Source organism: Corvus cornix, chromosome 3 (genome assembly GCF_000738735.6).
Source record: "Corvus cornix cornix isolate S_Up_H32 chromosome 3, ASM73873v5, whole genome shotgun sequence".
Taxonomy (NCBI): domain Eukaryota; kingdom Metazoa; phylum Chordata; class Aves; order Passeriformes; family Corvidae; genus Corvus; species Corvus cornix.
The window spans coordinates 1342399-1477735 of NC_047056.1; the positions used below are offsets into that span (position 1 = coordinate 1342399).

At 53.4% G+C, this 135337-nt stretch overlaps 10 protein-coding genes and 1 long non-coding RNA gene across 17 annotated transcripts in view; 5 read left to right on the forward strand and 6 right to left on the reverse strand.

The window, feature by feature from the left end:
• The first annotated feature begins 9937 nt into the window (after window positions 1-9937).
• LOC104691548 (GDNF-inducible zinc finger protein 1) lies at window positions 9938-19072 on the forward strand. 4 transcript variants are annotated; one of them, XM_019287962.3, is made up of 8 exons: window positions 9938-10178; window positions 10602-10782; window positions 13000-13911; window positions 14495-15358; window positions 16202-16296; window positions 16836-17003; window positions 17535-17692; window positions 18515-19072. In XM_019287962.3, the coding sequence occupies exons 3-8, from the start codon at window positions 13001-13003 to the stop codon at window positions 18752-18754; spliced, it is 2436 nt and encodes an 811-aa protein (XP_019143507.3). In that variant the 5' UTR covers window positions 9938-10178; window positions 10602-10782; window position 13000; the 3' UTR covers window positions 18755-19072. The 4 variants fall into 4 exon arrangements, with proteins under 4 accessions (XP_019143507.3, XP_019143506.3, XP_019143508.3 ...); XM_019287961.3 differs by lacking the exon at window positions 9938-10178 and adding an exon at window positions 10219-10320; XM_019287963.3 differs by lacking the exon at window positions 9938-10178 and adding an exon at window positions 10386-10510 and having other exon boundaries at window positions 14495-15322.
• Window positions 19073-19243: 171 nt separating this feature from the next.
• GZF1 (GDNF inducible zinc finger protein 1) lies at window positions 19244-27451 on the forward strand. Its single transcript, XM_039569459.1, is given in 7 exon segments — window positions 19244-19354; window positions 20553-21095; window positions 21098-21830; window positions 24116-24210; window positions 24680-24847; window positions 25418-25575; window positions 25948-27451. Coding segments are annotated over 6 exon segments (1995 nt in total). The 5' UTR covers window positions 19244-19354; window positions 20553-20566; the 3' UTR covers window positions 26260-27451.
• Window positions 27452-27922: 471 nt separating this feature from the next.
• On the reverse strand, window positions 27923-36013 carry NAPB (NSF attachment protein beta). 2 transcript variants are annotated; one of them, XM_039568287.1, is made up of 11 exons: window positions 35825-36013; window positions 33962-34041; window positions 33552-33668; window positions 32798-32844; window positions 32644-32721; window positions 31947-32002; window positions 31654-31738; window positions 31002-31106; window positions 30707-30775; window positions 30445-30495; window positions 27923-29567 (listed from the first exon to the last, which is right to left on the reverse strand). In XM_039568287.1, exons 1-11 carry the CDS (start codon window positions 35920-35922, stop codon window positions 29463-29465), a joined length of 891 nt encoding a protein of 296 aa, XP_039424221.1. In that variant the 5' UTR covers window positions 35923-36013; the 3' UTR covers window positions 27923-29462. The 2 variants fall into 2 exon arrangements, with proteins under 2 accessions (XP_039424221.1, XP_039424222.1); XM_039568288.1 differs by lacking the exons at window positions 32798-32844; window positions 33962-34041; window positions 35825-36013 and having other exon boundaries at window positions 33552-33611.
• Window positions 36014-36052: 39 nt separating this feature from the next.
• LOC120411613 lies at window positions 36053-39478 on the forward strand. Its single transcript, XM_039568286.1, has 4 exons — window positions 36053-36827; window positions 36978-37193; window positions 37330-37510; window positions 37654-39478. The coding sequence occupies exons 1-4, from the start codon at window positions 36613-36615 to the stop codon at window positions 39451-39453; spliced, it is 2412 nt and encodes an 803-aa protein (XP_039424220.1). The 5' UTR covers window positions 36053-36612; the 3' UTR covers window positions 39454-39478.
• LOC104691476 lies at window positions 39462-45549 on the forward strand. The gene is made up of 5 exons (XM_010402960.4): window positions 39462-40829; window positions 41365-41607; window positions 41869-42041; window positions 42302-42419; window positions 43430-45549. The coding sequence occupies exons 1-5, from the start codon at window positions 39477-39479 to the stop codon at window positions 43688-43690; spliced, it is 2148 nt and encodes a 715-aa protein (XP_010401262.2). The 5' UTR covers window positions 39462-39476; the 3' UTR covers window positions 43691-45549.
• Window positions 45426-58606, reverse strand: ZC3H6 (zinc finger CCCH-type containing 6). The gene is made up of 12 exons (XM_010402959.3): window positions 58422-58606; window positions 54470-54650; window positions 54059-54184; window positions 53256-53511; window positions 52918-53039; window positions 52709-52825; window positions 51641-51752; window positions 51006-51115; window positions 50267-50520; window positions 49305-49807; window positions 48672-48911; window positions 45426-47843 (listed from the first exon to the last, which is right to left on the reverse strand). Exons 1-12 carry the CDS (start codon window positions 58511-58513, stop codon window positions 46342-46344), a joined length of 3615 nt encoding a protein of 1204 aa, XP_010401261.1. The 5' UTR covers window positions 58514-58606; the 3' UTR covers window positions 45426-46341.
• Window positions 58607-61528: 2922 nt separating this feature from the next.
• FBLN7 (fibulin 7) lies at window positions 61529-66943 on the reverse strand. Of its 2 annotated transcripts, XM_039569927.1 has the most exons (8): window positions 66929-66943; window positions 65566-65725; window positions 65296-65466; window positions 64787-64912; window positions 64567-64704; window positions 64014-64151; window positions 62743-62881; window positions 61529-62649 (listed from the first exon to the last, which is right to left on the reverse strand). In XM_039569927.1, exons 2-8 carry the CDS (start codon window positions 65681-65683, stop codon window positions 62277-62279), a joined length of 1203 nt encoding a protein of 400 aa, XP_039425861.1. In that variant the 5' UTR covers window positions 65684-65725; window positions 66929-66943; the 3' UTR covers window positions 61529-62276. The 2 variants fall into 2 exon arrangements, with proteins under 2 accessions (XP_039425861.1, XP_039425860.1); XM_039569926.1 differs by lacking the exon at window positions 66929-66943 and having other exon boundaries at window positions 65566-65855.
• A 1186-nt stretch (window positions 66944-68129) lies between these two features.
• MERTK (MER proto-oncogene, tyrosine kinase) lies at window positions 68130-84821 on the reverse strand. The gene is given in 20 exon segments (XM_039569555.1): window positions 68130-68518; window positions 68521-68666; window positions 69759-69895; window positions 70184-70343; window positions 70511-70620; window positions 70829-70947; window positions 71035-71127; window positions 71262-71342; window positions 71529-71624; window positions 71717-71802; window positions 72886-73039; window positions 73315-73468; window positions 75636-75787; window positions 76008-76191; window positions 78409-78524; window positions 79097-79183; window positions 80334-80507; window positions 80622-80722; window positions 80835-81156; window positions 84563-84821. Coding segments are annotated over 20 exon segments (2868 nt in total). The 5' UTR covers window positions 84633-84821; the 3' UTR covers window positions 68130-68192.
• A 4824-nt stretch (window positions 84822-89645) lies between these two features.
• On the forward strand, window positions 89646-115156 carry ANAPC1 (anaphase promoting complex subunit 1). The gene is given in 48 exon segments (XM_010403097.4): window positions 89646-89928; window positions 89930-89977; window positions 90763-90924; window positions 91079-91130; window positions 91696-91805; window positions 91979-92061; window positions 92899-92972; window positions 93208-93353; window positions 93983-94203; window positions 94785-94994; window positions 95275-95370; window positions 95615-95705; window positions 95795-95860; window positions 96013-96150; window positions 96480-96620; window positions 96857-96917; window positions 97206-97393; window positions 97796-97870; window positions 98293-98558; window positions 98770-98861; window positions 99164-99312; window positions 100310-100388; window positions 100467-100503; window positions 100594-100664; window positions 100778-100956; window positions 102895-103121; window positions 104295-104413; window positions 104850-105121; window positions 105662-105896; window positions 106619-106710; window positions 106851-106985; window positions 107107-107189; window positions 107307-107385; window positions 107653-107727; window positions 108205-108281; window positions 108474-108564; window positions 108655-108708; window positions 108977-109170; window positions 109390-109476; window positions 109878-109995; window positions 110739-110816; window positions 111074-111141; window positions 112108-112246; window positions 112808-112894; window positions 113354-113449; window positions 113613-113811; window positions 114268-114402; window positions 114875-115156. Coding segments are annotated over 48 exon segments (5856 nt in total). The 5' UTR covers window positions 89646-89763; the 3' UTR covers window positions 114991-115156.
• A 3978-nt stretch (window positions 115157-119134) lies between these two features.
• LOC120411698 lies at window positions 119135-121513 on the reverse strand. Its single transcript, XR_005604202.1, has 3 exons — window positions 121260-121513; window positions 120949-121032; window positions 119135-119282 (listed from the first exon to the last, which is right to left on the reverse strand). It is a non-coding gene; the product is annotated as an uncharacterized LOC120411698 (long non-coding RNA).
• A 7482-nt stretch (window positions 121514-128995) lies between these two features.
• Window positions 128996-135337, reverse strand: part of BCL2L11 (BCL2 like 11) — an 11365-nt gene continuing 5023 nt past the window's right edge. For both annotated transcript variants that reach the window (XM_039569157.1, XM_039569156.1), the window contains 2 exons: window positions 135026-135138; window positions 128996-132088 (listed from right to left, as the gene is read on the reverse strand). In XM_039569157.1, the coding sequence (XP_039425091.1) occupies window positions 131999-132088; window positions 135026-135138 (203 nt within the window). In that variant the 3' untranslated portion in view covers window positions 128996-131998. The remainder of the gene's footprint in view (window positions 132089-135025; window positions 135139-135337) is intronic.

Here is a 135337-nt window from a genome sequence, read left to right on the forward strand (position 1 = left end):
GAATTTCTGGGATTCCATCACTTTTGGCATGTGCTTCCACAGGGAATCGGGTGCTTTGGATCAGGAGCAATTCCACAGGCAGGGAAGTGGCATTGGCTGGCGCATCCATCCTTTTTTGCAAGGAGCTGCTCCAGGTTTTTCCAAGGAATTCGGGATGTGTGGGGAGCCAGCTGGGAAGTGCTGCCGGAGCTTTATTCCCATCAAATCCAGCTGAATCCAGGATAAACAGGGAATTACCCTTAGGGAACATTACTCCATAGCAACCTCATCCCACATCCAAGTATAAACACAAAGCCAGGGATAAGAGGGAGCCCATTCCCACTTTTTGATGGATTTGTTTTCCAGGGCCCAGGGTTCAGGCGGAAGTCCCACTTGAGGTAGGAAAAAGTGGGCCAGGCCTCATTCCCAAAATCCCAGATGCGGGAAAGCTTCGTTGCCACTCCAAAATTTGCATCCCAAGTGCAGCGCATGGATTGGAAGAACAATTCCCTGGTTTTAGCTCACATCCCATGGGATTCAGGCTGTGGATGCTGCAGACCCCAGTGCCAGCAATTCCTGGGCATTCCCTGCCCACTTCCCAAATCCCGAAAAATCCCAGGATCCTCCTTTCCTTTCTCCCTGTGCGTTCAGCTTCAGTGGATTTAAGCGGGAATAAAATTCCTGTTCCCACCTGGGCCAAAAGAAGGAAATATTCCCCGGAATTGCTGATGCTTCGGGCTTTACCTTGAAGATCCCAACTTTCCGACCCCTTTGGCTGTGGAGAAATCCTTGGAAAAGTGCCCCACCCTGCCCTTGGAGCCCCAAAGGTAAAAAATGCTGCTGGCACATTCCAAAGTTGGAATTTCAGAGGAAAATCTGGGATGGGACTGATGTGGCTGCCGGGAGAGCAATCCCGGGCTGGCTCCTTCCCTTCCAGATCCTCGGGAGAATCCAGGAACAAGGAACTGAAGCGGTGTGAAGCCAAATCCTGTGAGGTGCTTCCCGAAATCCCGAGCCGGGATCCCTGTTCCGTACCCATATCCTTGGAGCCCTCCGGGATGCGTGAGCCTGGAATTCCCATGGGAGAGCCTCTGTGGCAGGATCAGCAGCATGCCACGTCCTTCTGGGGGCTGCTGGAATGACAGAATTCCCAAAGGGTTCCTGTTCCACCCTCTTCAAGCCCAGGCAGGTTTGACCTCGGCTCCCACGGTTTGTGTGGAACAGATGGATTAAAACTCCTTGGAAAACGGGAGGGAAGGAAAGCCCTGTGCTGTTCCCAGCTGTTGTTCCAACAGTTCCATGGTTTGGATTAGGAAAAACACCAAAAATCCCTTTTTTTCCATGGAGAAGGTTCCCAGTCCTGAGCCAAGCCTGGTGGGATTTCCAGAGCAATTCCAAGCTCTCCTTTTCCATGTTGCTCCAAGTGTTCTTCCCTTTGGATTGGTCCGGTTTAACTCTTTTCCCTCTTCCCGCTGCTATTTATCCAAGGAAATGGGGCTGCTCGGGAATTCAATGGGAGGAAGGCAGGAGCTGCCACCTCCACAGCCAGGGGCTGCAGAGGGGATCCGGAGCTGCTTCATGACTTTTTCATGGGATGGGGGAATAATCCCGGCTGAGCTGGGATTCTCCCACCACCTCCACTGGAAAACTGATGGAGGGCTTGGAAAAAGCTAGGGAATTGGGAAGTTTGAGAAAGAAAGGGGGAAAACAAAAGGAGCTCGAAAATTCCTGGGAAAAGTCAAGCAAGGTTTTGATTCCTTGCTGGGACTCTGGGAAGAAGCAAATCCTGCCCTTTTGGGGGCATTCCCAGGATTTCAGGTTTTCCTGGAATGGGATGGCCTTTGCTCCATGGTGGTGATTTATACAGGAATCAATCCCTGCTCCTGGGCCAGGATGCTTGGAGTTCCCGAGCTGGGAAGTTGGGAAGTGGCTGGGATTCAATCCCAAATGTGCTCCCGATCCCTTTGGAGCTGGGATGGGGCTCAGTGGGACAGGGAATTGTCCCTCAGTCTTCCCAGAATCCCAGAGCGGATTACAGCCAGGGAAGCGTCCCCAAATTGTCCCAGAACCCCAGAATCCCAGACTGGATTCCAACCAGGCAATTGTCCCTAAATCTTCCCAGAGCCCCAGAATTCCAGAATGGATTCTGGCCAGGGAAATTTCTCCAAGTCTTCCCAGAATCCCAGACTGGATTCCAGCCTGGGGCAGAACCTGCAGCTCCCTTTGGATTCGCTCCATAAGAACCGAGGCCAGATTAACAGAATTTATGGATCAAATCCCTGCCTCAAGCCTGGCTTTAAGGCCCATCCCAAGGTTTTCCTGGAGCTGCTTTGGGAAGCCAGGGCGTCGCTCCATGGCCAAGGCGACGGCAGAGCGGGACACGGATCCCAGCGGGATTTGTCCGGAAAGCTCAGCGCTCCCAGCACAATGCCCGACTTCCTGCTGGGAGGGACCCGGCAAGGCAGGAAACCATCAGCACTTTTCCAGAGGCTCCGAGTTCTGCTTCCCTGCTCGCGGCTGCCGGGGGATGAACACCGTGATTTGTGCTGGACTCGTGCTGTTGGTAAACCCCCCCTTGGATCCATCCGGCCCTTGGATGCGCCGGAGCTCCTCGCAACCTTCGGGACGAGAGCTCCGCAAATAAAACTTGGGATTGTTGGGAATGTGGGCAATAAAGATAAGAGGCAGGCAGGGTTTTCCGGATGGAGAACGTGTCCTGAGACTTTTCCCACCTTATCACGGCTCCACAGGAGCCGGGCGCTGCCGCCAAGGGATGTGCCGGAGCTGGAATTGCCTCCGCTGCAATTTCCCTGCCTCAGCAAGGGAAAAGGGGAATGCTAAGTGAGAATTCCCTGCGCTGCCGGGCTGGGAATCACAGCCGGGGGAAAATCTTCCCTTGATCCCATGCCCTGCTCCAAGGGGGTATTTTTCCTACCCAAAACCAGGGAAGAAATGCTTCCTTAGGGATTTAAAAGGGGTTTTCCCTCTTTTCCAGCGTTTCCATAGGATCCTCCTCCGTGCCATGGCTGTGGGCATCCAGCACTGGTTCTGCCTGTGGAAAGGGAATGCATGGCGCAAAGGGAATTCTGGGGCTTTGATGCAGCGCTGAGAAAGTGGGAACAGTCACCAAAACCATGGATTGGGACCTGTCCTCCATCCCAAGATGGGATTTCACTGGTTAGTTACAGCCAAACTCCCGTGTTGGAAAGGGATCAGGGATCACGCTCCACGTGCTCCCTCCCCTGCTGTAATTCCAAGGGATTCACCTTTCCCGGGAGCCAGCCCAGCTCTCCTGTGGCTGCTCCCGGAGCATCCCTATGGAATTTGGTGAAGGCCAGCATGGAAATGGGAAGAGCCCTGCGGAAAAGCACCTGGATCCTGCCATTGTTATCCCGAAAGGAGCGGCGGGAGAAGGGTGGGGAGGAACCAGGGATGCTCCAAGCGGGGCTGGTGCTTCCAAAGGGATACAATCCTTGGATTCTTGGACACCTGCACAGCCCACTCCCAGCTGGAGGCAGCTTTCTGCTGACCTCACTGGGTAAATATTCCCTCCTGCCTGGTTTTGCAGGGAACGAGGCACTGGATACGCAGGATCGAAGGAAAAAGCCGTGGCAAAAACCCAGGAGCCTGTTCCTAAAGGCTGAGCCCATTCCCCCAGATCCTCCTGGGATTTTCCCAACTGAAATCCAAGCTGGATGCCTTTGGCTCCGGCAGCTCTGGGGTTCCAATTCCTCTTTTTGCCAAGGAATGTGCCATGCCAAGGCTGAGCTTCCTGTGAATTCCTCCCTCTGGAGCTGCTTCATTTCCCTGGAAAACACCCCAGGTTTGGTGCAGTTTTCACAAAACTCTCTGGAAAAGCAGTTTCTTGGGAAAAGGGGTTAGAGGGAGCAGCCTCCTTCCATCACAGCAAACTCCGGCTCCTGCCAAGATTTCACAGGGAACAGCTGGAAAGGACTGGACAAAACCCAGGGAACAGGGATCCCCGGGAGGGATGTGCCTGCTCCGTCACGGCATGTGCAATCCACCGTCCTTCCCGCCTGGATGCCCCTTGGGGGTAGCTCAGGGCTGAGGTGATGAATCCATGAGTGTCCCTCATGGGAACCCCTGGGATGTGGCAGCACAGGAATATTCCCAAGCACTGATATCCAGCTGGGATGAGCTTTGGTTTCCTTCCTCTGCTCCATTCCCAACCGCAGGTCCTGCACCTCGTCCTCGGAATTCTGGAATTCTGACCTTCTGCTTCCTTCCCACACGCTCCCATTCTCCAGAGGCACAAAATTCCCAGCCTGCTCCTCACGGCTCAGCCCGCAGGGACCTTGTCCCAGCTCTGGGACCTGTGGGCATCCGAGCCTCATTCTGCAGTTTGAAGCTTTTCTTGGAATTCCAGGCAGATTTTCATCCCCCACGGCTCTGACTGATCATCATTAATATTTGGGAGCGTGATCAGTCCCGATGGAGCTGAGCTGGGATGTGGTTACAGCTGGAGGAAGGAGCAGCTCTGCCCATTCCCACTTCCCAGCGCCTCCCCACCATTCCCAACAATATTTCCCTTTGTTTCCTTCCCTTTTTATTATGGAATTAATGGATTCTTTCCCTTCCACAGGGCAAGGAGGGCTTGGGGCAAAAGCAAAACTCTGGGAAGAGTCCAAAAATCACCAATTTGGGAACTTCCAGCACGGAGCCTTCCTGCCTGCTCCTTCTCCGTGCCTAATGACCGTGCTGAGAAGGAATACGGATGGATAAAGGGGATTAATTGGGATTTTAATGAGCTTGGGATGAGTTCCCGACATTCTGCCGGCTTCCCAGGGATGGGGATGGATCTTGGCATGGACCTCCTCCAAGCAGGAGAGCTGAAAGGAGAAAAGATGGAATGGGATGAAGGCGGGTGGGAATTTCTTCATGGAACAGGTTGTCAGGCTTTGGAATTGCCTAGGGAGGTTTGGAATTCCCATCCCTGGAGCAGTCCTGGAACCCTGGAGGTGTCCTGGAATAAGAGATGAAGGAGGTGGGAATTTCTTCATGGAATGGGTTGTCAGCATCAGAACAGCCCAGGAAGGTTTGGAATTCCCATCCCTGGAGGTGCCCGAGGAATGCCTGGACGTGGCACTCCCGGCCTGGGTGACACGCTGGACTCGATGATCCCGGAGGCCTTTTCCAACCTCAGCAATTCCATAGGATTCTGCAGGACTAAAAGCAACCTCACAGGCTGCAGCTGGGGCCAAGCTTCCCCAACACGCCCTGGGATGACTCATCCCGAAATCCCCCAAAATATTTTGCCAGGTGTTTGTTTCTCCAGGCAGCTGCTTCTTCCACGTTTAGCCATTCCTGGGCCAAGATTCCACATCCAATCTGGGACTAAAAAGGGCATTTTCTTATCCCTGCAGGAGCACCTGGAGGCGGGAGTACTCTCCCTGAAAACACTCGGGTTCAGGCCGCAGATGGAAACCGAAATTCCCATTTTTTTCCCCAAATAATTTGGATTTGCAAACCACAGTGAGCGCTCAGCACTAAGGAAAAAATAATCACTGATGGAAAAATATTATTGCTGAGAAGACAGATATTTACATTAAAAAAAAAAATTGGGGTAATTCTGGTGGCTGAAAGTCAAGAGGCTTCCGTCGGAGGACGAGAAGTTTGGGATCTTGCGAGGGAATGCTGCTTTCTGGGGATCAACGGAAAAACACGGCCAGCTGTTGGAAAAATATCACTTAATCCGATGCATTTAGATTTATTTTCCTTGTAATTTTCCCCGGTGAACAGCTGGGATCAGCTGGAATTTGTCCGGAATCACCTCCGTGAAATCAGCAGCTCTTTTAGTCGGAGTCTTGGAACAGGAGGGGGGGTGGGTAAACCTGGCAAGAATTCCCTCTTTTCTTGCCATTAGGAATAACTTTGGGGGTTGTTTTCCTGGATTTCTGTTGGCTGGGAGCAAGGTGCTAATCCGGATCCATTCCCTGGGATCCTCTGCATTCCGTACAGCTCTAGCATGGGATATTGAGCTGGAAGGGACCCTGTGGAGAAGGGAGGGGGGAAAAAAAGGGGGATTTTTCCCCCCCCACTCCCCCTCCTTTTGCTGATGGAATATTTGTTTTATATTGAACTGTAACTAAACCGGAGGCAGCTCCCTTCCAAGCGGGAAAAGCATTCACATCCTGTCCTTTCGCCGGAGACTAAACATCATCCACCTGTTTTCCAGCTCCTGGATGGAGAAACGGGATCTTTAGGATATTCCATGATCCCCCCCCCAAGACTCAACTGTTTCAAACTCAACCATTTAAAAATCAATGAAAACCAATGGAATTTGGGCTTGACTGGAAGAGTTAAGGAGTTACAAAATACATGGATCAGACCTTCAGTATTCCCTGGAACACGGTAGGAAATCCTTTGCCTCCGTAGGCAACTCCAGGGTTTAGCAGGGGTTAAAATTTTAGGGAGAAGAAGAAGTTCGCGAAGTGCCAGCAGCTTAAGAATGTGCGATAAACAAGCGAATGAGCTGTGCCGAGGATCTGTTTCGTGCCAGAAGGAAAACATCACGGACACGCTCCTGGAATCTGGATTTCCATTGCCCTAACACGTCACCTGTCAGGAGCGCGGCGTCGGGATTGCAGGGAGTTAACCCCAAAGCAGCCCAGCTCCCTCTTCCCCTGGACTTGTGGGAACGCATCCTGTGCCAACGCCGCCACGCAGGAATGAGCTCCCCGGAAAAATGAGAGGGAGCGTCCGGAATTCACAGCCCGGAGCCAGAATCCTGGGCGCCTTCATGGCCGGGGCGGTGCTGAGCTGGCTCTGAGCTCCTTCCAGAGAGACCTTCCCAAAACGGGGTCTTGACCTCGGTGGGAGCCCTTCCAGTGACTCCTTGATGTGTCCAAACATCGGGAACACGGAGTTGGTATCCAAACGCTGGCTCCATAACCCAGGGGAACACGGAGGGGGGGAGAGGGCTTTTTATTGATTGATTTGTTTATTTAATTTTGGATTTCATTCTATTTTATGTCATTTACTTATCGCCTTGATCCATTAAAGTCATCGGTTTTCCAGAGCCCCAAGTGTTCAGCCTGGAGAAGAGAAGCTTTGGGATGACCCAGCTGCGGCATTCCAGGACCTGAAGGAGCTACAAAAACATGGAAGAAGACTCTTTTCCATGGGATGGAGTGATGGGACAACAGGGAATGGTTTCCCACTGACACAGGGCAGGGGCAGATGAGATATTGGGAAGGAATTCTTCCCTGTGAGGGTGAGGAGGCTCTGGGATAGAATTCCCAGAGAAGCTGCAGCTGGCCCTGGATCCCTGGAAGTGTCCAAGGCCCGGTTGGACACTGGGGCTTGGAGCAACCTGGGATAGTGGAAGGTGCTCCTGCCCATGGCAGGGGGTGGGACAGGATGGGCTTTGAGGCCTCTTCCAACCCAAACCATTCCATGACCTTGGAATTTGATAGTTGGACTCGATGATCTTAAAGGTCTTCTCCTATTCTCTCTTGGTTTGCTCCGGTGTCCAGGTTTTTCCCACCAGAACCTTGCTGGGAATTAAATTTTGCTGCTTTTCAGGATTCGAAAATCTCCTTTTCCCGACACAACACACACGGGCTTTCCTCAATTCCCGTGGTTTTCAAGTGACACCAGGATCCTGCAAGCATTCTGCCAGGGTACCCAGAACTCCTGCTCCTCGAGACTGAACACGAGGGGGGAATCCGTGGGATGTTTGATTTGTAGCGCAATCCTGTGCCAGAATTTCTTACGGAGAACAGGACGAGAGGTTGAGCAGTGCTCGCTGCTGACACGTGGAGCTGCTGTGCTTTCCGTCAGGATTTTCTCTGGAATTTGCATTCTTAGCCCCTGCTGAGAGCTCTGTCCCTGATTTGGGGGTGATCCGGAGGTTTGCTCGGCTCCCGGGGAAAGGCTTTTGGAAGCTCCCTCTGCAGAGCCGTCCGTGGTCGATATCCACGGCCGGATTCCTCTGGACTGAAGGGACGAGCAGGGCTGCAGTCCGGGCTGCTCTTTCCGAAGTCTGCAGCATCCTCTGGTGGAGCCCTAAGGAAGGAATGTCCAGCCAGCAGGGAAAACACACCAGGATGTTTCCTTGGGGAGCTCCAAAATGTCCCCCAGCTTTGCCGGGAAGAGCCAGAATCGCCCTGGTGCCGCTTCCCGCTGTGCTCCAGGGCGAAGGAGCCTGGGATTTGGGGACATTTCCATCCCTTGCTTTGCTGGAGATGTCCTGGCTGACCTCGAGCCACGAATGCCCGATGGGTCAGGAGCAGAACCTGAGTGGCAGAGCTGACTCCCAGTTTTTCCCCCTTTCCCGGCTTTAGTCACCACGATCAAAGCCCGAGTATTTCTCCACTCCCATCCAAAGGAAGCGCTCAGATAAAATCTGAGCTCCCAGACTCCGATTCTTTCCCGGATTTTGTTGTTTTGGCTTAACAGGTCATTTTATTTCACCATCCCGGCACCTGGAATGCTCCACCCACCACGGGACACCCGGGACTGGCATCTTCCACAGCTGCCTCCTGCATGTTTCATCCCTCCTGCTGAAATTCCAAAATTTAGGATTGGGAAAGAGCAGCTACGATGCTCTTCCTTCTCTCTCCCCACAGGAGAGCCATGGAGAGTTCCATGGGTTCTAGGGAGCCCCTGAAGTGCATCCAAGCATCTCCGGAGCATCCGGAGAACCTCCTGAGGAACAAGACCGTGTGAAATCTGGCCTTGGGAAAATCCCTCCAGGGATGGACACATGGATACAGCCCAGCAGTGTATCCAGAAATTCCCTCCATCCTTGTGGAATCCAGACTAAATTGGCCAGGAGACTCCCAACTCCTCTGGGTGAGAGCAGCCGAGCACGCCAGTTTTCCGATAAAGGAAAAGCAAACACCACTCCCTCGTGCGAAGATACAGGAATATTATCCTGACATTTTCAATATGGATCACTCATATTGCTCCTCGTTCTTCCCGCTCCGAGAGCTGTGTGTGGACAATAGAAACATTCCCTGGCTACAAACAAAATAATCAGGATTGAAACCGTGGATAACACAGATGTCTGCCTCTCCTGATTTATTTTTTTATGAAGGCATTTGTTATAAACACGTATTGCAATATTGGCTTCTCGCAAGTATTAAGGTAGATATTATATAATGTTGGAAATGCTTTAGCTGTGTGGATGTAGTTTTCTTCCTTTTTAGCAAGAATTTAGCAAGTGTGAGCGAGTAAGATAACTTCCAAAGGAACAGTGGATGAGTCCGAGAGCTGCTATCACCACTCTGCCCACGGGGCAAAGAAACCCAAAAACTGCTATCAACCCTGACTGTCTGGGGAATTAAGAGGCCCACTCTACTATCAACCCTCACCTAGCGAGCCCAGGCCCAAGAATTAAAATAAATAAAACTGCAAGGCAGAAGACTACTCATGCTCTAAAAAGGAGGGACCGAGGAGTGGCCATGCAGAACATCTCCGGGAAAAGTTTGAATATGAATAGAGAACAGACAGTAAAAATGGTATAAAAAGGACTCACCTCGGGCATCAGGCGTGCTCTTGGCAGAGCGTCAAGGCACCCGGCCGTTATCTCTTTGCTTTATTTTATGTGTCTCTTATTGTCTTTATATTAAACTCTTTAAATTCTCGCAAGAGAGTGAACCTCGTTTTCCACAGAATTTATTTTACATTTCCTCAGGGTATTACAGTCGTCCAACATTTTTACCAGCTGTTAAAACGTGAAGATTAAAACCTGCACTTAAGTGGGAAAAAAAAAATGCTTCAGAGGAGGAATTTATCTTGGAAAAAATATTGAAGTGCTTGGCAGCCCGCTTTAAAATGATTTGATGTGATAAATGACAGGAGTATGGGACTACCAGTGGGAAGAAACAGGGAGACCCTGTGCTTCTCCTCATCCCAGATGTACCCCACTGCAGTTCAGAGCTTTACACTGCTTTCTATAAACACCTCTTTTAACTCTGGCACAGATCTCCCAGTATCCACAGTGGGTATCCCAGTATCCACAGTGGGTATCCCACTATCCACAGTGGGTATCCACACTGGGAGAGGCTGAGGAGCTGCTGCAGCAACCTGGGTGGTATTTAAAGCACCCGAGGAAACGCATCGCTGAGGTCATTTAACCTCATAAAACCCGGCTTGCTGACAGCGGCAAAACAAATTGTTTCCAAAATGGGTGGTTTGGGGAGCGGTTTTTTGCGGATTCGGGTCGATTTCAGGTGGGGATTGGGGGTTTAAAACGTTTTTTTTCCAGTTTTGTGGGAACGCCCTGCCCACACTCAAAATGGCGGCGGCGCTGAGGCGCTGAGGCTGTGGCCGCCATGGCGCTTTCGGGCGGGAGCCGGCGGAGGCGGCGGCGGGGTAAGGGCGGGCCGGGGGCCGGGAGGGACCCTCGGGATGGAGCCCGGGAGCGCCGGGAATCACTGCCGGGATCGGCGGGAGTCACCCCGGGGGCGGCGGGAGTCAGCCCCGGGATCGGCGGGAGCGATCCCGGCTGCTGCTGCCCGGCGGGAGGCGATTGCCGGGCGCCGCCGCCTGAGGGAGGGCACAGGTGACCCCTCGCGTCCCCGCGCCCTGAGGGACGTGATCCCGCTTGTGCCGAGCGCTGGGATAAACATTCCCTGTCTCTGCTTTCCTTGCAGCGCTTCCCAGATTTCTGCGCACAGATCAAAATCTTGTGGCTGCACTTAAAACCCAGAAGATGCTGTGCCGGTGGCACAAGGAGCAACGCGGCGCGGCGACATTGCCATAGGATGGTGAGCGTCGGTGCTGCTCCAGCCTGGAATTCCTCGGGGGAGGAGCCTTGCCAGGGGTGTCCCGAAGGTAACGTCGTTAGGGAGAAATCCACGTGCTCTGTGTTTAAAAAACCCCCAAACTTCAAGACTTTCGGAGGAATTTGGCCAGCAGTTTGCTGGGGGGAGAATGGAAACTCTCTGGAGCATAAATTGAGATTTTCTTGGGGTATAAATTGAGATTTTTCTGGAGGATAAATGGAGATTGGGGAGGGTACATGGAGATTTATTCTGGACAATAAATAGGGGTGCTCTGGAGCGTTAATGGAGATTTTCAGGTGGATAAAATAGAAATGTTTCTGTCAGGTAAGGGAAGATGCTCCAGAGGATAAATTGAGATTTTTTTGTGGGGTTTTTTTCCCCCCGGAAAATAAATGGAGATCCTCTGAAGAATAAATGGAGTATCTCTGGAGAATAAACTGAAATTCTCTAGAGGATAAATTGAGGTGGGTTTTTTTTTTCCCCTGGAGCATTTCTCTCTAGAGGATAAATGGGGATGCTCTGGATGTTCCTCAGCTTATCCAGACATCTCCAAACAAGCTGGAAACTTGTTCCAATTCCTGACCTGCCTAATTTGATGGATCTTCATCATGCAGGAATTCCTGCGAGGAATTTTCCCAGGGATTAGCACAATTGAGGAACTCCAGCTGTTATTTACGTCCTGCTAATGCTCTTTCTTACCTGTTATCGTGTTGTCTCACTGCTAGAAAGATATTTTTATTATCACAATCTGCCTTTTTAAGACCCTTCTGGTTGTTTATGCCATCAGTATTCCAAGGATTCTCATTTTGATCCCTGCTGGAGCCCTTTGTTGTACGTGCACGTGCAGCTACCGAGAGTTTAAAGGAATCTTTCCTGGGGAAATAAATGAAGGAGGAACTTCCTCTTCCCTCCCCTGAAGAGAAACTTAAGATCTCATTGGAAAGACCTGAGGGAAAAGTCAAGTAGCCAAGGCTTGTGTATCCTTGGCAAAAAGCAGGGTGGGTTGCCATGGATAACAGGATTTTATTTTGGGAATATTTAGTCCTATCCTAAAGAAACCTCTTCCTTTTCTGTGCTAATTATTTCATGGAAAAAAAATGACATTAAAATATACAGATACAAATATTTTCTTGGAGATTCAGGCCACTGTTGGGCTTTATTTTTTAAAGGAGTTGTACCAATTCCAGTTGTACCAATTCCAGTTGTACCAATTCCAGTTGCACCAATTCCAATTCCTTATCAGGAACTCTGTAATTGAATTGAAATATGGTTTGAGTTTTGCATCAGTTCTGATGCAATTAAAGTGTCTTTGCAATTAATCTCTTGGATTAATTATGCTTTCTGCAAATCTTGCACACATGTGCACATTTTGAAAGTATTTATTCCCAAATTGCCAGGGAAAAAGCTGGAAAGAAGTTACAAACAAACCCGTAAAATGGACGAGGGGGAACGGGGTTTTCATTCAAATCCTTGGAGTGAGTGTTCTGGAGACCTAAGGATTCGGCAGCACTTTGGAAAACTAAAGATCGGCTTCCAAAGGGGAACAGAAAACACAAATCTCGGGGGTTTTCTGAAGGAAAAAACGGTGGGAGTTGATGGGTTTGTGGGAAGATGCTGCAGTGCTGGGGGGGCTTTAATCCAGAGGCAGCTGAACTCGGAGCTGATCTTGGAACTTATCTCTCCCATCGGGCTCAGTGTCAGATCCTGGTGTTAGCGGAGCTCCCGCGGGAGCGCGGATCGGGATCTTATCGCAGCTGGGGATCTCGCAGAGGAGCAGCAGGAAATTAGCACGAGCTGCTCTCATTGATTTCTCTGAGCACTGCACAGAAACCAGGCCGTCCTGCTGGAAAACAGGGAGGCAGCAGATGGGCTGGAAGCTCCTGCGGATCTTGGAGCCCAACCTCTGCATGTGCGCTGCGTCCAGTGTGCTGGTGATGAGCTGTGTCTCCGCATGGGAGTAGCTGGGAGCGTTGCAGAGATCCCCGCTGGCCGTGGGAATTACACAGTAGGAATCTGGATGCGAGCAATCCTTTCCCAGTAGAATTTAGGGCTCCTTTGCCCATAGTCCCTCAATTTCCTGGTGTAGTTGAGGTGGTGGTGATCCATCAAAGGCTGGAGGTCTTCTCCAACCTCAGTGGTTCTACAGTTCCACCTGTGCAGGGTGAACGAGGGAATTAGGGCACGGAATTCCGCTGGACTTTCCCTGCCGTGCCTGAATGGAAAGAGGGGAAAAAGCATTCCAACGTTTTTCTGTTTCTTCTGGCAGGATGGAGAAGAAGAAAATCCTGATGAAGTCCAAGGTTGCTGCTCCCAACCTGCTGAGGGCTCTGCATTCCCTGTACCGGCTCGGGCACCTCTGCGACGTGACGGTGCTCACCCAGCACCTGGGAATTCAGGAGGAATTCCCGGCTCACAAAGCCGTCCTGGCAGCTTCCAGCAACTACTTCAAGGGGCTTTTCCTGCACCAGGAGATGCTGGACACCAAGAAGTGCACGGTGACTCTGCAGGACATCTACACCGAGGAGTTCACCTCCTTTCTGGAGTTTGTGTACACGGCAGAGGTGGAGATCGAGGCGGGAAAGCTCCAGCGGATGAAGGAAATAGCAGAACGGCTGGAGTGCCAGGATTTGCTTGACATCTGTGAGGAGGTGAAGGCAGAGGGCAGGAAGGGCTTGGACTTGAGCCTCCACCCAAAAGGGCAGAGGGGTGGAAATGGGGGATCGCAGTGGCCCTGCATCCAGCAAGAGGAGAACCCCAGGAACTCTTCCCAGGTCCTGGCAATTCCCATGCAGAGGAAACTTTGGGATCGGCAGAAACATAAGGAATTGCTGGTGGGCTACGAGCTCATTGGAGGCCAAGCTGGAGGCCTGGAGCAGGAGGCCATGGCTTTTCCAGCCCCAAAATCCAGGCCAGCAAAGCTGCCCCGCTGCAACAAGGCGCCCTCCCCGAGCAGACTGGGTGTGGATATCACCAGCCTGGAGAACAAGGATGGCCGTTCCCTCCGCAGGGGGCAGGAGCGGAAGCGGGAATCCCAGGCGTGTCCCTACTGTGACAAGGCCGGCAGCTCCAAGTGCGGCCTGGCCGGGCACCTCCGGAGCCACACCGGGGACAGGCCCTTCCAGTGCCAGCGCTGCCCTGCCAACTTTGCCCACAGGGCTGCCTACACCTCCCACCTCAGGTACGGCGTTCCTGGGACTGTGCTTCCTCGGAGTTCCAGGGTAAAGCGTTCCTGGAGCCCTCCCTGCCTTAGTTCCAGAATTCCTTGGATCTGACTCGAAGCGTGTTGAAATCGGGATTTTTCTGTCAGCCTCGCAGTGAGGATGACTGGATTGAGGTCTCTCAGATGGGGAATTTAGGGAGTTTCCCATTGGACTAAGGGGGACTTGTGCAATCAGATTTCTTTGGAATCCTCAGATTCGGGGTTTTAAATAGGAATTTTGTGTTTATCTAGGCATTTGGTCTCTATTTCTCTAGTTTAAATCCATGATTTCGTGGCCTGGGAGGAGAAGTCCATCCTACATTCCTGCTCAGGGTACAATATACAGACCTTAATGAACTGAGGCGCTTTAATTGTCTTTAATTACCCGGTCCAACTCTTCCCCAAATCTCCCTATTTCCAGGCTTTCCAGACACGCTGGGAATTTCTTAAGTGGTTCAAGGAACAATTCAGAGGAAAGGACTCTTCCCCCGAGGCCCGAATTGAAACAATCAAACAATGAGTTTCAATTAAATTTACTGAAGTTGTGCTCCATTTTTAACAGGAAAATCCATGAGTCTGGGCAAGAGAGGAAGCTCCTGCCTGTCTATTGGATGGGGGTTCCACCCACACACGGCCCAAACCCCACAAGCCGTGACCAAGATCCTGACGGAGAGACTTGGGATGGGACACCAGAAACCTCGGGGTGTGAGGAAGATCCCGGGAATTCATCCATTGCCAAAGCAGGCAGGAGTGAGGAGCAGGAGGAATGGAGGCAGGAATCCCAGGAAGATGAAGGAGGGAATGGAGATGAAGGTGGAATGAGCGTGAAGGGCGAGGAGCAGGGAGACTACGACGCGGGATACTCAGAAGTTGAAGGAAGCAGGGACAACGAGGAATGTTCCGAGGAGAAGGAAAAGGAGGATGAAGCCTCAGCAGAGAAGGACCCTGAACCAGGGTTTAAACTAAAGAAAGCCAATAAAAGCGTGGCCAACAAGAAATCCGTCTGCGTGATCCGCTGCGACAAGTGCCAGGAGCAGTTCGCTTCCCGGAAAAAATACGTGGATCACTGCCGGGATGTGCACCAGAGCCTGCCCGGCAAGGCGTACCAGTGCGAGGTGTGCAGCAAGGCCTTCGCCAGCTACGCCAGCTGGAAGGAGCACCGCGCCTGCGTCCACAGCGAGGAGAGGAGCTTCTCCTGCAGCCTCTGCCAGGCCACCTTCAAGAGGAAGCGGGACGTGAGGACGCATTCCGTGCGGAAGCACGAGGGCAGGGCCAAGCGGCCGCTGTGCTCCGTGTGTGGGAAGATCCTGAGCTCCCGCACGCGCTGGTTGTTCCACATGCGGACGCACACCGGCGAGAAGCCCTACGAGTGCGGCGTGTGTCGCTCCAGGTTTGCTCAGCCTTCCCAGCTCAAGATCCATACCAGGTCAGATTCCGGCCCTTCCCGTTCCTCGCCCCCTCGGGCAGGAACGCTGGGATATCGTGTTCAGTGGGATCCGTGATTAATTCCCTTACGCAAAGGCTTTGGCTCCGTATTGCGTTTCCCGTGGTCGGGATTTCGACATGGTTACCCTGTCCAAACTTGCAAGGGATAGCCGTCATTTGGGACAGGCTCTGAAATCCCATGATGGCCCTCAGTGATGAAGTAAGTGAGTCAGGGATCCTGGAGAAGCGGATCCTGAGCCGTGCTCGCTCTTGGAGCAAGGAATTGCCCTGGGATTTTGTCTCCGTGTGTAATTCCAAATCCGCACCGCTCAGCTGGAGCTTGACGGGAGGAGTTGCTCCCTGGTGGTGTCTGTGTGGATGTGTCCTCTCCCAGGAGAGGGTGAATCATCCCATGGAATTTTCCATCTTTCTCGGGAGCAAGACTGATGATAGTCCTTTGTCCTGACAGCCCAAAATCAGGAATGATTTTGGACGTCATCCTGTTTGGGTTGGAATAAGTTAAGACCAAACATCAGGCTCAGATTTTTCTGATACTCTGTCATTTTCCGTCATTTTCCCTTCTTCCTCCTTTCCCATGCCCTGAGCTATGACTCCTGGACAAAGAAAGGTGGAGTTTGTAGGGCCTGAAAGTGAGGAAAAGGTAAATTTTGATTGGGAATTTTACTGCTGGAGCGTAGCGCCCGTACCTGGAAACACTCAGTTTCCCAAGGGAGCAGAACTTCCCTTTCCTGCTGCACTGAAATCCCAAAGGCAGTTTCCAAGGCAGTGTTTTAGGGATGGGAGCCTAATGAGTCACTTATCATTGGTGTTCTGTGCCCCTCAGGTCCCACACGGGGGAGAAGCCCTACGTTTGTGAGGACTGCGGCGCTTCCTTTGCCGACAAAGGAAAACTCACCGGCCACAAGAGGACACACACAGGTGGGAAATGAAGTACTCCAGGTGGCTTCTCCCAGCCCTCTCCTGTTTCACTGCTAGGAGTTGCTGGGATGTGGAGAAAAATGCTCTTGGATACTCACAGAGGAGTATCCAAGAACCAGGAAGGAGTTAGTAGGGATGGAAGGACTTTTAGCCTGGGGAAAAGGAGGCTCCAGAGGGACTTGGTTGCTCTCCATAATTTCCCGATGAGAGCCAGAGGGAATTTGGGCTCTGCTCCCAAGGAACAAGTGATAGGATGCGAGGAAACAGCCTCAAGTGGTGCCAGGGGAGGTTCAGGACATCGGGAAGAATTCCTTCATGGGAAGGGTTGTCAGGCATTGGAACGGGAGGGAGTCCCCATCCCCAGATGTGCTCAGGGAACACCTGGACGTGGCACTGATGGCCAGGGTGGGGATCGGGCCCAGGTTGCACTCGATGACCTCGGAGGTCTTTTCCAGCCTGGATTCTGTGATTTGCAGGCGGGCTCTGAAGGACAGAATTCCTCTGGGAGAATTGCCAACGTGCTGTTTCTGCTCCCTCAGGAGAGCGCCTGTTCCGGTGCGACGTGTGCGGGAAGCACTTTGCCACCAACGAGTACCTCAAGTGCCACAAGCGCTGTCACCTGGGAGCCAAACCCTACAAGTGCGAGGTCTGTGGGAAAACCTTCGGACTCAGAGCCTCCCTGGCCCAGCACAGCAACGTCCACGCAGGTAATTCCCAGGCTGGGAAAAGGAGTGGTGGCTATGTGCTTCTTCCCAGCGTGGGCGGGGATGTTTCATCCCACAGCTCGCTGAACTGGGGGGATCCCAGAATCACTGAGGTTGGAAAAGAGCTCCAAGGCCATCGAGTCCAAGCTGTGCCCGATCCCCACCTTGTCACCAGCCCAGAGCACCGAGTGCTGTGTCCAGGCCTTCCTTGGACACCTCCAGGGCTGGGAAATCCATTGGGAAGCAGGGCTTGTCCCGACCCTGGCTCGTGGGAACGTTGTGTGGTATCCTAGAAAACTGAGGCCTGACTCGTGCGGCTGAAGGAATTTGGAATAGAGGATGGCTGTAGCCTTGGCAAATTTGGGAAATACTTATCATGGAATGGTTGGGGTTGGAAGGGATCATCTCATTCCACTGTCCCAGGTTGCTCCAAACCCCGTCCAACCTTGGACACTTCCAGGGAAGGGGCCAAAGAGCCCGCTGCTATCTCCTAACTGCTCCTAACCCCGTGTTTTCCGGGATCGTTATTCCCAGAGACCCGCCCCTATTTCTGCGAGCAGTGTGGGAAGGCCTTCACCCAGCAGGGAGCGCTCCGGCGGCACCAGCGCATCCACACCGGGGAGAAACCCTACAAGTGCCGGGCCTGCGACAGGACCTTCACCGACATGTCCACCCTGCGCCGGCACGTGGCGGTAGGGCATCCCACGGGGTCTTCCCGGTCCTCAGTGCCACGCCCAGGGTGCCAGTGTCACGCCGGGAGTGGGAACTCCCAGCCCTCAGCAGGGGCTGCGCTAGGGATGAGTTTTAGGGCAGGGGTGTGAGCCGCCATCTTAAAATCGATTCCTGAGGTTTGCGGGATTTCCCTGCGGCAGCGCAGCAGCTCCCACTGCTGGCTGCCGATCCAGCCGTCTCCCAGTCCTAGGGAAAGGGTCACCATCCCTGGGAGTGACGGGATACGGCACTTCCTGATGGTCGTCGATGGCTGCACTCCGTCTCCGAGATCTTGTCCTAAACGATCCCATGAAAGCCTCTGGGGAAGGACCTGGGATTGGAGATGCTTTTTGTGGATTAGCCACAGAGTCTCTGATGCCTTAACCCTCGTTCCCGACCCAGAACACGAGGGTTTATCGGACCTCGTGCCGCACATTAGTAGGAATTCGCACGTTCCCAGCGTTCCGCTGGAAAATGCTGAGCTCGGCTCTTCCCAGAGACCTCCAGGTCCTGGAAGTGACAGCGAAGACAGAACAGGAGGTTCCCTTCCAGTTCCAAGTGCATATTTTGCCTGTGTGCTGAAATTCCAGCTGATTTTGGAAGCGTTCCATGGCAGCAGAGCCAGAAATTCAGAGCTGAGTTGGCAGAAGAGCCTTGCTTGTGTTTGAGTTGAGCCTTGGAGCGCAGGATCGTGGCGTTATCCCAAAATTGTTGGGTTTAGCTCTGGATTCAGTTAAATATTTCCTAGTTAAAAATCAGATCTAATTGTTTTCCTGCCTCACTGCCTTTTTTTTTATTCCCAGATCCACGATCGGAATGCTCACTGGAGAAGCTTCTTGATCGACCTCACACCAAAAAAAGACCACAACTGGTCCAAAATAGAGACTTTCACGGAAGTGCATCCGGGAGGAGATTCCATGCCGGAAGTTTGGTCGGTTGACCACGGGAAGCTTTATAAACCAGAAAGTGCTAAAGCAGCAGCACACGTGGCACCTGGGGCTGGGGACACCGGGGACGCTGATCCCTCCCTTCTCTATTTATAAGATCAGTTTTAGCCCCAGCAATGGGCGGTTTGAGGCAGAATGGTGGGAATTACCCTTTGGAATGCAGCGAATCGCTCCCAGTGGTCACTGCAGCTGCCTCGGGAGCTGGATTACAGGTGGCAAAGGGGTAATTCCTCATGAGGGTATTTATTCCAGTGAAATGTTTCGATCTGTCCGGAGTTTATTTTTCCCAAAGCTGTGGGAGAATCCCACTGGGAATGGGCAGGGTGGGGTGTGTGGGTGTTCATACAAACACAGCGCGGTGCCGCCGCTGTAAATCACCAATGCCTCCTTTAATAAAACCGTCAGTGCCGCCCAGCCCGCCCCTACTTCATTCGCCCGGATTTCCCTGGGGAAAACGCCGGGATTTGGGACAGCCGGGGGCGGGGGTAGGCCGCGTTGCCTAGCAACGCCCGGCGCGCTTTGTGGCGTCACTTCCGGCGCGCCGCCGCCTCAGCCGGGGCGGGCCGGGGTCGTGGCGCGTCAGCGCTTCCGGCCGCGCCCGGGGCTGAGCGGGAGCCGCGGCCGGGAACGGACCGGGCCGCGGCCGGGAACGGACCGGGAGCGAACTGGGAACAAACCGGGAACGGGTCGGGAACGGTGAGTGCGGGAGCCATGGCGGGCTGGCCCTGCCCGCCGCCTTTTTCTCCCGTCTTTCCCCCTTTATTGCTCCCCTCTTCTCTTTTTCCCCTCCTCTTTCCTCCCCCTTTTTTTTCTTCTCCCCGTCTTTCTCCCCCTTCCCCTCCTTGTTTCCCCCCTTTCCTCCCCTTCTTTCCCCCGCCTCTTCTTTTCCCCCAGCCCAGCATTCCCGTGTGATCCAGGGCCCTTTCCAAAAGGGATTGGAAGTGGGCACTGGGGGTGGTTCTCCATGATTCCAGCAGCAGCCACCTGGGAATCCTCTCCCCGTTCCCCTTTGGGCTGGAGCTTCTTGCCTCTTTCCGGCTAGTTTTGCCTCTGGAAGAGGAGGTATTCCTGGGAAATGAACAGTGCTCAGATGGGAGTTAGAGGGGCAGTTGTGAAATGACACGAGAAGTAGTTAAAAATCATTTTTATTGGGGTAAAATGGCGTTTTGGTAGCACTGATTGTTTATAAAGCACTGGGTGAGACATCACTTCATTCCCAGCAAATGGAAAGAAATTCCTTAAATTCCACTAGGAACAGGGTTCAGCCCCACAGATTCCTCAGAGCACCTTCAAATCCATTAGAAATGCAGCTTCTTCTGGGGTCAGACATTTGGGAAAGCACCCCAAAACTTCCGTTCTTTTACAAACTTTGGAGCAGCTTCAGACATTCCCGGGAAATAGGGCCCAGTGGAAGGTTGGAAATGGGCCTTCAAAATGTGCAGGCTGCGAGTCCATTGTGAGGCATTCCTGCCATTTTGGGGGTTTTCAGTGTGTGGATACGATTATCCATCGCGAAAGAGCTTGGGATTTTGTGTGGAGATCATTTTCAGGCAGAGTTTTTGGGATTGCAGTTAACTTTTGCTCAATCTTGCCTTCCTTTTATTGCCTGGTGAGGCCAGCAATCATTCCTTCATTCCAGGTGCCTTAACTTGGATCCAGCTCTGTTTGCTCCATCCCTGTCCCAGCCTCTGACAGTCCAAAGGGTTTCATGGAAACACCAGGGTTGGGATTTAAGCTCAGATTCGCTCCATGGTTTTGTTGAGGAGTCGGAGATCGGTCCAAGGTTGGATGACACGATCTCGGAGCTCTTTCCAACCTCGGCAATTCCATGAAACTCAAACCCCAGCCGCCGCGAACCTTCGGAATTCCGCTGGCTGACGCGGGCTCTCGTTAGCAGGGAGAAGAAAGATGGAAAGCAATCCTGTTCTGCTGGAATCCAAGTCCTCTCCCATCAACCTGCTGAACGAGATGCAGCAGCTGCGGCTGCTGGGCCACCTGTGCGACGTCACGGTGAGCGTGGAGTACCAGGGCGTCCGCGCGGAATTCCCGGCGCACAAGGCCGTGCTGGCCGCCACCAGCAAGTTCTTCAAGGAGGTTTTCCTCAACGAGAAATCCGTGGATGGCCCCCGGAGCAACGTGTTCCTCAACGAGGTGCAGGTGGCGGATTTCGCCTCCTTCCTGGAATTCGTGTACACGGCGCGCGTGGAGGTGGAGGAGGACAGGGTGCAGCGCATGCTGGAGATCGCCGAGAAGCTCAAGTGCCTGGATCTCTCCGAGACCTGCTTCCAGCTGAAGAAGCAGATGCTGGAATCCGTGCTGCTGGAGCTGCAGAACTTCTCGGAATCGCAGAATTCCGAGGAGGAAAGCGCGCCCACCCGAGCGCCGCGCCCGCAGCAGAGGCCGAGCGGGACCCTCCGGATTCTTCCATGGCCAGGCCAGGCCACGGAGCATCTCCCGAGGGGCCGGCTGCCAAATCCAAGGAGAAGATGGACAAGAAGAAGGAAGTGCTGAAGGCTCCTTACGCCAAGATCCGCAGGGCGAGCGGGCGGCTGGCCGGCAGGAAGGTGTTTGTGGAGATCCCGAAGAAAAAATACACCCGGAGGCTGTGGGAGCAGCAGCGGAACGCCGAGGAGGAAAAGCAGCCCGAGGGCGAGGAGGGAGAGCAGGAGCAGGAGGAGAACTCCGGCAAACCTGAGGGCTCCTCTGCGGAAAACCTCCCCAAAGGCGAGGAGGACAGGAAGAAGCGCGGCGGCGCCTTCAAGTGCGGCACGTGCGAGAAGGAATTCCTGTACGAGAAGAGCTTCCTGAAGCACATCCAGCAGAGCCACGGCATCGCCTCGGCGCTGGAGTTCCGCTGCGAGACGTGCGCGCAGACCTTCGCCAACCGCTGCAACCTGCGCAGCCACCAGCGGCACGTGCACAGCAGCGAGCGCCGCTTCCCCTGCGAGCTCTGCGCCAAGCGCTTCAAGAGGAAGAAGGACGTCAAGAGGCACATCCTGCAGGTGCACGAGGGCGGCGGGGAGCGCCACCAGTGCCACCAGTGCGGGAAAGGCCTCAGCTCCAGGACGGCGCTGCGGCTCCACGAGAGGACGCACACGGGCCACAAGCCCTACGGCTGCCCCGAGTGCGAGGCCAAGTTCTCGCAGCCTTCGGCGCTGAAAACGCACATGAGGTAGGAGCAGCTTTGCCCGGACTTGGGGCGCGGCCCTGAGCCTCCCAAATCCCTGTTGGCATGTGGGGTGCAGCCCTCAGGGCTTCCCAAATCCCTGTTTCCTCCTCATGTGGGATTCAGCCCTCAGCGCCTCCCAAATCCCTGTTGGCATGTGGGGTGCAGCCCTCAGAGCCTCCCAAATCCCTGTTTTCTCCTGATGTGGGGTGCAGCCCTCAGTGCCTCACAAATCCCTGTTTCTCCTCATGTGGGGTGCAGCCCTCAGTGCCTCCCAAATCCCTGTTTTCTCCTCATGTGGGGTGCAGCCCTCAGTGCCTCCCAAATCCCTGTTTTCTCCCGATGTGGGGTGCAGCCCTCAGTGCCTCCCAAATCCCTGTTTTCTCCCGATGTGGGGTGCAGCCCTCAGTGCCTCCCAAATCCCTGTTTTCTCCCGATGTGGGGTGCAGCCCTCAGCGCCTCCAAATCCCTGTTTTCTCCTCATGTGGGGTGCAGGCCCTCAGCGCCTCCCAAATCCCTGTTTTCTCCTCATGTGGGGTGCAGCCCTCAGTGCCTCCCAAATCCCTGTTTTCTCCCGATGTGGGGTGCAGCCCTCAGTGCCTCCCAAATCCCTGTTTTCTCCCGATGTGGGGTGCAGCCCTCAGTGCCTCCCAAATCCCTGTTATCTCCGATGTGGGGTGCAGCCCTCAGCGCCTCCCAAATCCCTGTTTTCTCCCGATGTGGGGTGCAGCCCTCAGCGCCTCCCAAATCCCTGTTTTCTCCCGATGTGGGGTGCAGCCCTCAGCGCCTCCCAAATCCCTGTTTTCTCCTCATATCCCGTGTGGGCCAGGACTGTGCTGCAGAGAAATGTGGGTGGGATTCCTCCAGCACATCCTTAGACTCAATACAAAGACAAGTGTGGAAATATTTGGGAAGGATGTGGCGGGGTTTTCAATGGGAAAATGCCGGATTTGGGGGCGAAGCAGGGAAAACAATGGATCTGGGAATAGGAGGAGGTGGCGCGTTACTGATGTCACCCACACGGAGCTGATGCGGCACCCGCTGGGTTTTATCTGTCCCAGGGTGGTTTTATCAGGGCAAAAATCATCTCTGAGGGGTTTTCACCCGATTTTATCCCTTATTTTACCTGTCTTAGGGCAAGAATCATCTCTGAGGGGTTTTAATCTGATTTATCGGATTTAATCTGATTTATCTGATTTAATCTGATTTATCAGTTATTTTATCTCCCTCGGGGCATTTTTATGAGGGCAAAAATCATCTCCGAGGGGTTGAACTTGATTTTATCAACTTTATCTTTCCGAGGGCATTTTTATCACAGCAGAATCATCCCTGAGGGGTTTTAGCCTGATTTTATCCCTTATTTTACCTGCCTCAGGGCAGAGCCCTTTTTCATGAGGGCAAACATGATCTCTGAGGGGGTTAACCTGATTTTATCAGTTATTTTATCTGTTCCAGGGCGTTTTTATCAGGGTAAAAATAATTTCTGAGGGACTTTACCCTGATTTTATCAGTTATTTTCTGTGTCTTAGGGCAGGCATTTTGATCAGGGCAAAAAAAATCATCCTTGAGGGGTTGAAGCTGATTTTATCACTTCTTATATCTGTCTCAGGGCATCTTATCAAAGCTAAATCATCTCTGCGTGGTTTGACATGATTTTATCCACTTTATCCTTGTGAGGGCATTTTTATCAGGGCAAGAATCATCTCTGAGGGGGTTTAACCTGATTTTATCGGTTATTTTATCTGTCTTGGGCCAGAGACATTTTTGTGAGGGCAATAATCATTTCTGAAGGGCTTGAGCCTGATTTTTTTTCATGGAAAAGACATTTTTATCAGGGCAAAAATCACCTAGGAAGGGCTTGAGGCTGGTTTTATCCCTTTTTTTCTCTTTCTTGGGGCATTTTTCCCAGGGAAAAGTCCTCTCTGAGGGGTTAAACCGGATTTTTTTTTTATGTTCCCAGAGCCCTTTCAGGAATTTTGGACACTGGCATCTCAGTGCTGCCTTAATTTGGGTGTGCTGGGAATTTCTCCTCCTTTGGGATCTATTTTGCCCCGTGGATGTGCCTCTCCAGGAAAAGCAGCCATCCCAACCCCCTGAGGAGCTTTCCCTCACATCCCAAAGGGTCGGGCGCCACAGCCTGGAGAGAATTTTCTAAATCTGGCTGCTTTCCCCCTTGAAAAACTCGGTTTCACCGTAACATTCTTGGATGTGGGCGTTGATCCAGCAGTAAGGATCAGTGGGAATGAGGGAAGGGTTCATCCTGGAGTTGGAACATTCCTTTTTCCTTGCAGGATCCACACGGGGGAGAAGCCCTTTGTGTGTGACGAGTGTGGGGCCCGCTTCACCCAGAACCACATGCTCATCTACCACAGGCGCTGCCACACAGGTGAGGCTGCAAAACTGGGAGAAACCAATCCCAGCCATTCCAGGGAGATGGAAAATGCTGCTTTTTGGCCGTGTTTTTATGGATAAAATGACATCTCGTCGTCTCTTAGGTGGGATTTGCCTGAGAAAGGTTCCCAAGGATGTCCCGTGATTTTAAGCTGAGCGAGGGTTGATTTAAATTGGATTTTGGGAAGAAATTCCTCCCTGTGAGAGCAGTGAGGCCCTGGAACAGTTTCCCCAGAGAAACTGTTGCTGCCCCATCCCTGGAATTGTTCCAGGCCAGGTTGGGAACAAGTTCCAGGCTTGGAGCAACCTGGGATAGAGGAAGGTTTCCCTGCCCATAGAATGGTTTGGAGCTGGGTGACATTTAAATGTCCCCACAGTGAGGCCACGCTCCGGAATTTCTGTGGGATATTTAAGAGCATTCCCAAAGCTCTGCTGGTTTAATCCTCCTTTTCCCCCTTTTTTAGGGGAAAGGCCTTTCATGTGTGAAACCTGTGGGAAGAGCTTTGCCTCCAAGGAATACTTGAAGCACCACAACCGGATCCACACGGGATCCAAGCCCTTCAAGTGTGAGGTTTGCTTCCGGACCTTTGCCCAGCGGAATTCCCTGTACCAGCACATCAAAGTCCACACAGGTAGGATGGATTTGTTCCTTTTCTTGGATCCACCCCTCACCACGGCAATATTCCAGCCAGGAATTCTCAGCCAGGTTTTTTCCCCGCGTGCACGCCTTGATGTGTCATGTCCTCCCCTCCTCCCACTAGTCCTGCGTGACAGCAGTTCCCTGGCACGCTTCCGTTGGCCGTGGAGATGCCGGGATCGTTGGGGATGGAGAGCTCTGGTTTAGCTGGGGAAGGAGGAAAACTCCAGACAGGGAGTTTGTGGGGTGTTTGGAGCGATCCCAGGGCTGGGAGCGACGTGGGGGTTCTTGCTCAGGGACGGGTGAATAAAGAGGAGGAATACCTGGATTCTGGGCAGGACTTGAGCCTGTCACGGAAAATCCATGGGAAATCTGTGGAAAAGCGGAGCGACAGCACGGCTTCATGGGGCTGGGAGGAAGCTGCTGCCTCCAGCTGGGTCGCAATGTGACAACACTGGTACCACCGGGATGTTTTCCCTGGCCGTTCCCTGCCATCCGGGGCTCGCTGGGCGTTCCCGAGCCGCAGCAGCCCGTGCCCAGCCCGCACCCCGTGCCGTGTTCCCAGGGGAGCGGCCGTACTGCTGTGACCAGTGCGGGAAGCAGTTCACGCAGCTGAACGCGCTGCAGCGGCACCACCGCATCCACACCGGCGAGAAGCCCTTCATGTGCAACGCCTGCGGCAGGACCTTCACCGACAAATCCACGCTGCGCCGCCACACCTCGGTACGATCCCGCCCTCCCGGAGCGCCTTCCGGGCCTGCCACAGCCCGTGGGCTGACGGGTCAAGCGTGGGTGGGGCTTCCAGTTCGGGGGGAAGCGGGGATGTTGGGAAGGAATTCTTCCCTGGCACAGTTTTCCCAGAAAACCTGTGGCTTCCACATGCCTGGAAGTGTTCAAAACCAGGTTGGATGGGGCTTGGAGCGATGTGGGATAGTGGGAGGTGTCCCCAGATCACCTTTAAGGTCCCTTCCCACCCAAACCATCCCATGACTCCAAAACAAAGACCTTTCCTACCAGCGTCAAATACAAGCTTGACCCAAACTTTGCCTTGTCATCCCGTATCCAACGTTCTCTCCCCTGGTTATCCCTTTGCAGATCCATGATAAAAACACCCCCTGGAAGTCCTTCCTGGTCATCGTGGAAGGAGCCGCCAAGAACGACGAGGGGCACAAAACGGAGCTTCCCGACGAGGAATACGAGGTGTCCCCCAAAATCCCGGAAAAGCTGCTGGCCTTCCCAGAGAACAGCCCCTACCAGGGCCTGGCAGCCGGCCCGGGAAGCGGGAATTCCGGCACGGACTGTAAGGCCCCGGGAGCACAGGAGTCTCTGCTGGGAGAGCTCAGCGTGCTCCACACGCAGACGGACTCCGGGCAGCCCCAGCTCCATGCCCTGGTGAACATGGAATAACTGGGGACTGCCTCCCGCTCCTTAGGCTGCACCCATTGTACAGTCCTTGGCCCGAGGGAAGCTGGGGAAGAGTGGATTTCCAGCTTTCCTCTGGAAATTCCTTCCCCAGCTCCATCTCCTGTGGTCGGGCAGGGTGGCACCACGCCGGGGAATTTGTGGGAGTTGATTCCCTGGGAATTCAGGGGGTGGCTCAGGGACCTTGGTGGTGCAGGTTTGTTTTCCAGGGAATTCAGTGCCACATGGACAATCAGGAGAACCGATGTTTCTCTGTGACATTCGCTGCGTTTTCCCCAGTGGAATTTCACCCAGGAAAAGTCTGGCTAAATTTGCTTTTCAGGAAATGCTGGTTTCTCTCTGCTTTTGCCAAAGATCCCAAAGAGTGGGAGCAGCTTTGGAGTTTCATTCCAGGAGTTCGGAGTCTCTGAGCAGCGAGAGGGGCAGGTGGGAGCCAAGTGCTGCTTCCTTGGTTTTACAATTCCATGGAAGCTGGAGCAGTCTGGCACTTGGATCCTGTCACTTCTCACCTTCCAGCTGCTCCAGCTCCCATGGAATTGGGCACTTAGGAGACCAAAACATCTCCTGGAAAAAAGTCTGGGAAAAGGCTCAGTTCAGAGGCTTTTGCCGCTCCATTTTCGTGGAATAGGATTTGGGGGATTTTCCCTGGGCAGGGAGGGAGCCTCGGAGTGTTGTCTCCTGTTCTTTGGGAACAGCAGCTCGCTGCTACGGTGCAATGCTCCAGACCTCGGGATCAGTTTCCCAGTGTCAAAACCCGCAGCTCTTCCCATTCCTTTCCCCGTTTCTTTGCCTGTTCCTGTAGTATTCCCACTGAGATTCCTCAGCTGAAGCTGGGAGCAGAACTTTGGGAAAGGTAAGCACAATCCAGCCTGGTGAGGTCCAGCAATAAAGACCACAGAGGTATTTTTTGGGATAAAGGGATGGCAGAGGCGTTCTCATGGAATTCAAAGCTAGGAAAAAGGGAACTTTTGTACCGGAGGGCATTTCCAAGAGGATATATTTGGATATTTATTCCTGCTGGAGCTCAGTTATTCCCAAGGGAATGAAAGGGGTTGTAGATATATTTAAAGGCTGAGCAGTTGGATCCGGAGCCAGGGAATGTTTTGTACTCTGGGAATACACGGAAGTGAGTTGTCTGAGCTGTTCCTATTAAAATGTGGAATATGGAGACCTCCCAGTGACTTGGTCATATCCAATGGGATACTTTGGGATGCTGACAGGCTCGGAAGGTCCACCTGGAGAAGATTCCCTGGAAACCTCAGAAGGGGCCTGCAGGGAAGTGGGATCCAGCAGGAAGTGAGTCTTCAGCAGGAATTGCTGGAAAAGAAGGAGGGAAGGGCTTCCCAGTGACAGAGGGGGAATTTTGGTGGGATATTGGGAAGGAACTCTTCCCTGTCAGGGTGGGCAGGCCCTGGGAGAGTTTTCCCAGAGCAGCTGTGGCTGCTCCATCCCTGGAGTGTCCAAGGGGCTTGGAGCAAGCTGGGATAGTGGAAGGTGTCCCTGGAACAGGGTGAGCTTTAAGCTCCTTTCCCACCCAACCATTCCGTGATTCCGAACAGGAGTTCAGGGAATCACGACTCCTCCCAGCCTCCATCATCCCACCACGCTCCAGCCTTGTGAGTTTCCCAGAAAAACCACTGCTCCCTCCTTCCATCCATGATTTTCACTTTATTCATGAACAGAGTCACACCAAACATGATATTCCTGCTAAGGCCATTTCCTTAAATAAGTTTTCCGAGTAGGGGGTGATGGAAGTGGGGCGGGAATACAGCGGGAGTGGCGGAATTGTCACCTGGGAACCGTCACAATTCACCATGGATACAGCGGAGGACATGCTGGAGCTACTCACACACAGCTACCAGGTGTAGGGATGGAGTAACAGCCCTCCTGCTCCTCCTGGCCTACAACACCCACACAGGGAACGGGAACGCAACCGAGAAACACCGGGAAAAGTGGAGCCTCCCACGCTGTGCTTCCCCTCATCCCGGCTCCCACAGTGCTGGACGCCGGACAAAGCCATTCCGAAGGGTGGGAATGGATGAACTCCTTGTGCTGCCAAGCCTGGAGCTGGGATATCCCTCCTGCCTCCCAAGCCCGGGCTTTTCCATCTCTTTGGGATGTTTGGGATGAACACAAGGACCTGTGGGAAGTACGAGATGGGGAAGGGCGGGAAAACACCAAACCAAGGAGAATTTGGCATGGATCAGGATTTTTGGTTCTCAGACTTCAGAGCCCAGCGAGCCAAGCTCTATCCAAAGCCCAACATTCCAACCTTTTTCCAGAGGAAAGAGGGGCGGGGGCTGCCTGGAGCCTCCAGAACAGCCCTTAAGTCATGACGTCACTCTTCCCAAAGAGTGACAAATTGCACGAGCTCCCAACGCCTCCGACACATCCATGGAAAACCAGGCAGCTCCATCCTCTCTCCCTAACCACGCATCCATAAATTCCTGCAGGAATTTTTCAACCCTTCCCAAGCAAACTGTGCCTTCCCCCGGCACCCGAATTCCCACAAGGCTCCCGTGGGATCAACACCCGTGTGCAGCCGAGGGGTCAGAATTTAGGGATCGTGCCCAGCGCACGCGGAGGGACAGGTACAAAAGCAGATCCTTCCTCGGGTGGAATTCTTTGGGAAGTGGAGGGATGGGATGCACCACGAACTAAAGTGGAAAATCAATCCAAGAAAGATGGAAACCAACCAGGACCTAGGGCCGACCCCGATCCCGGCGCTCCTGGAATGCCTCTGGCGTGGCGAGGGTGTGCGGGATATTGCCAATTCCCAAAGCCTCTGGCTAGCACCGCGTCCAGAGCCCCGAATCCAAGCAGATCCAACACTTGAGAACGGGAAAACAGGAACACAACAGGCTGGAAGCGCTTACTGGTACTGTGCCGGCCTGCATGGAATATTTACATGCTGGAATCAACGGAACAGCGGGAAAACTGGAAGCTGTCAGTGCAGGCACCGGGATGAGTGGGACCAAACCCGAGGAGGAGGAGGAGGAGGAATTCTGCTCCAAGAGCTTCTCCCGCCTCGGATCCGCCCGGAGCATCACCACAGAGCTAAAGAAACACAGGGAGCCGTGGGAGTGGGAAGCGACGAAAGAAAGCGCGGGATTGGGTCGGGAATGCCCGGGATTGGGTCGGGAATTCCCGAAAAGTCCTCGGCTGGAGGCGGGAAGAGCCCGCAGGCATCACTTGAGGTCTCCGTCGCCCTCGCCCTGGATGGTTTTCTTGATGCGCAGCAGCATCGTGGTGAGCCACTGATCCAGCCGCGAGATGGAGTCGAATTCCTTCACCTGGCACCGGCAAAAACGTGGATCAGGAAAGGGAATGAGGCTGGGATGGGAGCGGCACACGTCTGGGAATAAAGGGGAGGGAAAGGGCGGGGGGAATGCAAAGGACAATGAAGAGAAAGGGGGGAGAAACGAGGGGAAAGAAGGGGGGAAAATAATGGGAAAGGGAGAGGGAAAAACAAGGGGAAAGAGGGGAAAAGCAAGGGGAAAAGGGAAAAATAAGGGGAAAGGGAAAATTAAGGGAAAAGCAAGGGGAAAAGGGAAAAATAAGGGGAGAGGGAAAATTAAGGGAAAAGGGGGGAAAATAAGGGGAAAAGGGAGGGGGAAGAATAAGGGGAAAGAAGGGAGGAAAAATAATGGGAAAGTGGGGGGAAACAAGGGAAAATGAGAGAAAAGGGGAAACAAGGGGAAGGAGGAAAAACAGGAAGGGCAAAAAAAAGGGGAAAAGGGGAAGAGAGGAAAAAAGGGGAAGAAGAGAAAAGGAGGAAGAAGAGAAAGGGAACAAACCAAGGGGAAAGGGGGGAAAAACAAGGGAAAGGAAAAAAAAGGAGAAAAGAAAAACGGGCGAAAGGGAAAGAAAAGGGGGAAGGGGGGGAAACAAGGGAAAGCAGAGGGGAAAAGACACAGGGCCAAGATCCTGGGAAAAGTCTCTCCAAACCCACCCCGAGCACTTTAAGCTCCTGTCAAACACCAAAGGATCCAGGCGGGATCTCAACTCTCCATGAGAAACCAGGAATGCTGAAGGAGGAAGCTGGGACCTTGCCGGGGCAGCTCTGCTCCCAGCCCCTCTCCACGGGTTCCCAAATACTGAACAGGGCACAGCTATCCCAAAAAAGAGAGGGCAGAAGTAGCATTCCCAAGGGAATCCGTGAGTACTCACTGCCTCGGTGTAGGCCTCGCTGTTCTGCTCCTCATGGGCTTCCAGCAGTTTCTGGGAAAACACCGGGAAAAATTAGGGAATGCGCTGTTACTCCACGTGCCTGTTGCGGGATCTCATCCCAGGGAACAGAGATCCATGGAAAACACCCACCACAAACACGGCGCTGGGCCAAACCCAGGGAAAAGTGAGGCCAATGTCCCCTAAAAGATTGGGATAGAGGAGAAAAGCCCCGGAAAAGTGGGAAAGCCCCCTGGTTACTCACTTTCAATAGCTTGCATTCCCGGGAATCTGTGAACGCCGGGAACATTTCTTCATATTTCTCCAGCGCAAGCTGGAAGAGAGAAGAGATCCCTTCACGTACCATTCCCGGGTTTTCTCCCAGGATTTGCCTTCCCATCCTCAAACTCCGGGAAGTATCCACCACGTGCCAGTGGCACATCAAGAACTCCAGCCACTGCTGAGGAGGGATCAGGGACTCTGGGGATAACGGTTCCGAGCCCACCGAGCTGCTCCCAGCAGGCTGGTGGGGAGGGCTTGGGAATTCTGGGATAACTGACCTTGGCATTCAGCTCATCCACGATGAAGTGGCACAGGGCGGCTTTGAAGAAATATTCCTTGGCGCTGTACTTGAGCAGAGGGTTATCCATGGTGTTTGTTCCCACCTGGAGAAAAAAACCATGGAAAAAAGGGGCAGGAAAGGAAAGCCTGGATCAAACCAATTCCAATTCCACCCTGAGCCACGGGGCTGGGAATAAAAGGCATGGAAAAAATGCCAAAAGGCTGTTGGGAAGCAAGAAGGTTTCGAGCTCATCCCAAGGCAAGTCAGATGCCACTGGGCTGATCCCTGGTTGACAAGGAAATGGGAAAACAAATCCATTTGGGAAAAAGCTGCTCCGGCATGAACCCCCTGCAAGCACTGCCGGTATTCCCAGGTAAATATCCCACAAAAGGCAGAGCTGATAGATCCAGCAGGGAATTTTCTGCCAAAGGGAGCTGGAAATACATTCCTTTTCTTGGAAACACCGGAAATCACAGATGTGGCACTTGGGGACACTTGGCCGTGCCAGGGGAACAGCGGGACACGGACCTCAGAGAGCTTTTCCAACCTAAGCAGCTCCCTGATTCCAGCAGTTTTGCCAACCCCCCCGTGCCCTTTTCCTTGGGATTTGCCTATGCCCATGGCTGTTCCCATGGGATCTGGTTCCTGACCTGCTCGTAGATCTCGATGGCTTTCTGGTACTGCTCCAGCTGCGCCGCGTACGCCGCCACCTTCAGCAGACACTTGTTGGCTGAGCTGCAACCGCATCCCAAAAATCAGGCCCTGAATCCTGGGAATTCACCAGCCCGTGCCCCAGCACCACCCAGCACCCCTTCCCTGAGAGAAAAGCGGGAAGCCACAGCTGGGATTTAGAGGAATTCTCTCAGAATAGCCTGAATTAGAAGTGTGGTGGTTGTGGGATGCATCCCTGCTCCGGCCCTTCCCGCCGATCCCAAGGACTTGCCTGTTGGATTCCTCTCCCTTGTAATAATCCGCAGCCTGCTCGTAGTGCGCGATGGCCTGGGGACAGAAACGTGGGATCAGAAATCCCGGGATAGAGCACCCCAGGGAGCAGCACTGACATGCAGGGAGAGCGATGGGATCCAACGGAGCGGAGCCGAGGAAGGGAATCCTTGCCTGGAAAATCATCCCTAAACCCCACCCGCTTTTATCCTGCAAAACTCCAGCAGGAGATCCGCAGTGGGATTCCTGCCCAGGGAGCCTGGAAATGGGAATGAGGGAATCACTGCTGACATGGGAACTGAAGAGGGACAGAAAACGGCTCCATGACATTCCCAAAGCGCTCTTCCAATGGGGACACCGAGGTGGGCTCTCACCGGAGCGTTCGGCACAGGGACACACCAAAAGGCTGGGAATGCTCCATGCTGGGAAAAGCACTGACTCCAAGTCAGGCCTGGATTGCACCTACACTGGGAATTCCCGGAGATGGGGATTACTGAGAGCAAGGAAATCCCAGGATGGTTTGGGTTGGGAGGGAAGATCCAGTTCCATTGGGGGAACACCTTCCACTATCCCAGGCGGCTCCAGCTTGGAAACTTCCAGGGATGGGGCAGCCAAGGCTTTCTGGGAAAGCCATGCCGGGGCCTCCAATGACGTCACTGATGACGTCAGCAGCGATGACATCCCCGACGTCCCCTCACCTTCTCGATGTCCACCAGCTCGGCCTCGTAGATCTCGGCGATGGTGATGTGGTGCTTGGCGGCGATGGTGAAGCGGCCCTGGGGACGGGAGGGAGGCGGGGTGAGGCGCGGCGTTCCCGGGAGCCGCGCGGGTTCCCGGGAGCGGCGCCCTTACCATGTCCGTGTAGATATCGATGGCTGCGTTTAAGCAGTTGATGGCCTCTGCAGCGTGCGTGAGAGACAACAGCGTCAGCCTCAGCCCGCTCCCAACCCCGTTCCCTGCAGCTGCTCCAGGGACACCGACTCCGCAGGGTGGCTGCAGTGACCTCGGTCCCAGCGCCCCCAGCAATTCCCAAAGGGAGCAAACACCGGGATGACCCAACCCTGAGTTTGGCCTCTGCCTCCCCCAGCGCAGCAAAATTCAAGGGATCAACTCCACAATGCTGCTGTTTTCCAGGGAATTCTGGGTTTTATCCACCCTGAGTTTGTTCCCGTGTCTCCTGGGATAGTGCTGGTGGGAGGTGGGGGATTCGCTTCCAGACCTGTCTAGGGAAAATGGGATTGGAGGCTTTCCCAAAAATCCCAACCAGCTTGAAAGAATCCCAGATCCTCGACTGTCATCCCAGCAAAGGCCAGGACTGGGGAAAGCCTCGGGGACACGGCAGGGATCCCACCGGGATCCAGCCCAGGGACTGCCTAGAGCCACTCCTCAGGAAGCCCTTCCCTAAAGCCAAGCCAAACCAGGACGGAAGCTGCTGGAATTCCCAACGCCCCGCAGCATCCCCAATCCCAACAAACACCACGGATGGTGCTGACCCTCCTGCACCATCCCAAATCTCCTGGAAAAGCAGGAATGCACCTCCGCCACCACTGAGCGTTCAACCACTGGGAACAATCCCGGATTCCGCTGCCGGATTCCGCTGCCTTACCTTGCGGATCCGCTTTTTTGTAGGCATTCCCAGCATCCACGAAGCTGGTGGCGGAGTCATGCTTGCTCTGGAGCTGCATGTGCAGCTTGGCTGCCTGGCAAAAGGCATTTCCTGCCGCTGGAAAAGAAGGAACAGCGATCCCGTGAATCCTGGGAACGAGCGGGAATGTGCCACTTCCGGGACTCATGGAGATTCAGGGATGAGGGCTTCCCAGCAGGATCACCAGCTGTCATTTTAGAATTCATCCAAGATCCTTCAGCTTATTCCCTCTGCCCACTCTCCCAGCATTTAAGTAGGAATTGCACGGACACAGAGACCATTCCCTATGGAATAACTCACTGGAAGTTTGGGCACTCCGGGATCACCTGGGATCAGTGATGCCACCCCCAAATCCCAGGATTTGGACTCACCACTCCAGTTTTTGGCGATCTTGAACATGTTGGCAGCCCTGGTGTACATCTCACACGCCTCCTCCACCCGGGTGTTGCCCCTGGAATACAGCGGGAAAGCTCCTGAGGCCGGGCGGGAACACGGCTCCCGAGCCGAAATCGGGATTGGGAATCTTGGCCTCTCCAGGCTCCCTGAGGCTGATCCCGCCCCCCATGTGAGAGCACTGAAAGGGGAACGCTGGAGTTGGGGGCTCTCCCGGAATTCCGAGATGCCAAAGGTCAGCGTTTTTGGTAAGGGAATGCAGATTTTTCATGGAACTCCTGGAAAAAAGGAGGCTCCGGGGGGACCTCCTCGCTCTCCGTAAGTCCCTGACAGGAGCCAGGTGGGATCGAGTTCTGCTCCCGTGGAAAAAAAGGAACCCCAGAATCCCTAAGGCTGGAAACCCCTCAAGCCCACGAATCCAACATTCCCCCACAATCCACATCCCCAGGCGCCCCATCCACGCTGCTCTTCAATCCACCTCACAGCAGCGATTATTCCGTTTTCTTTCCCATCCCTTGGGAATTCTGGTGCTTTTCTCCCCTCCCTCTCTCCCTCTGGCAGCCGAGCCCGGTTGGTTTGGAAGCGCAGGCGGGATTTTTGGATCCCTCCTTGCCCTTGGAAGCCACCTCTGGCACAAGCTGAAGCCAATAGCGGCAGCACCGAGGAATGCTACACCCGGAGAGGCCTCTGGAATGGGCAGGTCCCAGCCTTTTCATCCCAAAAAACTAAAACTAAAGGAATAACAGCGCTTGTGCAAGGTGGTGGAGCAATTCCAGGAGGAGCCCAGGCAGGAAGCGGGCACTGGGAGGCCTGGACATCCCGTTTGCCGGGACGATGCCAAGAGCCGAGTCACCCCCCCCATCCTCTCCTTCCTCTTTTTTTCCCTCCAGCTATTTTTAGCCCTGAAAATTAAAAATTCCCCTCTCGAAATCTCTGCCCGTTCCCTCCAAGGATTTTCAGGAATTTGCCGCCCGGATTACGCCCCTGGAGCAGGCCCTGCCTGATTAATCTGCTGGAATCTGGCCGGGGAGGAATTTCTATTTAAAACTTGGGGGTTTTAGGGCGGCCGCAGCCGATTTTTCCTGGCTGATGGATACAAACCTCCAGGCCTTCGCGGAGCATCGCTCCGGGAATGCTCTTCCCTTAAAAAAACTAAGGAAAAGAGGGACTGAGGTGGCCAAACCATCCCGTTTCCAGACACACCCCCAGGAACAGCGAGGCTCGAGCAGCCAGGCCCAGGGAAAAGGAAGCTCTGCCATTTTCTGGGATAGCGCCGGCCGCAACCCCGGGGTGCCGGTGTTCCCTGGGATTTCGGGAGAGCCCATCCCCGCCAGGGCGAATCCCGGCGGTGCCGGGAGATGATTCCCCCGGGATAAAGCCGGGCCGCGGGCGGAGGACGGGAGCCGCAGAGGCCGAGCGCGCTCGGCACATCCCTGAGGCCATGGGCGGCCAGGAGGGGCTGCTCCGGGGAGAGCGGGCTTTGGATCGGGATGGGAGCGCTCCGTGCGCCCTGACAGGGATAAGGGAGACCCTCACCCACACCGCGGGGCAGGAGCTGGGAAAAAGGGGGAACAGATTGCGAAGGGGAGGATGGACGTGGGGAAGGGGGCTGGAAATAGGGAAGGGGCGGATGTAGGAGACGGGAGGGGGGCAGGGGCTCGGGGTGGGGGGGGGGATCCAGGAGCTGAAGGGGAGCGGGAGCTGGGAATGGGGGTGCGAAGGGGCTGGAAGGCGGCGGGCAGGAGCTGGAGAGGAGGATCCAGGAGCCGGGAAAGGGGGGAGATGCAGGAGGTTGGCCGGGGGATGCGGAATGCGGGAAGGGTGATGCGGGAGCCGCTCACCCGAAGAGCCCCCGCAGGAAGGAGTGCGAGCCCTTGACGCGCTTCTCGGCCTCGGCCATGAGCTGCACGGCCTCCCGCTCCTTCCCGGCGCTGTCCATGGCTCGCGCTTTCCCTGCTCGTCTCTCCTTCCTCTCCGCTCCTTCCTCCTCCTCCTCCGCCGCGGCACCGGGAGCGCGGCGGGCGCGTGCGCGGGGCGGGGCGCGCGCAGGATGCGGGATGCGGGATCCGGCGGGGATCGGGGATGAGCGGCTCCTCCCGGCGGGTGCGACCCGCGCAGCCGCGGCCCTTGGGTTATTCCCAAAGGGGGATTCCTTCAGGAGCTTCCCCAAGAGACGGCTGTGCTTGATTGCGAGGGAACGGGAGCGCGATCCCAGCTTAGTGCTGCCGCTGGGATCTGGGTCAGGTCAATCCTTATCCCGAAGGTTATTTATGTTACTCCCCGAGTTTCCTGGGAATGACCTCACCTGTAAGGCAGGAGAGCTGAAGCTCAGACTCCCGGGAGGTGGGCTACACTTTCCTGGGAATATTCCACACTAAGGACAGTCAGAAGAAGGGACACCTGTGTCCTGCCCCCGTTACCTGAGCGCACATTTGAGTTGTTCCGAAACGCCCCTGGAAGGAGGGAGCCCCTGTGCGGGTAAAACTGGGATACTCCTGCCTGATCCCTCCCCTGCGCACCCGGGCCGAGGGAACTCCGTAATCCTGAACAACCCGCCGGACTACAACTCCCGGCGTGCTCCGCGGCGGACGCGCGGCGCTGACGTCACTTCCCCGCGACCGCTGTCTCCATGGCGACGCTGGCGCATCCCGGCGTCGTTCCCGCGGGAAGGTCCCGCACGGCGTCCCGGCAACGGCGGGAACCGGGGAAGGGACACCCCGCGATCCCCCCGGCTCCGCCGTCCCGGATCCTTCCCTGGGAGGGAATGCCGGCTCCGCAGTGCCGGGAAGACCCTGCGATCCCCCGGGAAAGGAAATCCCGGCTGCGGTGTCGCAGGAATTCCAGGTGAGTGACCCGGTTTCAGGGCTGGGAGAAACTAAAGCCGGGAGCATTTCCCAAGCCGGGAGCTGCCATCCCCATCGAAGCTCGCTGGGAAAACCGGGAACTGTTCCACACTGGATCCCAATTAACCCCAGGGGTTTCCCCCTTTTCCAGGCAGGACAACATGGAGCCTTTTCCTCTCTCTGAGCTGGGGCTTCCGACAGAAAACAAGGCTATCCAGGGAATTCTCTGCCCCATGGCTGTGGAGCTCTGCCACCTCCTCCTCGCCCTGGAACGGGAAGATGGGATTTGTCCGGCCTTTCCCAATCTGGGGGAAAAGGCGGAAGAATTAGCCAAAGCCATGGAAGAACTCGCTGCTCTGGCAAGGAGGTGAGGTGGCTGGGAGTCTCCCGGGTGGATCTGGGGGCTGGGAAGAGATGGAGAATGTGGCAGGGAGCCTGCATCCTCCTGGAGAGGTGGCAGTGGGGAATAGAGAGGAGCGCTGAGCCCAGTCCTTCCATTCCAGGCTGTCCGAGGATTCCGGCCAGGAAGGGAGCACGGAGGTGTGTCCCGTGGGTGAATCCCTGGTCCAGGCTGGGAGGGACGTGGTGCTGGCAGCATTCCAGCTCCAGGAGCATCCCGACAGCCCTCGGCACCGGGAGCACCTGGCAGCGGCCACCAGGAGGGTCCTGGTGGAGACAGCAAAGGTGAGGGGGACACTGGGAAGGGACACGAGCCCGGGGGGGAAGCTCCAGCAGATCCATGGAGCAAACCACACCCCCTCCTCCCCCCTCCAGGGATGAAACGGGAATGGGAATTCCTGACCTTTTCTGCCTTGTTTCCCGGTTAGATCCTTCAGCTGGAAGAGGCTGCAGGGATGAGGAGGATAACTGGGGCTGCCAGCTGGCTCCTGGAATGCCTGAGAGTGCTGCGGGATGCCCGGGACGCTCCAGGGCTGCTGGCGGCATTCCAGGCCTTTTCCGAGGCCGTGCTCCTGCTCAGCCGCCTGGCAGCCGAGCGCCTCCAGGAACTCGGAGACTGTCCTGGCTGGAAGAGCCTGGCACAGACCCTGCAGCTGCTCCACAAATGTGTCCCCCTCATCCGCACAGCCAAGCACAGCGCCCTGACACATTCCAGGGATTGCCAAGCTGACCTCTCCCAAGATTCTGTTTTCCAGCTGACGGAGAGGACCATCGGGGAGCTCCTCTCCCTGCTCATGCAGCCACGGGACAGGAGCGGGATCTTCTCCCGGCACGTGAGCAGGCTCCAGGCTCTCCTCTCCCACCCCGACCCCCTGCGCCTCTCCGAGGGCGGGTTCAGCTCCCACCTGGAAGCGGTCATCCTCCATGGAATGCTGCTGGCAGAGTCAGCCAGGCTGGATCTGCAGCTGGAGCTGGTGGAATGCTGCTGGGTCCTGCTGCAGCTGAGGAGGAGCATCTGCAGCCACATGAGCCAGAGAGAGGAACAGCCAGGACCGATCCAGGGAGAACACGGACTGGAGCGGGAATGTCACAGCCTGAGGGCCGAGCTGGAAAACCTGGAGCGGGCAGTGCTCAGGGCCACGCTGTGCCAAATCCTGGATGGATTCTTCCAGGAGAAGGAGCCGCTGAGGCAGCTGGTTGAAGGTGCCCTTAGCCTTGCTGGTTCTGGATGTTTTCCAGCAGGACCAGGAGGGATTTTAAGGAAGCTCCAGCCCCTCATTGCTGCCTTCTTTGCCCAGGCCCAGCGGATGCTCCGAGCGGCCGATCTGGTCCTGGCCAGGTGCGCCAAGGCCCAAACTGCCAGGGAAATCTGGGAGGGCGTGGAGCACCTGCGGAGCCTCCTGGCCAGCCTCCCTTCCCTGCTCATGGAAACAAGCAGGAATGCCATGGAGCAGCTCCAGGCCCTGCGCTGTGCCTGGGCCAGAGCCACCGACCGCCTCCTGTGCTGCTTTGAGGAGACTGTCAGCATGGGGGAATTCCTTGAGTTATCCATCCTGGAGCTGGCCAAGCACAGGGAATGGTGCGCAGCGGCGCTGGAATGCCGGGATCCCGAGGGATTCTCCTGGCACGCTGCTCGCCTCACAGGCTGGGCCCGCTGGGTGCTTGGAGCCACCACCCGGCACGTGGACAGGGCCACGGATCCCATCTTCAGGAACGGTTTGCTGGTGTGGGTGGAGCGATTGGCCAAGTCCATCCTGGAGCTGGGAGCAGTCACGGCCCTCCTTCCAGGAAGGTTTTCCTGCCTGCAAAGCCGGGATGCCTTTTCCCAGGCAGCGAGCTCCCTGATGGACTCCGCTCTCCGTGTCCAAGCCGGGCTGGATGGGTCCAACCACCCAGAGATCCTCAGCCCGCTCCGGGAGCAAGTGAGGAGCTCCAAGGTGGAAAAGGGGCTGGAGCTCAGCCCATCCTACACTGGGATACGAACCAGTACGGATGAGGCAGCGTTCCAAGGAGGCATCCAAAGTCACCCATCACACCTGGATCCACACCCTGTCATCGCAGCTCTCCTGGGAGCATCCCGAGCCGGTGACATGGACACTGTCCGTGCTGCTTGCTCCGTCCTGCTGGAGCTCGCCGATGGCTGTGTGGAAGCAGCACGGGAGGCGCTGCCCGTGGCCGAGCCCCCCCAGCTCCGGGTGCTGGAGCAGCACCGGATATCACAGCACTGACCTCACAGATCGTCAGCCTGGCCATGGAAACGGCCCCCAGGCAGCCCCCGGCTCCAGGCAGCCTTCTCCAACTGGCACTCAGGCTCTCGGGAAGGATCCGCCAGACTCGGGAGTGCCTGGCAGCCGTGGCGGGCTCTTGGAATGGTCTGGCCCAGCAAGTGCTTGGGTTTATCCTGTCGGGTGACTTTCCAAGAGGGAAGCAGGCTTTGGATGAGACCATGCTGGGTTTAGCAGGTGCAGTGCAGCTGGCAGGAGACATTGCAAGCATGGCCTGCAGTAAGGAAAATCCCAGTCCCTCCGATGTCCGGGAGAGCTTTCTGCAGCTCCAAGACAAGTTCTCCTGTGCTCAGCTGAACACCAAAGTGTTCCTGGAGCAGGCAGCGTCCTTCAGGGAATCCTGTGGGATGGAAAAGGCCACCCTGGAGCTGCAGGGAGTCCGGTGGGCCGTTGGCATGTGTGTCCTGCTGGATGCCGTGGATCAGTTTGTGGGCAGGGATGTCCTGTTCCTGAGGGAGCTGAGCAGAGCCGTGAGGAACAAGGTTGGCCCACGGAGCCTTCTGGCTGCCATGGCTGAGAATTCCCTGAGGCTGCAGGAGGCCGCCCGGCTTTCCTACTTATCCTGCCCTGGAGACCGCGGTGCCAGAGAAATCCTGGCGCTCCGGGAGGAGATCCAGGTGCTCATGGAAGCACTGCTGGATGTGTCCAACACCCTCCTGCTCTCCGCGCTGCCTGCTGCCAGCTTGGCCATCCGCTTTGAGCTCCTGCGCAGGGATGTGGCCCTCAGGGCCAAGGCATTGTTGCTCCACATGGAAAGGGTCAACATGGAACAGCTGCAGCTCATCCAAGATGTGGTTGGAGCATCCCTGTCCACCCTCTCCCAAGAGGAAAGGGAGAGGAGCAAAGAGGCCTTTGAGGAAAAGGCCACTCGGCTCATGGCTGATGTCCAGTGGGTCAGGAACACCCTCCAGGATGCTCCAGAGGCCGGGGCTCAACTTCCACCGCAGCCCGACCTGCTGTCCGTGGCTGACCACCTCCTGCTCCTCACGGCTGACGTGGTGGGAAGCGCCCGGCGGCACTTCTGGAGCCACCAGGACACTGGGAATCCCTGCCAGGACACGGGGGATCCCCGGCTGGACACGGTGGTGTGGTACTGGTCAGCCAAGGCACACTACCTTGTCACGCAGCTCCGGCTTATCCAGGGAATGGACAGGGACATCCTGCGGCGCCTCACAGAATGCCTGCAGCGGGAGCGCTTCCCGGGATCACCCAACGGCACAGCCGGGCTCTCCCCAGCCCCAGAGCCCAGTGAGGCAGCGGGAATTCATCCACGCAGGAGCGGAGAAGCGAGCGGAGCCGTGCGGGAAGTGGGTGAGCTGGTACGGGAGCTCTTTTCCCTGGCAGGGTGCTGGTCAGGGCTGTCCGACATTCCTGCTGCTCCCAGCACGGAGCAGGAATGTGAGGGATGCTGGCAGGGCCTCTGGAGGTCAGCAGGCTGACCCTGGGCCACTCGGGCAGCTCAGGTTGCTGGCAGCCCTGGATTCCTGGATATCCGATCGACCAGGCTCTCCTGCATGCATCCCAATCTGCCATTTTGGAGGCGGGGGGGCTGTAGCACCCTCCCTCACCTCCATACATTCATTCCCTCTGGGAATACCAGCAACTCCATTCCCATGGGTGTCAGGAGCTGGGAAAGGCTTTGGCACAGACCCAGGTCCCTCAGCAAAGTGCTTTAGAGCTCTAATTGCGCTGGGAATTAATTGCAAACCGTCAGCTTGCAGGACACCCTATTCCCATTTGAAGGTGGCTCCAAGGGCTTTGGATTTAGGGAGAAGGGCTGGTGGGAAGGTGGAGTGGACCCAGCAGGGAGTGGGCAGCTCTCCCACCAACTTTACTCACCAGCATCTCCTTCAGAAACACCCAGGTGGAGGAGACCACTCGGCATCGCTGCGTCCACACGTTCCAGGCTTGGAATGTGCTCCGTTATTGTCCCGACAGCACCGGGATGGCCCTTCCAGCATCTCCCCTGCAAAGCAGGAGAGAGGGAACTGTGACACGCGGCAGGGTGGCCCCAGCAAGGTGTCCCAGGTCACCCAGGACATGGCCACGAGGATGCTCCACATGGCTCAGTTCCTGCGGAGGAAGGGCCCCATTGCGGTAGGCAGCGTTCCACCCCTTCTGTTTTCCCTTAGGATCATGGCAGCTCCATCCCAAATCCCTGTGTCACCCAGCTCCTGGGAGAGTGGCACCAATTCTGTTTATGCACAATACTCCAAACTCCTTCCTCCTGGTTGGATGTGAGCTTGGCATCCTGTCCTCTCCTCAGGATGTATCTGAGCCTCCTGGACCCTCCCTGTCCTGGAGGAAAAGCTTTTTTTCCTTCTCTCCCCAATCCCACTGACTTTTACCCTGTTCCAGAGCAAGGAGCAGTTTGTTGCCTGTGCCAGGCAGATGGCTGCCGACGGGCAGGTGGTTGTTAAGTTTGGGAACATCCTCGCCAAGCACTGCCTAGATCGGAGATGCTCCATGGAGCTGCTCCGCGCTGCCGAGCACACCCAATCTGTCAGCAGCCAGCTCGGCATCGTGGCCAGGTGAGCTGCCAGCAGCTGGGATCGCCTCTCCCAAGGTCATCCAAGAGGGATCCCTTCTCCAAGGAATGGGGGTGGTGGTCACCAGAGGTCCTAGGGGAGGGGGGGGTGCTGTCCAAGAGTTGAGGAACAATTTGGGGGCCTCCCTCCCCTCCCTGGATTTTGCTGTTCCAATGACACAGGGGACAAGCTGGGTTTGGAATAACAACGCTGTTGGGATGTCCAATGTCCTTCCAATAAAATCCTTTGGACTGTCTTTGAAGGGTGAAAGCAGTGACTGGGGAGAGCAAGGCCTCCTCTGAGCTGCTGCTGAGCAACGTGCAGAACCTCATCCGAGCGGTCCAGCACGTCCTGAGGGCGGCCGAGGCGGCGTGTGTCAAAGTGAGTCCATTGTGGAATCAGTCCCAGAATTATTTGGGTGGGAAGGGTTGCTCCAAGGCCCATCCAACCTGGCTTTGAACGCTTCCAGGGATCGGGCAGCCACAGCTTCTCTGTGCCAGAGCCTCCCCACCCTCACAGGGAAGGGTGAAGGCTGATGGCAGCAATTCCACGCTGTGGGAGCTCCTCACCCAGGTCCTTCCATGGGAACTGGGATCTGGCTGCTGTGGGACTCTAGCTGGAGCAAACATTCCTCCTGGAATGTTTTTATTTTGTGCCTTTCTGTCTCGTCTCCAAAGCCCACCCAGGCATTGACTCTATCCCTGAAGTCACCTTTACCTGGTCCATTTCCCACTTAATTTTTGGATCATAGAGCACCTGTATTTGGAATTAGTCCATGCCTATCCCCTTTATTCCCAAAAGCCAAATTCCCCAGTTTCCCATGCAGCTGCCATCAACAGCCACCTGATCCGACTGTAAAGTCTGTGGGAGCAGATTTTTCCTGAAAACAACTGGAAAACGAGTGCAACCACCACCAGCCTCTCCCTGAGGCAGCATTCCCACCTGAATCCCATCCTCCTCTATAATCCTACTGCTTTTCCTGGGATCAGCATCTCTTTTTGAAGGCTTTTTAGAATCCCACAATCAGCCCCAAGGGTGACAATGCTCTTCCTGTACTTAATTAAACTCAAAACTCCCTCTATTTGTCCATTTTTCACTTTGCTGATGCCAGCCTGGATTCATTAATTAATTAATTTTGACTCTCTAAATTCCCAAGTCCTTTATGACCTGGAAATTTCCCTTTGGAAAATTCCTTGCTTATCAACCAACTGCCCCCTCCTTTCCTTCCCTCTTCCTGCAAGAAGCTTTTGAAGCATTCTGAATCATTTGAAGCATTTTGAAGCGTTAAGAGGTAGCGATGCCGCGTGGATCACGCACACATCGGCACATCCAGACTTTTCCATAATTTAGGACGCACAGGGAGGTATTAAAGCAATTCCTTTGTCCAACAGGGTTTGGGACAAGCCTCAGTTGACCCTGAAGAAGAAGAAGTTGCTGCTTTCTGCCAGCAGTGGAGGAAAAACCTGACACAGCACAGAGCCAAGGAGGCTTTAAATTCCGACCGGGATGAATTAGGGCTCCGGAAAACTCGGGGGGCAAAGGCTGAGCCCACCCTGATGTCTCTGGTGCAAGAACAACCCTCTCAGAGCAGGAATATCCCAAAGCATCCCAGTCCTAGGAAAGGACACACAGTTATGGACAGACACCTGTAAATCCAGAGAGGGGTGCCTTGTCCCGATGGCGTTGGCAGCAGAGGAGGAGTATTTTGCAGTGTGAAGGATTCATGCTGGGAGTTCTTCATCGTGGCAGGAAAATCCTGGAACAGGCTCCATGGGGAGGCCAGGAATCTTCTGGTGAGTGTTTTACCCCCAGGTGGTGAGATGGGATGGATGGGGCTCAGAGCATCCTGATCCAGTGGGAGGTATCCCTGCCCACGGAATGGGATGAGTTTAACGTCCCTTCCCACCCAAACTATTCCAGGATTCTGTGATCCAGAGGTGCTCAGGCTTTCTGCAGCCTTCCAACCTTTCCTCCTTCACATATCCAGGGATACAGCAGTGCGGAGCATTTTGTCTCACCTGCTGCCCCCGATCCTTCCCAAAAGGATGATTTCTTCCCAAAATCCCACTCAGCCCTAGGATTCTCTCCTATCTAGAGTGAACATTCAATCCCCACGATCACCCACCTCACAGCTTCCAGAGTATCCCAGACTGGTGGCACTGCTGCTCCTGTATCCTGGCTCTCCACATCCATCCTTCCCAGCCTCAGGGTCACGAGTTGTCTGATGCTGCTCCATGCTGGAACTCTGCAGGAGAGGTGGAAAGGAGCCTCCCCTGTGGAATACACAATCCAACACCACATGGTGGATGGTGCAGCCATGGTGGCTGCAGCCCATTCCAGCCCACCTTGGTGTTCCCACCTGCATCCCCCTACCACCTTCCCCATCCAGGAATTCCATTACTTGCGTGCTAGCAAGGAATCTCCTCTGTGTTCCGAGGAAAAGCAGCAGCAGGCACAGCGGAGACTCTGGGAAGCAATCTGCAATGGATAAAGCAGGCAGCAGGGGTGGATGGAGGAGCCAAGCAGCTGGAAGGAAGGAAGGAAGGCAGGAAGGCAGGAAGGAATTACACATGGAGACAACAGGCTGTGAGGACTCGCAGGCCTTTGTATCCATGTCCTATATTTCCACACAGTTTTTCCCTGCTGGCTTGGTTTTTTGAGGAAAACCTTGACCAGCCACACCAGTGAGAAGACAATGAACTAATAATAAAGGACTAATGGATTAGCTCAAAATAACAACCCAGTTCCACGTCTACTCTCTACTTTTCCTGCTCAAAAAAAAAATCATAAAATTAAAAGAATTCATGCTCTGGGAAATCAGGAAGGCAAATTGAAACCGTGATTGCCTTCGGAGATGCCTCCTCTGCCGTGCAGGAATCACCAGCTTCCCTCACTCGGCTCATCCATGCAAGGCAAAACCCCAGAATGTGGGATAAACACTGCTGCCCCAGTGGAAGCACCACCTGGCCAACAAACAAGAGGAAAAGGTCCATGACCATACTTGGCCAAGAGACAGAAACCAAGAAGAAAAGGCCCACCAAGGAAAAGACTTAAAGCAGAGAAACATTCCAAAGGGGTGGGAAGCAGACGGTTGATTGAGCAGCCGGCACGTTTTCATGGAAAGCCAGCTCTCCACGTTTCCTCTGGAGAAAAAGCAGCCCCAAAGGCAGGACAAGAGGTTTGGAGGACACCTGTGCTTTCCCACACAAAACCTGGGGAATTCAAGACATGCAGGATGTTCTGTGATGGAAAATGGCGACTGTCTCCAAGAAACCTCAGGACTAGGTAGGGGATTACATTCAAATCCCACACGCCATCCCAAAGAAGCCCGGCTTTAGTCCCCCTCATCCCAGCTGCCACCGTACGCACACGGAGTCATCACCAGGATTAACTGTACCCTTTTTAATTGTTTTGTTAAAAATGTCGTCGAGACACCATGAATACAAGTACTGCAGTTACAGCCATACAAAAAAAGCAATACAAATTAAGCAGCTGAATACAAAAATACGTTGAAATACATGAACACCACAATGGAACTCGGAGCACTAAATCCCAATCGTGTAGGTGTGGAAAAAAATTAAATAAAAACCTTTTATTTTTCTCGTATTAGACAACGTAGTTTTCTCCACTTTGAACAGTTGCTTTTGCTAGTTATGTACTTCACAATTTCTTCTATGTACAGCATAGAATAAAATACTTTTAAAAGATATGACATTTTCCATCCTCAATATGTGATATAGTCTCTTTTACACTAATATTGACTGCAGGAATAAAAACTGTCCGTGTCTTACATCAACTCATTGGAAAAGGAGGAGCGACGCTTTCCTTTGAATTCATTTCCGTGGGGTTTTCCATCAGTTCAGGGGTTTGGCAGTCCTGGAATGGCATCTCTCCCGGGAATTCATGTACATAATATTGCTTGGATCTATACAAATGTGGCAATCGGATCTAAGTGGTGGTTGGGAAAGAGGCAGCTCACACATATACAGCTCTGGGAATTTTCCATGACTTATTTACAATGAAAGTGCTTTTCTCAGCTCTAACACGATCCGGGGGGATTGGTTTCCTTTCTACAGGTCAATTATTAGTCTCCCTGAAATTGGAAAGAAGGATTTTCTAGAAAATACCACAGCTTTGCAAACACTCGAGCGTACTGGAGAACTGCGTGTGGTTCGGAGATTAGCAGCTGAAAAGTGGTGGGAATTATAATTTAAAAATAAATAAAGCCAAAAGAGGTAACCCAGGTACAAAACAGCAGAGAACTGCAATATCCACAACGGTAAAAAGACTCCAAAGCCATCTGCTAACAAAACGGGGAAGCGGTTGGATCGAAAGTCTTGAAAACATCTTTTAAGGATTTATCATCTGACTCCCCGTTGGGATCGCTCTCCGGGGCCTGCGTTACCTGTCCGGGCTGCCTCACCTGCCTGGGGTCGCTGTACTGCGGCCGGATTAACCCCGACAGAGCCTGGATCGGGAGATTATGGACGGCAGGAGCAGCGCTGGAGTGCTTAGCCTGAGATTTACTGGTGCTGTTTGCTTTGTCTGAAGCAGCTTCTGCTGATCCTTCCGTGGGTTTTTCCGTGTTGGAGGCAGCCTTCTGCTGGGATGCATCTTCCGTGAGACTCGGCTCGTTTTTACTGGAATTTTTCAAAATACTTTTTTTCTGGTTCTCTCCATTCTCTCCCGAACTGGCCGGAGCCGTGTCCGAGGACGAGCTGTGATCCCTGGGATCGTACAAACTGATCCCGCTCAGGATGGAGCCGGGAGTTCCCAACCTAACGCCGCTGGACGATAATTTGGGCGCGTACGGAGGCAGAGCATCGGGGTCGGATTTCGGAGTCGCGGCTTCCGAGGGCTGGGATGAGCTGGCAGCAGCTCTGGCGAGGCGGGGGTCAAACTTGGCAGGGTGGGAATCCTTCCCGACTCCGTGGTGAGTGTCTGCACTCGACAGTCTGTGGAGTCTGGGATCGACGTTCTTTTGCAAGCGAGGATCCCCCAGTTTGCTGGAGCTACTGGCATGGGAATCTGTGGATGGATCCAAGTAGCCACCCCGGCCTGCAAGGCTGTTTTTGGCCTTGGCAGCGAGCCGGGGATCGGCTGGCATCGCGTTGGGATGCGGATCGTTCTTCAAATTCCGCAGTTTATTCAGTCTCTGGTCAGCAATGAGCGGAGGGAGAGGTAAATTGATGGAAGAGACGGGGTCAGGTTTGGGCAGAGGGATTGGGAGCAAGTCCTCAGGGGCCCACACGATGTGCTTGGCAAAGTTGGGTTTCATCAGGGTCACATCCATCTTAATGTGGCTGAACTGCCGCAGCTGGGAGCGCGGATCCCGTAACGTGACGCCCGGCAGAGGTTCCAAGGGAATGAGGAACGCTCGTTCCCTCAGCTCCCTCTCCGAGTCCTCCTCGTCGTCATCCAGCCCTTTCTGCTTGACCTTCACTCCGGCGTGGGCGTGGTGCAAATCCAGCTTGGCCCCGGCCAGGGAGGAGCCGGGATGGCCGCCCTCGCTGACCTTGTGCATCCGGGGATCGCGGGCCAGCCGGGGATCCAGGGACGCCGACTCCGAAGGCTTCCTGGGATTGGGCCTGGGAGAGGCCCGGAGTCTCGGGTCAGCAGCCTGAGGCCCCACGCCTTTGTCTTTGGCCAGCCTCGGATCCGTGGGCATGCCAAGCATGTGCTGCTCCGTGGAATGTTGTTGCCGATTCCTAAAGTTTTCGCTTTGTTTCTTTAAGGTTTTGAGGATTGATTTAACACTGCTCCCCTCTTCCTCCTCACTACTGGAATACCAGTTGACATTGTCATCTAAAAATCAAAGAAATGCCACAAAATTTAGATTATTCCAGCAAATAATCCTTAGAGAATCCAACACTCCGTAACAGGGAACTTCCCAGTAAAGTCAAACTGAAAAGATCTGCTATTAAATCATAAAAATCATAACCTCAAATGACAAAAATCCATTTAATCAAAGAACTGCCAGAACAAAAAAAAAACCTGGAGGTAGTGGAAATGGAATGCAGCAGAGCTTGGGAGTCTCTCCGTACTCATCAATATTAATTTGGGAAAATAACCTGCTTTCAAACAATCCTTATCAGTATTAGTAAAAAAACCGTATCTAAAATATGAGTCTTGATGGGAGAAGGAAAAGTAAAATGGCCCCTTGCAGTGGTCTTTAATCCAGGTAAACTATGAATTTGCTGCCTTATTTAATCCAAATCCCCAGCTTTGCAGGAAAGGTCAAGATTCAGGAAGGGAAGAAATCAAGAGTTTTATTTTAAAGGATATGAGAGAGGGAAAAATACTGCTCTAGAGGTGCAATCAAACAACAGGATCTAGGATGCACTTCCAGTCCTGGCTGTGAGAAACAACCCCTCTGGTCCAACAAGGGATTTTCCGAAGTCATTATCAACCAGAGAACCTTTTAAAAGTGCAACTCGATCCAAAAATTACTCACTGGAGCTAGGATGGACTGAGCCTACACTGAGAACAAGCTGGCAAGAAGAGGTGGCAGTACTGAGCTGCTGCTTGGACACTCCCAATACCGGTGAATGTGACACGACGCGCGTCAACGTCAGCGGATTTGCTGACCATGGCCATAAAGCACGATGAAAATTCCAACCAAATCCTGCTCACCTTCATCTTTGCTCATGGCCCTCTGGCCCTGGCTGCTGGCAGAGTCTCCATCGCGTTGGTGCTTCTGGCTGAGCCTCACGTACAGGGCCTTCTGCATGGCCGGCAGGAAATCGGGCACGTTGATGCCCTGGTTGTGGCCCATGTGGCCACCCATGCAGTCCGACTCGCTCCCGCCCGGATGCGACTCCGGAGCCATGAGGTGAGCCTGGTGATCCGTAAACTCTCCGTGCCATGCTCCATCTACGGGACAAAACTCCAGTGAGCAGTTATCCTAGAGAAACGCTGACAGCTATAAACATGGAATCATGGAATGGGTTGGGTTGGAAAGGAGCTTGAAGCCCATCCAAGTTCCTGCCATGGGCAGGGACACCTTCCACTATCCCAGGTTGTTCCAAGCCACATTCAACCTGGTCTTGGACACTTCCAGGGATGGGGCAGCCACAGCTTCTCTGGGAAAACTCTGCCAGGGCCTCCTCACCCTCACAGGGAAGGATTTCTTCCCAATATCCCACCTCAACCTCGAGCAAAACGTGACTTATACAACAAAACTGAGCAGCATCAGCTGAAAAAGCCGGAACGCTGAAGATATTCCAGGAAGTTTCTATCCAAAATTCATCCAGCAGACATCCTTACCTCCGGAATTATTGGCTGGCTGGAAGTTGTGGACAGCTTGGTGGGAATAATAGTTGTCGTAGAAGTCGGCCGGGTTCTGCATGGGCTCGTACTCCCCGGGCATCTGCTGGTACTGCGGCCCCGGGGGACAGTGATTGTCCCGTGGCATGTTCACCATGTGTCCCTGCACTCCGGGGGAATTGTAGGATCCTCCCATCCCAGGTGGGGTGAGGGGTGGCCCGCCCTGCTGCCCCTGCATGGGCATTCCAGTCTGGTTCTGCGGGCCCATGTATCCCGGGGGAACGCCCTGCATGGGGGGGCTCTGCGGCATTCCCGGCCCCGGAGGGCCTCCACAGGGATGGTGCCCAGGAGACCCGGGGTGCATCGGGGGCCCGTTGTGTCCTTGGGACATGCCGGGGCCTGGCCCTGGACTTGAGCCTGGATTGTACATGTGCTGGGAATGGGGGTCGTTGCCCTGGAACGGCGGCCGCGGGGGCGACGCGCTGTTATAGAAGGTCGGTGGCCTGGAGGCAGAAGAAAATCAAGGAATCAAATTTGGGACCTACGTACAAACACCAACAGTTGGGCCTCTCCTCCCCCTCCCACTCTTCTTTGACCTGACATTGGATAAAATTCCCAAAGGAGCATTATTTTCCAGCTACATCCATTCCACATTCCTTAACTTGGCCAGAAACACATTTTTTCCAGTATTTGCTCATCTCCATCAGTTTTGCCCAAGAAAAAGCCAACTACAAAAAGACTGGAGCAGGGAATGAACTGTTCCATCTGCAGATGGAGATGCCAAACCAAGAGCCAACTTCTGGAAGGTCAGGCCTAAGTTGCTTTCTATGGAAAACATGGAATAATTCTGGTATCAAGTATCTGGCAGATCCTTAACTTATCCCAGAATCCTGACAGGGACAATGATTAAAGATTAAATGATAAATATCCAGGAGAGTTCTCCCCAGCATTCCAACACTTACTTCTTCCCAATTTTGTGTGCCAAATCCACAGTGGGCTTCACGACGATTTCAAAAAGAGATGGGATTTTCTTATAATCTCCTGAAGGATCTTGGTAATTTTCCATGTCGGACTCGGAAAAGGGATATTGTTCCGGTGGGGTTGGCAGGAGTCCGACCCCCGGGGGGGGTTTGGGAAGAGGAACAATGCCCCGCTTCCGGAGTTCCTCCAGCTCCTTCTCATCTTCATTTTGGGGTTCCTCCTCGTTATTCAAAACCTGGAACAAAGCCATGTGGCAGACATTCCATCAATTTTCCAGTCTTCCAGATGGATTTCGTCTTGTGCCTTTTATTGAAATATCATTTCCCTATTTAAATAAACAACTTTCCCGATACCTGCTACAATACTGCTGGACATTGACATCCAGCTCAGAGGATTCTAAACCCATTTTTGGGGGTTGTTTTCCAGGACACCAAATCCCAGCCAGAAAAATCCTTCTCTGTTTCAGGAAGGAACAATTTCCCACCAGTCCGCTTCCTTCAGACAGGAGTGGAAGGAGTTATTCCAAGATTCCTCATGTTTTTAGTGTGGGATTCACACCCCTTTTCTGTTAAGGCATGGTGGGCAGTGGCTGGAGAGCAACACAAATACCTCACATAAACCAAAGCTCAGGATTTCCCAGAGCACATGGGAAATGCTCCTGCATCCCTTCCCCACTCCGAGTGCAGCAATCCCGATATTCCCGGTATCCGGATCACTCACCTTATCCAGCAGCTCCTTGGTTTCCGCAGTCAGGGGAGCGTGAGAGAATTTGCATTTATCTCCTTGATAACACTTTGCTCCTGTGTGGTAGAACTTGCAGGGGAATTCATGTGAGGAAGGCATTAAGGATTCCTAACAGTTTGGGAAGGTTATAAAATCCAGCTGGGATCTATCCCTCAATGCTTCACCAGGAATTCATCTTTATGGTAGGAATTTTGGGAACTAATAAGCAACTTACCTCTTACCTCCATTTAAAATTCTCCTAAAAATTGTATTTCTGAGCACTTTGGATTTAATTTTTCCAATTGTGATTAAAAAGGGGAAGGTCTCAGTTCCAGAGGAAAACACCAAAATAATGACAAAGAGGAACAGATCAGAGGTTTTAAAGTGTGCGCAAATGCATCTAAAATTCCTGGGATTTTATTTTTGAAAATGTTACAAATCAGTAATTTTATATTTATTTTTTCCTCTGAAGTGTTTGAGAAAAAGAATAATCTTGTAATTAATCTACACAGTCAGTGGTAGAGACTCATAGAAAACAATCACCTTTAAAAATAATTTCTATCAAAAGAAATAGAAATAAAACAATAGAAATTAAAATTTCAGTGGAATTTAGAAGTATTTTTCAAGGATATTGTGCAAATAAATGCAGTTCTCTCCTTTGGTGCAGTAACCCTGGATGTAAAACTTGCAGATTTCCTTTTTCTTTTCAATCTCTGCATCATGATCAAATTTACACTGTTCTCCCTATAAATAAATTGAAAAAAAAAACAAGGAAAAACCATTATCCATCTGAAATGCTAAGTAATTTCATTCTGTAGTAGAAGAACATCCTCCTCAGCTGAATTTAAATTTTTCATCTTTACCAACATTACATTCCATTATAAGCAATAAAAACTGTGAATAGAAGAGGTCTGGACATAGAGAAAATTCCTGCGTTGGAATTCAAAGGAATATGTGGAGTGGTGACAGAAAACAATCCCTGTTCTCTGCCTCCACCTGGGGATTTGCATGAAAAAGGCACTGAAATAATATTTCACTGAATTATTTTCATATATTCTGTTATTCTTTAGGATTATTTTACTGGATAGGGGTTTGGGGTATTTATTTAGGATTGATTTTCCTGGAAAAGACAGCAAGTGCTCTTTCAGTCCCTTCTACAACTGAAGGTGGCAGCAAATACTCGTCTGAGCCAAAGAGATTTAAAGGCAGCAAGAAACACAACATTTCCAATCATTTTCATTTTTATTTCCACCATTTGGGAAAGAAACAGAAAATTCCACCTCTAAATCCCAAGGAACCAAATGAAAGTGAGAAGCATTCAGTGGTTAAATTGTTTTCTAACAAGCCCACTGTTTAGAGTTTAGCACCGCAAAGCAATTCCTTCCAAGCTCCCAAACTCGCAGGAAATAATTTAATATATTCAGGAATTGTTGCCTATTTAGAGATTCCAGACTCATGGGATTTGATGTCTTTGATACATTATCATTCTCAGGGTAAGTTTAGGATGTTTTTATTGAATATATTAATAAAAATATAGATTTTTAATATAATTTAATGCAGATGTGTAACAGAAGGGAATGTTTTTCATAAATAATTCTATCTAGAAATCCTCAGCACATCAGAAATCAAAATATTGAGTTTCAACACCCAAGTTTGCTTTAAATCAGCTAAAAAGTAATTTTAAAAAGAATTAAATTTACCTTAATGCACCTCCCTTCGAGGAAATATTTACAGATCTGTTTGCCCTTGTGCTCCACTGTGTGCTGGTTGATGAACTCCTGGCTCATATTAACCCATTTCTTCACTGGTTTGCCATCCTGGGGAAAAAAAAAAAATCCACATTTTATCAGCTCCTGCTTGGAGCACCGCTGATCCAGATATTGGGAATAAGGACTGGAATTGCAGGTACCTCATGGAAGCCATCGGATCCTTTATTGCCACCTCTGCCCCTCCCGCGATCTTTGCGCTTCAGTTTCTTTTGCATTCCACGCCCTCTTCCAATGTTGTAGTTGTTCCCTCGTTGGGAAATGCCTGGAAAACAGGGATGACCTCTTTAAAGGATCACAGAAATTAAGGGAATATGATTCTCTCATGGCATCAAAGAGAGACAAATGGAATGAATTAAATCCCTCTCTTTTGCTGTTGGGAGTGTTATTTCTAACCAGCCCAAGTATTCCAGGAAAACCATCCCTGGCTGCTTCCCTCATCCAGGTCTTCATCCCAAAATGCCACCAAAACTTCCCTTACCTTTCTGGATCCCTTTCATCCCCTGCTTCTTCACTGGCTCCTTTGGGAATGGAGGTCCCAAATCCCCACTGGAAGTCTCTTTAGCTTGTCTGTACTGTTTGAGCTGGTCAGCAAAATCCTCATCCTTTTCCTCCTCGTTGTAATTCCCGAAGTTTTCATCACTGTAATGACTGTAGTCGTCATATTCCTTACTTTTCACATTTTTTTTATGCTGCATTTTCTGGGAACTCATGTAATTCCCTGACACATGTCCATGCTGTAAGGAAAGGCACTGCATTAGGAAGCAATTCCGGATTTCCAAACCCCACCCCTCCAAACTGATCCATTTTTGGGGCTGTTTTACTATTACCAGATTTGCCAAAAAAACCATCAATAATACAGGGAAAAAACAGTTATTCAGGAAAAATTAATAGTTTTAGTTCACAGGCTGGGAAAATCCAGGAAAACTGAGCTCCCAAAAAGCAGAATCAACTTTAGATATTGAAAAGTGGCTTTTCAAGAGTTCTTTCCTCCAAGTCCAGCCTAAATCCAGTGCAGGCAATAAGAAGATTCCTTAATAATAAAGATTCCTTAATTCCTGTTGCCTGATGGAAGAAAAATTGGTATCAGGGTTATCTTCTACCACAGATCCTGCTTTACATCTGGGAATCTCCTCAGGGAAATGAGAACTGGATGTGCTTCCAGAAATCCGGGAGAATGGGCACTGGGATCAAGCCAAACTTCCAAAACCACACTGCTTATATTTGTATTTTTGGAATGTCACCTCAATAAAGACCTCAGGAATGAGCTTCAAAAATTCCCACCTGACTGAAGGAGGAATCATAATCCCTGTAGGAAGAGCTGCTGCTTTTCTTGTGGGGCCTTTCCGTGCGCTCCATGTCGGAGTCGTGGCTGTAGTCGGAACTGTCATCGCTGGAAGGGGAGTTATGCTGGAAAACAGAACAAAAAAGCTGGGAATTTTGAGGGAATCATCTTCTTTCCATAAATACAGTGAACACAAAAGTGATACATTTACATTGTGCCTCCTATCCTAAAAACTCTCAAATCCCCCAGGTTCAGCTTCCATGACCTGGCCTTAACTTTGAACATTTAAGACGGGTTTAAGTCTTAATGGTAATAAAACCATTTTAGTTCCTTCTCCAGTCCCCTGGATTCTTGTCCTGGACACCCATGAATCAAATCAGCACTTCCAAAATGTTGGGGGTTTTCCTAACCTTATGCTTGTCCCGTCTTCTCCTTTTGGATTTTTTCTTTTCCTTCTCTTTTTTGCGTTTTTTCCGGGATTTCCGGTGGCCTTTCTCATTTTTCTGTTTATCCTCCCCTTTTGAGCCATGTTCCTTCACATCCTCATAGGCTGCATCATCTATTTCCCCATCTTCCAGCTCTCCATCTTCCCTGGAAGAGGAAAACCAGGAAACCAATAAAATTCCGTGTTATTATCCAGCTCACCTGTCACTGGGAAAAAAGCAGTTAAGAAGTCCGAAGCAACCCCAAGCTGTGATTTTTGGGATAGTTGGATATGCCAGGGAGAAGACACGACTGCTCTGGGACCTGGAATTTCTTGGAATTACATTCATGCAAAAAATCTGGACCATTAATATTCCTGAAACACCTGCAGCTATCCCAAAAAGCCAATTATGTTTTGACAACATCAGTTAAACTCATTCCCTCAAGGACCAATTAAAATATCCTCTTCCATAAAACACCTACTGAAAATGTTCCTTGGGAACAAAGCTGTTCCCATGTCCCAGTTCCTCTGGGAATTACACTCATGGATTCCCACTTCTGGGATGCATCCAGGACTGGAATAACTTTCCAGGTAAACCAATCTCAGTAATACAACCCCTTGGATTGCATGGCAGAGGGAAGATTACAGAAGTCCTCTAATCCCTAAATTCTTTCCACAGCATCCCGGCATTTTCCAAGCACTGAGCTTCAAGAATGTAAAAAAAGGGGGGAAAAGGAAAAAGAAGAAAAAACCCAACACCTGGACAAATATGGATCAAAAATATAATGGTCAAAAATGCACCATTTCTTGGAAAATAAGTTATTTTTCAAGGAGTTCCAAGGCAGGAATTCTCTTCTGGTTTAGCTGCTTTTAGTCCTATTTAAATCCCAAACTGGAGCTGTGCACCAGGAAGGGAGAGCAGAAGCTCCCCCTTTCCCGAGCTCCCTCCCTCTTCCACAACCTCCAGATACTTGGAGCCCGATAAGATATGTGAAAACAATCCCAGAAAACATTCCCACTGTCTGAGTGCATTCCTAGAGCGTCTCCCAAATGGATCGGAAAGGCACAGAAGCCAAATGGTCTTCCAGGGAAAAGCAACCTGATGAAATCACTGGGCAGTTCCACAGATATTTGGGAAGGGAAAATCAAAAACCCCAAATCCTGGTATTGTAATTTCATTTCTACCCTTCAAACCTGGATTTTAGCTCCCCTTCCTTGACCTTGTTTCAGGTCATCCTTAAAAACAGAATTCCTTATGCCCAAAGAAGATTTACTACGGAAGCTCCTTAAGTCCGAGATCCAAACCCAGGATGCATTTTTGGAAATATTCTGGGAATCTTTACCTTCAAACATTATTGAAGCCTTTAAATTTTCACTCCCCATCATTTCACTTAAAAATAATTTTACTTTAGTTTAAAATTCCCTGAGGGCTAAAATTCCCCCAAATTTTAACACTAAGGTGCTGCTATAGAAATTAGGAATTAATAAGGAAAATAACTCCAAATAATAGAGGAATTTCACTGGGAAAATCAAATAAAAGCAGAGGGGTGGCTGAGAGCAGTAAAAAGTGAAAGTAAATTAATTCCAAGCTATTTTCTGGGAAATCTGGCACTGATTTGTGTGTAAATAAATTTGCCTCCAACTTTTTCCTTACCCTGCCATGGATTTACCCACACAGAAGCAAGAAATCCTCACTAAATCCTTGCAGGAAAAATCTTTCCAGGACCCCTGTGTTGGAAGGCTCAGACCCTTCACCACCAAAATAATGTCAACAACAGGAATTAACTAAAACTAATTAAAGAATTAAAAACATTCCAGGCTTGAGAAAACTGGATTAAAACAACCTTCCAACTTGGAATATTCAAAGTGTGAACAGAGAGGGCTTTTTGCTGTTTTCTACTGCTCACAAACACCAATAAAATCAAAGACTTTGGATAAACCAGGAGTAAAACAACCTTCCAACTTAGAATATTCTAAGTGTGGCCAGACAGGGATTTTTTAATTATTTTCTAGTAAGGAGTTTATTTATAATTCAACAGATCAGCTCAAACCAAACTATTAGCAGAATTCCTGCTGCACAAATTGATTGGGAATCGAGAGGTTCCCAGTATGGGCATTCCCTGCAGTGAACTGGTTTTACTGGTCCTACATTTGCACAACCTGATGTAACACAAAAACTTGGGAGTTGGGCCTTTTTTGAAGGGAAATAATTTATTTTACGAAGCTGAAGTTTTATAAAAATTACAAATTATGATCTCCCAGGTTATGTTTATTGTTGCTCTTCACCTCATAAATTAAAACATTATAAAGCAACACCAAATTAAAACTAATTAGGTTGTTAGGTGGCACTTATTGGCTCTATGTCACAATTACCAGTGTCACAACTGGTTGTACTGGTGGGAACAGCTGGTGAGAGGATGAGAACTCCAAGCTGGAAAAACTCTGCTCCCAGCACAGCCCGGAGTCACTCAGGCTTGTCCTCAAGGATTTGAAAACTCCAGATATTTTCAATCCCTGGAACAGTGAAAAGCTACAGCCTGATTCCAGGAACTCCACAGCACAGCTCTGCCCCAGCTCCAGAGATCCCAGCGGATTCCTGGTGTGCACTCGGCTTGGAAAACAGAGCATGACACAACTTCCACCCTTTCCCAAGGACATGCAGGAAGGGGAAAACAAGAACCAGCAGCTCTGGGCTCTGCCTTGAACTTGCACTAAACCCCAGGCCCATTTTAGGGATCACTTCTCAAGGACAACCAGGAAGTGGAAAACAAGCCCCAGCAGCTCTGGGCTCTGCCCTGGCCCTTGCGCTAAATCCCAGGAGCATTTCCCAAGGATAAGCAGAAAGGGGAAAACAAGAACCAGCAGCTCTGGGCTCTGCCCTGACCCTTGCACTAAATCCCAGGAACATTTTGGGACCACTTCCCAATTTGTACCACAGACCTTGGGACTCTTTCTCCATCGAGGCAACAGTTTTGCATTCAAGCCTTTTTTTTTTTTTTTTTTTTTTTTTTTTTTTTTTTTTTTTTTTTTTTTGTCTGTTCATTTGGTTTTTTTCCCAGTGTTTTCCGGTCCTCTGAAGTACCACAAAGGGTTGTGGAGCTATGTGGGGGGAGGCCAAGCTCTGGGGATCCCAATACCCCGGCGTTTTTAACTCCTGCAGCTGTGTCAGGAATGCTCAGGATAGATGTGGGCTCAAGCACTGGTAACTGCCACCCTGGCACAGTATTTTTGGAACTAGTTAGGAAGGCCAGGGCTGCCTGGAGAAAGGATTTGAATTTCCAGCAGCTGCAGGAGAGAAAAGGAGGGAGGGAAGGAGGGAGGGAGGAACAGAGGTCCTTTCACCAGGAACAGGACTCTGGGTTTCTGCGCATGGGGATTGAGAGGTGGCAAAGATAACGTCAGTCAGCCCTTAATCTGCATAAAAAAGATCCAGTTAAATGTGTAAGGTGGAATCTGGCAAGAAAATGACGTTAAATATGGCTCTAGTGAGAGATTGTGGTATCAACAAAAACAGCCAAAAATAAAAAACCCGCCCAACTCGGAGCACCCTTTCCTGCCTGAGACAGAGAACAATGGTGACATTCAACAGACACCCCCTGGAAAGTACAATTTATGGAAAGAATGGCAAACAGCCCCCCTTCCCAGCCAGAATAAATCAATGAAGATGTAAAAACGCATGCATTCCAAAAGGAAAAATTAAAACCTTGCTAAAAAAATGCACTTTTAATGCAGTGACACCCCCCCTCCCCTCCTTGCATTCCCCACCACCACCACCCCTCTCCAGCCTGAAGGTGACCTGCCCCCCAAAAACATCGTTAACCCCCTCAGGCACATTAACAGAGCATCATCATCATCAGCATCATCATCATCATTACCAGCATCACCCCACTAAGTACCACCATTATGAGAAGCGGAGAGAGAGAAGAATGTTACTCGACCTTTCGTCCCCTGCATGTTGCCTGTCAGAGTCGGGCATGTTTGGGTCAAGAACTGGGTTTGGGGGTTTGGAGAACAGGCTTTCAAAGGCCATTGTGCCTGGCTGTGGTGTGGTGAGGAGGAGGAGGAGGAGGGAGGTGGAGGAAGGCAGGGCCCCGCCGCTGCCCGCGGTGCGGAGCGGCGGGAGGAGGCGGCGGCGGCGGCGGCGCGCACGGCCGCGCTGGGGGCGGCTCGGTGAGGAGGAGGAGGAGGGCCGGGCCCCTCAGTGAGGAGAGATGATGAAGGTTTGCACTCACGGTTACTTAGTGAGACACTAACGGGCACTCAGCGCCCGGGCCCGGCCGCCCCGCGCGGGCGCTGCGGGGAGGCGGTGGCGGCGGCGGCGGCTCGAGCGGCAGCCCCGGGGCACAGGAGAGCGGGAGGACACACACACGGGGGGAGGGAGGTGCTGCTGGCCGGAGATGGCGGCCCTAATTCTTCCTTACAAACATGGCGCCCGCGCGAGGCACTCGCACAAAATGGCGGCGGCGGCTGAGGGAGGAGGAGGAGAACGGCGGCAGCGGCGGCAGCAGCGGCGGCAGCGGCCCCCGGCGCTTTGCCCGCACACGCTCGCTCAGCGCCCGCGGCCCGCACACGCCGCCGCCGCCGCCACAGTGTCTTCCGCGCCCGCCGGGGCCGCGATGGCGCCGCGTCCCCTCACGCCGCCGCCGCCCGCCGCGCTCCTCCTCCTCCTCCTCCTCCTCCGCCGCGGCCCTGGGCCCGCCCGCCGCCCGCCGCGCGCCGCCATTGGCCGCGGCCGCGGCGTCTCGCCCGCTCATTGGCTCCTCGCCACGCCCGCCAAGCTCGCCGTGACGTCACGCGACGGCCCCGCCCTCCTCCGCTCCTCTCGGCCGCCGCCGCCGCCGTGCGCGCGCGAAGGGGGCGGGGCCTCGCGGCGCGCGGCGTCACGTGCCCCGCGCCCGTCACGTGACGGCGGCGTCCCCCCGGGAATGGTGGGGGAAAAGGGGGGAAAAAGGAGGGAAAGGGAGGGGAAGGGGGAAAAGGGCGGCGGCTTCCGCCTGGCGGGAACCGGGACGGACACCGGGAGCGGGAACGGGCCCCCCCTCCCGCCACTGCGTCATGGCCGCCCCCCCACCCCTCACGCACTGGGGGCAGCGCCCCCTGGCGGCGGGTGTGTGTGAGGGGAACCGGCCCTTGCGCCATTAATTAGTGACGCTCGTAATTAAAGCGAGAGTTTGTGTCCCCGGGGCGGGACAAAAGCGGTTCCTGGAGTCGCTGTCGGGGTCAGGGCGTGACAAAAACCGGGATAAAGTGGTTCAAAGACAGTCATGTAATAAAAATGTGGTGGGCGAAGGGAGGACGCGTCTGTCGGGAGTCGCCTCAATGACGTTTAATTAAACGTTCCCGGGAAAAGTTACATTTTCTCCTTTTCCAGGCTGCCTCCCTGCCTCACAGGGCTTTTCAGGACACGGGGCTCAGCTTTTTCCAGTGCTAGCAATCCAAGGAAAGAATAAAATTCATAAAAACAAGGCCGAACACTCGCATGCCTTCCCATGGGATGCCCAGTGGGAGGAGCCTCAGATCCTTAAAGGAAGAACCACCTCCCTTGGGCCTCACACACCTGAGCAGGGCAAGCAGGACCAAAGGTCCGGACCCTCAGGGAAATGAGGTAAATCCAAAGAAAAGGCTGGAAAACAGCATTCCTACAGCTCCGGGACTGAATAAGCTCCAGGGACGGGGTGGTGGTGAATGGGGAGCATCACTGCGGCTAATTAGGACTAATTAGCCCCATCAGCACAGATGGAGCCCTGGAGTTGATGCCCACAGGACTCAGCATCATCTCCCCAGGCCATAGGCAAGGAAAAAAAGAATTCCAAGTCTGGAATAAAAGGACGAATGCTAAATTTTTGGTTAAATGTTCAGGGGTGAGAAATGGGGATTTTGGTACAGCACATCTGGGGCCAGCTGTGCCCACCAAACAGAAGCAGAAGCATTCCAGCTATTTTTTAAGCACCCAAATATTATTATCCCAAATAAAAATTGTGTTTCAAGACCAGAGGAGCCTCTGTCTGCAAATTCCAGCCTCGGGAAGTCTGAAAGATGCCGGAGCGGCCGCTCTGGGAAGGGAAAAAGTCTCCTTTAGTCAACTGGAATGGCAGCCAGAGGTTGAGAAAGGCAAAGAGCCGAACTTAAACTTTTCCAGGGCTGGAAGGGAGAAACCAGCTCACCCTGGCCTCGGGAATTAGGAAAGTGTTGTCAGTTTGGGATCGTGCCGCAAGGAAAAGCCTCCGGAGCGCGGTCCAGGCGCCCGTCTCCAGCTGTGTTATCCGGAGAAAGCAGCAGATGGAAACTATTCTGCCCTGTCAGGAGCTTGTCCTCTCCCAGATTCCTGCTTTTCGGCTCCCAGATTTTGTTATCATCCCAAAACTGGGTCATGGCCTGTTGGAGGAGCCAGGCTGGGAAGTGCCAAGGAACGGGAGAAGGGAGAGGGAGGAGAGGGAGAGAAGAAGGAGAGGAGCAGCCATGCTTCCAGAAAAACATTTTCTTCTCATTTTTAGGGGTATTTTTGAAGCACTCTGGAGTTTTCCCTTCCCTCCCCCAGCACAGCCCTGGGATACATTTCCCTGCCCGGCTCCGTGTCCAGCCGGAGCTGCCGCCAATCCAAACATCCTCCATCCGCCGACAGCAGCCCTGAATGTCCCTCCTTGTTCTGCCAGAGAGATCCAACCCCTTCCCAAGTTCCCATACCCCCCAAAAATCCAGGGGCTCGATCCCCCAGAGGAGACAGATCCATCTTGGGAAGTCTCTTTCCCTTGGGCAAGGAGTGGGAATGGCTTTAGTGGGTGCAGCTCAGCAGGATGCCAGGGGGTGAGGATTCCCAGGGGAAAGGATGCTCAGGGATGAGGATTCCTGGGGGAAAGGATGCTCCAGGCTGAGAATGCTCAGGGATGAGGATGCTCCAGTGGGAATGAGCCCCCTCCCAAACAACATAAAGCAGAAAATAGAACCATGGATAACAGGTTCTGCCCCTCCCAGATCCCAATTCCCCTTGCACTGCTCCAGATGAGCATTCCCCACATCCCCACATAGGTGCTTCACTCCGGTGACATCCTTTACGTCATCCTTTAATTGTACTAAATCCAGCAGAACATGCACAAGCAGGAGGGTGCATCCCCCTGGGAAAAGCTGAATCCCAGCTCTTCCCAGCATTCCTACGCTGGGATGGAGGCTCTGACTGATGGAGCAGGGAATATTCCCACCTCCACATGCAGCTGAAGCTCCGTTGCGAGGAGGATCCATGGAGGATCCCCCTTTGGGAGGTTTAAGGAGCAGGGATAGCCCTGGGATTCCTCCTTTGCCCTGCTTGCCAAGGAGGGCACCCAGGGGGATGTTCATGGAGTTTTCCAGCCCTGATCAATCCCAAGGAATTAAAGCACCAGACCTCAATCCCCACAGGCTGCTGGGGGATTCTCAGCATCCAAAGGGAAGTGGAAGTGTGTTTTTAGGGAGCAGGACTCCGGGCAAGCAAGGGAGGAGCGCAGGGAAGGCCATGAGCCTCCCTCCTCCTGCACGCTCGGCTTCACTGCTTCCAAAAGGGAAAAACGGGAATTCAAGGGGAATCGGGGCTGTGGTTTCCATCCGCTGTGGTAGGACATCGTCCCTCTGGAGCTAGGGGTGAGCACGGGGCTTCCCGCTGCCGTTCCACCTCACTGGGTGGTGTAAATCTACCTCGGCAGGTGTAAATCCACACGGGAAGAAGAACCTGGGGACAGGGGAGGCGGGCTGGCTGCGGAGCAGCTCCGGCCTGGGATTGCCCCAGGAGCCGCGGGATGCTGAGCAGGGAGCAGGAGGCACCCCTAGAACGCGTAGGGCGAGACGAAGATGGTGATTTTGGACAGGTGCTTGGCCTGGAACACGCGGTCCAGGTACTCGGCCATATCCACGTCCACGTGGATGGTGCGGGGCCCCTGCAGGCTCTGCACCAGGATCAGCTCCCCGGTGTGCCGGTCCGAGCGCTGCACCACAAAGTGCCCGCGGTTGTTCCCGCCCGCGATGCCGAAGCGGAGGCTGTCGGGTCCCGGCCGGCCGGGAGCCGCTGCCGTGGCCATGCGGAACAGCGGCGCCGGAGTCTGGAGCTTGGAGGGAAGCGGGAGGTAGTGGAAGGAGATGGTTTTGGGAGCCTGGTGGCACGAGCGGCTCTCCATGGGGCACGGGTTGCGCTCGCACTGGCTGCGAAAGGAAGAGCAACGGGAGATTTTTGGGAATGCGGCATCCGTGCCCCTCACTGGCGTTGGATCCATGGATTTTGTGCCCCGCACTTACAAGGGGGAGGTTTTGACGTAGGAGACGTTGCCGGCGGCCGGGGGACACTGGGGCGTGACACACTGGAATCCCCCACCAGTGTTGATGCAGGTGCTCCCGCTCGTGCAGTTATCCTGGGATAAGGAACACTCATCAATATCTGGAAAACAGGGGAGGGAAGTGCAGTCAGGGCCTGGAAATCTCCAACTGAGCTCAGCTTGCCATCAGAAAATAGGCAAAACCACCTTAAAACGGGTCAAATGCAATCCAAAAAATATGGGAGCATCCCAGAATTCCAGCTCCTCTCCCCAAGCTCTGCCCTGGGCCAGCATGGGTTAACAGCAGCCCTTTCCCAGCAGGAAGGCAGCTGCTCTTCCAAACTTTCTGCTCGGTTGTTTGGAAACACCATCCCTTTTTATTTACTGAACCCCCGTGGGACACCTGGCAGAAGCTGGAATGCAGAGGATTTGCTGGGAGCATTAGCGAGATGCCATGGAACACAGGAAAATCAGGGAGCAAAGGGGAAAGTGGGATTTTTCTCACCCTGAACTGCAGCCATCAACACTTGGGGCACAAAAAATTCCCTGTTTTTCAGGAGGCTTCCAGCAGTTGTGGCCTCCCACCATCCCCACCTGCTGCCTTCCACTTGCACCCCAATTCCTTTGGGACTGGGGGAGATGCTGCCACCCTCTGAGCTGATCCTGGAATCCTGGGGGTTTAACATTACTTCTGGTTCTTCCCGGGAATTCTCTGCTCCAGGAACATCCCCACAGCCATAGCAGGGTCATCTTCAGGGATGTGCAGACCCAAAGTGTCGCTCCATCATCCAGAGAGGGAAAGGAGAGGGAAGAGGGAGACGGAAAGGGAGAGGAGAAGAAGAAGGGGAAGGGGAAGAGGAAGGGGAAGAAGGAGAAGGAGAAGAAGGAGAAGGAGAAGGAGAAGGAGAAGGAGAAGGAGAAGGAGAAGGAGAAGGAGAAGGAGAAGGAGAAGAGAGGGAAGGGAGAGGAGCAGCCATGCTTCCAGCATTTTCTTCTAATTTTTAGTGATGTTTTTGAAGCACTCTGGAGTTTTCCCTTCCCTTCCCCAGCACAATCCTGGGATTCATTTCCCCATCCAGCTCCGCATCCAGCCAGAGCTCCCGCCAATCCAAACATCCTCCATCCGCTGCCATCCCGCAAAGCATCGCTCCATCATCCCCCTCCCCTCCACAGCAAACTCTCCCTTGGAAATGGAGAAAAAAGGGGGGGAAAATGACAAAGCACTTGGGAACCAGTGGATTCCAGCCCCCTCACCTTCGCAGCTCTTGCCGTCGCCCAGCAGGACGTATCCGGCGGGGCAGGAGCAGCGGAAGGAGCCGGGAATGTTGACACAGGCATGGGCGCAGAGCCGGGGTCCCCCTTCCTGCTGGTACACCTCGCACTCGTTGAGGTCTGCGGAGACAGGGATTCACCAGCATCTCACTCCAGCCTCCAGGAAAACCCAGGAGCGAGCGCGGGCTGGAGGAGCGGGCCGTCAGGAGGGTTGGGAACGGGCCGATGGCAGATTCCAGGCAGGGCTGTCACCAGCGGCGTCCCGCAGAGGGCGACACTGGGCCCAGTTTGAGCTCATCCATCCATGGGGTGAAGGCTTTGGAGCCCCCTGAGGGAGTTCGGAGGAGCGGCCGATGGCCCTGAGGACTGAGTCTCCCTCGCTGGAGGTATTCCAGAGCCAGCTGGACACAATCCCGTGCCGCGTGCTCTGGGATGGTGGGGCTGAGCCCCTGTGGTCCCTTCCCATGTGACTCGGTGACTCCGTGTGGGGAACAGGCACCGAGCCAGCCCCGCATCCCTCCCTATCCCGGCTCACCCTGGCAGATCCCGTTGGAAGCCGTGCCGCTCATGTGGAAGCCGGGATCGCAGCTGCACTGCTGGGTCTGGGCGATCTGGGCACAGCGGGGCTGCCGGCTGAACGCCGGGTCGTCCGTCACGCTCCACGTGGGAGGAGCTGCGGGGAAACGGCGGGATGGGGAGCTGGGATGAGCTGGGGATGAAGTATTCCCATTTATCCCCCAGTAAGGGTCACGCACCGGTCTGAGCCTGGTACTGGCAGGTGGTCCCGGTCCACTGCGGGGGACAGAGGCATTTGAAGTGGCTGAGCCCCTCCAGGCACGTCCCGCCGTTCTGGCAGGGGCTGCTCGAGCAGTGGCTGATCTCTGCGGGAAAAGCAGCCACGTTCCATGTTACCTCCTTTCGGGAAGCAAGCCTCGGGAATGCTGCGCGCGCCGCGATGCTTTGGTACCCTACGGCACGTCATAGCCAGGACAGCGTTTCCCCTCATCTCTCCTGCTGAGCTGCTGCAGCTGCAACTCCCAGTTTTCCTTAAGACTGAGAAATCCCAACGCACGGGAGCTGCAGCATCCCTGGGATGTTGGCTGGCTGGCACTCGGGGTCATCCCAAAGCCGTGGGAGCTGCAGCATCCCTAGAACTGTGGGGGACAGCTGCGATCCCTCCCCGCTTGGAGCACCCCAATATCCCCCCGTGTTTCAATAAATCCACTTTTCCAAAGGACATTCCAGGGCAGGGAATGAGCAGTACCTGCACAGTGGGGCTCCTGGCCTGTCCAGCTGCCGTTGGCCTGGCACATCCGTGTGCTGGAGCCCAGGAGCTGGAAGCCTGGATCGCAGGCGAAGTGAACCTCGTGATCCACCAAATATTTGCTGCCAAACTTCCTCCCATCCGCAGGGGCTTGGAGGGCAGGACAGGAGGCTGCGAGACCGTGGGAGGGGGATGAGTTTGGAGCGGGCCCGATGCTTCCAAGCCACCCTTGACCTGTTATTTCCCTGGAATATTGTCCCAAGGACTCACCGGCGGGCGGCTCTGGCGCGGCCTTGGCCAGGGAGGCGTGGATGGTGCTGAGGCGGCTCCTCACGGCGCGCAGCCCCTCGGAGAAGCGCGTCTCCTGCCCCTTCAGCAGCTGCTGCATCTGCCGGATGGCAGCCAGGAGCTGCTGCCTGCTGAGGCAGCTCTGCGGGAACAGGGATGGGGGCGGCGATGGGGACAGCGCTGGGGACCTCCCTGTGCTGCCACTCCGCCCAGGAGCCAACCTGCTGCCCATGGCACGGGAGCTCCGCAGCATCCGCTGCCCCCTGAGCACCCTGACTTTGTGTTCCCCCCCCACTTCCCCCGATCCAGGAGTTTTTTCCACCTAGGCCTGCGCTGCAGGCAGGGCTGGGATGGCTTTGTGGGAGAGATGCTATAACTCATGTTTCATCCTGCTGGAGCTCCAGCCCTGTCCCGCTTCCACATGACAAAAGAAGAGGAAAACAGCTGTCTTGTGAGCTCTGCCGGGGCCAGGAACGCTGGTGGGACTCCTGCCTGCAAACCGATCGCTCCCACGGGACTGACTCATGCCGGAGACGGGCACCGTTATTATGAGATTCCTGTGGAATTGACTTGAAGCCGAGGAAAAAGAGCAAAGCCAGCTCCAGAGTTCCGAAATCCGGGGAGCGCAGTGAGGAGAGAGCACACAGGGACTGGGCTGGGGGCGATGGAATTCCGGGAAAGCGAGCGGAGCTGGTGGGCTCTGCCCCACCTGGTCCAAGGCGTTTCTTCCCCCTTTCCATAACCGCACTGAGGAATGATTCCCGTTTCCAAAGAGCTGCTGAGGGTTGAGGGAGGACAAACACAGCAGCCCGAGCGACGCGCTCGGTGTCCTCTGCTTCCCGGGAGCAGTTTCGGGGGTCCCGGGCTGCCGCGGGGGGATGAGCCGGGCTTTGCTGGCAGCTCTGGGATACCCCGAGCCCAGAGGAAGGCAGGCAAAAGCAAATAGATGCTGGCGCGTCGCTGGCTTTAATAAACAGCTCTTTGTTAGGGCTGGGTTTAACTCCGGGAGCCAGCGCAAGCTCCGGCGGGATGCTGAGCCACGGCAAAGCTGGAAAATCCACCCCAAAAGCCCCAAGCGGGGATTCTTTGCTTCCGGTGTGCTCGGGGGCAGCTTCAGGTGCGGGGTAAGAAGGGCAGAAAGAGCCCGAGAGAAGCCGCGCGCGCTTTAAGCGCGGCTCAAGCGCGGTTTAAGCGCGGCTTGGGGCTTTGCCCACCTGTTTGCCGGGGCAGGAGCGCGGGCAGCGCTGCGGGGCTGTCGAGGCGCACGGGCAGCGGGGAGCGAGCGGGAAGCGGCGAGGAGCCCCGTGCCCCCCCCAAGCCCTCCCGGGGTCCCGGTCCCGCTCACCTGGGCGGCCGGCGCGGCCGGGAGCGGCAGCAGCAGCGGCAGCAGCAGCAGCAGCAGCGGCGGGAGGCGGCCCCGCGCCCCCCGCGGCCCCGCCATGGTGCGGTGCGGCCCCGCCGCTCTCCGGGACCGGCTGCCCCGCGCTCTCCCCGCCCCGCCCGCGCCGCCCCCGCGCTGCCCCGTGCAGGGGACGCGGCGCTTCCCCGCCCCGGCGCCGGGCCGGCCCCGCGCATCCCCCGGGACAGCGGCGGGGCTCTGCGGCCATCCCTCCCCCGGGACAGCGGCGGGGCTCTGCGGGCATCCCCCCCCCGGGACACCGGCCGGGCTCTACGGGCATCCATCCCGCGGGCACCCATCCCACGGGCATCCATGCCCAGCGGTCGGGGTGCGGGTGCGTGGCTTTTACCCCCAGCAAAGCTGTTCCTGGTGCTGCCAGGACGAGCGGGCACCGTGCGGGAGCCCTCGACAGCCCCCCCGCTCCGGCGGGGCCGGGACCACCCGCGCCGGGCAGGGAAACCCTTTCCCCGCCCTGCACCCCTTCCCCAGCTCGGTACCCCCTTCTCCAGCTCCTGCACCCCCTCCCCAGCCCGGTCCCCCCATTCCCAGCCCAGCTCCCCCCAAGGAGAGGCGAGAGAGGTGCTGGGTCCGGCTCCAGTTGCTGCCCAGCGGCCCCAGCTCCGGAAGCAGCAGAATTCCCCCCAAACGGAGAAGGGGCAGCAGGGAAGGGCCAGGCCACGGCACGGGGGGGTGGTCCAGCCCTCCCAGGACCCCCTCAGGCTCCTATTTCCCCGGTGCTGCAGCAGGAGCAACGGCTCCTCGGCACAGGGATGGGATGGATGGAAACCCATCAGGGAGAAGGGAATGTGGGAGCACCCGCTGTTCCCATTGGGGCTCCCGCTGCTGTTTTCCACGGGGATTTCTTGCGGTGTGAAATGCCCCAGCAGGCTGTAGAGCTGGAGCCTTGATCATCCTGGGGCTGCCCATCCCAAAAACCTCCACACATGATGGAGAAGCGGGAAAACACCAGGCCCTGCAAGGCCGGCTGCCCCTCAACGCCATCCGCCCCACCCTGCTCTGCTCCTTCTGGAAAAGATGAATAATTACAGCAAAATAATTCCACTGTTAATTCCAAACCCCTGGGACTTCAGCCCAGGAAAGGGCTCCCAGGCAGAGCCAGCCTCCACCAGGAACACCATGCAGGAGCTGATAAATAAAAGAGACGAGTGTTTATTAAAATATTCCCTCTGTGTCCTTGCCCTGGTGCCGCTCACACCGTTCCTGGCGGCACTTCCGAGTCCTCCCCGCGGCTCCCGGCCCGCGGCCGCTCCGACGCCGGCAAAGTGCCGGCCTGGCTCCATCGGCTCCCCGGCTGTGAGGCCTGGCAGGGAAGCAGTGGCACGTAGGGCTCCTCCACGGGGCCACCGAGCTGCTCCTCCCCGACGTACCTGGTGGCCCACGGCTCGCTGGGGTGCACATCCACGGCCACCAGCGCCGCCTCCGTGCCGGGGGAGCTGGGCTCCGACGCCTCCCCGGCATCCAAATCCGAGTCCGCTTGCGGGAAGCCCGAATCCTGCGTGGAGTCTGGGCTCTGCTCGGAAGGCCGGTGTTGATGTAGATGACGTCCCCGCAAGCCTTGGCGCTGGGCAGGTTTTCCAGCAGCTTCTCCAGCTGGACCTTGAGCTGGGAGAAGGTGGGGCGGGTGGCAGGGTCGGCTCTCCAGCACTCAGACATTATTTCATACCTGGGAATCGGGAGAGGAGCGCGGTTAACAGAGGATCCCAGAATGCCAGCATGGCTTGGGTCGGAAGGGACCTCAAAGCTCATCCAGTCCCACCCCCTGCCATGGGGCAGCACTTCCACTATCCCAGGCTGCTCCAAGCCGTTCTTGAACGCTTCCAGGGATAGGGCAGCCACAGCTTCTCCGGGCAGCCTGCACTTCTCTGGATTATGGAAGGTATGGGGACGTATTCCGGTTTCCCTCCAAGCTGGGCAAGCCTTGAAATTCCCATTAAATCAAAGCGAAACCAGCTCCCTCTGCTCAGGCTGTTTCCCAAGCACATGGATTTATCAGCCCAAACTGCTTTAGAAGTGTGACAAGTCTCTTCCAGTGCAGCCCTGGGATCTGTTCCCTGGGAACATGCCAGCTCCATGTCTGGGATGCCCAGTCCCTCCCTTGGCAGGTGCCTGCTCCCAGGCTGGATGTCAGGGAGCCCTGGAAGCTCCCAGCATGTCCCTGCCAGCCTCTCTGCCCTGGAGCAGGCTGGATTCTTAGAGGTCCCTGCACTGCTTCCTTCAGGAACAGGCAGTGGAGAGAGGAGCCTTGTAGGAAGCGTTGTACAGCTCTGTTTATCCGGTTTGGATTCAAGGCTCTCAGCCATGGGGGGTTGAACATCTTCAGCTCTAATGGCACTGGAGAAAAACTCGGGAAGGAAGCTTGGGAGAAAGGCCTTTGCTGAGCTGCTCAGAAATTCAGAGGTTTGTGTTTTCCACGTTTTCCCTTTCCAGATTTATGGATTTGAGGCGAGGAAGGGCCCTAGAGGGAGTTTTGGGGGATGAAGAGGAGCATCACCAGCCAGGACCTTTCGGCCGAAACAAATCCAAAAAATAAATAACATGCTAAAAGGTCCCATCACTGACTGTTCCTGGTGACCTTGCCAGCCCTACAAACCCATTGCTTCCCCTCAGGATATTTGCTGGGATTTCTGCCTGGAGTTCAGCAGATGCTGACACACGCTCTGCTCTAGGATCTGGCCTTCCTTAGGCATGTCGTGCAAACATTAAGGGGTTTGTTCCTGGGAAAACCCATTTTCCCAGCTGGGATCCCACCACTCACAGCTCATCCAGGCAATCCTCGGGCTTCTTCAGGCGCTGCCCATGGAAGAGGTACTCGTAGATCTCGTGGTTCTGCACCCCTGGGTACGGCGTCATCCCGCGCGTGGCGATCTCCCACATGGTGACACCGAATGCCCACTGCCGGCACAAAGGGAAAGGCCAGGGCTGAGGGGACACTTCCAGGAGGAATGAAAGAACCTTTTCATGGGGAAAGGTCACTGCCTGGCGTCCCAAGGACAATGGGCAGAGCTGTGGTGCTCCCAAAACCAGGAATGACCAGGGCGGAGGCGAGCGGCCCACTCAAGGAACCGACTGTGCCGGCAGCAAAAGGGCTCCAACAGGCTCCTGCACTTCCAGGGAATGACACCAACGGGAGCACGGCGTGGCTCAGCCCAGGGGACTGTCCCTCCAGGCACGGGGACCTACCACGTCACTCTTGGTGGTGTAGACACGGTCAGCCAGGGACTCGAGGGCGATCCACTTGACCGGCATCTTGGCGATGCGGCCCTGCCGATAGTAATCGCCGCTGTAGATCTTCTTGGAGAGCCCGAAGTCCGCCACGCACACTGTCATGTCATCCCGCAGCCTGGGAAGAACGGGCATCAGCGCGGCCCCAGGGCCACCTCCCGAGCCACGAGGCCCAGGCTGAGCTCTGTGTCTCGAAACCAAGGGAAGTTTTATTGAAGGGAGCAGAGCTGTGCCGTAAACCCACAAGGTGTTCATCCCATGGGATGGGCAGAGGAAAACACTCACATGCAGTTCCGAGCTGCCAGATCCCTGTGGAGGAAGTTGCGGCTGCTCAGGTATTCCATGCCCAGGGCGATGTCCACCATGAACTTCACCAGGGTCTGCAGGGGCACGAACTGGGGAGGGAAGCTGGGGGTTACGCAGCGTTGATCCGAAAGGCTTCCCTGCGCCGGGCTGCCATCCCAATGGATGAGCCCACGGCAGCACCGGAGCTCTCACCCCTCAGACCCTGCCATTCATTGAGCCACGAGCCTGCAGGAGCTGCAGGGGGATTCCTTTCCCACCCCGATCCCAGCCGGCTCCTCTGCTCCCGGTGCTCCCTACCTGTGGGGCCATCTCCAGCCGGGAGCGGAGCAGGAAGCTGTGCAGGTCTCCGTACTTCATGAACGGCAGGATCACCATGGGCTTGGGCACCTGCAGGGAGCTCAGCTCGATGCACACCCCTGGGAAACACGGACAACTCACACAGCGCCCTGGGCAAAGGGATCCGGGCCCACCCAAATGGCAGGGCGGGAAGGGACAGCCCCTACCGAGGAGCTTGATGACATTGGGATGGTCAAAGTCCTTCATGCACGCTGCTTCGCTGAGGAACTCTTCGATCTCCCTTTGGGAAAAGTTATCCACTGGGAAGCAGAGAGGAAGAAAGAGCTTTAAAACCCCCAAATGGTGCCAGGATGCTGTTCCTGAGAGATGTACTGGGAATGCTGCTATCCAGTGGGACAAACAGCAAGTTCTGTGGGGCAGGGAGACAACTTACACTTCATGGTCTTCACAGCCACCTTCTGTGGGGCCCCTTCAGGCTGGCTGAGCCGTCCCTCCATCACGGATCCGAACTCCCCTGCACCACGGGAAAGAAGGAGCCCCTTTATCCTTTCAGGACATCACCACATCCCTAAGATCTGGAACGCCCCAAGATGGAGCCACAAAGGCTTGTTCCTCCTCAGTGACAGGAGGAGGACAAGCTGGGCTCAGGGAAGGTTCCCTGCCCGTGGCAGGAGGCTGGAATGAGATGAGTTTTGCTCACCCTCTCCCAGGACCTTCCCCAGGCTCAGGGCGTTTCTGTCCACGACCACATCCTGCAGCTTCTGCTGGAGCTCCCTGCTGACCCCCAGGCTTCCCACTGCAGGAGAGGGGAACAGGAGCTCAGGCACATCCCATCTGCTGCCGTATCCCCCTCCAGCCCCTTCCAGAGGGATAAAAACGGATCCTTACGGGTCAGTTCCACGGCTCTCCGGCAGTAGGACTTCTTGGCCGTGTAGTTCACTGCCAGCTCCGAGTCGTTCCTGCTGAAAGCATTCCTGGGGGGACACAAACACATTTGCTAGGGCCCCTTCAGCTGGATGGAGGAATCAGCGTGGCAGGGGCAGGAGCCTGGGGGATCCGGAGGAAAAGGGGAAATGCACATTCCATTTCCTCTTTCCTGGATCAGCACCACCTCCTGCAAGGTCTGAGCGAAACAGCAGCTCCGCAAACAGCGCTGACCCATCAAGGAGTGAGTCACGGAGCTTTTGGGGAGGAAATAGGACACTCATTTCCTAGTCAAGGAGCAGGAATTCTGCTGGAGCCCTGCAGAGTCCAGCTTTGGGAAAAAAAAACGGGCCATGATGCTCCAGAGCTGGGAAAGCAGGGAAAGAGTGACAACGACCAGTTAGGAAAGGGATCCTTGCTCCAAACTGCGAGCAGTTAAATGCCACTTGGGAAGTCACAAGGAGGAGTGAGGAGTGCTGGGTTATTGCAGGAGAAAACAGCCCTTTGTCCGTGATTTTAAACAATGCCGGGCCATTGAACCCGGCGTGGGATGAGGCAGGAGGGTTTCTCTAGGCCATGGGATATTATGGACTCATAGAATCATGGAGTTGAAAGGAACCCACAGGGATCATCCAGCCCAGCTCCTGGCCCTGCACCTCAACAATCCCACCCTGGACATCCCTGGGAGCGGTGGCCAAGCACTCCTGGAGCTCTGGCAGCCTCAGGGCTGTGCCCATTCCCCGGGGAGCCTGGGCACTTCCCTTTGGGGGAAGAATCTCTTCCCAAAATCCAGCCTAACCCTCCCCTGCCACAGCTCCAGCCATTCCCTTGGGTCCAGGTCACCCTCTGGTGACCAGTGACATCTCTGCTCTCTCATTTCCGTGCTGAAACACCTCCCCCACAAAGTTGCACAAGTTCACTTCCCTTTAAAAATAGGAATAGTGAGCAAAAGGTGAACTGCTGAGCTAAGAGAGGGAGGGGAAACAAAAATCCACTTAGTCCCTCACCACGGGCATAACAAACATCACTTGTGGTAACAACGTCAGTCCTGGGGACAGAATCCTTGTCCCCAAATCCAGCAGGGGCTGCTGGCCACCCACCCCTGGGAGTTGCCCCGTTTTCCATCCCCTTACCCGTATTTTGTCTCCACGCATCGTTTCTGGATGACCACGGTCAAGCAGAGGATGAATCCGACGGCAATTGTCCCACAGATAAATCCCAGGGCTATGACAAAGGAGTCGGCATTCCCGGAGGCTGGAGTCGAAGAGGGGGCTGAGGTTATTAATCCTAAGAAAATATCCTGTTAATGGAGCCGGTGAAAGAGTCAGCCTGCAGCACCCGGGGCTTGGGGCAGGAATTCCCAGGGGTTTTCAGCGCAGCCCAAAGGGTTACACGGGAAAAGAGGGAATGAGGAGCGAGGCTTTCCTGCTCCCAAACCAGGACCAGCTCCCCGATCCCTGGCTGACAGGGAAAGCATCCCAAGGAGGATGGAGCGATGCCCAAGGGCCTCATGGAAATCACACCCTGCGCTTCTCCCAGCATCCCGCCCTGCTCCTCCTTACCGCTGGCAGGGATGAAGATCTCCACGGGAAGGCTGAAGGGTCCCACGCCCCCCTTGGTGACGGCGGCCACGCGGACGGAGCAGGAGGCGTTGGTGGCCACCACGGGCAGCACGGCCACGCTGCCGTTCCGCCAGGCCTCGGCAGAGACGTTCTGCTGGAGAGAGGAAGGGGAAGAAAATCCTGGGCTGGGGAAGGCAGGGAGAGCTGGGGACTTACTGAGAACCGTCCCCTTGGCAACCCCTGGAGCCGCTTTGCTCTCGCAGCCCGGAGGAAGTGCGGCACCCGGCTATTTAGGGAGAAGAATGGCCCTGTGTGCGAGGGCCGGATGGGATCGGGAACGGAGCTGAGCCGCGCTTCCCGTTCAGTCCCAGCCTTTCTGGCCCTCTCTGCTTTGCAGCAGCAGCAGCCAGGGCCAGAAAGAGGCAGGGAAGGATCTGGCAAGGAAGGGAAAGGCTCTGGTCACACGGGTTGTGACCCTCGGCCTCCGCTGCGGCCACTTCAGCCACGGGAGCCCTGTGAGCCCCAGCACCCAGGGATCCGTGTGCTCCTGGTGGGATCCTCCAAGCACTCCAGAAGTAGATCCTAGGGCAGGTATTTTCTGCCTGCGGCTTTTGTGCCCAGCTAATTATATCCCAGCTTTTTACGTGCTTCCCTGGCTGGTGCCATGGCAAGAGGCAGCGTGGCTTGGTAAAAACACCGCAGTCTTTCCCTGCAAATTCCATCCTTTCCTGGATGCTGCTGCTCCCTGCCGATTTCCAGCTGCAAAACAGCTGGCAGCTGCAGCCAGAACATCTGGCAGGCTGCTGTGCCCAGCAGAGCCTGGCTCCTTCCTGAACGTCCCACAGAAGAGCAGGAGCTGCAGGGGATCGGAGGGCGAGGAGAGGGAATGGAGCTGAGGGGGATCGGTGGACAAGGAAAGGGAATCAGCTTCTCAGAGGGAACCAGGTTCTGCTCCCTGTCCCAAAAAAGCTACGGAAAGGGATGTGAAACACCCTGGGAATGTGTCTGCACCTACGGGCAGTGACAGGAGCAGGGACCTCTTGTCACCTCTGCTCCCACATTCCTGCCTTCCTCCTCCTTGTATCCACATGGGATCCTTTCCCTACCACCAGCCTAAAACTGGGATCCTTCCCTATCCCAGAGGGCTCTGCTGTGTCATCTGAGGACAGGCCCAGGCCGTGAGCACAAAGCAGGGCAGACCTGCCAAATCCATGGGATTTTAGGAGTTTTGTGGTAGTTGAGGAATTTCTCCCTGTCCCAATGCCGGAAGCCGTGGCTCCAACAAGGACTGCTGGTTAAAGAGGAAAATAAACCAATTTTGGGGAATTTTCTGGTTGTGGAGAGGCCTGCAGGTGGCCCTGTGACACCGAAATCCAGCTTCTTCCTGACTTTATCCTGCAAAAACTGCTGGTTATTTTGGGGCACTCCAGATTTAGCCTGTGCAGGGCCACAACTCAGGGACCTTTACTTCACGGAATCATCCTCACAGAATCACTTAGGCTGGAAAAGACCTCTGAGATCCCTGAGTCCAACCTTAGAAGGAGCTTTTCGAGTAGTCAGAACTCCAGCCTCATGCCTCAGACTCATGGAAAAACTGAGAACTGGAAAAAATTTCACTCCATAAGCTGGAAAAATGGACAGAAAACAACAACAACGAAAACAGCAACAACAAATCTCCCAGGGCTTAAAGGGCAAGGCCTGGATTCAGCCTTTTGCTGCAGAGAGACAGCTCCTGTCAGCACTTTTTTTCCGAGTCACAAGACCATGATTTTGTTTCCCTGGCTTCATTCAGGCTGGATCTATACGGAGGAGCAAAAGGAGAACAGAAAGTGCAGCATCCTACAAAAAAAGCGGGATGAGTCACTGTTTCCAGCTGGGGTCACTCCGCCAGCCTGGCACGGCGGAACCCAAACCACAGCTGGATCCATCCCTGCTGTTATCCACGGGCTCTGGATGGGATCTTTAGCCCAGAGCCCGGGCCAACCTTGCCCTAGCTGCAAATTCCTGCAGCTGCTTCGCAAATCCTAGAAAAGGCAGGCAGGGTGTGCCAGGTGATTTCATGCAGTCACGGAGAGGCCTTTGGGCCAAGGAGTTCCTCGAGCTCTGAAATGCTGTGCATGGGATAAATCCCAGCTGAGTAAGGAACAGCTCAAAATCCAGGGAATGCAAGGCCAGGAGTGGTTTGAAGCGCACATGAAAGCCTGAGACAGCAAAGAAATGAGCTCCAAAAGAATCCATGGAAGCACCATAATCCATCTGGACATCCCTGCCGGGATTTTTTCCAGGATTTAGCCGTTCTTCCCCATTCCCTGGTGACTCACCATGCCCTCAGAGTTGTGCCACCTGTACCAGATGTGGTAGCCCTGGAGCTCCCCGTGGATCCTCTCCAGGGATGGCTTCACCCAGCGGATCTCCAGCGAGGAGCTGGACTCATTGAAGGACACCGTCACGTTCAGCGGCGGCGTGGTCGGAGCTGCGGGAATCATCGGGAAAGGAGGTGAGGGGATCCAGGAGAATGGGTGCAGAAATGTGGGAATCTGATGGAAAACGAGCTGGAGCTCAAGCAGAAAGCCCACGGAAAACGGGGAACTTTCCTTCCCCACCCTGGGAGCAACCAGGACTCCGGAGCAGCATCTCATCCCGAGGCATTGAGGCAGGGAAACCCTTCCCAGTCCTCACTCCCCGTTTCCTACCTCCCTCGGTGGTGCTGGCCGTTATCCAGGGGCTGAACGCCGACCAGCCCACCTCATTCCCGCAGGAAACGCGGATGTTGTACTCTTCCATGGGCTCCAGCTGCTGGATGTGAAACACGTGGGGAGGCACCGAGGTCTGGAAGGGCTGAAGGGAGACGTTGCCTCTTGGAACAACTTCCTTGACCTTGAATTGGAAAATCAGTTCACAAACAGGGATTAGTCAGCAACAACCTGCAGGGAGAGACGTTGGAAAACAGGATCCGGAGCCCTGCCTCCCATCCCAACTCCGCAGGCAACAGTTCCTGCAGGAAAAGCTCATGGCAGGATATTCACAGGGCACAGGGAGAGGGCTCCAGCACGTGTGGAGTTGGGAACATTCCAGGGATGTTGGGAAGGAGGTAGGGATGATCTGCTGTCTCTTGTGGCATGGAGCAAAAGGAGCGCCAAATAAAATAACCAGGCAGCACATCCCAGATAAACAAAATAAAGCCCTTTTTCTGTGCAATGCACCGTTGGAAAATAGGATTTATCTCAGTGGGAGGTCACGGGCCTAATCCCAATCCTTGTCACATTTAGTAGCATGGATGGATTCAACATCCCAAAACCAAGTCCTGCTTTTCACAGAAAGACAAATTGCTGAATGTGGAGCCCCCCTGGAGCTGCCCACAGAGCCACTGCAGCTTTCCAGGAAACATCTCATTTTGTGGGAAGCACTACCTGGACTGGGACAGAGGGGGAAAGAGGGAAGAGCAAGGACAAGGACCTCCCAACCCATGTGCACAAGGTCGTGCACTCCTCTGCAAAGCCTCCATCCATGATTTTGGGATGGCAGGAGACCTGTCCTTGTGCTCAATCAAAAGAACCCCCCATGGTATCCCAGGATGGTCTCAGCATCTGTTTCCCAGCCAAAATATAAGAGAACAGCCTTCAGCCTCAGGTTTTCATGGAGAGATTCCCAGAAATATTCCAAGTAGCTCTTTGGGAGACTCTGCAAGCCTGGGGTTGCTGCAGCCACACGCTTGTCCCAGTCACACGCTTCCCAACCAAGCAGCGATCCCGAAGTCGGGATTTGGAGGGGCAGGTTCCCCTCAGCTCCCCATTCCTTAGAAACAATGGGAAGGAGCTGAGGGGTTGCCTGTGTTCTGGAAAAGTCAGGGAATGCCACCTCCATCCCCAAGCTGTCCCCAGGTGCTCTGAGAGAGGCGAGCAGTGACCAGAGGAACACACACGACACCTCCGGGACCAGACATCCTGAGCATCTAGCCCAATCCTCAACTTGTCTTCTCAGAATAAAATCCATCGAATCCATGGATTTTGGCGGAAATCAGGATGTTTGCGAAGTGCACCAGTTGGAATTGGCAGGTGGGCCAGCTGCAGCCCTCGGGAATGAGTCACTGGCTCGGGGGTGGGGGAGGGGGCGCCGGGGATTATCCAAGGGGACAGAAGCAAAAGGGCTGAGTCACAGCTGTGTTTTTGCCAGAATCCCTCTCCTGTTTTCCAAAGGCCACTTCCTACAGACAGACCAGGAATGTTAAGTCATAGGAAATTCCTTGGCTCTCCACCCTGCCTCCCAAGCTCCAGCTGGAAGGCAGCAGCAGGACATGGTGCTAATATTAGCCCTGGTACCTTTCTTCCCTGGAATTCCTTTCACTTTTACCTGGCTTCAAAGGTTGCCTCTCTCCACGTGCTATCCCAGCTGGAGTGGAGATTTTCCAGGATAAAAACTGTATCCATCAGACAGCAAGATGGGCTTGGACTGGGAAAGCCGGCCACGTGCAGCAGGTGGAAAATGCCTGCGGGCTCCACCCACAGAGGTGGCATTCCCTGAGTTGTCCAGGAATGGGGAGCTGAGGGGAACCTGCCCCTCCAGATCCCGGCTTTGGGAATGCTGCTTGGTTGGGAAGGGTTTAACCAGGACAAGCGTGTGGCTGCAGCACCTCCAGACTTGCAGAGTCTCCCGAGGAGCCACTTGGAGCATTTCTGGGAATCTCTCCATGAAAAGGCAGCGTAACCTGAGTGCGTTGCCCAGTGGAAAGGGGCTCCAAGAGAGCTGGAGAGGGACTTGGGACAAGGGCATGGAGTGACAGGACAAGCAGGAATGGCTTCCCACTGCCAGAGGGCAAGGTTAGGTGGGATATTGGGAAGGAATTCTTCCCTGTGAGGCCGTGGCACAGGTTGCCCAGAGAAGCTGTGGCTGCCCCATCCCTGGTCTGGACATCCCTGTCCAAGGGATAGCGGAAGGTGTTGGAAGGGAGTTGGAACCGGATGATTTTAAGGGCCTTCCAACCCAAACCAGGATTCCATGAAATCTGTGCAGCTCATGCAAACACCAGCAACTTCCACCTGCCTCGGAGCATCCGTGTGGGGGAGTTGCAGGGATACAGGAATTCCGGATGCCTACCTGGACGCTGCAGCTGTTCAAGGCAGAGAAGGCATCGAAGCCCGGCACCCAGGATATCCCGATTCCGTGGGCTGTCCTGTTGAGGACCTGCACGCTGAGGGGAGCCGATGGAATTCCTGCAGGGAGAAGCCAAGGGCAGCCTAAACACAAACATGGCATGGTGGCTTTTCCCTGGAGCTCCCAGGGCTCAGTGTGTGACCCCACATCCGAATTCTGCGGATGCGCCGGACCACCGGATAGGGAAGCACAAAAATGTCACTTTCAGAACTATTTTGGCCATTTCTATATTTGTGACTGCTCTGGGCAGCTTAGAGGCCACGACTTATTTTGGGGAACACCTTCCTCGCGTTGCTGGAGCGACTCCCATCAGGAATGTCTGCAATTTCCACTGTTTCCTATGGAAAATTCCTATGGAGCACCACCCTGGTTGTGAAGGAAGGAAAGGAGCGATGCAGCCCTTCCCGAATCCCACTTTGAAGCTGACAGTTTTGCTTTCAAATTTCATTTCTGGTGCTCCCTCCCCCACCCCGATGCTGGGATGACCGAACTGGGATGACCACACTACAACCAGACCCCACTGGATTTTAACTATAGGATTGAAACCGGGATCTCCCTCAGCTCGTGAAGGAAGAGTGCTGGGAAGTGTGGAGACTTGGACACAGAGGTTTAACAGGGAACGGGAGCTGACCTTTGATGTTGACCTGGCCCGGGCTGGATGCAGTCAGGCCTTTGCTGTTGTGGGCCTCGCAGCTGAACAGCGCCGGCTCGCTGAGTCCTGCCGGGAAAACACAGCCCTGTTCCCTGCATATCCCAAAACCATCCCAACCCCACCAGCTCCCCACCTGCAAACCCTCAGGGTTTCCTTTCTTAGCCTTTTTTTCACTTCCCTCTGTGGCACTTTTGCTGCCAGTGCCCGGGGGTGACCCAGGCAGCAGCTGCCCCACTCCCACGCCGGGAGCACGCGCGTGCCGTGGCTGCCAGACCCGGCAGGGACGGGATGTCCCTACGGAGCCCTTGCACAAGCTCCTGAGGAAGGGGTTACTTTCCCTCCAAAAGGGGGAAGGCAGAAAGCAGAAGGGCCCCCACCACGGCCTGGTCAGATGATGGAGCGCTGGTCAAGGATTGCTCAAACCCCCCAGCTGATGGCAGAGAAGGACCACTGGAAATACCCCGGGGCGGATTGTCCCGGCCCGCCTGAGGCGACCCCGGGCTCGGGATTCCTGTCCCATGCCAAGGTGGACGTGGGGAGTGTAGGCTCATGGCAGCAGTGCCTCGGGCTGCCAGGGCTCCTGGGCCAGGAGCAGCTCTGCTCCAATGACCCAGCCTCGCGGGTGCCAGGCGGATGCGAGGATATCCAAGAGGAATGAGTCACTTCTTCCGGCTTTCACTGCCTTTTAAAGGCCACCCGCCGCTGGATGCCAAGACCGGGCAATTATAGCCCAGCTCTTAATTAACCACCAGCCTCCTCCTCACCAGCAAAGCAAGAAATCCCCCATCTTCTGCCTCAAAGTGCAGCAAAACCAAAGTGGGGTTTATGGGACACCAAGGATTGTTCTCCCTGGGTGCCACCAGCTGTCACAGACACACAGCACAGGGGCATCCCAATCTCTTCCAGAGGCACAAAGTGGGGACCACCATTCCAGCAGCCCAGGAGAGCAGCCGGACTCCTGCTGGCACAGCCAGAGGCTGGCAGAAAAATCTGCTGCTTGCTCAGGAAAAGAGTCACTTGAGTATCCTGCCTCTTCCAAGAAAGGGATTTCTGGCAGCAGCCAGAGGGGGTCGGATGGGGCTTCCTGCCCCAGAGTGGCCCCAGGGCTGTGCATGGCACGGGAACAGCCCCTCCAAGCAGGGGGATGGCACAAGGCACATTCCCAGCAGTGTGTCCCGTGCAAAGAGACTCCGTGGCAGGGACGCTCCTGGCTCACCTGGCACGGTCAGGACTGACGGGGAGATGTGGGGTTTCTGGTTGAGCTGGGTATTGTTCCGGAACCAGTAGATCTCCACAGGCTCCGGAGGCCCCACAGCCTGGCACGTCAGGTTGAAGGGGCTGTTCCTGGTGACGTTCAGCTGCTTGGGCTGATGGATGAAGTGCGGGAGACCTGCACGGACACAGGGAAGCAAGAGGTTCACAGGGAAGCAAAGGATTCCCCATTTCTGGCTCCCAGCTCCCAGTCACTCAGCCGGGACACAACTCCACAGCTGCTCCAGCTCACCTTCCAGCCGCACCAGGATGGGGTCGGACACCACCTCCACGCCAGAGACGTTGAGTTTGCAGACGTAGGAGCCGTTATCCGAGCGCTGGGCGCCGAGGATGCTGCCGGACAGAACGGACACCACCTCAGGGCTTGTGGCTTCCCATTTTTCCAGGAACCAGCCCTCAGGGCATCCCTCATTCCCACCTGCTCCGGAAGGCCAGCGGCACTCACCTGAAGGTGGAGGTCATGGCCACCTCCTCCTCATCGGGGATCTCAAAGTGGCTGCTGGAGATGCGATTCAGCACGTGCAGCTCCCTCCCGTCCTTCCAGAGGGAAATTCCCGGGGCATCGGGCCGGAGCAGCTCCTGAGGCACTTTGATGGAGCAGTTGAAGGTGGCGTCCTTGTGCTCGTTGATGACCACGTGTCTCACCGTGGGGCTGAATCTGAGCTGTCCCACGGAGCTGCCTGCGGGCTCCTCCCTGGTGCTCCGCTGGGAACGCCGGGAATGTGCCCACAGGTACAGCCTCACGCTTCCTTCTCCCTCAGCACCCTCTGCAAGGAACACCTGGCGTTTTCACCACCACCACCAGCAAGTTTTGGAGACCTCGCAGCAAAACAACCCCACTGCTTCCGAGAATAATTAAAGGCGGCTCATTTCCATTCCCCAAAATGGCATCCCAGGATTCTGGACAAGCAGCACCTCCAAAAAAGTCCTTTTTAAAACAAACAGGAGCAGCCCAAGCTAAAGAAAACACTCAGCCATGTTTCTTTGGGCAGGGGAGAGGCAGGAGCTATTCCTGCTGCATTACACCCCCGGGACTGGAATATAAAAGGATCCCTGGGCAGCAGGAATTTGGGACTTTACTCCAGCAAACCCCTTGCGGGGCCTCATCTGAAGCATTTTCAGCTGGGGCAGAGGAAGAGCTCCCGGCTGGAATTTCGCTGATTTTAGGCTCTGCCAGGAGCCTGTCCCTTCCCAGGACAGGGAGAGCGGGACATGCTCTGAGTCAACTTTTGCTAAGTGCCTCCACTCCACTGCCTTCCCCGGGAAAAGAGCTGCAGATGGATGAAGAAATGCCTTTAGATAGTGTATAGGAGCCAGCTGCTGTTAAGTGCTGCTCTCCCAGGGTCTTCTCCCACATTTTTTCCCAAGGGAAAGCTCTTTTTGAGGACTTCATAGCCCCACCTCCAAATGACCAAATGGCATTTTCCCCCTCCCTCCCAGCACTTCCCACCCAGCCCAGAGAACAGCTCCATACAAAGCAACTCCCTTCCCAAAAAACGTGGATTTCTGAGGAGATCAGATCTATGGGATCCACCACGCGGAGGTGGGTTTTCCTGGACCGTTTCTGAGCTTCCTGAGGCTTTCCCAGCCATCAGCAACCCCGAGCTAAGTGGTAAACCTCCCTTTCAGCATTGTGCCGGACAGGAATTTCAACTAAATTAATTCCCTTTTCCAAGAAAGCAAAGCTAAACAACCACTCACAGTTCAGAAGATAAAGAAAGCACAGTTTTGATTGAACCTGAGCTCAGCTGAGTTTGGTTTTTGGGCAGGTTTTAGCCCTCAAACATCAAACAACAAGTTTTTAAAGCTACGTCATCCCTGTTGTGAGTATTGGGGCACGAGCCTGGTGTGTTTTTCCCAGAGCCAAGAAACACAGCTCGATTTTGAGGCTGGATAGATCCCTTTGCTAAATCTCTCCCTGTTTTTAACCCTCAAGAAATGCTGCTTGAGGACAGAAAGCCAGCAGGGTTTCTCAGTGCAGAGGGAAGGGGGAGGCTCTCCCTGCCTCTCCCGCAGCACAATGGGTTTCCCTTTCAGAAAAAAACAAAAAGAGCCGCAGCTTTTCCAACCTGCTTCCCTAAGCCTCCCATCCCAGCACAAACAGAGCCCATGTGACTGCTGCAACACTGCAGGGACAGCCATGGATGTGCAGCCGGCTCTCCAGCAGCTCCCTGAGGATCTGCCACATGCAAACAAGCTGCGACCCCAAATTCCCTTCCCTGCCCTGCTCTTCCCAGAGGTCACTCAGGCTGGAGCCACTCCCTGCCTGGCACAATCCAAGCTCCCGCTGCTGTTTTCATGCTCCATTTGAAATGCTGGAGCAGCTCCCCCGGCACGGACCCCTGGCCAGGGAGGACGTGGATTTGTGCCGTGTCCCGGGATGGTTTCTGCTTCCCTGGGCTGCCTCAAGCTTAAAGGCAAAGAGCAAGGAGGATCTCAGCCTTGTTTTCACACTAATTAAGTGGGACGAGGTGTTTGCTGGCCCAGGAATGAAATATTTTCCTCTCTGACTCATGTGAGTGCAGGAATTCCTCATCTCCAGCACTGCCTTTGGGTACCCCTGAAGTTTGGGATGGGGATATCCTCACGGCACTTTGGAAGGGACTCATCCTGTGTGGCAGGACAGCTCTTACTTGAGTCCAGAGCAGTTAGGCTGGCTCTAAAATCCCAGGCTAAAGCCAGGGAGCTGCAAGCCCGGTGTGCCTGCGTGGGTGCCGGAGCAGCTCCCGTCCTAACCACAGCCAGGCCTCAGGGAAAAGCTGGCGTGGAAATCAAACCACTTGCAAGGGCACTGCTGCTCTCCTGGAACACCTGGAATTGCAGCAAAACTCCAGGGCAAACAGAGGCAGATCTTTCTGCACAGGTCCTGCGTGCCTTTCTCCATGGAGAGAGAAATTTCAGCAGGAAAATCGGGCAGGATACTTCATTGGGGATGAGGAACAACAAGCAGGGATCTGCACACCCCACGACTGAAACAACAAGGTCTTTACTGCAGTCATGATGCATCCAGGTCTGCCAAAATGCTGCCTGCATCCCTAGCCCTGGAATTCCCACTGCTGGGAGTAATTCACCTGCTGCCAACAGCTTCTGCTCAGGCACTTTTTGAGCAGGAGGAATAAGGAGGCCCTGCCTGTGGGGTTTCCAACCTCCCCATCCCCTGGGAACTGTGGTGGACCCAGAAGTGTCAGGTTAACATTGGACTCGATGATCTTTTCCAAGCCAAATGGTTTTATGATTGTAATAAATTAATTTCCCCCAGGGCCACACCTGAATCCAAAGAGATTTTCCTCATTCAAACACCTTTTGTACAAACCAGCCCAGGATTCCTGGTTACATCCACAGAGAGTTCCTCTCACTGCAGGCTCCTGCTGTGACAGTCAGGACTTTAACTCCTCCCTGCCCAAAGCAAACACATTCCTGCCTTCCCTGCTAAATTCCATCTGCACGCTGACTCCGAGTCCCCCAGGTGCCCCAAAGGTCGGGCAGCCCTAATGACAGGATTTTTGAAAGTCCAAAAATTACTTTATCTCCTGATTTCTTTCTGCACATAAAGTTGAAAAGCCACCTGCAAAGCGCCACAAACCGTGGTGATTCTCGAGGATTTTTCCCAGCATCACTACGCAGCTGGCTCATGGCTAATGGGATAAATCCCGGACCGATCTGCCACAGTTTGTGGTGGTGTCCCCGGCAAGCAGAGGCACATCAGGCAGCGAAGTGCTGGGACAGGACCACGCTGCAGAGGCAGAGCTGTGTCCTGCTATAGCCAAACTGCGTGTCCCAAGACATTCAAATCATGCCCCGGAACAGCCAGACCCTGTGTCCCAGGACACCCAAACTGTGTGTCCCAGCACAGCCAAACCCTATCTCCCAGCACAGCCAAAATCATGTGTCCCGAACAGCCAGACCCTGTGTCGCAGGACAGCCAGACCCCCTCCGGGTTGCGATGCGGACAGAAACCCGTCGGGAGCTCCCCGCGCAGCTTTCCCCCGGGCCCCGCCGGGCGCTCAGCGCGGGGCGCCCACGGCCGCAGCCCCGGCCCGGAGCAGCGCCCGCGGGGGAAGCGCTCCCCGCGCCCCGGACAAGCCCCGCTCCCCGCGCCCCGGACAAGCCCCGCTCCCCGGCTCCCCGGTGCCAGGGCCGCCCCCGGCTCCCTCCGCGGCCCCGCGGACTCACCGGCCGCTCCGCGGGGCGGGCGCAGGGCCGCCAGCAGCGCCCAGAGCAGCGCCCAGCGCCCGCCGACCATCGCCCGCCAGCGACGGCACCGCCAGCGCCACCGCCACGCTCCGGCACCGGGACCGGGACTGGCACCGCTCCGGCACCGGGAACACGGCTAGCAGCGGCACCGCTCCGCCACCAGCACCGGCACCTCTCCGCCACGGGCAGCGGGCGCAGGACTGGCAGCGGCCCCGCAGCGGGACGGGCACCGCTTCCGGCGCTCCGCCGCCCCCGGGGGCCGCCAGCGCCCCGCCCCGCCCCGCCCCGCCCCGGCCCGGCCCGGCCCCGGTCCGCCTCCCGCGGCGGGGGAGGGACAGGGCAGCACCGGCGCTGCCCCAGCGCTGCGCGGCCACCGCTGAGCCCTGTCTGCAGGTGCCACGCGGCTTTTAGACCCCGCCGGGGTGGGGATCCACCACTGCCGCTGGGCAGCTGTGCCAGGGCTGGACAGTCCTTTCTGTGAAGGGATTTTCCCAATGTCCAACCTAAACCTCTCCTGCCACAGCTTGAGGCAGCTTCCTCTTGTCCTGCCACTTGTTACCTGGGAGCAGAAACCGGCTCTCACCTGGCTGCAACTTCCTGTGTCCCATCCCTGGCAGTGTTCAAGGCTGGGCTGGATGGGGCTTGGAGCAACCTGGGCTAGTGGAAGGTGTCCCTGCCCATGGCAGGGAATGGGATGAGGTTTAAGGTCCTTCTAACCCAACCCATTCCATGATTCAGACACTTGTAGAGAGTGACAAGGTCCCCCCCGAACCTCCTTTTCTCCAGGACAGGAACGCTCCTTCTCACCTGGCCCACACCAGCGGGACAAGAGGGGACAGGGACAGAACCAAGGAAAGGAGGAAGACCCAGGTGAAACCAACATGAGCCATTAACCCAAGGCAAACCGAGGACATCTCCTGTGCCGTGGGAAGGAAACAAGGGAGTTTCCGGATATTTAGAACCTGCCCAGACACTGGCCTTGCATGGACACACTTGAGACCAAGGTGTATGGAGGCCGTGAGTGTTTCCCCCACCAGGGGAAGGGACTGGGATTTGGGGAGCCAGCAGCCTGCTGAAGTGGCTGAAAGGCACTGGTATTTCTCTGCACCAACCTTGCTGCTCCCTGAACCTGTGACACAAGTCACTGCCTGCTGCACTCTTCCCAAAGAACAGAACCACACCTAAGCCAGTTGGAAGCCTTTTCCAACTGGGAAGAAAAACTTTCTCAAACTCAGTGAAAAAACCCCAACAAATCACTCCCAGACTTCTTTGACTTGCAAAGCTGCTTATTCACTGCACATTCCCAGGCCTTGGTGACAGGGATTGAGTTTTCCTCCCAGCTTCCCACATCTTGAAGCCATCAGCAGCCACGGAAGGGCTCATGGAGTTGGAGGCCCCAAGGAAAGGGGAGAAGGAAAATGCACTAAAGCTGCTGCAAGAAGTTGGAGCACCTTCCGTGCAGCTCCAGCAGCACTGCTTTTCCTCCAGATGTTGGGCACATTCCCTGTGGATCCAGCATCCCTCAGGGAGCAGGACGAGACCAGGGACAGACATTTGTCCCATGGCTGTCATTTGCGGTCAGCCTCTGGCGCACGGGTGCACTTTGATCTGGCTGCATTCCTCGCTGCTGCTGCTGGCTTTGCAATTTTAGGGAACAAAGCAATGGAAAAGCCTTTGGACTCTGTGGGCTGCAGAGTGGGAATGGCCCCTTGCATCACGATAAAGTCGCCCCACTAACACGGGGTGGGGAGGAGAAGCAGCTTGTGCAAAAGAGGAGTTAAAAAAGCAAACAACGAGAACATGCAGGAACATAAAGAGGATTTCAGCAGCTCCTAAAAATCCCCTGATTTGGGTCATTTCTTTGCAGCAGGTTGAGTTCCGCTCCAGCTCCAGAGGGTTTGTTGCACAACCTGACATGAGGAAGAGGCTGGAGCACGGAGAGGGAGGAAAAAGCCAGAGAGGAGAAATCAGAGGAGAAGCTCTCAGGTGAGGTCTGTGATAGGAAAGGCCTGGAAGCAGCTGGCAGGAGCCAGTCTGACTCCTTTGGCTCTTGGATACCTCGCTGCCATCCTCCTTCCTGCTCCTCACAGCATACGGAATACTGGAGTGGCCTTTTTTGGAGCAAGATGACGGATTTCCAACCTCGGAGCCCAAACCCAACAGTTGCTGGGGGATGTCCACACAAACCACTCGTGGTTTTTGGCCCCAGCCTCACCAGATCTCCCCAAACAGCAGCCCCCTGTTCCCGCTGCCCGGGGCTAGGAATTGGTTGGCATTTGGCCCTAGGAACACCTCCTGGGGCAGCAGGAGAGGGGAAAAGGCAACTGATGTCAAAGCAAGGAGGGAGAACCTTTCCTGGAAACAAAGCCTGCCTGTCTGAGCAGCAGGATCGGCACTGAACCAGCTAAACCAGTTGCTATCCAAGGTTATCCGATCCACCACCGCAGCAGTCCGTGTTTTCCTGCTGTGTCCTGCTCCAGAGGGAGAGATCCTTATCCTCACAGCTTCCCCTGCCTGGGTGCGCAGTTAAAACCCTCTCCACAGGGATCCTCAGCTCTCCCTTGGCAGGATCCCAGCATTGCAGGTGCCCGAGTCTGACCCTTTTTTGCAGTTTCACCTCAGAGCATCAACTCCGTTTCCTCGCCAGACTTTTGGGAGACCTCGGAGTCAACGCAACCCTTGGGAAATCGGATTGTTTAGCAGAAATGGCATTCGGCAATCAGACTTGTGGGCTTTTATTTGCTGAGGGTATTTTTCCCCCTGACTATTTCTGTGGTTTTATTTTCATTTTGCTAAATTGTTCCTTTATTTCTGCTTCCTCTTTGGGCCTACTTTTATTTCAATTTGCAGGGACTCCTGTTCTTTCAAATGCCAAACTCCTTTGGCAACCCATCCTTAGCTGAGGGCAGCTGGCCCGTTTGTGCTCAGTGCTAAACCCCAGGCACAGGATGCAGCTCCCAAACAATTTTCAGGGAAAAACGGAACATTTTGTGACGCCACTAAAACGCCTTTTTCTTGCTCTGCCTGCTCTGGGCACTGGGACACACTGCGGCTCTTACCGGGCACATCCTGTCCCTTGGCTCAGCTGGTTCTTCCCAGGACAATTTCTCCTGCTCTGCAAATCATCTTGCAAAAGCAGAGGTTGGACTTGGGATTTTCCCATCTGCTTCTCCTTTCTGAGAAGTGTTTCTGTCCCAATTTAAACCAAAGAACCCCAAACCCCAGTTTCAAGGTTTTTTTTCGATTCATCCCCAGCTTCTCCCTTCTCCTTTGATTATTGCGAAACTTGAAAACAAATCATTTGCCCTTTCAGTTCCCATCGGGGTGCTCCATACAGGTTTCAGAGGAGGGTTAGACTGGATATTGGGAAGAAATCCCTCCCTGGGAGGCTGAGGAGGCCCTGGCACAGGTTGTCCAGAGACTCTGTGAATGTCTCATCCCTGGAAGTGTCCAAGGCCAAGTTGGACGGGCCACACATCCTATGGGCACAGAAAGGGTTGTAAAGCACTGCAAGAGGCTGCCCAGGGAAGTGGTGGAGTCATCATTCCTGGAATTGTTCAAAAAATGTGAGGATGTGGTTTAGTGGTGAACGTGGTGGTGGTGATGGTTGATGGTTGGACTTGATGATCTGAAAGGTCTTTCCCAACCTTCACTCCCATCCAGGAGGGAGAGGGGATGATAAAACCTCCCTCCACTCCAGACAGGAGAACAGCCCCTCCTGTGTGCCAGGAGCCGGGATTTTAGCTGGGATAAGTCAGCAGAGCCCAGACTTACAGAGATTTGTGCTAATCCATGTCATGAGCATGAGGAATGTTGGGAAGAGGGTTGTACACATGCCCAGGGGTGGCTGCAGGAGCCCCATCAGTCCCATGGAGTAGTTTCTTAAGCGCCGTATCAGAGAATCCCAGAATGGACTGGGTTGGAAGGGACCTTAAAGATGATCCAGTCCCACCCCCTGCCACGGACAGGGACACCTTCCACTCTCCCAGGCTGCTCCAAGCCCCATCCAACCTGGCCTTGGACACTGCCAGGGATCCAGGGGCAGCCACAGCTTCTCTGGCCTAATATCCATGTCTCAAACACCGACAGCCATGGAGCCAGCCAGGGGTTGTTGGGAATAAAGGACAAGGACTGTTGGTACTAAATGCCACAGAAAAGAACAAGATGTGACTGGAGAAGGGGCCATGGGGAAGTAGGGCAGGGATTTTCTGGGACAAACATCCTTGTTCCAGTTCACAGAGACACAACAACAGAAAAAACTGTCAGCACAGAGTTCTTTCTTTCTTTATTTCAGAGCTCCTGTAGGCACTGGAAGAGATCTCCCCGTAGGCTTCTCTTCTCCAGGTGAACACTCCCAGCTCTGGTGGACATCAAGCCTAAGACTGGATCCATCCACATCCCACCTCCTCTCTGAGTAGTTTAGGAAACAAGGGGGGTTGATTCTGAATCTCATGACTCCACAAAGGGACTCCCTCACCTTTTCCTCCCTTTTCAATCCTTTTACCCTGGCTTCCATAAAAATCACTCTAAGTGGATTCTGATTGTTCTTTATCATGGAATCCCGGGAAGATCTGGGTGGGAAGGGACCTTAAACACGATCCAGCTCCTTGCCATGGGCAGGGACACCTTCCACTATCCCAGGTTGCTCCAACCTGGCTGGGAACACTTCCAGGGATGGGGTAGACACAGCTCCTCTGGGCAACCTGTGCCAGGGCCTCCCCACCCTCCCAGGGAACGATTCCATCCCAATATCCCATCTAAACGTACTCTCCGTCAGTTTAAAGAGAGTCGAGGACAACCCCAGGCTGGGTGCTGGGCGATCCATGACGGAAGTCACCACGGGAGGACAGCAGTCACCAATCACTGCCGCCCGGCACCGCCGTGCCAGCGCTCGGTGTGTCTGCGGCACTAAAACCGCATTTTGGGGGCGAGTTTCCTCTCAGGACATGCCGGGAGGCGCTGGATTCCCCCCGGGATACGCCGGGAGGAGCAGGACTCCCCCGGGAGCGCCGCGGGCCCCCGTGAGGCGCGGCCATGGCGGCGCCGGCGCGCGCGGGGCAGGGCGGGAGCGCCAAGATGGCCGCGCCCGCGTGAGGGGCCGCCGGTGCCGCTCCCCGCGCGTCCCGGTGCCCGCGGGAGCCGCCGGAGCGTCGCGGAAATAATGTGGATATCGGGGCCCCATGTCGGACCACTGTGACGAGAGGGCGACGATGATTGCGGCCGGCGACCTGCAGGAGTTCGCGCCGCGGGGCCGCGAGCAGAGCCGGCGGCACCCGAGCGCCCTGAGCCTGCAGCTGCGGCGGCTCCAGCCCGCGCCGGAGCTCTGCTCCTCCGACGGCGCCGCAGGGGCTCGTGGGCTCCCTCCAAGAGGTCACCATCCACGACCGGCACCGGGTACGAGTCTTCCTGAGCCGAGGGAATCCAGGGGGGTTGGGAGGGAAGGCAACTTAAAGCCCATCCGGTTCCCGCCCGCCGCCGGGGGCTGGGACAGCTTCCACCAGACCAGGTTGCTCCAAGCCTCCTCCAGCCTGGCTTTGACTTCCAGGAACGGGGAAACCTGTGCCAGGGCCTCCCCACCCTCACAGGGAAGAATTCCTTCCCGATATCCCATCCAACCCTGCCCTCTGGCAGTGGGGAGCCTTTCCTCCTTGTCCTGTCACTCCAGACTCGTGTCCAAGTTCCTCTCCAGCTCTCCTGGAGCCCCTTCAGGCTCTAAGGTCTCCCTGGAGCCTTCTCTTCTCCAGGTCAACACCCCCTGTTCTGATGGAGATTGAGCCTAAGATTGGATCCAGCCATATCCCAACTCCTCTCTAAGAATGAGTTTAGGGAGCAAGGGGGTTCACTCTGAATCTCAGAACTCTGCAAAGGGTCTCCCTTCCCCTTTCCTCCCTGGCTTCCGTTGAAATAAATCTGAATGGAACATGATTGTCCTTTACCGTGGAATGCCAGGGTGTTTTGAGTTGGAAAGGATCTTACGGATCATCTCATTCCAGTCCTTGCCATGGGCAGGGACACCTTCCACTATCCCAGGTTGCTCCAAGCCCAGTCCAGCCTGGCCTTGGACACTGCCAGGGATCCAGGGGCAGCCACATCTTCTCTGGGCCGGCACCTTGTAACAGGCCAAATTCATCACACCTGCGGGTCTTGTGGCTTCTCCTGAAGAAACCCCTGTTTTTCAGGAAAGCTGGCAGCTGAGGAAAGGCATCAGTGATGTTGGGGAAGAGGTGGACTACGACGAGGAGCTGTACGTGGCCAGCAACGTGGTCATCTGGAGCAAGGGCAGCAGAAGCCAAGCGTCCTCCGTGTACAAGGCGTTCACCGTTGACAGCCCCGTCCTGCAGGTACAGAAATGTGGGAAAGGGGCACTGAGGGGATCCACAGACCTTTTCCAGACGGTGTTTTGGGGTGGGGTTAGCTTGGAGAACACGGGAAGGTGGTGTTGTGTGGGAGCATCAGCTCTTGTTGGAGAATTAATGACGCTGTGTTGGGTTTCAGGCCTTGTGGTGTGACTTCACTATCCCCCAGGAAAAATCAGAAAAAGCTGATGGTGAGTGTCCTGCCTCCTGTGCTGCTGGGCAAATGATCAGAGCTCAGCTCCCTTGGCTTGGAATCGTGGAATTGTTTAGGTTGGAAAAGTCCTCCGAGACCACAAGTACAACTGTTGCCAAGGCCACCACAAAACCACATCCCCAAGTGCCACATCCACATGGCTTTTATATCCCTGTGCCTGTGTCGGGGCTGGACACCCTTTTGGGGAAGAGATTTTCCTGATATGCAGCCTGAGCATTCCCTGGTGCAACTCGGGGCTGTATCCTCTTCCCCTGTCCCTGTTCCCTGGGAGCAGAGCCCAACACCCCCCGGCTGCCCCCTCCTGTCAGGGAGTCCTGCAGAGCCACAAGGTCCCCCCTGAGCCTCCTTTGCTCCAGGCTGAGTTTCCTTAGCCATTCCTTGTTTTCCAGCCCCTTCCCAGCTCCATTCCCTTCTCTGGACACTCACCAGGAGCTCATTCACCAAGACTTGATATGTCAGAATTTACCTTTTGTGTATTAGGGATGTCTGAAACAGAGAAGCTTCACTGTATAATTGTTCTTTTCCTTCCTTTCCCTTTCCAGTTTCAGGGAGTGAGGAAATAGTGGAGAAATGTATCTGCATTTTGCAGAATTCCTGCATCAACGTGCACAGCATGGAGGGGAAGGATTACATTGCTGCTCTGCCTTTCCAGGTAACTCCTGCCTTGCTTTTTGTCCACAAGTGCAATGCTTCTGTACACATTTACATTCCCCAGCTCGCCATTAAAAGCCTGAACATCTTATTTTCCTATAAAACCCTCAAATGTAATCAATACAGCTCGTGGTTGGTTTTTTCCCCCCCTATAAATCCCTAATTTTTTCATAGGTTGCAAATGTCTGGCCAACCAAATATGGGTTGTTATTTGAGCGCAGCAGTTCTTCCCACGAGGTGCCTCCAAGCCCACCCAGGTAGGGGATGGGGGATTTGGGTGGTTTCCTGTTGGATAATCTAATAAGGAGCGGAGGGGCTGGAGGGCAGTGGTGAAAGATCCGTGTGTTTGTGATAGGAAAAGGTGATATCGGGTGGAAAAGGAGGAAGTTGTGGTTTGCCCATCCCTGGAAGTGTTCCAGGACAGCTTGGATGGGGCTTGGAGCAACCTGGGATAGTGGAAGTGTCCCTGCCCATGGCAGGGGGTGGAATGGGATCATTTTAAGGTCCCTTCCTACCCAGACCAGTCTGGGATTTTATTGATGTGATTCTTCCAGCCTTTGTATCCCATCCCAGTGACTCTGAGTGAGCACACTCAAAGCTGAGCGTTAGGAACTGTTTGGGAGTGCTGGGCTTGGGAATAGGGTCTGGGGATAGCCACAGTATGGCTGTCACCAGCCTGATTCCATTAAGGTTTGTCCTGGGATTTGGTTCCAGGGTGGGATGAACAACTGGGAGAGTCACTGAGGGATTGTCATCGAGACATTTTCTCTCAGCTGCAGGATCCCATTCCCTGTTGGCTGGGAATCCCATTCTCTCTTGGCTGAGGATCCCAGCCCCTACTGGGTGAGGATCCCAGCCCCTGTGGAAGCCCTCTGTGGATCCCAAAGGAAGCAGCTGGACAATGCACTGATAAGCAGCTTTAATCCACTCTTTTGGGTTTTCCCTTGGGATTCTCTGGTCCTCAGAAGAGCTGGGATTAGGAACAGAGGTCCTGAAAAGTTCAGTCTACTCAGTCAATCCAACAAGCTTCTGGAGATGGAATCTATGTCCCTGCTGTCACATTCCAGGCTCTGACTTGTCTGGCTTTTCCCTAGGGAGCCTTTGCCGACAATGTTCAGCATGCTGCACCCCTTGGATGAGATCACCCCTCTGGTCTGGAAGTCCGGAGGTAGGTTGGATGTCACGGGAGTCCTCAGGGTGGCAGCAAATCCCAGCATGTCCCTGGAGCATTCCCTGCATCAAAAAATCTGGGAAGAATCACTTCCAAGGATGCAGTTAGAGCTACTGCACGAACAGGGAAGCTGCTCAGGGGAGAAACCCAGACTGTGGAAGGAAGAGAGTACGGGAAATGCTCCTAGTATTGTTCTGGAGCTGATCCTCGGGAATGAATCCGTGTTTTCCAGGCGTGTTTGGATCGTCCCGGGTGCAGTACGTGGCTGACCACACGCTGAGGATCGTGTTCCTCAGCGCTGACCCTTCCATTGTGATGACCTACGACACTGTGCAGAGCTTACACACAGTCTGGGCCCTGAGGAGAGTCAAGCCAGAGGTACCCATGCCCTGGGCAATAAAAATCCCTGGAAAACAGCCGTGTGCATTTCCGTGCCCTTACGTGTGTTAGGAGCGCCCGGCATTCGGGATCTGTTTCATTTATAAGATGTCTGTTGGGGCTGGTTCTTTTGGTTTTTAAGTAGTTTTTTCCATGGATTTGGCTGGAGCAGGGAGATCATGTGATGGTGGTGGATTCTCTTATTCCCATGTTATTCCATACACTGGACCAGAAAGTTTAGGAAAAGCGGGAAGTAACTTAGTGCCATGAAAGCTTTGACAGTGAGGGTGGGGAGGCCCCCTGGCACTGTTCTCCCAGAGAAGCTCTGGCTGCCCCATACCTGGGGAAGTTTTCCAGGCCACGTTGGAGAAGGCTTGGAGCAACCTGGGATAGGGGAAGGTGTTCCCATGGCAGGGGGTGGGACTGGCTGGGCTTTAAGGTCCTTTCCAACCAAATCCTGTGGTTTTGTGAAAAGCCTTGGAGCAGTTTGTGTGGGAGTGGGCGAGCAGGGTTGGTGGGAATAACTCATAGGCTGAGCATGAATTTGTAACACGTAACCGCTGGGAAAAGCTGCTGGAAAAGCCAATCCCTGGCTGTCCATGCCCACATGCCATTGGTTTTCCTCCCAGGAGCAGAGCCTGGTGCTGAAATTCCCAGAGCAGGGGGGCACCCCCCAGCACGTGGCCACGAGCAGCTCCCTGACCGCTCATCTCCGGAGCCTCTCCAAAGGAGACTCCCCTGGGGGCTCCCCTTTCCAGAACTACTCGTCCATCCACAGCCAGAGCAGATCCGGCTCCTCTCCCAACCTGCAATCCCGCTCTCCCACCATCTCCAACATGGCTGCTTTGAGGTGGGCACTCACAGCAAATCCCAAAGGGTGGGAGCTTTGGGATACCGTGGACACGTTTTGCTCTCTGTCTTTCCATCCAAGGCTCAGGTGCCTCTTGTGTTGCAGCAGCACCTGAAATTCCTCTTGGAATGCCCTTCCTATGCTGTTATCCCACCAGCACAGGAAGATAATCCCTGTGCCAGAGCCAAGGAGGCTGCTCTGTCATGGATCAAGGAATGTCTGCTGGAAGTTTGAGTGCCAGGAGTGTTTTGGGGTGGCTTCTCTAAAGAAATTAGAGGGAAGAGGTTGGGGGGGGATTTTTGATGGAATGGACCATCTGAAATCCTTTTGAAATCTCTTCTATTGGATTCGGACAGAGATGCCTGGAAAATAAGTGGAGAATTGTTTTCCTGTGCTGGAAAACTAAAGGAAATCAGCAGTGAGCTAGTTCCTGGTTTAGGGTGGGTTTGCTTGGGTTTTAAAGTCAGCGGATGAGCTCCTTGGGATTCTCCCTGATTTTGGAGATGCACTTTTCAGCTGTAGCAATGTCTGATCTTTCCCTGAGTTTGAAGATCTCATCCATATCCTGTCTCTGCCTGCAGCCGCTCCCATTCCCCAGCCCTGGGAGTCCATTCCTTCTCTGGAGTGCAGAGGTTCAGCTTCTCCAGCAGTGCCCAGTCCCCAAGGAGACCCAGCGTTACCCATTCCCCGAGTTCCGCTTCCAACGACTCCTTCCTCATGCCGGAGACAGAGCCGATCGTTCCCGAGCTCTGCATCGACCACCTGTGGACAGAAACAGTCCCAAACATGAGGTCAGGTGCTTTTCCTGGGATGGAAGGAGTTTCCATTGTGGGAAGTGGGAAATAAAGTGAAATCCCAGCTTATTTGAGTGGTTTTTCTGCAAATGGAGCCACCTTGGAGTCAATTCCTGGGCTTGCACGCCCTGATTTTTTTGGGAAATGATGCTCCCTTCCAGAGAATTGGGCACTTGGAGCATTTTTCCCTGGTGTGTTATTCCAGGATTTCTGAATGGTTTAATGAAGTCTCCAAAGCAAAGCAGATTCTAACCTGGTCCTTGTGTCTCTTTTCCAGAGAGAAGAATTCCCAGGCATCCAAAGTGTTCATTTCCACCGACCTTTGTGGGCAGAAATTCCTGTGCTTTTTAGTGGAATCCCAGCTCCAGCTGAGGTGAGCATTCCCACCCTGGGGACAGGTCAACCAGGAGGAGCACTCCAGGAATTCCCAGCAGGAAGTACATCAGAGGTTTTAATTAACTAGAAAATTAAACGTTTGGGTAAAGCGGGGAGAAGGAGGAAAGAACCACAAAACCCACCAAAAAAATTCACTGCCCTGTTGGGATTTTGTGTTTTCTTTCTGTAACAACACCCAGGACAAGCCCTTTATGTTTCCTGTTGTTCTCTTTAATCCCTAGGTGTGTAAAATTCCAAGAGAGCAACGATAAATCCCAGCTGATCTTTGGATCTGTCACCAGTATTCCGGCAAAGGACGCGGCTCCGGTGGAGGTACTGTTACCTGTGGCATGTCCTTGTCACCCAGCTGGTGCCTCCTGAGTTAAACACAAGGAGCTAAATGTGCTGCTTGGTTGTTCCAGGGCATTGACACTCTGCTGGTTCTGGAAGGCAGTGGGAATCTGGTGCTTTATTCCGGAGTGGTTCGGGTAAGCAACGCCTGTTCCATCCCTAATTTATGTGCAGTGCTGTAGAGGGAGTTCTGAAGCATCCATGGCGTTAATGGAACAATTAAATACTTTAATGGGGGGTTATTTTCAGAGAAAAGCTTAACTTTTTGTTTCCCTTTTCCACCAAAAAGGTGGGGAAGGTTTTTATTCCCGGGCTTCCTGCTCCATCCCTGACAATGTCCAACCAAATGCCTCGGCCAAGCACTCCCTTGGACAGCGTCAGTACTCCATCCAAGCCTTTGAACAAGCACCTGGGGCCCCTGGAAGAGGTAAGAAACAAGGAAATATTCCTTTTGTTGGAGTGATTGGTGTTTTTTTATCTTCCAAGGTATCTTTTGGAGTTGAATCTCTTCTTCTTGTCCTGTAAATCCCCATAATAAATTGTGTTTAAAGACGATTTCTGTGGTGCTGCCCTGTTTATTTACTTACGTTTGCCATAAAACTTCCAAGGCAGGGATTGGAAGGATTGACAGTTGTTTCCAAGATTCTTGTTAGTACTTCAAACCCAACAATTTTAGCTGTTCTTTGCTCAGACCCACTTTAATCCTGAATTCCAGTGCAGTTTGAACTCTAACCAGTCCTTTTCCCCACATTTCAGAGTGTAATTTTGTCACCAGTTCCGGAATTAAGGGATTCTTCCAAGCTCCACGACTCCCCCTACGTTGAGGACTGCACTTTCCAGCAGCTCGGGACTTTCATCCAAGCTCTGAGGGATCCTGTCCACAACAGAGTAACTTTAGTAGGTATTTCCCTGTCGTGTGGGGCAACGCTTTTGATAACAAAGATTATTTCAAGATAATTCCCAGACTTCCAGTGTTTCACAGAGCTGCCTCCTGAATTCCACATCTTAGTGCAGCAAACAGCCAGGATTTGGAAATATCTTCATCCACTAAGGAGTTCTGAGTTGATAGAAAAGGGCTCTGGCCACACTCGATGCATTTCCTGATTTATCTCCACTTTTGTTGGATTTTCCAGGAGCTCAGCAATAACACCATGGTTCGGATCAGTATTCCCGAAATCGCCACCTCGGAATTAGGTAGGATTCCAAAGCTTTAGGTGGCTTTTGCTTGGCTTGGGGAAGGGCTGCGATGCCAGTTCAGACATGAGTGGCTTCAGTAATTAGCAAAAAAAAAGGAATTTTTTTCCTGATTTTTCTTCCAAATCAGAGGATTTGTGCTCAACTCAAGGAAGAGCTGTCGGAGTTTTGTGGCTTTATTTAGAGTTAAACGCAGTCCAACGAGAGGAATCTGTGGAGACTTCCACTGCTGATGGAGCAAATCCCAGGAGAGCAGAGCTGATGGACGATTCCCTTCTTTCCCAACAGTGAAAAGATGCCTGCAGGGGGTCAAAGCCATCCTGCCCAAGGAAACAGCTGTGCAGATGTTGGTGAAGTGGTACAATGCCTACAACGCCCCGGGAGGGCCCAGCTACCACTCAGAGTGGAATTTATTTGTCACCTGTCTCATGAACATGATGGGTTACAACACCGAGAGGCTCTGCTGGACACGGAATGTGAGCAAATTCATTCTTTACTTCCAGTTTTCAGGCCTGTTTCGCTCTGTGTTTGTCATGAGAGACATTTATTATAAGAATAAATGATGAAGGTTTGGCTGCAGCTCACACCTGACACCAATGCATTGAATTTGGTTCATCTCATCCATATTAAATTGATTCTGAGTTTAAACACAGCTCACAACCCAGACTGTTGTTCCTTAAAGAGGATTTTGGATTTCTGGGTTTTTTTCAGCAAATCTAGAAGCACCTCGAGCCACATCATGTCCTACTTGGTTTGAATTTAGATGTTGTGATTCACTCAGGAAACCTGGGGAATTTCACTCCTGAGCTGCTTTTATTTGATTTCCTTTTTCTATTTATTTCTTTTGTTTTTATTTCTTTTTCTTTTATTTCTTGCAGCTCGATTTTGAAGGGTCACTCTCCCCAGTCATTGCTCCAAAGAAGGCAAGGCCATCAGAAACAGGGTCAGACGAGGTAAAAAAATGGGCTTTTTCCTAAAAAATAACAGGCAGGAGGAGCTGTTTGGGATTGTTTTTTTAAGGCAAATCAGAGGAAACACCCTCATGAGTGTGGAATTTCACCTGACAAACCTTTGGGATAGAAAAGTTTTCTTTTCCAAAGCTGCACCGTGTGACGTTTGTCAGGATTCCCACTTCCAGAGAGAATTAGGATGGATTAAGGAATGAAGGCTTTGATTCTTTTACGGGAAGGATGCACCTTAATCATTGAATCCCTGTGGTTTGCAGGGTTTGTGCAGCACATTTTCCATCCAACAGTTACATTTGGATTGGTTTTTAGGGAAAAAGATTCCTCTGTAACAGTGCTTTGGAATTACTTCTCTGGAAGTTACATTCCCCATGGATCCTCTGTCTCTCTTCCCTGTTTCTTTGCTCTAGGACTGGGAATATCTCCTGAGCTCTGACTACCACAGGAATTTCGAGTCTCATCCCGTTGCCAAAGCTCTGCGCCTGGACCCTCTGGAAGTTGCAGCTTCCAAGGATGACTTTCCCCAGAGCCTCAGCTTGGATTCCTCCACGCTCCTTTTCGCCCACATTCCTGCCATTTTCTTTGTTCTCCACCTCATCTACGAGGAGCTCAAACTGAACAGTCTGATGGGAGAAGGGCTCCGCTCCCTTGTGGTTCTCCTGGTTCAGCTGGCCAGGTATTCCCACTGGAAAATCATTCCTTTGGATGGGATTGCCCAAATTGGAGACAGCTTGCCCTGTATTTGAAGAAAAGGAATGTTTAAAACCTTCCCTATTTTTTTCTATGGTTCCAAATTCTTCCCCAGTAGCACCCACTGCCCGGAGGTGGCATCCAGGAAGTTGGAATGGTTTTTTCCCAGTCTGTGACTCCCCTCTCTGTCATTCCAGGGATTTAAAACTGGAAGCTTACATAGATTATTACTACAGGGACTACCCAGCTCTTGTCAAAACCTCCAGGCAGACCTGCATAATCGACCAGGGTGAGTTTAAATCTTTGGATATTCTGTGATTTGTGGATATTCCCTTTGTTTTTAACATTCCCCTCCTCCTGGAGGATTAATCCCTGCTTATTCCTTTTGAGATAGTTCTCCTTCCTTAAATAGATGCTTCGAGTTTTCATTCCTGTCACAAAATCCCATCTGACAGGAGGGACCTGGAACATTTTGGGGGGAAATGCTGGAATTTTTGTTGTCAAAGGAAGTACTGGAGGGTTTTCTTTGGGAATGGTGAGGAATTCTTGTGCCTTTTCCCTGAACTCATGGTCTTTGCTGTTCATGTTAAGTCCAAACAGGTTTCATGCTCCGTCCCACCTTTTTTTCTGCTGAGCCTCCAAGTATCTTCCAGTGGCTGAGTTCCTGCCTGAAGGGAGAGGGAGTGCAGCCTTATCCCTACTTACCAGGGATCTGTGAAAGGAGCAAGCTGGTGGTACTGGTGAGTACTGGGGGAACGGGGAATACAGGGGCCATGCCGTGTTCTGTCAGCGCTGCCCTGTGGGCAGGGTTTGCTCCAGCTGCTGAATGTCCTGGAAGCGAAACATCCCTAAAGGAAGGTGAAATAACAGAGGGTGGAATCTACTGGGTGCATTTCCCAGGTGGGAAGGAGGTATTGGAGCTGAGCAGCTTCACTGCTTCTGTGTTTGTCTGTGGTTTGTGCAAAATAAGAACGGAACCTGGAGATATCTGTATTTTGGGAGTGAGAATTCCCCAGTTTCTCCTTGAGCATACCCCACCACCATCAATATTGAGTCCTGTGAGTGGCTGGAAGCACTGATGGTATTCCCTGGACAGCATCACTTCCTCACTCATTGATGGAAAACCCCTTCCAGCTGGGAGCAGAGGTGTTGAGCCTGTGGTGTCTGAGGAGAAAAACTGGGAGAAGAGGCTCTATTTTCCTCCTCCCTCTGCCTGCAGAGCTCAGAGCTGAAAGATCTTCATAAAACCCACAAAATCATTTTACTTGGATGGGATTTTTCCCAGAATTATCAAAATAGGGTGACTCATTCCTTGGATTTTTCTGGCTGGACCAAATAGCTTTTCTTTTGGAACCTTCACAAAACATCCAAGATGTGGAGGAAACCGAGTGGAGAAGGGTGTCTATAAACAACGTGTGTGCCCTGCAGGGGAAATGGAATGTGAGGAGCACAGGAAGGATAACTGGGAGCATGTTTTTCCATTGGGAAGAGACTTACCTTTTTACCTCTGGAGAAATTAGTGAAAATTCAGTTCATTGTTGCAGGGTGGAATTTTTCCCCCCAAAATGTAAAGCCTACAAGTTTGTTGTTGGTCAGTTGTTTCAGTGTCATTCACAATAAACCCACCCCCCCCCTCCCGTTGCTGAGCTTGTATTCCAGTTATTTCCTGCCTGCTTTTCTGGGAAGGAAAGGAATATCAGGCCTGAAATGACTTTTTTTGGTGTCTCTCCTCCCCAGAGCGTGGCTCTTTATATCCTTGGGGATGAGAGCGCCGTGCTGAACGAAGCCTCCCATTATTTGTACAAGATCACATCAGGTAAGGATGTTTTGACTCCATCCTGGGAGTGCCTCGAGCTTGGAAAACATGGAATTAACACAGCCTTGTCTTTCCTAGGCCAACGGAAGCAGCAGATGGACCAGGATGACAATCGGTATGGAGGCTTTTGGTGTTGCTTTATTGAATTTGTGACTTTCTGCTGACTTCTGGATGAGCTTTTATTGGCTTCTCCTTAATTTTCCAGGTGCAGTTTCAAATCCAGCACTTCTGTTTCCAGCCTGGCTGAAAAACTGGTCCTTTGGATGACCAGTGTTGGTAAGAGCGGAACAACAACATTCCCAAATAACCTTGTGCTTGGATAACAGGAAACACTCTTCGTCTGGCACTGTTAACACTTTTTGGGTTTTTTTTCCCTCCTTAATTTTAAGGTTTCACCTTGAGGGATCTGGAATCTCTTCCCTTTGGCGTGGCCCTTCCCATCCGAGACGCCATCTACCAGTGCCGGGAGCAGCCAGCCTCGGACTGGCCGGAAGCCGTTTGCCTCCTCATCGGCCGCCAGGATTTGTCCAAACAGGCCTGGGAAGGGAGCCTGCAGAAGGGGAAATCCGTGAGTATGGCCACAAAGGGATTTCCCAATCCCAGAGTTTAGGCAGAGCGCCCGGCTCGGGAATTTCCGGCTTAATTCCCAAATTGAGGGCGACAAAATGGAGAGTTTACACGCACGAGGGTTTGGGTGTGAAAACCAACATGCAGCAGGGATGGATGATCATGGATAGGTGGGAAAACTCAAGAGAAATCAAATTTTTAAATTTAGGCAGAAGTTTTGCCTCCAGAGCTGTTGGATTCCTCCTCCTCCCTTCCATTGGTACTTTCTCCAGAGGCTCTGCCAGCAAACCATGGCAGAAGGAAAAGGAAGTGGATATTTGCCAGTGGCTCCTTGTGTTGGAATGGCTGGCGTCTCCCTTTCCTCTGGAAGAGCTGGATTTGGAAATACACTTGCCATACTTGCCATATTTTTTTTTTTCCAAAAAAGAGTCTTAATTATTTATATCCTGGGGTAAAATGATTTAAAAACAAGTGTGGTGTTTTTCCTCTTCCAACATTTCCTTCTGATGGTGGCAATCACCAGCATCTCAAGGAATTGCGTCTCACTGAAGTGTCCTTTGTTGGAAGCCAAAAATCTTCTTAAGGCTGCCATAAAACCCCTTCATGGCAGAAGACTGGAGCCTTTTCCAAAGTCAGGAATTGGGATTTGGAGTCTCAAGTACATCTTGGTTTTTTTCTTGGCTTTTTTCCTGTCTCAACTTTGGAGGGATATTAAAATTATTCCACTTTTCTATAACAAAGGCTTTATGACTAACTGCATACCAAAACTGTAATTAATTTAGCAGAAAGGTTAATTAACTCTAGGTCAAACCCCACGTGCCACCACATGAAAAATCCTTTTTGTTTGCTGCTGGTGGAAGCTGTCCCCAACCGAAACCCTCACGAATCGTCAAAAATGATGATAAAATTGATTTTATCACTGGCTTTATAACAATGCCTCGAATCAATGTGACCTTAAAAGGCCAAAGTGAGCTTCAAACCCCAAATTGTTTGTCATTTCTCAGGAGGGCAGGGTGGAGTTTCCTGTTTCAGAACGGACGCTGCTGCTCTGGGTGGTGCAGTTGCATGTTGAGATTGAGCGTGGATTTACCAGAAGAAATTTGGTTTCATTCATCAGCTCTTCATTTACTTGCCTTCCTGGGGCCACGTGTTCCCAGAGAACCACAAGAAGATCTGTTCCCTTTGGGTCCTCTGATCACTGGTGTGTTGTGGATAAACAGGAGAGCAGAGTTTTAGGAGGGCATTTCATAAATCTTGCATGGAAAAAGGGTTTTCCAAGAGCGCTCTTAAGGTTTGGTGCTTTTCTGGTCATGTGTGGAAGTTCCAAAACCACTCTGGTGCTGTGGTGAACCCCAAGTTGTCTGATAGTGAGGAATTTTGGGATTTTCTGCTGTGCAGGCTGTTTTAATGAGTAACTTGCTTTTCCAAGGTGGTTGTGGAGGGAATCCAAACTGATGTGTGAAAATATGGACGCTTTGAAAAATAACGCAGGGTTTGGAGCAGAATCTGCAGAACAGCAGCTCTGGGTGGGCTGGTCACAAACTGGGCTAATCACAAACTGGAATAATCACAAACTGGGCTGATGGAGTAGGCAGGGAAAGGAAAGCCCTTTCCTATGACTGCTCCGAAACAAGGGAGGGTTTTGAAAAGACAAGTGCTACGTCACACATCACCTCCTCATTGTATCTGAGGTGTCATCTCCTCTTGTCTTTGGTTATTTATCCTATTTGGATGTGCAAAAGTACTTGATTTCCATGCCTGGAAATCCTCCAGGCCTGTAAATTCCTGTAAGGAGCATGGGAATGTTGTGACACTCCCATCGGTGTGTCCATCCCTTCTGTGTACAGACCCGTCATTGTGCTGGGTGAGTTCAGGATGTGATGCTGCTACTTCCTGACAGTTTTCCCCCCTGGAATTGCCTTCTCCCTTTCCCATGCAGTCCGTGGGCACGGTGCTGTCCTCAGATATTCCGTCGGCAGCCGAGTCGGAGGAGGACGAGGATGGCATGAATGACATGAACGAGGAGGTGATGTCCCTGATCTGGAGCGAGGACCTGAGGGTGCAGGAGGTGCGGAGGCTCCTCCAGAGCGCCCGGCCCGTCCGGGTCAACGTGGTGCAGATGCCAGAAGCCAGTGACCACGAGTACATCGAGGAGAAGGAAAATAGGTAAGGAATCATGGAAGCATGGAATGGGTTGAGTTGGGATGGGTTGGGATGAGTTCGGTTGAGTTGGGATGGGATGGGTTGGGTTGAGTTGAGTTGGGTTGGAAGGACCTTAAAGCCCATCTCATTCCAACCTCTGCCATGGCCATGGACACCTTCCGCTAGCCCAAGGTGCTCCAAGCCCCATCCAGTGTGGCCTTGGAACTCTGTCCATTTCCAGCTCTGTTTATTTCCCAGTACTGCATTCAGCTGAAAGGTCGTGGGAATAGTTTTGGTCGCTCAGAATCTAATTTTTAAAAAAATCATAATCCAAGTCTTTGGAGCTCCGTGGATATCGAAGCTCTGCTGTGCTGGAGTTGGTGGCTCTTGGGAAGGACACTTAGTGTGAACCCCAAAGAGCACACTGAGGTCCGTTGGGATTGAAGGGACTTTGTAACTCTTTTTTCTGCCCAAAAAATGTAAATTATAAGCAGGACCTACTCTGTAGAGACTAAATCATCCATCCCCTGGCTAAAGCTGGAGAACCCTTTGTGATAGGCTGGTCTTCAGTCAGGGGACCTTGGAATTGCACAGAAAGCGCATTCACTGTCCCATCCCTGTCTCCTTTCAAACCTCCTGTGCCCAGTGGCCTTGATTGTCTCCATCCTCATTCTTTATTCACTTTTTTTGGGGTTAAAAATCTCCTCTTTAAAAGCCAGGTGAAAACAAAAAGAATTGAGAACACCATTAGCATGCGAAATGCTCTGAGTCCGACCTAGGGAGCTGAGTAATCTAACGAGTCTAGAAAGTGTTTCCAGACTAAATCGTAGAGAACTGTGGTCGGCATTCTTGGAAGCACCTTATCAACTCTGTACTTGGTGTTACCACCACTCATAGCAGGATCCCACAGGGCAACCACCTTTGCTTGGCTTTCTCCTCTCACCTCGCTTCCGACACGGCCGGGAAGCATCCGTGGAATGGATTTATTGACCCAGCTTTAAGGGGAAAATAGTGCCAGGTTCCGACAGCTGAAAGGTATCTTGGAGGTGAACCTTGTAAGGACCAAAGATTTGGTTCAAAAGGAGAAGGGAAGAGTCACAATCAGGGAAAAATTGTTCCGTCCAGTGCCTGTTTATCTGTAGATTGTTTATATTTGGGAAAGCTTTCTGTGTGGTTTTGGATTCACCTCCCCACCAGGTTGCTGCAGCTGTGCCAGCGAACCATGGCTCTCCCAGTTGGACGAGGGATGTTCACCCTGTTCTCCTACCATCCGGTGCCAACGGAGCAGCTGCCCATCCCTAAGCTGAACCTCACGGGTACGTTGGTCAGGGGTTCCTCCCCAGTCCATCCCAGAGCAGGATGGGCTTTCTTCCAGTTGTTATCCCATTTTTTCCTGAACTTGCTGTAATTTTTGTAGCATCTTCTCCACCAAGAATTTCACGGCTCAAGTGTGGGTTTTGTGAGGAAGCAGCTCCTTTGGGTTTTGAACGTGCCACCTGAAATGGTGGGAGATCCTTCTGGAATGGTCAGGGCCGGTGTTATCAAACACCGAGACCTTTTATCAGGTGCAGAAGGAGAGACAAGTGGAAAAATGGCCTAAACTGGCCAGTGCTGGGGCCATACAGGATGGAGATCCCGCAAAAGGCTGTCCTGCCATTCCTGAAGACTCTTGGGTCGGGGCTGTTCCCTCACTTGGCACTGGATGAAGAGCTTGGCTTTTCCCGACTGCTGTTATCCCCTCTCCCATGGCAGGCCGTGCTCCTCCCAGGAACACCACCGTGGATCTGAACAGCGGGAACATCGACGTCCCCCCCAACATGGCCTGCTGGGCCAGCTTCCACAACGGGGTGGCCGCCGGCCTGAAGATCGCTCCTGCTTCCCAGATCGACTCCGCCTGGATCGTCTACAACAAGCCAAAAATCGCCGAGCTGGCCAATGAATACGCGGGGTTCCTCATGGCGCTGGGCCTCAACGGGCACCTCACCAAGCTGGCCACCCTCAACATCCACGACTACCTAACAAAGGTGAGGCCTTCTGGCACATCCAAGAGCCAGATCCCGGTGGGATTGGATTCTTTAAGCAAAACAAGGAATAAAAAACCAAAAGGTTTCTTTGAACCATTGCAATGGAAGTTTCGTGGTGTGGGAGAATGCCTGAGTTGCTTTGTTGTGGTTTGGGTGGTGCATGGTTTGGGTTGGAAGGATCCTTCCTCAATGTGAGGAAGGACTTCTTTCCATGGAAGTGGTGGAGCATTGGAACAGCTGCCCAGGGAGGGCATGGAGTCTCTGGAGAAATTCCAAACCCACATGGACACATTCCTGTGTCACCTGCTCTGAGTGAGCAGTGGGGATGGACTGGATGATCTCCAAAGGTCCCTTCCAACCCTAAATATTCTGGAATTCCGCCAAATGAGGAGACTTCATTTCCGCTCAAAGATTCCAGCAGTTTTACCACCAGATCCTTCCACCCTGCACACGGCTCGTTGGCATAGGTGACTGGAGCACTGGGACAGGGCTCTTTCCCATTCCTGGATGTGCCTCACTGCTCCTCATCCCCTTGCCCAGGGCCACGAGATGACGAGTATCGGGCTCCTGCTCGGCGTCTCCGCCGCCAAGCTGGGCACCATGGACATGGCCATCACCCGCCTGCTGAGCATCCACATCCCTGCCCTGCTGCCGCCCACCTCCACCGAGCTGGATGTCCCCCACAACGTCCAGGTGGCTGCCGTGGTCGGGATAGGCCTGGTCTACCAGGGCACTGCCCACAGGCACACCGCCGAGGTGCTGCTGGCTGAGATAGGTGGGTGCCGACGCTGGAAGAACGGGGTGAGGGCTGGGATGGTCGCCGTGTGCTCCAGGGATTTGGGAGTCGTAACACTGGCGCCTCCCAGCACAACGTTGTCCTCTCATTTTCCAAACCTCGTGGTCCCTCCTGGGAGCTTGTGCAGCCTAAAAAGGAAAATCCCTGGATTTAGGAGAAGAAACGTAGCAGCATCATTGCTGTCCCTACTTCTTCCACCTTGAACTTTGGTGTCCTGAATTCCCCTGTTTGGAATTCTGAGGGTTTTTAACCACTAGGCCTTAAGAGCTGATTGTGAGCAGCAGATTTATGATCTCACTCGTGCTCTCATTCTGAATTAATTTATAACAGCTTTTATTCCTGTTTGTATGGAATTTTACTTGGAGACTGTGTGGTCTGTTAAACGGGGAATGGGATAAATTTTAAGGCTTGGAATTGTTGTGTTTCTGGAAACTGGATATGTGCAATCCTTTTTTAGCAACAGCATTTGGGTTGGTTCAGGATCTTAAAGTATCCTCAATTAAACTTGGCATTTTCACCCTGGCTCTGAACTCCAACCATAACATTCAGGAGGGAGTTGCCATTTGGGAGTGGATGGATGAACTGCCAGTTCCACTGAGGACTTCCCTAAGGAGGGAGGGATATTTTTTTCTCCTTTCATTAGGAACTAATCAATAAGCTGGAATTTCCAAAGGTGAATTTTGCTGCTTTGGTTTCTCCAGGGCGTCCCCCCGGCCCAGAAATGGAATACTGCACGGACAGAGAGTCCTATTCCCTGGCATCAGGACTGGCCTTGGGAATGGTGTGCCTTGGGGTAAGTCAGCCGCAATTAGGAGGCTCATTATCCATTGGGATGGCATTCCAAGAGCTGGTCCATCCTTGGCTCCCAGCTGCCTGTGGGTTTTTCTCCTAGAGGAAGGCACTTCCATGCTTTTCCTTCCTTCTGTTCCTTAGCATGGCAGCAACCTGATTGGGATGTCGGACCTCAACGTTCCCGAGCAGCTCTACCAGTACATGGTGGGGGGACACAGGAGATTCCAGGCAGGAATGCACCGGGAGAAGCACAAATCTCCCAGTTACCAAATCAAGGTGCGTGCGTGGTGCCAGCTCTGGCTCATTTAAGTTGGAAGCCTGGGAGGTGTCTCCATGACTTTGGAGACGGGTTCCCTTCCGAGTGAACCTGTAGGAGGTGTTCCCTGTGTTTTCCCAGGAAGGAGACACCATCAACGTGGATGTGACATGTCCAGGTGCCACCCTTGCACTTGCCATGATCTACCTGAAGACCAACAACAGGTATTGATTAGCCTGGGAATTCCTGCAGGGCTCAACTGCCCTGGTGTTGGCTCTGCTGAGGTTTGGAATTGCTGGAATGTGACCTGGAAAACCCTTTTCCTTTGCCTTTCCCTGCAGATCCATTGCTGACTGGCTCAAAGCACCAGATACTATGTATTTGCTGGACTTTGTCAAGCCAGAATTCCTGTTGCTGAGGGTAAGATTTTCCTTGAGTTCATTCCTCAGTCTATTTAAATGATGTTTTGGAATTCCAGCCCAACATGCCCATCATCCAGAATCCTTTGCTTCCCAGCCAAACTCACCCCTTCCAACAGTTTCTCCTTGTGGTATGTCACCTTCCTGTCACAGAGATAGAATTTATGGAGAAATAGTTGGAAGACACATTTATGTGCATTTTTACAGCTTTTCCCAATTCCATAGATAAATTTTCTTCCTCACGGTTCAGTTTTCTCCCCTGTTCCAGACCTTGGCTCGATGCCTGATTTTGTGGGATGACATCCTGCCCAATTCCAAGTGGGTCAACAGCAACGTGCCTCAAGTAGGTGTTTGTTTATGGTGTGGTGTGTTTGCTTCCCAATTTTACACCTCCCTGGATTGTTCTCCGTGTGGGCATTTCTGTAGTCATGTGAGGAGCACGAGGAAATGAGCAGTAACCTGACAAGGGTGACTGTTCCATGGGATCCCTGGATTTTAGGAGCACCGGGGACTGGAAAGGAGAGGATTGAGGAGGGTTGGGATTGTTCCAGACACAAAATGATGTCAGGGAAAGGAAGGGATTTATTTTCCCTGCGTTGCCAGGTGTTGAGCACCAGGAATAACTTCCCAATAGTGAGATCAGTGATATTCCAAGATACTGTATGGAATTTTTAAGGCCAAATGAGCTCAATACCTATGAGAACTCCAGGATGCTGATGGTCTTAGACCTGTCTGGTATCACTTACGAACTCTTGATGGCCAGAGTTTCAATTAATCATCAGTTTTCCTTGGATTCATTTTCCTTTCCTGCTTTTTGTAGATCATAAGAGAGAACATTATCTCTCTTCATGCAACAGAGCTGCCTTCCTCTGAAGACCTCAGCTTGGAAACGCTGGCGTGAGTAACATCCCAAAAATCTCCTCCTAGGGAATGTCACTGTCCCGTAAAGGAGAGCTTTGTTACATGGGATATCCTTCTATAAAGGATGAGTCTTCCCTTTTGTTTTTAAAGGATAAAGGAGTTTGTGCTGTGTATTCAGATGAGGAGAAGAGGAACATTTAGTCATTTCCTGTTTATGTTGTTCCTTAGGCAAGCTCACGTCTACATCATCGCCGGAGCGTGTTTATCCCTGGGATTTCGCTTTGCCGGGTCAGAAAACCTGGCAGCATTTCAGTGCCTGGTAAGAGGGGGGTTATTTTATTCCCTTCAATTCCCAGGGAGCTGTCACTTACCTTTTGGATCCATATCCATATCCATCTTTTCTTTCCAGTACAAATATGCCACGGATTTCCTGAAGTGTTTGTCAGCTCCGACAGCGTCCATAGTAAGTTTTTCCAAGTTTTCTTCCAGCAAAAAGATGGCTTTGCGTGACCCTCAGCAAAACCTCAATGGGAAGAGACCCAGCCCTTTTAATTTCCTAGATTACACACAATTTATAGGATGTGACAGGGCTGGGAATCATTTGTAGGACTTTGCTGATTCTCCCTCCTTCCGGGGAATTCAAGCTCCAAGGTAGAAAGTGGTGGATCATGCTGCCTGGAATGTGCTGTTGGCCATGGAATTGTGATGGAACCTCTCTGTTGTGCTTGAAGACAGGTCACTATAACCTGGAAACATGCCTGAGTGTCCTGCTCCTGGCCCTGGCCATGGTCATGGCTGGCTCTGGGAACCTCAAAGTGCTCCAGCTTTGCCGATTCATGCACAAGAAGACCGGGGGAGAGATGAACTACGGCTTCCACCTGGCTCACCACATGGCTTTGGGGCTCCTCTTCCTGGGAGGAGGAAGGTAACTGGCCCTTTCCAAAGGCAGATCTCAGCCCTGATTTCCTCCATTTCGCCTTTTTTTAATACCACATGGATGCATAAAGGTGTCTCCTGTTGGAAAAGAAGGTCTTGTTGTCTTTGTACTCTTTTGGAAATTCCTTTCCTCATCCCACCAAAATATTTTGGCCTCCTGTGTTATTTAGAAGGAAAACTGAAGGATAATGTTGCTTTTTTCCTACAGATACTCCCTGAGCACTTCCAATTCGTCCATTGCTGCTCTCCTCTGTGCTCTGTACCCTCACTTCCCTGTTCACAGCACGGACAATCGGTAAGGCTTTCATGGGGATCCCATTTCCTTCAGCTGAACCATCTGCTTACAAAAGACTGATGATGGATTTTTACCAAAAATCAGTTTTTGGAGGTTCTCCATTAAAAACAGCGTGGGAAACAAGAAATAAGTGCCAGTGGTAGGGATCTCTGATGGTAGGGTCAGTGAGGAAACACCAGCTCTGCTGTGCTCCTGTGATGTGGCTGCTCCAGTTTGCTCAGCTGGAAAGATTTTCAAGGAAGATCTGTCCATTTGTGACCCTTAATCACTTTTGGTTCTGCTCCATTAAGCCCTGCTCTGTTAACTAATCAATACCACGGCTACACGAGCTGTATTTGGGTGGGGAGCTGGGGGTCTGGGATCATTCCCAGCCCGTGCTGAGCCCCTGGTTCCCACCCCAGGTACCACCTGCAGGCTCTGCGTCACCTGTACGTGCTGGCGGCCGAGCCGAGGCTCCTCACTCCCGTGGACGTGGATTCCAACACCCCCTGCTACGCCCTCATCGAGGTCACCTACAAGGTAACGTGGCTGGGAGGCCCTGAGGCGCTGTGGGATGACCAAACACTCGGATTTATCCCAGTTTTCGTTGGGGTGGCCTCCAGTCTTGGGTTTGGTTTCAAGTTGTGGTGGGGCCGAGGTGAATTCTGCACGAATAAGTGAAGGGTTGGGCTCAACCTTGGTGGCACCTGGAGAGCAGAAGGGGGGACAGGGAGAGTCACCTGAGCCTTCAAACAAGCAAGGAAGGGTGTCCTGGCTCCCTTCCAAGTCCTCCTCCCTCTCAAAAGAATTTCCAAAGGCACAGAGGTGGCCATTTGTGTTTTCCAAGCCTTCTCCTAATTCTGAGATGAGCAACTTGGCGTTTCTCCTTGGTGCTTCCATCAGGTGTCCTTCAGGGAAGAGTCCTTTCTGTGGGATTTATTTTATACATGAGAAGGAGGAGGCTCAGGAAAGAGTTGTTGGGATTTCTAGGGGGAAGAGGTGTGGCTCTGTGGTTCTGGCACAGAGTTCTCCGTGTTCCCATTACAGCTTGCTTCCCAAACTTTCCCTTGTTAGCCTTGCCCACCGTTAGGTGTTGATCCTCCATCCATCCATGGGAAATACAGCTTGGGAAATCCATGTTTCCTGACATGAGTCCTGTGTTTAGCTGGGAACAGAACCCCCTGCGTGCTGCCAGAGCAGTTGTTCCCCACGAGATGCCCTTCTCCTTGCTTTTCCCATGGAAATGAGCTTTCCTAACCCGTGGCTCCCGTGGCATTTTGCAGGGCACGCAGTGGTACGGGGAGGCCACCGAGGAGCTGATGGCACCCACGCTTCTCCCAGAGCTCCACCTGCTGAAGCAGGTAAAGGAAATCTCTGTTTTAATGGAAAATCACCTGGACTTTGGGTCACAGATCTGAAGAGCTGAGATTTGATGATTTTTGATTCTTTAGCCTGACTCTGGACAACGTTGTTGAGAAATTTCACTGTGAGACACACACACCTCCTCCTGAATTTTCTGGGTGGGAAACACTATAAAACAGCCCAGAACAAAACAGTGGAAACCTCTTAATGCAATGATTCTGGTTATATTTAGTAATAAAAATGTTTCTATTGACAGATCAGAGTGAAGGGCCCACGGTACTGGGAATTATTAATAGATTTAAGCAAGGGAACGACTCATCTCCAGTAAGTGTTTTTTCAATGCTCAACTGAATCATGACCTCGTAGTAATCATATTTCATGGGTTTTTTTAAACCCTCCCACAGCTCAGAAAGAAACCTGGGTTTCATCAAGTCACTGTTATGCATCTGACAGCACTTTAGGGGGGAGGAAAGAAACTGCAGAGTTGGGTTTCACCCATTGAGGTGAATAATTCATGCAACAAAACAGGGTCCGGGGAAAACCGGATAGTAAAACCCACAGAGATTGGCAGTGGGATAGAGGCACCAGAGAGCAGCTACAACTCATGGTTTTGGTTTGGTTTTGAGTGGTGGTGATGTCACGTTTCCCAGACTGTTGGGGACTGTTACTGCCCTGTGAAATGCTCGCTTTCTCGTGTCACCCCATGTCACAAAGTGCCGCCCGCCCTTGTGACACACTCGAAACGTGGGGGGCAGCTGTGGGAACCAGAGATTTTACCGGAACACAGGATCTGGGGGGTGGGGGGGAGGGATCATTCTCATCTTTGCACTCCCCAGTTAAGGGGGGGGAGGAACCAGCTGCGTCTTTGCTCAGCAGTGTGGTGCTTTTTGGTCATTTAATTGCCATTGATCAATCCCAGAATCATTTAGGCTGGAAAAGACCTCCAAGATAATGAGTCCAGTCATTGATCCATCACCCTCTTGTCAACTGGAAGGATTAAATTAAGCACAGTCCATTAGCACAGCATGCTTTGGGTTGGAGGGGATTTAAGGATCATCCCATTCCACCCCCTGCCATGGGCAGGGACACGTTCCACTGTCCCAGGTTGCTCCAAGCCCCGTCCAACCTGGCCTTGGACACTTCCAGGGATCCAGGGGCAGCCACAGCTTCTCTGGGCAACCTGTGCCAGGGTCTCCCCACCCTCACAGGGAGCAATTTCTCCCCAATATCCAACCTGAATTTCCTCTGTTTGAACCCGTTCTGTAAATGGGCCCTGTCGTGCCATTCCAGGTCGATCCTTTCCAAGGGTGGCATCCTGTACGTGAAGCTCCGAGCTGGGCAGCTCTCGTACAAGGAGGATCCCATGGGCTGGCGCAGCCTCCTGGCACAGACCGTCACCCACCGCAACTCCGAAGCGCGGGCATTCAAGGTAGCGCTCCCGGGATGGCTTCCTGCTGGGAATGCTGCTGAGGGAGGGAACTCTGGTGGCTTGCATGGGACAGCCGTGTGTAGGTGCATCTGCTGTGGGCAGACACAAGTGTTGGACACGTCCTACCCATGAAGTGCTTGCTCATGGAACCATTTAGGTTGGAAAAGCCCTCCAGGGTCATGGAGTCCAGCCTTGAGATCGAGTCAAACCTTTAGATCATTGATTCCAAGTTTTAGGTTGTTGAATCCAACCTTTGGATTATGGAATCCAGCCTTGAGATCATCGAATCCAACTTTTAGATCATTGAATTCAACTTTTAGACGATTGAATCCAACTTTGGGATCATGGAGTCCAACCTTTGGATTGAGTCCAACCTTTAGATCTTTAAATCCAACTTTGAGATCATGGAGTCCAAGCTTTAGTTCATGGATTCCAACCTTTGGCGTGGGTTCCAGTCTTCTCCCTCATGTTCTGGGCACTTTGGAAATCACTTGTTGTTATCTTTGTGCTCAAACCCAGTAAGTTCATTTTAGGAATATGTTTTAATCCCTTTTTTTCCAGCCAGAAGCAATTTCCGCTTTCACTTCTGATCCTGCTCTCTTTTCCTTCGCCGATTATTTTTGCAAACCGACTGTGAACATGGGCCAGGTAGGAAGTGTTGGCATGGACCAACAGTTATACCATGGATAAAAAGTAAGGAAAACCTGTGTTAAACCCCAGAGCAGAATTCAGCCCTGCAGGCAGCGGGAACAGGGAATATCCAGCAGGATGCTGGGTAACACAAGGGTGATCCTCTGGTTCCTGTTGCTTTGGTATTGGGATTTTTTGTCCCATTCCTTGAGGAATGTGTTTAACAAATCCAGAGAGCCCTGAACCATTTAGGAGAAATCATGGAAGGTGTTTTATTATTTATTATTTATTACTTATTATTTATTATTTCTTCAAAAATTTGTTAAGGGAGGATGTAAAACCCAGTGTAATGATCCCAAGGAAGAAGTCGAGTGGTATCATTAGTTATCCCAAATTCCTGTGAAGCCACTGCATGGATTACCTTTAATGGAGGCAGGGAGCTGGAATAAATTGTGCCTGACACCTGTCTTTCCTCAGAAACAGGAAATCCTGGATCTTTTCTCCTCCATCCTTTACGAGTGCGTGACCCAGGAGAATCCGGAGATGCTGCCCACGTACATCGCCATCGATCAGGTAGGAGACTCCTGTTCCTGTTGGAAGCAACACTTTTTCCCACTTCTTGGGGAGCAAAGAGAAGCCATTCCATGTGCTTTTTCAGAGGAGGGAGGGCAGGGCTTGAGGAGTCACTTCCTCCATGTTTCATTCCTGCTCCAATTCCTGCTCTCCCCGCTGCCAGGCCGTGAGGAGGCTGGAAAGGCGGGAGATGTCCGAGACCTTTGAGCTGTGGCAGATCAAGCTGGTGCTGGAATTCTTCAGCTCCCGGAGCCACCAGGAGAGGATGAGCAGGAATCCAACCCGAGGGCTCTTCATGAACTCAGAATTCCTGCCAGTGATGAAGTGCACCATAGATAACACCTTGGATCAGTGGCTTCAGGGTAGGGAGGAATTTCAATCCAATCCACTGTTGGAATCCTGGAATGGTTTTGGAAGGGACCTTAAAGCCCATCTCATTCCATCCCCTGTTGCTCACCTGGTTCTCATCTTGATGATCCAGGTTGATTTTATGGAAAACTGATGAGGGAAGGGAAGGCATTGGCACAAACCAACTCGTTTTCAGTCTGGTGTGGAACATTCCCTGGAGAATTGTTTGCCTGAAATGGTGGGAGGTCTTTAGCAGGGAAGGTGAAAATTCCTTCCTCATCTTGCACAGGGAGAATTTTCTGGGAGCAAAAGTGAGCGGTGACCACAGCAGGGTGGCCATGGCAGAAGGAAGGAGGTTGGAGAGCAACCTCCCAGCCCACCTTCTGCGGGGAATGGAGACTTCCAGTGGGATTTATCTGTGCAAATCCTGCTTCCCAAATGTCACCAAGGATATTCCTTGTGCCTTGCAGCCGGAGGGGATGTTTCCCTACATTCCTACCTGAGCGGGCAGGCTCCGGAGGAATCCCAGCTGAGCATGCTGGCGTGCTTCCTGATTTACCACTCCGTGCCCACGCCGGGGCAGCTGGCAGCTGGAGGCTTGGAAGGTGAGTCTGGGATTGGGATTTGGGGAAATCCTGCATCCTTTCACTGGGCAGCTTTTCCTTGCCCTCCAGCAGCCTGGGAATACACCAGTCCTGAGATTTCTGAGGGAAAAGAAAGGCAGCTCGACCTTCATCTGGGGAGCTGTTCCTTGCTTAGGCTGGGGGTGGGAATGTCACCACATCCATGAGGGATCTGGGGCCTGTCCCAGGAATCCTGTGCCAGCCACAGATTCCTCTGTCTGGGCTTGGAAGATTCCAGTTGCCTGTTACACACCTCTCTTCTGGGTGTTCCTCTTCTTCCTGGCATTTGAGATCCCAAATTTGGGATCTCGTACAAAACTTCATTTTCCGACCAGCGCACGGCAAACGGATCCATGGGATGACACCTCCAGAGCTCCTGGGAGCTTCTCCCTCTAATTTTGAGCAAATCTTCCCTCATTTTTACACCTTCGTCCTTTGCTTTGGATGTTTTTAGGGAGCAGGAACTTCTCGGAGCTGCTGCTGAAGCTGCGGAGGCTGCACGTGCCGGTGCGGGCGCTCCTGCGCCTGGCTCCGCTGCTCCTCGGGAACCCCCAGGCCATGGTGCTCTAGTCCCACCAAACTTCCCAGAATCTCCTTCTTTTGTACCTTCCCAAACACCAGACTCGACCCCAGCTGTGGCAACCACGACCAGGAATTATTTATAAATTGTTACAAGGAATTAAAAACCAAAAGAGCTATAAAAGTGAGGTCATAATAAATTTACTTTTGTAACGAAGGCTTGTTTGCAAATGTGTGCTTTTTGTGGGGAATTTGGGGAAGACTTTGGCTGGGAATGGTGCTTTTCCTTGGGTTTAGAACTCCTTTGCTTGTGGTGGATCTTGTTTCCAGACAATGGGGATAATTCCTGATTTAAACACTTTGTGCTCACTTCATCCTCCTGTATCCCCGTGGATGAACTTGGAGCCAGGGCTCATTCCCTGTTGGTTCTGGGCAGACCAGATCCTTATTTTGTCACCAAACAGGTGGAATTACTCCAAAAAAAGCAGCCAGAGGTTGAGGGATTATCAGCCAGAGCCAAAGGCTTGGATTCTGCTTGTTCTGGTTCCAAATGTAACCATTTTGTGTGGGATTTATGCCAATTTCTCCCTGTTTTTTCCCAAATCCTCAAGGATTTTCCAAAGCACCAAGTGGATGGAGGAGGACAACCAGGAGTGATTAAAAAGAGAGCAAAAGCAGAAAAATGATACAAACCCAATTCCTATAGAAAAGAACAAATGCACTGTGTATTCACTGAGGTTTTCCAGTTGCTTGAGGTGTCCTGAGGGAGGGAGAGCCCGTGACAAACTTCCAACCCTCACCCCCTTTTTTTAAGCTGTTCAGAAGCTGCTCTGATTTCGTAGGGATGTTTTAATTAGTTTAATTAATCTAACAAACCTACTCCACAAGCACCTTCTTTATGTGAATTCAATGAATCCATGAACAGATGGGAAATCACAGGAGCCAGGAGATCTCGTGGGGCGATCCTGGGTGTTGCCCTGGGAGGTGGGTGCAGCTCAGGGAAGTTCTTTCCTTCTAAACTGGGGAAATGGGAAGCATGAAGTGCTAATTTCCCAGAGGGAATGACACTGGGCTTTCATGGAATCCTGGAATGGTTTGGGTTGGAAGGGACCTTAAAGACCATGGGCAGGGATGCCTTCCTTAAAGCCCCATCCAACCAGGCCTTGGGCACTGCCAGGGATGAGGAATGGGATTCCCCCTCGACTTTTCCAAGGACAAATGTTCTTTTTTCCCTCCTCAAGACTCTACCCGGACCCCAGAATGAGCCTCCCGAGTTTATCTCAGTCAGGCAAAGAGCCGAAAATCCAAATGCTGGATTTGGGGCGGAAAGCTGAGAAACCTGGAGGTGTCCTAAATCCTCTTGCTGTCCCGATGGATCCATGGGGTTTGTGCCACATTCCCAGGGTGATGCTTCCTGGTGGCCGGGCAAGCTGGAAGTCGAAGGTGCTTTGACCATGAATGAGATGAAAAACGGCGAGTAAGTTGAAACCAAGAAGCTTTAGCAAATCCCTGCGAGCACCTCGGCGTCGGGATGCTCCCGGTTTCCGCCGGATGCGGGAGAAGCGCCATTCCAGGGTTTGGGCCGGGAGGCGAGCTCGTGGGCGGGGGTGGGCGCGGGAGGCTCTGGCGAGGAGCTCTGGGGCTTCCTGTTTCCTTCCGCAGCTCGAGCAGAATTTGAAAGCAGCGGTGCCGTGAGCTGGACCAATGATCGGGGCACAGCGCGCCCGGGCCGCCCGCGCCCGTTACGGATGCCCGGGGCTGCGCTTCCCGGCTCCACGTGGGAACGCCGGGAACCCCCGGCCCGGGGGCGGCCCGGCCCCGCCACCCACGGTAAGGCGCTCTTCCCTCCGGCCGCTGCCAGGAGTCGCGGGGAAAAAAACCCGTGGAGTAAGCGGGAATGTTTGGGATTTCGCGCTGGCTTGCTGCTCGGGGTGTGCGCTTTGCCTCGTCCCGGAGGGATCTGCTGGAGGAGCGCTGGATGCGGTGTGGAGCTGGCAGGAATTTAGGGATGCTCCGGGAGCCGCAGGGAGGGAAGCAGCGCTGCTCGGGCACGGAGAAGGGGGAAGGTGGGATGTGGAGGGTGGATGTGGAGGTTCTCCCTGGTCCTGCACCCGGATAACTCCATTCCCCATCCCTGGAAGTGTCCCGGGACCAGGTTGGAGGGGGCTCGGAGCAACCTGGGCTAGGGGAATGGGGAATGCCCTGCCCATGACAAGGGGTGGAACGGGATGGGCTTTATGGAACATTCCCACTGCGACCATTCCAGGATTCCATGAAACGGCGGGCAGGAGCCAGCACAGCTGGGAACGGAGGCCGGGCTCCGCTGGCGTCATCCCTCCCCCCACAGTGCTTAGTCACCTTTTTTGGGTTTTTCTGTGCCGCCCTCCCCGCTGGTTCTGTGCTCTCCCTCGGGATTTGGGCTGGGAAAGGCAGCAGCGAGTTCCCCTCCTGCCTCTCCCGCTGTCCCACCACCCGCCATCCCAAACTGCGGTTCCCTGGGGAAGCTCGTGCTTCCCATGGGCTGTCCCGGAGCTGAGGGGCTCTGCCAGGGGTCGAGCAGCCCCGGGCTCCCTGCTTTTCCTGCCCTGGCTAAGCTTTCGCCCTCGGGATCATCCCGCGGCAGCACATTCCCTCTCCGGGGAGGAATTATCCTCATGATCCTCCTTCAGTCCCGGCTGGGCGGCCCCCGGGGCGTCCCGCGGTGGCTGCGGGCAGAGCGCGGCTTCTCCAGCTCACCCCGTCCCGTGGATCGCGGTGCCGGCTGCGCTTCCCGGTGCTTCATTCCCGGCAAGGTCCCACTGCCTGTTCCAGCCCGGCCCCATCCCCGCCTTCCCCGCCGAGTTCCCTTTTGTTTTTTGGCTGGGGCTCGCAACTTTTCGGCAACAGTGACCTCTGTCGGCATCGCCACCGGGGCCACCGGCGTGGCCCCGCCGTCACCCGGCTGCATCCCACGCCTCCATCACGATTCCCACCTCTGGCCCCAACGGGACACGGTTCTTTGGGACCGATCCCGCCCTTCCAGCCGCTGCGGAACCCCACGGCAAAGCCCCGGCGGCGTTTCGGGCAGCGGCGGTGGCGGGAGGCGGCGGCGAGCGCTGCTCAGAACCGGGCACCGGTTACCGAAAGGTGTCCCCGGGACAACCCCGGAGCCGAGAACCCGAAAATCCCGGGTTTCAAGGGCGGCCAGACCTCCGTGACTCATGTCAGCAGTGGCGGTGACTAATCCCGGGAGCGCTGGCTGCCCGCGGCCCGGCTCCATGCCCGTTCTAGCGAGGGTTTGCCACGGTCAAACAGCAGCAGTGAAACATCCAGGTGAGCTGACGGGAAAACAGGGAAGGAGCTGGGGCTGCCAGCTCGGTTTGGCCGTCACCTCAGCTCCTGCATCCGTGCCTGTGCCCACTCAGAGAGGCTTTCCCTGCTGGAAAACGCTTCCAGCACCTCTGGAGCGGCCCTTCGGAGCGCGGATCAGCAGCTGCAGGTGGCGGCGAATTTTGGGAGGCCTGTGGGGCCGTGGCGGCGGCCGGGGAGTGACTCAGAGGCGCTTTGGGGCTCTGTGGTTTTGCTTTCATGGTTTTGCTGTGACTTAGCAACTTGTTTGTTCGCTCTGCGGGAAAGCAGGTGCCGGCATGCCGGGCAAGTCACCCGGATCCCGCGGGATTCAGGCCATCCCGAGGGATCCCGGCGCCTTTGAGGGGTTGCGTTGCCATGGGGGACGTGGCTGAACCCCGCAGGTGATGCAGGCGGTGGTGTGAGATCATCCTTTGGCATCTGCATCCTGCAGCAGCTCCATCCCACTGGGAATATCCAGCAGGAGCACTTTCCACCCCTTACTTTTTAGAAGGAAAATGGGATTCTTGACCATGACTCTGGCGTTCCCTCAAGCTTGCAGCCACTCCGGGGGATTTCTGGAGAGCTGCATTTGGAAGCTGGGCTGGGAACCTGGCGCTTTCCAGGGAGATGCTGATGACTGCCAGCACGTTTTCCTGTGTTGTTGCAATATCGGGGGAAAGGAGGCGGGAAGGGAGCAGGTTTGAGTGTTTTCTCACCGCAGTGGAAAACACTCCCAGCCCTCCTCCTCACGTTCCTCCTTCCCATGGGATGCTCGTGGCGGGATTTCTTCCAGGAAGGGCATTTCCCACCGGCTTGTGCTTTGCTGGGAGGAGCTCCAGGGGTGTCTGTGGGAAGCACTGGGCAAAGAGGAGCATCCATCTCCTAGGTCTTTGGGGGGAATATCCAAGCATTTAGTGCCTCTGTAGCCTCTGTGGTGCTCCGCCGCCGCCAGAATTCCGCAGTTCCTGGGTTCATTTGGAGGTTTGTGATCCCTGGAGCCCCAGCCAAGGGAGCTGGATGGGAAATGGGTGAAAGCCGCAGATGAGGACAAAAAGGGGCTGCTTTTGGGTGGTTTTCCTCCCTCAGCTGAGCCAGGACTTTGCTCATCCCATGGCAGCTCCCTCAGGCACTGCCGGGTTTTTCCTGGCGCTGCGGTGACGGCGCTGGAAGGGTTAAAGCACCAGTGGGTCCTGAAGACAGGGATTGAGGTTGGAATGCTCAGCTGGACCATGGCACAGCCACGCAGCACTCAGTGCCAAACCCCTCCGGATCCACGCCGCCGCTTCGGCGTCGTAAATCCAAGTTGGATTAGCGTGGATTTGGAAAAGGCTGATTGAAAACTCTGGGGCTCCCCCTTCCCGATGTGTCACCCCCTCCCGGGGCTCCCCCTTCCCGCCGTGTCACTGCTCTCGGGGCTGCTCGTGCCCCTGAGTCATCTCCGAACTCCGGCTGGACCCGGGAGCATGGCCCTGCCCCAAGCCAGGTGTAGGCCACGTTGTTTTCCCGAAATAGAGAAGCTCCAAAAGCACAGGGAACAGAAATGGAGCGGGAAAACCCGGGAGCAGGGACACCAGCAGAGTGGCAGCCACCCCCCTGCAGTGGGAGCGAGGGAAAAGGTCCCTGAGCTGGAAGGGACGGGGCTTGGAGTGGGGTGAGCATCTCTGGAGCTGTTCCCTGGAGAATGGGGATGGTTTCCATCCCTCACAGAGCCAGAGCCTTTCCCACAGGATTTGCTGGGAGGTCACAGCTTCTTTTAGATGGGAATGGGGGGAAAACGGGGCTTTCCAGGCTGGAAGAGTATCCAGGTGCCTGAGAGCTTCGGGATGCATTCCCTGGATGAAAGAGCCTCCCGCTCTGGGGTATCTCATCCCCTTCCCAGCCCCCTTGGCTGTAGTCCCCATGGATTTGGCTCCAGGCCCTGGGAAATGAGACCTTTCCCAGCAAAGGCTCTTTCTGATGAGAAAAATCTCCCTGATCCATTCCCAAAGGGGGAAGTGGGAGAGCCCCTGGGCCATGGGAAAATCTCCTTCCCCACATCCCGATGGGAGGGGGGACAGGGCAGTATAAACCCTCGGCACATCCCAGGCTGAGGGATGTGCCTGGCTGCAGCTGGGAGCTGCAGCTGGGAGCTCGGCGAGACGAGGCCAGGTAGGACGTGGGATGGATTTGGGCTGCTCTGGGATGCGTGAGGGATCCCACGGCAGGGGATCCATGGGTGGCTTCGGGAATTGCTGTCTGGAGAATTTGCTCCAGGGGGATGCGCCTGTGCCCGGGAAGTGGGGGGCTCTGAGCAGAGGGAAAGTGAGACTGAATTTAATGGAATTCCTACAGTTTTCCCTGGCTGATGGATTTTTGTCTGTCCCTTGCTCTGCCTGGACCACTCCTGCAGCCCAGGGAAGGATGCCAGAGCCAAGCTTTCCACTGTCATCCCAGTGTTCCTCCCGGCATTCCCATTAATCCTCAATATCTCAGTGTTCATGACATTCCAGCAGAAACTGTGTGGGATGAGGGTTTCCTGGGGAAGTTGATCCTGACCCCTTGCCATTAAATGCCTGTAGAAGGAGAAGTGTGGGAAGCACAGCGATGAATCCCTGTGGTGGAGCATCCTGCCTGGGATCCGAGGGGGCACAAAGCCATGGACAATTGCCACCCTGCGGCACAAAACCCACCGGCACAAACCTGGGAGCCAAGGGGCAGAAATCCCTCTTTTCTCCTGCTTCCAGCATTCCCAGTGCTGCTTCCTCCATAGGTGATTCCCTGTCTCTGGAACAGAAGAAGCAGAAGAGGTTTTTCAAGGAGGATAAACTTAAAAAAGCCTCTTTTTCCTATTTTTCCCCAGGGAATCAGCAGGAGCACGGCTGTCTCGCTGGGATTAGGACTGGAAAGGGGGATCTTGTCCCCTTCCCAATTATTTCAGTCCCCACTTAATGGTGGGAAACAAGTGCAGTCAGCACTTTGGGATTTTTCCACCCATTGCTATGAAAACATACCCAGGCCTGGATGTTCCCTCTCCCCATCTCAGACGCTCCAGAGGATGTGGGGAAGGAGCCGTGGATCCGGTGAGTGTCTCCACGGGATGGAGAAATGTGGGAAAGGCGGAGTGGCTTTGGGATGGGTTCCTTGGGGTGCAAAGCGCCGAGCCGGGGGTGCCAGCTCGGGAATCCCGGGTGCCTGATCCGAGTCCCTGTGCCGGAGCGAGGCTGTGGGTGCCATCAGCACTCCCAGCAGCACCAGTTCGGCTCCTCGGCTGGAACTGGGGCGTGGGGAGCTGAGCAGTTCCTGGAACTGCAGCCCCACCTCAGGGGGGGTTGGGTAACTCGGTGGCAGAGGAGGAAGGGAAACCCCCACGGAGCAGCCCCGAGGCTCCGGCCAGGAATGAGTCAGCAGTGGCTGGGCGGCTGCTGGGGCTGCTGTCGCTGGTGATACTGGTGTCACTGGTGGTACTGGGGCTGCTGGGGCTGGTGCTGCTGGAGAGGCTGGTGATACTGGTGGTACTGGTGCTGCTGATGCTGGTGCTGGTTGTGTGGGTGCCACTGGTTTTGCTGCCGCTGAGTGGTGGTACTGGTGCAGCTGGTTCCGGTTGTACTGCTGGTACTGGTGATACTGGTGCTGGTACTGGTGGTGCTGGTGCTGTTACTGGTGGTACCGGTGCTGGTGCTGCTGGTTCTGGTTGTGCTGATGTTACTGGTCTTACTGGTCTTACTGGTGCTGCCACTCGATGCCTCCCAGCTGCTCCTCTCCCCCTCCCAGTGCCCACTCCCAGAGCCTTTGGGCAGCTGCTCTTTTGTCCCGCTGGGAATTCCTGGGAATCCCATACAGGGGCAGGAGGTGGATTCTGCCATGTCCATCCCAGCATCCAGGTCCAACCCAGGTCCCTCCGGAGCCCATTCCTGTGGTGTTGGGATTCCAAGGACACCCAGTCCCTTTTTTATGGATTTGGGGCTTTCCAGATGTTTGGAATTTATTTTCTTTTGGAAATGTTTGCCAAATATTTGGGACCAAATCCCAGCATGAAGGTGCCCCTTCCCAGGCTCACTGGGCTCTTCCACACTTTTCCATGGCATTAAAATGAGGCAGGGGAATTTAAGTCAGGAAAGGCAATTAAAATCCAGCAGAGCAATTAATTAAAATCTGTCAGGGCAGTTAAAATCTATCAGGACAATTAAAATTCATCAGGGCAATTAATTAAAATCCAACAGCTCCCACCATTGCCCTGCTTGTTGTACTTAAATAAATCCTATATTTGTATACTCATATAGAAAATTAAATTAATGTAAATATATTTATATTTATATGTAAATGTATTTTTATGTATTTACATATTACGTACAAAGACATTTATTTCTATTTAATTAAAATGATTAAATATATTCACATACGTAAGCTGTTTGTGTGTTTATTGAATGATATGGTGATGAAAACATCGAAATACTTGTTTATTAAATAAAGTTGAGTGATAGAATTATAGATTTATTAAATTAAGTTTAACAATAGAATGTGACACAATAGATGTAATTAATGTAATGCGATAAATATAATGAAATTAATATCATTCATATAATAGTAATGATGCCCTTAGAGGTACAAATTAAGCTGTGGGGGGTTAATTTAAGAAAAAAAAAAAAAGAGGGAAAAGGATTATTTTTACAAAGGGAAAGGATTGGGAATAAATGGAAGCGTTGGGAATAAATGCAAGGATTTGGAATAAATGGAAGCACGCGTGCATTTGACAGGTATTGCCCCCCTGGCAGGTGCGTTTCTTGGTGTTGCATATTCCAGATTAATTCTCTGAGGCAAATTCCCAACCCCTGGGGAAATCCTGTGCTATTTTCCAGGTGGGGCATTTTCAAGGCAACTGTTACCATTTTTCTGGGATAAAACCCTTTCCCCCTCAGGTCAGAGTGATCCCTCTCAAGCATCCGCTCAAAAAATTATGATGGAGCAAAATCGGATCAGCCGCAAATTCCCTTTTCCCCCCCTATTTTTCCATCCAGCTGCCCAAGGGATGCTCAGGGAGCAGCGTTGGCAGGGGGGCAGCCCAGAAATGCTGGAAATTTAACTCAGAGAATATCCCAAGTTGAAATGGACACAAAAGGATCATCAAAATCCAACTCCTAGCCCTGAAATTCCCAGAATTCTGGTTTCTTCAGCCGTGGTGAATGGAGCGAGAAAAGCCTGAGGATTCTGGGGACTCCCAGTGCTCCATTCTTCCCACACGAGTCAAAGCAAACGGATTCGTCTCGATCTTCCTTCCCTGCACCCCTCAGCAAATATTCCCAGTCCCTTTGACCCCGGCACGGGGAAGGGGATGATCCAAAACCCCAAATTTATCCCCGTCCCCTCCTTTTGCCACCTTTTGGCTCAGGTTCGAGATCGGTGACGTGGAGGGGGGGGGGGCAGCATTTGACTCGAGCAGCGGTGACACGAAAATAGCGAAGTGGAAATTCAGCCCAGCTCGAGATTCGAAATGAAATCGTTTGAAATTCAAGATTGCATGCCTTGCTGAGGCTGTTCCAGCCCAGCTCCATCCTCTGCCTGGGGCGTGGATGGCTTGGGAAAGGGAGGAGAATCCCAGGAGGGTTTTTGGGGGTGCTTTTGGTCATCGTTTCTCGGCACTAAATAGAGGAAGAATAAGTTTAAAACGAAGCGTGTTTTGTTTTGTCACAGGAAGTGGAGAGAGCTTTGGGAGAGCCCTGAGACATTGACTTGAAATTCTGTGTTTTAGTGTTTCCCTGGCCAAACCAAGCGCGTGGATTGGTGCCTGGCGGAAAAAGAGGGGCACTGGGATGGGGGGAGCGAGGCCGTGGGACCCCCCCCTTTCCCAGTTATCCTGAGGGAGGAGGTTTGGGGCCGCAGGCGTTCGGGAGGGACGGCAGCTCTTCCTGAGGGAGCTGCTGGCTGCTGCTCCGTGCTCCGGGGAGCCCGAAATTGTGGTGTCCGAGCGCCGGGGGGTGCTGGGCCCGGGGCAGCCCCCGCTCCGGGAAACCGTTGGAGCTGTTTCTCGGGCGCCGCCGGGCTCGGGCGCCGCCGGCAGCGGCAGCCTCAGGAAAAGGAGCCGGGTTTCACAATGGCTCAGTCCTCCCCCGGCCGGGCAGCCCCCGCCGAGCCGCCTCCTGCCCTGAAAAACCCCCAAATTGGTTGTCTCCGCGCCGAGGCGTCCCCGGGGCCGCGCGCGGCGCTTCCCTCGCCGGCTCCCCGGGAGAGCCCCGCGCTGCTCCGGAGCGCAGCCCCGGGGCACAGCTCCGAGCCCTCCCTGCAGCCCGAACCCCCCGCGACCCCTCCGCCCGACCCCTCTGCTCCTCCAGAGCCGCTGCTGCTGGCCAGAATCGCCCCCCACGCCGAGCGTGGCGTGCGCCGGGGTGACGCTGCTTGAATTTCAACCAAATTGCCAAATTCCCGCTGCTCCTGCGGTATTAATTTGCTTTTTGGTTTCGCTATTAATGTTGAAGGGCTGCGAGGTCGGTGGCTTTGGCTTTCGGTGGTAATTCACAGCCCCAGTGATTGAATCCTCGCTCCGCTGCCAAAACCAGGGCTCAGCCAGGATATTTGGGATGGGGTTGTGCCCACGGGTGGGAAAACGCTGGGAAACGCTGTTTGGGATCGAGAAAAATCCAACGGGTCACACACGGCTGAGTTCGGCTTCTCCTGCGAGGGGGAGATGGAATCAATTCCTGTTAAACTGGGGGTGCTCCAGGGGGTGGGCAGGGGCTGGTTTGGTGTCACCCAGCACTGCCCCGGGGTTTGTCCCTGCCTTGGGGACACAAATTTGGGCAAACACTGATTTTGGGGTTAAATCTGCCCTTTTTCTCGTTGTGCTGTGGTTCTGCTGTGCCTGTCCTCGCCGCTGTACCCTCGTGAAAGGTTGCAAGCAGTTTTGGGAACACGTTGTCTGCCTGAAACATGACAGAATCGGCCACAAATTGCAGATGAGACTGATAACAAAAGCCAACAACAGAAAATAGGTAGAAAAACAACACGGTGGAGGCTGTGAGACCACTGAAGGGCTTTTTTGTGTGTTTTTTTAACCGGTTCTCTCACGATGGAAGTGAAAACACATGAAAAGAGAAATGTCTTTTGTTCTCCCACTCGAATTAAGATGCTCCAGCACCAAACCAGGGTTGAACCCCGTGGCTGGAGCTGCTGCCCAGCCCAGGCACTCATAAATCAGCATTTTGGCACCGATGGGGGTGGTCGGATGTGTTTTTGGGGACGTTTATGGTATTTCTTTAACCTTAAAAAATGTGCCCTGCAGCCCAAGGGTAACTCAGCTCATTTTCTCAACCCAGCCTGCTCTACCTGAACGTCTCTGCTCGAATAAATCAGGCTCCAGCTCAGAAATTAGGATGAGGTTTTTGTTTTCGTTCTACTTATTTCATCTTTGTTTTTATAAATAAATACAAATCACTCAAACTGAAACTCGATGGCTTTGGTGATAATCAAAGAGCAGCCCTGGGGAAATTTTTCTTCAGTACCATGTTCTTTCACAGCCCACACTCGGGGTTTCGGAAGGAAAACTTCTTAACCTTTGCAGCAGCAGCACCCGACACTTTCTGAAGTCCCGGCGCTCTCAGACTTGGGGTTCACATCGCGGAGCTGCCTTGGCATCACCTTTATTTTAGGGCCACATGGAGAGGAGAAATTCTCTCCCCCCCCCAGTCCTTTCTCCCCTCAGTTCACCCCTTTTCCCTCCTTCAAAAAAAACAAAACAAAAAAACAAAAAAATCCCCAAGAAAATGTTGGACTCCCCCCTTGAAGGGCTTGGGGTTTGTTGTTGTTTTTTCGGTTCTGTGGGGCAGCTCTGTTCTCTACCAGCTTTGTACAACATGTTTTAGTAATTGCAGCTCACTTCCTGTATGAGGTTACTTTGTTTATCATAAAACCCCTATTTTTAAACCCATTTCTGCCAATAAGCCATTTGAATGGTAATGGCAGGCGCTCGTGACTGTCCCCTCTGCTCCCGGCTGACAAGGGGACTCCTGCGGCTCTGGGAGGGATGGGCGTTGGAATGTGGGCTGAGGCGCTTCCGTGGCTCTTCCCTCAAATCCCAGGGGGATTATTTGTGTGAAAACCACCAGGATCTCTGCAAACCCTGACTTTTTTAGTGTGGGGTCACACGTGGTGTGAGCATGTGGAGAGGCAGAGCTGCGGCGCTCACCATCCTTCCCATCCTTCGGGAATGGCCACCGTGCCATCTCCCAACTTTATTTCCATTAATTACCAGCCGGGAGAACAGTGGCATTGTCAAAAAGCTGTCAGCTCGGCCCACTCTGCCTGTAATTGCAGCGAGACGAGGCGCGGGTTAATTAACGGCCTGCGAGGCCGGGAAGCGCCGGCTCCCAGTGCGTCCTCCTGGGAAAAGGGATGGAGGAGCCTGTCACAAACCCAGCAAGAAGAAATCCATCAACTCCAGGAAGACCAGGCCCTGTGTCCCCACGAGGACTGTGTGAGGCCCCCTGAGCTCCACAGGACCTGCTTTTGTTGGAACAGCGGTGTCTCCATCAGGGATAACCCCGTTGTCTGGCTTTCCTTGGGTTGCAGGACTTAATTTTTCAAAATTCCTTAGGAAAGAGGTTTGGGATGCTTAAAGAAGGGCAGTGGGAGGGTCCCCTTGGTCCAACCATCCCTGAGCTTATCTTACACCCTCTAAAAACCCCGCTAGAGCATCTTTACCATCCCTTTGTTGCTTTTAGGTATCCAAAGCTTCCCATCTCCATCTCTGCCGGGTGTGACCCTGGGAGAGGTCGAGCATCCAAGGACCTGCCAGAAAGGCAGAAAAGCCGCTGGAAAGAGTGAGCTTTGTTGCAATATGAAAATCAAATGCAAAGCTTGGGGGGTATTTTTAGCTGCTTTAGGCTGCACAGGTGTTTGAAAGGTCAGCGGCGAGTCATTGGAAAAAACATAAATATATTTATTTCTATGTGTGGGGAGAGCCTGGTGTCGCTCCCGTGGCTCTGGATGACTGGAATCTCATGCTCAGCTCGGGTTGCTCAGCATTCCCGAGGCCGGCAGGGCTGTGGGAATGCAGGGATGTCCCAGTTTTGCGTGTCCCCACCAGCGTGAGCACCTGGCAGCCGTGCGCGTCCAGCTCCGATGGACACAGGGTGCTGTGGCTTTTTCCATGAGGAAAAGCTGGGAGTTTGCTCCTTTTCAAGGAAGGAAAGCAATTTGTCATCCTTAAAACAGAATTGCGTGGGGGTTTTTAGGAGTTCCTAGAATTTCAAAGTGCAGAAAGGGCCTGGCTCGTGGGGAAGAGCCGATGATGTGGCTTTGGTGGGCCTGGGCTGTGACCACCTTGGGCTGGGCCATGGCCATCGTGGGCTGTGGCCAACCTGAGTTTGGTGGGCCTGTGACTACCTTGGGCTTGGCATGACCAGCAGGCCACAACCGCCTTTGTCGTGGCTGTGAACACCTTGGACTTGGCCATGGCCACCCTGAACTGGGCCATGGCCAACTCGGGCCGCAGCCACGTTGGCCTTGGCCAACCGGAACCGCGACCACCTTGGATTTGGTCATGGCCAGTGTAGGCTGTGGCCAACCTGAGCCTGGCCATGGCCAAGCTGGGCCAGGAGCACTTTCAGGGTGGCCATGACCCCCTTGGAGCTGGCCATGGCCAACCTGGCCCTGGCACGTGCCGAGGGCAGATCCCGCTGGAGGGGCAGCATTTCCCTTTCCATTGTGTCTCCAAGGTCACCAACCAAGTTTGGGCAGGTCACGAGCTCCTCCCAACCTGAGTCACAGCAGGGTCATGTCCCAGGTGTGACAGCTCATCTGGACACATCCATGGGCTTCCAAATTCCAACAGGACCCAGAGCCATCGGGAGAGTGGGGCCAGCAGCTGCCACAGGCTCGGCTGGGCAATAAGACCTTTTTTTGTGAGTTAAAGAAGCCCCCAAAATAGCACCTGAAACCAATAAACTTCCCTTTCAGGACTTCTGTAATTTGAAACACACTCAAGAACAAAAAAAAGAAAAAAAAAAAAAATCCAGAATTTTTTTTAGGTTGTTTATCAAGTAGGACTTGGGGGTTTGTTTTTAAATCCCTTTCAGGTGGTGACTGCTGAGGAGTAAGTGGAGGGATAGGAAGGGCTGGAGGGTCAAATGGGATGGAGGGCCAAGGCAGAAGGAAGGTGGGATGGGAATTTTTAGGAGCAGCTTTAAAATGATAAAACAAAAAAACTGCCATGTGAAATAATAAAAGAGAAAAAGTAGTGATGCTCCAGAATAAAATCAAAATAATGTTCACCAAAGCATTAAATAATAAAACAGAAATAAAACAAGGCACAGATGATAAAATAAACCCCAAAACTTCAATATTGGTGAAAACCAGCTGGGGACAAGGAAAGCATGGAAGGTGCCCATCAGCTGGGCTTGAGCCCACAACCACATAAATGTGGGGAAAAGCAAAAAAATTCCAAGAAATCCCCAAATAACTCCTGGCTGGAGCAGCCTTTGGGATTGGGAACACTCAAGGCAGCACCCGACAAAGCCAATTCATTCAAGAGCTGCATTTTGGGTGGCCTGGAGCATCTTGGAGCTGCAGGGTACCAAAATGGAGAGGGAAACATCAAAATGGAGAGGGAAACACCAAAATGGAGAGGGAAACACCATGTCTGGAGGGAGAATGGGTGAAAAATGGGGAAAATTGGTGATAAAGCAACAAATATCCTCTTCTCAGGAGAGCCTCAAACCCCCCCCCCCCCAAAAAAAAACCCCCAGCACTCAGGACAAATAGTTGAAAGTTTTTATTCATATAAAACTCATATTAAGAACATAAAAGATTCTTAACAAAACCAAAAAACAACCCCCAAAAAAACAAGGCTCTTGCGATTATTTACAGCAGTATTGCACAAGTAAAGTGGCAATTACCCTGTCCAAAATTCATCAGTGCAAAACACAAGGAAGGCAGGGAAATTGCAGTCAAAAATGCTACATACGCTGGGTCCTGCGACACGATTTAGTGATTCACGGGATGGCTGCTCCAGGAAAACCTGGCTGGAGCAATCCCGGGGGGTGGAGGAGCCAAATTCCCACTGAATTTCACTAATGCTGAAGTCTTTGATGTGCCTAAATCACTCATGGGAAATGGGGGACTTAGGCACTTGGAGCAAAAAGAAGATTAAAATCTCGTTATCCACACCACGATGGCTTTGGAAGGGGATCCAACACTTCTGGCAGGGAGGAAACCAAATCTTCACAGGAACTTAAATAAGCAGGAAATAAATATACAACATTTCTACAAGTTACAGCATTAAACAGTAGAGTGCATTAATTACACTGGGGGGGGGAAAAAACCAAAACCAGAAATAGGACCTACAGTATTTACCGATTCAACTCTAAAAAAGTGTAGGATAAAAAACAGGATTTTTTTTTTTTTTTAATTTTTTGTAGGTTTTTTTTAAAGTATTTCTAAGCTGTACAAAACTTACAGGAGAGAAAGGAGAGGGAATACATTGCACACAGATATTTGGCTCAGATGATGAAAATAATACGGTGCTCTACTCTAATAAATATTTGGGTATTTACAGTTTGGTGGAAAAGAGGAGAAGCGAGAATGGGATCAATCTGGTTTCCAAGGAAAACTCTTCATCCTTTTGGTGCAACACAGAGCACAGGCTACACTTAAAAATGACCCAGAGCAGGCAGCCAACATGGCTAAAAGGAACATAAATCCCTATTTTATATCATTCTTCTGTTCTGAGGCTTTTCTGGGGGCTTTTCCCCACTAAACCTCACAACTCCACAGGAATCCTGCTTTTTGGGGTTCCTTTTCCTATGACTTTTGGCTGGGAACTCCTCCTGTGGAGAAGGCCCTGGGAGACTTTGCCAATACCTTGAATTTTTTTTCCTTAAAATGAATCTGGTTTTTGTCTCCATGGGAGGATGGGGTAAAGTGCTCTTTGGTGATTCTTTGGTGTACTCCAAGGGACACATTCTGGGATGCCAAAAGTTGGGAGATCCCAAAGCACCATTTCAGCAAGGATGGAACTCAACTGGGAGAAAAAAAAACTGCTGGGTTTCCCCCGCTCTGCTGCCGAGTTTTATCCATTTAATTTTCATTTTGCCAGTGGAATTCCATGGAGGCTCCCATGGGAAATCCCTGGGGGCAGCCTACAGTAAAAAAGGGCTGGCTGGGGCAGCACGGCGAGCCAAAGCCAGAGGCAAATCCCAAGGGATGAGGAGCAGGATCTACCCTGGCCAAGCTCCCTCATTATTTGAACCACTCGCTCTCCACCAGTGCAAAGGTTCCCCCCAAAGGGTTCCAAAATGCCCTTCCCAAAACATTCCCTGCTCCTGCAACCGCTGCTCACCGTGCACCTCCAAGGAAAAAAAGGGAATAAAATTGGCAACCGAGGTTAAAACTCCCTCCGTGATCCTCCTGGAGCAGGAGGGGAGGCCCCGCTCTGGCCCGCCAGGCACAGCCGTGCAGAGAGGTCCCACTGGGGTCTGTCCATCGTTAATTAACACTAATTATCATCCATGGCACTCAGCAGCTTCTCCCAGCGGGAGGAACCACGCCGGGGGGGGGCTCGGGATGGGGTTTTCCTCCTTTTCTTTTCCTATGGTGCTGGTGAGATGAGAAACAAGCCCGTGGCTTTGGGGAGCACCTGCACCAGCCTGAGGGCAGGGGGATGGTTGTGCATAGATATGGGATGGCCGGAGCAGCCGATCCCCGGAAACATCCGCCGGGAGGCAATGGGAACAGCCCCGTATCCACGGCTCCGGGGGAAAGGGGAGAGGCCCTGGGCCATGGAGCACCTGGGAAGTTCTCTGGGAGGACACAGAGCAGTCACATCCCCACGGAATGTCCTGGATGGATCCATGTCAGGCTGGCATCCTTCCATCTGCATCTGGGTGCTCATCCCCATCCAAACACGGAGAGGATCCCAGGAAAACACAATCTTGGAAACCTCTTTTGACAGCCACGACTCACAGCAGGTCCTGCTGCCATCGCCTCCGGCTGCGGCGTTCCAGGAGCTGCTCCCTGCCTCCAGAATGGTTTATTGCTGGGTTACTCAGTCCCCCTCATCTGATATCAGACACTACAGAAGCATTTTCACACTTTTATAGAAAGAATTTCTTTTAAAAAAGGCAACCTGGTGGTTTGGGGTTTGGTTGGTTGGTTGTGATGGTTTGGACCCTGGAGTTCAACAGCGAAGTCTTGAAATTCAGAGTGGATCAAAAAAACAGAGATATCAAAACCAAAAAAAAAAAAAAAAAAAAAAAAAAATCAGCAGGAAATAGGCTGATTTGCATGATGCAAATGAAGTTGGATTTGGGGTAGCATTAGGTATTTACAGGTAAGAGAAGTGCTGATTAAATCCCTCTGCCCTTTTTCCAGCCCGGAGACAAAGGGAGAGGCGAGGAATCCGAGTCTCTGCAAGGCAAACTCTGGCGGCTCTGCCCTTCAGCTGGCTCAGGTTTCCCTCTTTCCCGCTGTGGGGCTCATCCCACAGGATTCCAGGAAGGATGACAAAACATTATTCCACATTTTCTCTGAGACTCTTCCGGGAAAAACAGGCTAGAAAATGAATAAAAAGAGTGGAGAGAAACACCGAGGAAACACCACTCTGCCATAAAACGCCACGGTCGGAAAGGGATGTCCACCCTCATCCTGCCACGTGTCCTGGGGGAGAGGCAGGGTGGGAGCCCCACATCCATCCATGTGTCCGTCCTTCCCGGGCTTTCCCAGTGAGGAATTCAGTCCTGGTGGCTCGGGATGCGCCCGGCGCTCACTGGAGCCTCCAGATGAGGCGGACGATGTAACGCAGCAGGCGCAGGATCACGACCTGGGGGTTTCCCACCTGGTGATCCAAGAAACCCTGAAAGGGAGGGAGAAAAACAAAAAAAAAAAAAAAAAAAAAGAAAAGAAGAGGAAAACCAAAGTGGTGACTTTAATTCCCAGCAGGCAGCCCCATCCCGTGCTATGAACACCTGGAAAATATTCCAGAGGCACCAAGTGAAGTGTTCAACAAAGATTGAGAATAAACCCCACAACCTTTCATGTTTCAAGTCTTTTTTTGGCTTGGTGCTGCCCTCTCCCATCCATGCTGGCCTTGAGCATGGATTTTGGGATCGGGTGGCACTGCTACAGGGATGTCGCGTGCACTTGGCACAGGAATTGTGCAATGCTGCCAGGAGATTGGAAAACAAGGGGCAGCCAGTCCTGCTGGGACAGTCAGGGGGGTTAAAAACCACAGGGTGGGAGGAAAAAATGCCAAACAAACTAAAAATATCCCTCAGTGAGAAGAGCAGCAGGTTCTCCTCCGCCACCCTGACCCCCAACGTGGCGGAGAACACGGGAAAAGCAAATAAAAGCATCATGAGGCTTAGAGAAGGAGGGAAGAGAAATGCCAAAATCAGGCTTTCTGGAATAAAGAGGTATAAAAATAACTGGGGAGTTGAAACAAGACATTCAAGGTTGGACATCAGGAGGAATTGCTCCATGGAAAAGGTTGTTAAACACTGGAAGGGGCTGCCCAGGGACGGGGTGGAGTCCCCATTCCTGGAGGTATCCAAGGAATGACTGGATGTAGCACTCGGTGACAAGGTGGGGATGGGTCACAGGTTGGACTCGGTCTTGGAGGCATTTTCCAACTTCTGGGATTCTGGGATTTCCACTTTGCAGCTAGCAGAGCTTGGGGCTCGTGACAGCAGCCAAGGGATGCCCCCTCTTCCAGGAAAAGCCCTGGACCCACAAGCCTTGTTGGGCCAAGGAGCAGCTGGATGGCGAATTGCCCAATTTCCTGGTGTCTTGTCCGAGAAGTGGTCCCGGGGGGAGGCCACGCCCTGGGGAACGTGACTGGGAACGCGCCAGGGAACACCGGGACCCGTCCGACAGCCCCAACCTGCCTGGCGAGTGCGGCTCTGGCAGGGCTGCAGTTCCCCATTTCTAACCTCGGGCTGAAAGGGCAAACCCCAGAGCCAGGCGGGGCCGGCAGGCACAAGTCCTTCCACCTTCCCCTCCGGAGCAGCTGCCAGGGGGAAAAGGGACCTTTCCGCAAAGCGCCTCAGGCACGATAATTAAACAATGGCCGAAAAGCGCTGAAATTTCCCCAGATCTGGCTGCAAGGAGGGAGAATTTGTCACATGCTGACTGCACCAGGTACAAAGTGTTTTTAGGGTCACGCATGACATCCCCTGCTCGTATCACCTGAGCAGACAGGACGTGTCCTCCGCGTTCCGCTCCTCGCCCCGGGCCAGCCCCGGGTTGGAATTGCGGCCGCAGTGCTGGGAACAGCCTCGTGCAAACCTGGGGGATGCTCCCTGCACCTCATCCTGCTGCTGCCTGGGAAATGACCCTATTCCCATTAAATTCACCCCCTTATCCACCTCAGGTTTGTAGGGAGCAGCATGGTGTGCCCCGAGATTTCCAGCACCAAAGGAGCTGGGATACCGCTAGAAGGACATTCCTGCTCCTCACAAAGTGCTCCAAATTTAAGGCACTGCTCTGGGAGGCAGGGAGGAGATGGGAGAAGGGATGAGGGTGGTCGGGCACTGAACAGGCTCCCCAGGGAATGGTCACAGGCCCAAGGCTGCCGGAGCTCCAGGAATGTATGGAAAACGCTCTCGGGCGTGGGATTGTTGGGCCAGGAGTTGGATTTGGATGATCCTTGTGGGTCCCTTCCAGCTCAGGATATCCCATGATGTGGCACTCTGCATTTCCTTCTGCTCTTCTAGATCTGCCTGCTGCTACCCGGTGCCTCCAGCTTTCTGGACAGCCGGATCCCCCCCTTTCATTGGAAAGATGTCCTTTCATCCCAAAAAGCAGCCACTTTGCATCACAAGGGATCAGCCTGGATGGGGGAGGTCGGAAGATGCACATTTTGGATTCTGGATTCAGGATATCAGCTTATCACCATTTTGTTGCAGGTCAGGAATGCCAGAGCGTTTGGATAGAGTACAGCAGGTGGAGATGATGAGGAAAAAGCAGGATCATGGCAGCTTAACCCCCATTTTGCAGGAAAGCCAACCCTGGGAGCAGTGAGGAAACACTGCAGGAGCAATTTGGGAGCCAAAGAGGATGGATAAGGATCCGGCAGCCGGCATTCCATCACCAACACTGCTCCTGGCTCCTCTTCCCACGGACGAGCCCGAGGGGAGGGAGCAGAATCCACAAGCAGGGACACGCAGCTGTCGGCAACACTCGGCAGCCGAGTCACCCGCAAGCTCCTCTTGCTTCACCCCCTGGGCTGGGCTGCCTTGGGATTGGGCTTTTCCTTGGCATTACTACATCAACTTGGGCTGCAACACCCCAAGGTGAGCGAGCTCATGGGCTTATAAAAACTCTTTCAAAACAGTTTTAGCAAGAGAAATAAGTTCTGGGACCGAGTCTCTTCTCTGCAGCAGCCGGGATTTGGGAGATGGGCTAGGAATCCCACTGAATGCTTCCTTAAAAGCGACAGTGCCAGGCATCGCATCCCCCAAAACCACCCCCAAATTTTCCCTGCCTCTTCCTTTTTAAAAGTTTCCTCATCACCACCAGGTCCAGGCCCAACCCAACGCTTCTGCCCCAAAAACCTCGTGCAAACCTGGTGCCCCAAGGGCTCCAGCCCCAATTTCAAGGTTATTTTTCATTGATTTAAAGGTTAATTTTCATTGACTTGAGGCCGCCGCCGCCGCTGATTTGCCTGGTCTAGGCCCACCCGCGCAGCCTTTTCTCCGTCTGAGTGAACAAAACGCTCACCGCAGAGAGAGTTTCCAGAGATGATTCAGCCTTTCCCTTTGAGAGAAATGGGAAGTGAAGAGGGGAAAGTTACCCTGCGTGGACAATAGGAGGCATTGAACTCGTCCCCGATGCGCCGCAGCTCCTGCGCGATCCAGATTTCCGGCTGTACCTCTTCGGCCGGAGAGTGGGATTGCCACCGGGAAGCTGCGTGGGATGAAACGGGAGAGTTGGAAACCCAGGAACAAGAACAAATTGTAGAGAACTTACTCCACAAAACTCTGTAGTAACCCATCTTGCCACTGTACTCCTATTTTTTATTACTATTATATTTTAATTCCCTTAAATCCAGGCGGCGCATGTGGGGACTCACGGTATACAATGTACAGGCTTTTATTCCTCATTC

Bases quoted from the DNA above. Each gene is read 5' to 3' on its own strand.
- LOC104691548 (XM_019287962.3), top strand. From the start codon at position 13,001: ATGGAGAAGAAGAAAATCCTGATGAAGTCCAAGGTTGCTGCTCCCAAC. The intron at 17,004-17,534 runs GTAATTCCCAGG...CGTTATTCCCAG, and splicing joins GCACAGCAACGTCCACGCAG to AGACCCGCCCCTATTTCTGC. The intron at 17,693-18,514 runs GTAGGGCATCCC...TTTTATTCCCAG, and splicing joins CCCTGCGCCGGCACGTGGCG to ATCCACGATCGGAATGCTCA.
- NAPB (XM_039568287.1), bottom strand. From the start codon at position 35,922: ATGGACAGCGCCGGGAAGGAGCGGGAGGCCGTGCAGCTCATGGCCGAG. The intron at 32,003-32,643 runs GTGAGGGGACGT...TTCTGTCCCCAG, and splicing joins AGCTGGTGGACATCGAGAAG to GCCATCGCGCACTACGAGCA. The intron at 31,107-31,653 runs GTCAGGAACCAG...TTTTTTCTCCAG, and splicing joins CCATCGAGATCTACGAGCAG to GTGGGAACAAACACCATGGA.
- LOC120411613 (XM_039568286.1), top strand. From the start codon at position 36,613: ATGGCGACGCTGGCGCATCCCGGCGTCGTTCCCGCGGGAAGGTCCCGC. The intron at 36,828-36,977 runs GTGAGTGACCCG...CCCCTTTTCCAG, and splicing joins CGGTGTCGCAGGAATTCCAG to GCAGGACAACATGGAGCCTT. The intron at 37,194-37,329 runs GTGAGGTGGCTG...CTTCCATTCCAG, and splicing joins CTCGCTGCTCTGGCAAGGAG to GCTGTCCGAGGATTCCGGCC.
- LOC104691476 (XM_010402960.4), top strand. From the start codon at position 39,477: ATGGAAACGGCCCCCAGGCAGCCCCCGGCTCCAGGCAGCCTTCTCCAA. The intron at 40,830-41,364 runs GTACGGGAGCTC...CATCTCCTTCAG, and splicing joins TGCGGGAAGTGGGTGAGCTG to AAACACCCAGGTGGAGGAGA. The intron at 41,608-41,868 runs GTAGGCAGCGTT...ACCCTGTTCCAG, and splicing joins GGAGGAAGGGCCCCATTGCG to AGCAAGGAGCAGTTTGTTGC.
- ZC3H6 (XM_010402959.3), bottom strand. From the start codon at position 58,513: ATGGCCTTTGAAAGCCTGTTCTCCAAACCCCCAAACCCAGTTCTTGAC. The intron at 54,185-54,469 runs GTTAGGAAAACC...TCTGTTTTCCAG, and splicing joins GAAGACGGGACAAGCATAAG to CATAACTCCCCTTCCAGCGA. The intron at 51,116-51,640 runs ATATCCTTGAAA...TGCCTTCCTCAC, and splicing joins GAACTGCATTTATTTGCACA to ATGAATTCCCCTGCAAGTTC.
- FBLN7 (XM_039569926.1), bottom strand. From the start codon at position 65,836: ATGCTGCGGAGCTCCCGTGCCATGGGCAGCAGGTTGGCTCCTGGGCGG. The intron at 64,705-64,786 runs GTGCGTGACCCT...GTTTCCCCGCAG, and splicing joins CCAGTACCAGGCTCAGACCG to CTCCTCCCACGTGGAGCGTG. The intron at 62,882-64,013 runs GTGAGGGGGCTG...CCTGTTTTCCAG, and splicing joins CGACGGCAAGAGCTGCGAAG to ATATTGATGAGTGTTCCTTA.